Raw genomic sequence first — 131,609 nt, forward strand, 5'->3', positions numbered from 1 at the left:
TTAATAGAATTGATAAAACATCACACAGTGGGTGCAACGAGTAGTAGATAAGTGGCTGGACAGGGAGGGGTAGGCTAGAGCTAGCTGAGCAGAAGTGGGGCAGGTGGCAGGGGGTAGGGGGGAAGAGAAGGAGATGTGAGGGACAGGTGCACAGGAAGGAAAGACCAGGTCTGCTCTGGGAGCTGAGAGGGAACCAGTGTGGCCTGAGGGTGGAGGCAGGGGTGGTCAGCTGACACAGCTAAGTCAGGGCGTGAGCTGATTCGTGAGGAGTTCGGTGAATGGGTCAGTTGCCATTTAAAGACCAGCTGGACTTGTTTGTCAAGCAATGACATTTCAGGCCATAGAGCTAACATGCATAGCAGGCAACACCTCCAACCTGAACTTCCCATGGCCTCTTGTTTAGGGACCTTCATATAATTGAAATCTGAGCAGATCATAATTTCCAGAATGATCACACTCCCCTGTTTCAGTTATTTCTCTTCCTTCTCTGCTCTGGTCCTGGGGTTTGAATTCCTATTACTCTCACATTCTTCACGGAGGCCAGTCAAGCTGCCTGGGTTCTGTGGCTCTACTGTTCGTGCCACAGTGTCCAGGATAACCGGGGAGAAGATGTGCTTTGAGAGAAAGTGCTTGTGTTTGTTTTCAAGGTGTTTGATATGGGGCTAAGGAGTATGTCCTTCCTGCCCTGGCCAGTGCTGCTCAGTGGTCAGAGCGTTGGCCCTTGCACTGAAGGGTCATGGGCTCCCTTATCGGTCAAGGGCATGAACCTCGATTGCTGGTTTGATCCCTGGGCCTGGTCGGGGCATACATGCAGGAGGCAACCAATCGGGTGTCTCTTTCACATTGATGTTTCTCTCTCTCTCTCTCTCTCTCTCTCTCTCTCTCTCTCTCCCTCTCTCTTTCTCCCTCCACCCCTCCCATCTGAGGACAGTGGGAGGTAGGCTGTGGCAAGCCAGGAAAAGGGCTGTCGCTGGAACCCCGCCATGCCGGCAGCCTGGTCTCCCAGTTCCAGCCTCCAGAACTGTGAGAAGATACAGTCTGCTGTGCAGCCGCCTAGTCTGTGGCATTTTGTTATGGCCGCCGAGCTGCCTAAAATGTCCATCCCGGAAACGCCTCCCTAAAGCTCTCCCTTACTGATCCTGAGACCCGTGATGATTGGGCCCCATCTCCTCGGTCGCTTGGTTTGATTGGAGATGCCGTGTTCAAGGAAATCAGGGGGCCCCTCTGTTGAATCATGGGTAGGGGAGAGAGGCCCCATGGGACCCCGACTCATGTCTGCAAAGCCCAGAGAAGGCTGTGGACCCCCTGACATCTTCAGAAAAGGTCAGACTCCTCCTGTGTCTTCGAGGCCATGCTACGCCTACCTTGCCTGGTCTCCATCCCCACCTCCAAGCTCTCCCTCTGCACAGTCCCCTGTTTCTGGAACCCACTAGCCCACCTGGACCTCCCTAGAACAGCTCTTTTTAAAAATATATTTTTATTGACTTCAGAGAGGAAGGAGAGGGAGAGAGAGAAACATCAATGATGAGAGATAATCATTGACTAGCTGCCTCTTGCATGTCCCACACTGGGGATCAAGCCTGCAACCTGGGCATGTGCCCTGACCGGGAATCGAACTTTGACCTCCTGGTTCGTTGGTCAATGCTCAACCACCGACCCTTGCTGGCCGGGCTAGAGCAGCTCTCCTGAGCATCCCAGATGGGACCGCCGTTCTCGCCGCTGTCTGTCAAAGAAAGCCCAGCTGGACAGGGGAGAAAGGGCAAGACAGATTTTGCTCAGAAACGATTGCAATAGGGGAAGCAAGACCTCAGTATAGAGCTGGCTCAACGCAGAACACAGCAGGAGGGCAGGCTCCATGGTCGGGGCAGGCGGGTGAGGGGGGCAGTGACTCGTAGGGCAGGGTTCTGAGCTGACTCGGCAGGATTCTTGCAGAGGGCCGCCGGCCAGGCTGCCAGACACCAGGCCGGGGAGGGAATTTGATCAGATACTGCAGATGGGGAGTCTGGCTAGACCCACTCCGCAGGATTCTTGCTAACATTGGGCCACGAATAACGGACACGCAAGTCAAAGGCGAGGAGGGGTTCAGAGGGGCCTGACCGGAGTTTGCTCGGGGAGAGGCTGCCAGGCTCACACTCCTCCTTGCTGTGTCAGCGTGGTCACTGCTCCGCTTGTCCTGTGGGCCGTGACCCCTCAAAGACTCGTCTTCCTCACCGGTGAACCCCAAGCCCCGGCCCCTCGGCACCGAGATGGGGTTCTCTGGGGCTGGGATGAGGGCGCTCTGCCTGTTCTCTGACTACAGCTACCCTGGGAGCTCTTCCAACAGCAGGTGTCCTTGTCCCAGCGGGTCAGCCTCACGGGACTCGGGGATGCCCCGGGGCCATGCTGGGGGCACTGCCTGATACCATTCCTTAAGCCACAGCCAGTTCTGTTCTTGGCTCTTGGCTGAGCTGATGAGGTGACGTGAAAGGCAGAGGAGGAAGCCATCCTCCCCGGGCTGAGACACTTAATTCCCTTCTCACCCGAGAGGAGTCTCCAGGCGCCCTCTCCACCCGCGGCGTCCAGGGCAGCCCGGGTGCCTGGCCAGCGCCAAAGGCCGCTCCTGCTGGGCCCTGGGAGCCGCCCAGGGAGCCCCGGAGAGGGTAGGACACTTCTCAGATGGGAGAGGGGCTAGGAGAGAGTGGGAAGTTTATTTTAAGTAGGAAACTTTTAAAAAGCTGTCAGCACTACCACCATTTCCCCCCATCAAATTAAAAACATATATTGTACCCAAAAGTGGTAAAATCATGCAGCTCACATGTCCCACTCTACTCGACCCCAACCCCCACTCCCAGGCCCTCGCTCAGCCTTGGGCCGTCAGAAGGGCAGCGCAGATAAAAGTCACCACCGCCACCCACCTCAGGGTGACTGAAATGTGGGGGTGACCTCGGCCACGGCCTCGATGTCCACCGCTGTCTTCCCACCCCTCGAATCGCTGCCGGTTTTGGAGTGTGAGCATCCGATGAGGGGCCTGGAGAAGATGCCAAATGCCAGGGCAGAGGAGTAACCCGGGTCTGACACCTTGGATGGGAAACAATTAGTCTTACTTGGGAGCCTGTAACTGAAGTTTCCCACCTCTCTGCCATCACGACTGTGGGCACCGTTTCCCGGGCTGCACGGCGCCACCCACTGGGGGGCTTAGGCACCACGTTTTCATTGCCTCACAGTCTGGAGGGTGGAGGTCCGAGACCAAGGTGTGGGCAGGGCTGGTTCCTCCAGAGGCTGTGAGGGAGCCTCTGTCCCATCCTCTCCCCCAGCTTCCAGTGGTTGCTGGCCATCTTGGGGTTCCTTGGCTTGTGGGAGCATCGTGCCTATCTCAGCCTTCATCGTCACATGATGCTCTCCCCATCCGTGTCCAAATGTCCCTTTTTAATTAGGACACCAGTCATACCTAGATTAGGGCCACCCTCCTGACCTCCGTGTGACTTGGTCAATTTCTGATCTCCATATAAAGGTCTCATGCGGAGGTCCTGGGGTTCAGGGCTCCAACATATGAGCTCACGGGGGACACAGTCAGCCCATAACAGGCACGGGCCCACACAGTAGTGGAAGAAGTCACCGGCATTTCACAGCCCAATCGTTGGGGGTGTTTCTAAATGCGGACACAGCTCTTCTGCCTTCAAAACGCCGTAGAGACTAGACGTGGAGCTGGCGGTCATGGTTGGATACATGGGTGCAGAAGCGCACTCCGTCACAGAACATTCCCCCGGCGGACTTTGAAAACAACTTGATAGCTTTATGTCAACATAGTTGATTTTCTTTGTAATCCTATGTGTTTTGTTTTCTGAACTGTGTTAAAAAGATCCATGATATAGCCCGGCCGGCATGGCTCAGTGGTTGAGCATTGACTCATGTTCCAGGAGGTCACGGTTCGATTCCTGGTCAGGGCACATGCCCGGGTTACAGGCTTGATCTCCAGTAGGTGGATGTGGGAAGCAGCTGATGCTCTCTCATCATTGATGTTCCTATCTCTCGCTCTCTCTTCCTTCCTCCTTGAAATCAATAAAAATATATTTAAAAATAATATCTATGATATAAAAATGTCTGTGTAGGGTTGGTGGTTCCTTAACTGCCTTTGAGGAGAAGTTACTTCCCCAGAAAACTGTAGGGGGCCCCGTCCTGTTCCTCTCGCTGCCTCTCCAAGAGGTCACGCCTGTTCTTCTCTGGTGGCCCCGGGCTGTGTTCCCTCTCCAGGTACCCTCAGGCTCTCTGCAGGTGTGGCCTGGGTGTGAGCCACCAGCCAGGAAGAGGCTCTTGGGGCAACTTACCATGCTTCCTGCTCTCCTTGGGGTTCGGGTCACCCTGTGGACAGTGTACCCCGCTTGTCTGTGACTGGAACCACGTGGGCAGAATGCTCTAGCAAGGTGGGACTTGAAGGGGAGAACCGAGTTGACATCACTGAGTGCCGCCCATCCTACTAACAGGGCACAGTCTGGTAAGAAGTCAGACAGTAATTTTGTTGTTGTTAATCCTCACCCGAGGATACTTTCCCCTTGGTTTTTAGAGAGATTTGAAGGGAGAGGGAGAGGCCGAGAGAAATATTGATGTGAGAGAGACACATTGATTGGTTGCCTCCTGCACGCACTCCGACCAGGGCTAGGGAACCTGCAACCAAGGTACGTGTCCTTGACCACAATTGAACCTGGGAACCTTCAGTGCGTGGGTCGATGCTCTGTTCACAGAGCCAAACCGGCTAGGGCCAGACCGAGTCGTTACTGCCCGGCATCCGGTGCCGTCCAGCCCGCTGTGAGGGAGGTGTGAATACCCAGTAGGAGATGAGGACACAGGTCCGGAACGTTTGTGTACCTGGTGCCAAATCACACCACGACTGCCACCGAGCTGCCTGCGTCTTTCAATGTCACTGACGCCACTCAGCCCCTTTATAAAGTAAGACCTGGACACAGAACAGGTCTGGTCTGTGCTGTGATACATGGGCTCATGAAATGCATTGTGGGAAAAAAATCATCAAATGTGTACTCACATAAGTTGGGGCAATTCTACAGAAATATCACTTTTTTAGAGGTTTATTTATTTTTTTACATTTATTTTTATTGATTTCAGAGAGGAAGGGAGAGGGAGAGAGAGATAGAAACATCAATGATGAGAGAGAATCAGTGATCGGCTGCCTCCTGCACATCCCCTACTGGGGATCAAGCCCGCAACCCAGGCATGTGCCCTTGGCTGGAATCGAACCTGGGACCCTTCAGTCTGCAGGTGGACGCTCTATCCACTGAGCCAAACCAGCTAGGGCTAGAGGTTTACTTTTAATTAAAATATTTTAAAAAAAATATCAGTGTGGTATAACTTACAGCAGAATGTACAGATCTTAGCTATATGGCTCAATAAATGCTAACATGTGTTTACACCCACATGTAACATGTGACCACCACCCAGATCAAGAATCGAATATATCCAGCTCTCCACAAGGGTCCTTGCGCTCTTTCCTGGTTAATCCCCCACCAAAGGTCCCGGCTCTTCTGACGCCCGTCATCATGGAAACTCTTTGCCTGGTTTTCAACTTCACTTAAGTGGCATTTTTCAGTACGGACTCCTTCGCGTCTGGCTCTCTTCACTCAACACATGTCTGTCAGAGGGATATGTGGTGGTAGGCCAACAGTTTTTGTTTTGTTGTTTTTATGGCTGTGGAACATTTCATTGGTCCATTCTGCTGTCGATGGAAATTTCTGGTTTATATTTGTGCAATTTCTCAATCGATTGCCTTTTAGCTCCGAATTCACTTTCTGACTACTCCGTGAAAATGGCTCTAGGCCCATAGGGACTTCTCCTCTGTCGGTGGGCCGTGCTGTGCCCTTGACAAGGAGGTCTGGACCTCGGCCCTGGCGAGGGTGCTTTCTCTGGGGCTTGAGCATTCATCCTCAGGGCGAGGGGCCGTGGCTTCCCCTCAGATCCGCCATTCCTGTATTTCGGGTTCTCTTTACTTCTGACTGCTAATCTCTTGTCCCTCGAATCTCTTATTAAAGTGAATGATTCTTTATATTAAATGTTCCCTATTCAAATGACTGTGTGGTTTCTCTCTCCTGGTTGGACCAAAGCTGATACCATAGGTTGTCATTATTGTGAGCAATGTGCCCTGAGCATTCTCGGCCGTGAGCCTTGGTGGATGTAAGTGATCTCTTCTGTTGGGTTTGTGCCCAGGGGTGGTGTGCTGGCCACGTCTTTGGCTTTTTAGCCCTTGGGCAGGAGGGCTCTAAACCCTTTCCTAGTCTCCAGGGCCTTTAACCTTAGGTCGGAGGTCCCGTCCATCGGGCCTCGCGAGGGACCCGCCACGTGACCGGGAGGAGGTTGGGACACTGACTTTCAGGTTCCTTTGGTCGGCGGTTGACCAGGTTATCTCTGGCCAGAGACAGCGCTCTGCGCCCCAGTTCTCACCTTGCTTTAGGAATGAATTCAAACAAGAGACAACAAATAACAGCAAAAGCAGGCGAGGATTTACTTGTAGGAAAGCAACACTCAGGGAGGCCCTGAGTGGGCAGCTCAGCTGGCTGAGAATGAACTGAGTGCCCCGATATTTGGGAGTTTAGAGGATTTACACCCCTAGGTGGAAAGGAGCCCCAGCAAGGAGCTAGTCGCCCCTCCCTCGTGTCTCAAAAAATGTATCTTTAGGCTCCAGGGCTCCTTCATCCAGATGCGAGGCCACCATCTAGCCCAATGGTTGGCAAACTCATTCGTCAACAGAGCCAAATATCAACAGTACAACGACTGAAATTTCTTTTGAGAGCCAAATTTTTTAAACTTAAACTATATAGGGAGGTACATTGTTATTACCTTAATTAGGGTACTCCTAAGGCTTAGGAAGAGCCACACTCAAGGGGCCAAAGAGCCGCATGTATTTCGTGAGCCGCAGTTTGCCGGCCACGGATCTAGACCAAACCCTGGAGGGCCCTGAACCTTCCAGCTCACAAAGGGGCCTGCCTCCTCCCTTGTTTACTTGTAGTTCGTCATGTCTCACCGTTATTTCCTCCAAGCCCAGCTGCCTCTCCCAGCCTCTCCCAGCCTCTCCCAGCCTCTCCCAGCCTCTCCCAGCACATATCTTCCACCTGCCTCCTCCAACTCCAACACCGTGAGGGCCCTTGCTTTGTGCAATTATTTGTTTCACCGCAATTCAGACGTGCCCCATGTCGAACCAGTGCACAGCCTCTGGGGCGCCAGGAGGGGCACACCCATGGCCCTGGGGCACTCCAGTCCAGAAGGGCCCCGTGAACCCAGCCTGGAGCCAAAGACGCAGCTGTGATGCCTGCAGAGGAGCTCACGGAGGGTGGGAGGCAGAGGAGAAGGGAGGAAGCACCTGCCACCTTCTGACTTGCCATCATCTATAATTCATGCGCAGTGGGTATCTACTCCAGTTCCGAGGCGCTGTGCCTGCGTCTGTAATGCTCACAGGTTAGAAGAGCAAAGCCTGGCATGCAGCGTTTGCTCAGTAAACTGCTGCTCCTTACTGCCCGGCCGGCTGGGCCACACAGCCTGTCCTCACAGCCAGTCCTCACAGCCTGTCCTCACAGCCTGTCCTCACAGCCAGTCCTCACAGCCTGTCCTCACAGCCTGGGCCTCACAGCCTGTCCACACAGCCTGTCCTCACAGCCTGTCCTCACAGCCTGTCCTCACAGCCTGGGCCACACAGTCTGTCCTCACAGCCTGTCCTCACAGCCTGTCCTCACAGCCTGTCCTCACAGCCTGTCCTCACAGCCTGGGCCACACAGCCTGGGCCTCACAGCCTGTCCTCACAGCCTGTCCTCACAGCCTGTCCTCACAGCCTGTCCTCACAGCCTGGGCCTCACAGCCTGTCCTCACAGCCTGTCCTCACAGCCTGTCCTCACAGCCTGTCCTCACAGCCTGGGCCTCACAGCCTGTCCTCACAGCCTGGGCCTCACAGCCTGGGCCTCACAACCTGTCCTCACAGCCTGTCCTCACAGCCTGTCCACACAGCCTGGGCCTCACAGCCTGTCCTCACAGCCTGGGCCTCACAGCCTGGGCCTCACAGCCTGGGCCTCACAGCCTGTCCTCACAGCCTGTCTACACAGCCTGGGCCTCACAGCCTGTCCTCACAGCCTGTCCACACAGCCTGGGCCTCACAGCCTGTCCTCACAGCCTGGGCCTCACAGCCTGGGCCTCACAGCCTGTCCTCACAGCCTGGGCCTCACAGCCTGGGCCTCACAGCCTGGGCCTCACAGCCTGTCCTCACAGCCTGTCCACACAGCCTGGGCCTCACAGCCTGTCCTCACAGCCTGTCCTCACAGCCTGTCCTCACAGCCTGTCCTCACAGCCTGGGCCTCACAGCCTGTCCTCACAGCCTGTCCTCACAGCCTGGGCCTCACAGCCTGTCCTCACAGCCTGTCCTCACAGCCTGGGCCTCACAGCCTGTCCTCACAGCCTGTCCTCACAGCCTGTCCACATAGCCTGTCCTCACAGCCTGTCCTCACAGCCTGTCCTCACAGCCTGTCCTCACAGCCTGGGCCACACAGCCTGTCCTCACAGCCTGGGCCTCACAGCCTGTCCTCACAGCCTGTCCTCACAGCCTGTCCTCACAGCCTGTCCACATAGCCTGTCCTCACAGCCTGTCCTCACAGCCTGTCCTCACAGCCTGGGCCTCACAGCCTGTCCTCACAGCCTGTCCACACAGCCTGGGCCACACAGCCTGGGCCTCACAGCCTGGGCCTCACAGCCTGTCCTCACAGCCTGTCCACATAGCCTGTCCTCACAGCCTGTCCACACAGCCTGGGCCTCACAGCCTGTCCTCACAGCCTGTCCTCACAGCCTGTCCTCACAGCCTGTCCACATAGCCTGTCCTCACAGCCTGTCCTCACAGCCTGTCCTCACAGCCTGGGCCTCACAGCCTGTCCTCACAGCCTGTCCTCACAGCCTGTCCTCACAGCCAGTCCTCACAGCCTGTCCTCACAGCCTGGGCCTCACAGCCTGTCCTCACAGCCTGTCCTCACAGCCTGGGCCACACAGCCTGTCCACACAGCCTGTCCTCACAGCCTGTCCTCACAGCCTGTCCTCACAGCCTGGGCCTCACAGCCTGTCCTCACAGCCTGTCCTCACAGCCAGTCCTCACAGCCTGTCCTCACAGCCTGTCCTCACAGCCTGTCCTCACAGCCTGTCCACACAGCCTGGGCCTCACAGCCTGTCCTCACAGCCTGGGCCTCACAGCCTGTCCTCACAGCCTGTCCTCACAGCCTGTCCTCACAGCCTGGGCCTCACAGCCTGGGCCTCACAGCCTGTCCTCACAGCCTGGGCCACACAGCCTGGGCCTCACAGCCTGTCCTCACAGCCTGTCCTCACAGCCAGTCCTCACAGCCTGTCCTCACAGCCTGTCCACATAGCCTGTCCTCACAGCCTGTCCTCACAGCCTGTCCTCACAGCCTGTCCACATAGCCTGTCCTCACAGCCTGTCCACACAGCCTGGGCCACACAGCCTGGGCCTCACAGCCTGTCCTCACAGCCTGTCCTCACAGCCTGGGCCTCACAGCCTGGGCCTCACAGCCTGTCCTCACAGCCTGTCCTCACAGCCAGTCCTCACAGCCTGTCCTCACAGCCTGTCCAAATAGCCTGTCCTCACAGCCTGTCCTCACAGCCTGTCCTCACAGCCTGTCCACATAGCCTGTCCTCACAGCCTGTCCACACAGCCTGGGCCACACAGCCTGGGCCTCACAGCCAGTCCTCACAGCCTGTCCTCACAGCCAGTCCTCACAGCCTGTCCTCACAGCCTGGGCCTCACAGCCTGTCCTCACAACCTGGGCCACACAGCCTGTCCTCACAGCCTGTCCTCACAGCCTGGGCCTCACAGCCTGTCCTCACAACCTGGGCCACACAACCTGTCCTCACAGCCTGTCCTCACAGCCTGGGCCTCACAGCCTGTCCTCACAGCCTGTCCTCACAGCCTGTCCTCACAGCCTCGGCCTCACAGCCTGTCCTCACAGCCTGTCCTCACAGCCTGTCCTCCCAGCCAGTCCTCACAGCCTGTCCTCACAGCCTGGGCCTCACAGCCTGTCCTCACAGCCTGTCCTCACAGCCTGGGCCACACAGCCTGTCCACACAGCCTGTCCTCACAGCCTGTCCTCACAGCCTGTCCTCACAGCCAGTCCTAACAGCCTGTCCTCACAGCCTGTCCTCACAGCCTGTCCTCACAGCCTGGGCCTCACAGCCTGTCCTCACAGCCTGTCCTCACAGCCTGTCCTCACAGCCTGGGCCTCACAGCCTGGGCCTCACAGCCTGTCCTCACAGCCTGGGCCACACAGCCTGGGCCTCACAGCCTGTCCTCACAGCCTGTCCACATAGCCTGTCCTCACAGCCTGTCCTCACAGCCTGGGCCTCACAGCCTGTCCTCACAGCCTGTCCTCACAGCCTGGGCCTCACAGCCTGGGCCACACAACCTGTCCTTACAGCCTGTCCTCACAGCCTGTCCACACAGCCTGGGCCTCACAGCCTGTCCTCACAGCCTGGGCCTCACAGCCTGTCCTCACAGCCTGTCCTCACAGCCTGTCCTCACAGCCTTGGCCTCACAGCCTGGGCCACACAGCCTGTCCTCACAGCCTGTCCTCACAGCCTGTCCTCACAGCCTGTCCACATAGCCTGTCCTCACAGCCTGGGCCTCACAGCCTGTCCTCACAGCCTGTCCTCACAGCCTGGGCCTCACAGCCTGGGCCACACAACCTGTCCTCACAGCCTGTCCTCACAGCCTGTCCTCACAGCCTGTCCTCACAGCCTGTCCACACAGCCTGTCCTCACAGCCTGGGCCTCACAGCCTGTCCTCACAGCCTGTCCTCACAGCCTGTCCTCACAGCCTGTCCACACAGCCTGTCCTCACAGCCTGGGCCTCACAGCCTGTCCTCACAGCCTGTCCTCACAGCCTGTCCACACAGCCTGTCCTCACAGCCTGGGCCACACAACCTGTCCTCACAGCCTGGGCCTCACAGCCTGTCCTCACAACCTGTCCTCACAGCCTGTCCACACAGCCTGTCCTCACAGCCTGTCCACACAGCCTGTCCTCACAGCCTGTCCTCACAGCCTGTCCACACAGCCTGTCCACACAGCCTGTCCACACAGCCTGTCCTCACAGCCTGTCCTCACAGCCTGTCCACACAGCCTGTCCTCACAGCCTGTCCACACAGCCTGTCCACACAGCCTGTCCTCACAGCCTGTCCTCACAGCCTGTCCTCACAGCCTGTCCACACAGCCTGTCCTCACAGCCTGTCCACACAGCCTGTCCACACAGCCTGTCCTCACAGCCTGTCCACACAGCCTGTCCACACAGCCTGTCCTCACAGCCTGTCCTCACAACCTGTCCTCACAGCCTGTCCTCACAGCCTGTCCTCACAGCCTGTCCTCACAACCTGTCCTCACAGCCTGTCCTCACAGCCTGTCCTCACAACCTGTCCTCACAGCCTGTCCTCACAGCCTGTCCTCACAGCCTGTCCACACAGCCTGTCCTCACAGCCTGGGCCACACAACCTGTCCTCACAGCCTGGGCCTCACAGCCTGTCCTCACAACCTGTCCTCACAGCCTGTCCACACAGCCTGTCCTCACAGCCTGTCCACACAGCCTGTCCACACAGCCTGTCCTCACAGCCTGTCTGTGGGAAACTGTTTATTGCCTTCACTATCTGATAAGCATAGACAGAGAACCCCCCGAAGGCTGGGTGCCTTTGAAGCCCTCCCAAAGCTCGGAGCTAGGCGCCAACTCTGTTTGTCCAGACAGTGGTAGCTGAAACTGCTCCCCCATTTATTATTATGTAAATCCTTGCTGATGGGCTAGTCTGCCTGTTGCAGGGGGTCACCTGCCTAGGGCTATGCTATGGGTGCATCCCAGATGAATAAAAGCTTGGTGAGGCCTGAGCACAGGGAGAAGAAGTCCTTCGGGACTTGCCGCCTGGTCCCCCAATATTGCAAAATTATCTTGTGTCTTTTTCTCTCATTTGCTGTGCGGCTCCTCTTTCAGATACCGAACCCTACTCCACGCGAGTCGTGGAAGGAAACACTCAATACCTGTCCTCACAGCCTGTCCTCACAGCCTGTCCACACAGCCTGTCCTCACAGCCTGTCCTCACAGCCTGTCCTCACAGCCTGTCCTCACAACCTGTCCTCACAGCCTGTCCTCACAGCCTGTCCTCACAACCTGTCCTCACAGCCTGTCCTCACAGCCTGTCCTCACAGCCTGTCCACACAGCCTGTCCTCACAGCCTGTCCTCACAGCCTGTCCTCACAGCCTGTCCTCACAACCTGTCCTCACAGCCTGTCCTCACAGCCTGTCCTCACAACCTGTCCTCACAGCCTGTCCTCACAGCCTGTCCACACAGCCTGTCCTCACAGCCTGGGCCACACAACCTGTCCTCACAGCCTGGGCCTCACAGCCTGTCCTCACAACCTGTCCTCACAGCCTGTCCACACAGCCTGTCCTCACAGCCTGTCCACACAGCCTGTCCACACAGCCTGTCCTCACAGCCTGTCCTCACAGCCTGTCCACACAGCCTGTCCACACAGCCTGTCCACACAGCCTGTCCTCACAGCCTGTCCACACAGCCTGTCCTCACAGCCTGTCCACACAGCCTGTCCACACAGCCTGTCCTCACAGCCTGTCCTCACAGCCTGTCCTCACAGCCTGTCCTCACAGCCTGTCCACACAGCCTGTCCTCACAGCCTGTCCACACAGCCTGTCCACACAGCCTGTCCTCACAGCCTGTCCACACAGCCTGTCCTCACAGCCTGTCCTCACAGCCTGTCCTCACAGCCTGTCCTCACAACCTGTCCTCACAGCCTGTCCTCACAGCCTGTCCTCACAGCCTGGGCCACACAGCCTGGGCCTCACAGCCTGTCCTCACAGCCTGTCTTCACAGTCTGTCCTCACAGCCTGGGCCTCACAGCCTGGGCCTCACAGCCAGGTCCAGGTGTGCTTGGAAGATGGGGCTTCCATAGCAGAGACAGTACCTGTTCATGGCTCCGCCCCCGGGAAGGCGGAGCTGCTTTATGCTGCGGGCTCCTGCCTTCAGCAGGCCTGTGGGGGCCAGAACCCAGGGATACACACTTATCTCCCTAGAAACGTTCTGGTCAGGCTCTGTCCCCTTGTGGCTCTGTCCCCTGAGGGCTCTGTCCCCTGGTGGCTCTGTCCACTGGTGGCTCTGCCCCTATAAATATTTCTCTCTTTTCCGTGTCCTGCATGGCTAGAGAGTGGTCCGGTTCGTGAGTAGGGGCAGCTGGAGATTGAGAAAATGAAAGGAAGAGACAGACAGAGATAGAAGGAAAAAGCTGGGGCCGGGTGGGACTGCTGTCCTCTGATGGAGAGACAGTGACCCAGAGCCGATACAGGGCGTTTGTTTTATACAGTCTGATGAAAACAAGGGTGGATTAACATGTATACAAAGGTTCTTGTTTTGGCAACACTGGCTGCACCTCCCACAGCCCATTAGCTACTTAGGAAGGAGTTAGGGAGGGCTACAAGGGCAGGTTTAATTATGCTAGGAGAGCTCTGACCTCCAGGCTGGGACTTGTTTGTGGTCCTGCCACAGGTCAGTCCAAGGCTTAATCCTATAGCCCAGTGGTTCTCAAACTTCTGGCCCTTCAAATATAGTTTCTTATGTTGTGACCCAACCATAAAATTACTTTTTTAAAAAAAATATATTTTATTGATTTTTTACAGAGGAAGGGAGAGGGATAGAGAGTTAGAAACATCGATGAGAGAGAAACATCCATCAGCTGCCTCCTGCACATCCCCCACTGGGGATGTGACTGCAACCGAGGAACATGCCCTTGACTGGAATTGAACCCGGGACCCTTGAGTCCGCAAGCCAACGCTCTATCCACTGAGCCAAACTGGTCAAGGCCATAAAATTACTTTTGTTGCTACTTCATAACTGTCATGTTGCTGCTGTTATGAATCGTAATGTAAATATCTGATATGCAGAATGGTCTTAGGCAACCCCTGTGAAAGGGTCATTCGACCGCCAAAGGGGTTGCGACCCACAGGTTGAGAACCGCTGCTATAGATTCTCTCCTACATCTCCCCCTTCTTTTGTTTTTAAGCTAACATCAAGAACAAAGCTCTGACTATTAAAACAATAGCAAAACAATACCAATGCAAAAACCAAACCACAGATATGTTAACATTTTAAAACTTGGACATCAAGAGCAAAACTCTAGCTATTAAAATAATAACAAAACAATGCCAGTGCAACACAGCAATAAGAGAGAAATCAAACTACAGATATGTTAACATTTTTAGCTACTAAATGAAAGTTTCTTTTGCTGCTGGTATACACCAGCCTTTAGTGCAGGGGTGGGCAAACTTTTTACTCGAGGGCCACAATGGGTTCTTAAACTGGACCGGAGGGCCGGAACAAAAGCATGGATGCAGTGTTTGTGTGAACTAATATAAATTCAAAGTAAACGTCATTACATAAAAGGGTACGGTCTTTTTTTTTTTTTTTAGTTTTATTCATTTCAAACGGGCCGGATCCGGCCCGCGGGCCGTAGTTTGCCCACGGCTGCTTTAGTGGGCCTGTGGAGTCCTCAGATTTGGCTGCGCAAGACTTTGCAGAAGCCTGGCGGCTGACCAACGCTAGCACAGCCAGAAACATGGCTGAGGGAGTAGCTTCCACTCCCTGCTTTTCTGCCATCTGCTGGGCTTCAGTTGTTAACTTCTTCAGCTGACCCCATGTTGGCACCTCGGTCCCTTGCGTAGCATTCATTTTTCTTCTTCCGCATCGCTGTCATCGGGGCAACTCTCAGTCTTTTGAACGAAGGGACAAGGAGCTTCTCTGGGCCCTTTGTGGTGACGCACGTAACGCTCTGGCACCCAAATTGGCTGTGTTGCTCCTTCTGGAAAGATACAAACACAACCTCTTCCCCACATCGTTACTGAATCTGGTAAAACTCTTGTCTGGTTTGTGCATCCTTCCACCGGGCTAACCCGGCGGCGGCGGCTATTGTACAGGAGGCCCGATGCCTTTCGGCTGCTGTAAGACCCTCTGCATCGCAATTCAAAAAATTTAAAGTATAAAGAGCATGACTGAGTTTGTTTTGAGGTGACACATAACATCCGCCTCCCCCTTTTTGTTTTAGCAATTGCATTTTAAGAGTACGATTGGCTCTTTCCACGATTGCTTGACCTTGAGGGTTGTAAGAGATACCAGTTTTATGACAAATTTGATATTGCTGACAAAAGTGCTGAAAAGAAGAACTAGTGTGAGACCCCCCAAGAGGGACCCTCACTCTGTCCCATAGATTGACGGCGACCCCAATCATCCGCAGGAGACGTCACTTGATGCAAACTGCAAGAGGCTTTATTCCAGCGCGCTGGGGCTCAACTCGTACTCATGCAGGAGCAGAGGAGTTGGGCGCCCAGCAAGGGATCTTTCAGCTATTTATATGCAAAAATCATACGTTAGGGAGGGGTTGCATGCAGGAGGGTAAGAACAAAGAAATTTCAAAGGGTCTGGTTTGTGTCTTGATAGGGATAGGGCATTCCTGCCTGGTGTTTTTACAACCTGTTTATCTCAAGGTTGACTGAAGCCTTGTTTACTCAGCCTGCCCTTTGTTGGGGCTATCTCCTGGAGGAGCAGCCTTGAGAGGGTGTCACTCCCTTCTGTTCCTATCTCTAGTGGGGGAAGCCTAGGGAGTTGAGATGAAACAGGCAGCTAGGCCTGGCAGCTGGGCCTGTGCAGTTTGTAATATTCTTTCATTCCCCCATTTGCTTTTTGGTAAGTTCTAATCATGGAACTTTTGTCTCTAGACATTCCTTTTCGAAACTATCTCTCTGGCGGAGAGACTGGTATTGCTGCCTGAGCACTAGTACTTGCACAGCACTTATTCCTTCTCTGATAAAGGTGACCAGTCGGTTTAAGATATAGGGCCCAAAAGTAAGAATTAAAAGCAATATAATAAGAGGACCCATAAGGGGGTGGATATGAGGGTCCACTGAGTCCTAGACTTCTCTATTTTGCCTGGGCTGTCTTAAGCCGGGTGTGATGAAGCCACGTCGGGATCCCGTCGACCTGACTGCCGTGGGGGTGGTCCTTTCAGTCCTTGGGTGGCAAATTTCTTTACCCAAACAGTGTCACCAGGTTGGAAGGGATGAACCGGATACAGGCAGATCATCTTGGACGTGCTTCTGGTCTGCTTGCTGGGTAGACTGTAAAACCTGAAAGAACTTGAGTAAACTGGTGAGATGAGTAGCACAAGGTCTGGAAGAGTCACTAGAATCTGTAAAGGCCCCACTGGTTTTAGGGCAGCCTCCTGGGCTGCTTTGTCTGCAGCCTAGTTCCCTCCTGCTTCTGGGGAGTCAGTGCCAGTTGGCCCATCGTCCTTGCTCTGCTCATGTCTGTCTAACTGCTTATTATATTACCTCAAGGATCCTGGATCTGAATTCTTTCAGGGAAAATGGGCGTTGAATTCTCTTCTGTAGCTGCTTCGTGCTGAGGAGGGACGAAGGTTTCTCTCAGAGCCAAGAGATCCTTGCTATCTGTCAGAGGGACGATGAGGCCTGGGCACAGAAGGAGGTGGGCTTGTGACCTGGCAGAGACAAATTGTAACAAATGGTCTGGTGGGAGGGAAAGAAAACATTTCAGTTTTAATAACCTCTGTTGAAATAGGATTTTTCTTTTTAAAACTCCTCTATGGCTATCAAAAAGCCAAATCAAGACCAATTTGTCTACTGTATTCAATTTGGCCTGATGTTTGCATAAACACAACAAGAATGGTAACCGACTACCTGTGCTGGAATTTCATGGTTGAACCTTAATGTGCCCCGTAGGGCCAGGAAGCCAAGCCGTCCAGCTGCCATCAGGCCTGCCTGCAGTATCTGCTGAGTTAGGTGAATCCCTTACCTGTAGCAACTCCACCTGAGCCCACGCTCTAGGCTTTAAGGCCCATCTCAGTAGCCCTCCTACTCGTTGCGGCCCAGAGTGTATGGGGTTCCGCAGGGATGCAGAGGCATCCTTATTGCTCCCCTTCTACTCTGACCAACCGCCAGTGATGGTAGGGCATGGGCCTGACGCTCCAGCGCCAGCCATCTTCAGGGCTCCCGAGCAGGATACCAGGCTTTTCCTGTGGCACTTTTATTGGCTTCAAGTCTTCAGAGCTCAGATAGGGCTCCTTAAAATATGATACTCCAGTCAAAGTTTCCGGTCAATAAAACCACTATTGGAAACCAGTCTTACTGAATTTATGCAAAGAAGTGCATTGCCATGATTTATTAAGCATTGCCAAATTTTAGAGGAATTACATAAGGAGAAAAAGCCACTGACCTGCCGTAAGGTCTTCTGATTTTCCTTGTAACTGTTATATTTTTTTTATCATTTTTCCTAAGTACTTTGGCATAACTATTTACCCTCTGTTTAGGGAGGCAGAATGTAAATTATTTACTCTTTCTGACCTACTGGCCTGTATCATTTGATTAATTTTTTTTAACATTTTTTTTTTCTTTTTATCACATATATAACCTTTCTAAATTTCATATTTTCAAACTAGCCTTTAAACCTTTTTTCTATGTTCTTTAGAAATGCATAACCATGCCTTAGACCTTCTATTCCAAACAGGCTTTTTCCAGTTTTTTACAGTTGAGGTTTTGTGCCACCTCTGACATGGGCATGGTCACACAGGCCTATAAGATAGTATACAGGCTGCCAACTGTCAACTGTCTCTCAATAGAGACTAAAACCTGATGGGTGTTCTCCTTTGCCCAGTTGGGCACCTGCCCTCTTGGCAGCTAGACACCCTTTACTTTTGGAGTTCATCCCACATAGTCCCTTTCTAGGACAGCTAACACATAGCTATAGCAATGTTCCTCAGTGTGGGAGACTGGACATTTGCCAGTTACAGCTACATTTAAACCTGTAAGAGAATTGAAGGTTAATACAACACATTAATACAATGAAACATAATATTGGCATCATGGCCTCTTCAGGCAGTCAAATCCTCCGCTACTAAACATGAGATATGGTAGGGCTATACAAACATTTTAGGGAGGTGACTAAAGTCCACTCTTTCACCTTTCTATATAAGGTAAAATTGTCCTTGTCTTTCTGAAGCCATGTTTATGAAGATGCAGGCATCATCTGAGTCTATTATACAATTTTCTTAAAATGTATTCTGGCACAGGAGAAAGTTGTTTTGCTGTACAAGGTAGCTTAACCCCTATACAACTGGGCTTGGACCTCTGCCCAGCAAACTGCAGTCTATAAGTTCAATATGCAGCCTCCGGTTTTTTTAACCCAACAAGGTTTTCGGCCAGTCTGAGTCAGACTCCTCCTCCTCTCTTGGAGAATTTCAAAGTCCTGATAGTTCCCAGGTCCAGGGAGAGTGCTTTTTTGTTAACCCTTAGGGCCCTGCTTTTTGCCTTTTTACCAGTTCCCTTTGTGGCAGAGCAGCAACCAGGCCTCTTTCAAGGGAGTGCACTGGAAGGAGATATTAACCCCTCCTCTTCCAGCAGCAACAGGTACTAAACCCTTTCAGTACATTTGCAAATAGGGAGCTTTCGCTAGCTCTATCCACAGCTTTCCCTACTTGTCTCGCTGCTGCTTCTTCCTTCAGGGCAGCGGGCAGCTCAGGCATCCAGCCCCCCCTTCTTTGACCTGGCTCTCAGGGGCTGAGTCTGCCTAGTAAACAGTTCTAAACTTCTAAATTACCAGGGTGGCTGCAGATTTCAGGTTTGTTTCTCCTCCGCTTTTCTCCTGGGAGTTTAGTTTTTAATGTATTAGAATTTGTTAATTCTTAGAAACCTTAATCTTTTAATGATTACCAAAAGTGAACAGTCAGCAATTTTAGATTAATATTTATGAACACATTTTAAAGTACTTTTATTCTTAAGATATATCTAGACCTTTTGTGACAAAACTAAGAACAGGTATCGGTTTAATTTAGCATTGGAAGGGTTAAAAGAATAAACCAGGGCAGAGAAAGACTGTGCTTACAGTTACTTTTTGTAACCTTGAAGTTCATTGATAAGACCTGTTAGGTTTGCAGCCAGCAGCATAACTGCCAACCCTCCCCCGCCCCACTTCTCTCAGTCCAGGCTGCTTTTTTTCACAGATTTTTTCTTTTACTCTTTTATAAGCAATCTTGGAATTACAGCGATTTACAACCCAGGTAAGAGCAACTGATAGACAGAAATTTATATTAACTAAGTGGGCTGATTCCTTCTGTAGTGGCGAGCAAAAGACTCTGAGAACTGCTAGAGATTCTTGCAGCCCACCGCGGGTCCAGTCCAAACGTTCAGCCAGATGAATTAACAGAAATGCAAAATAAATCAAAGTAACTTTCACTTTACACAGACTAGTAATGAGCAGCCAAAATAGATGAACACTCGTATTCACACTCTCAGTAGACTAGCCCAGACTGGAGCTGAGCAGATAAACAAAACAATGCCGAACTCCCCAGACGGGCGTGGGGGCACTCCTGGCACCCATGTCCCAGAACAGAATTCTTGACCAACGTTTTGGTGAGATCCTACCGGAGGAGTTAAGACTGCGTCCAGTCCCCCCTCTTGGTAGCAAATTGGCTAGTTCCACACAAACAAACAGCTGTTCACTCAGTTCACTCATGCTTCCTCAGTATTTTAGCATTCATTTTAATTTTACAATCTCTATTGTATTCCTTAAAACATTTTTAACATGTAATTAAGAACAGCAGGTTTACTTTGTCCCGACCTCATGATGATCGGTGACGAGAGACAGACAAGGGAGGGGTGACCTGTTTTCACAGATCTTCACTCAGGTACCCGCCTGACCAAAGTTGTGGAGCCACACAAAGGAGAGGAGAGGGCAGGCCCCCTCCCTCCACACTCGCACACTTTCACCAGACATTCATTCAGCAAAGGCATTTAGCTACCACAACACACAGTTTTTCTCAATCAGTAACATTTTTAAGAATAACCTTCAAAAATGCAAGACATAAGTTTTTATCATTTGAATTCAGTAAGCTTCAAGGTCCCAAGTTCTCAGTAGTTCTGGAAAACCACACCTGAGGCTGGCAAGCAGGTTTGACCCAGCCCTTGACTTTAAAATGACCATAATGCTTAAAGGAGTAGTTTGAGTCTGTCCCATAGCGTCTGTCCAGTGAGTCCATAAAATCAAACAAAAGAACACAAACACCAAACAAACAAAGACACCTAAGAACAGCCTTCCGACCCCGCGGAAGAAAAACTGAAAAAAAAGCCAGATGGGGGCTTTTACACCCCCGCAAATGGGGGCTTTTACACCCCCCCACATGGGGGCTTTTACACCCCCCCAAACGGGGGCTTTTACACCCCCCCAAATGGGAGCTCAAGGCGTCCCTTGACTCCCCCTCCTCCCTTGGGGCGTCCCCCAGGGCTGCAACCTGTGGTCCTCCAGGCACGTCTACCGACCACTGTTCGGCCACTCTCACGAGTTGCCGAACGGCTGCCAAACCGAAAGCGCGCACTCAAATCCAGACTGCTTGACAAACACAAGACAAAGACAAACAACTTGGGGTACCCTTCTTACCTCCAAGGTCGGCTCCACGGATGAGGGGGTGGTCGTCTAATCCCGGACGAGCCCCCAAATGTGAGACCCCCCAAGAGGGACCCTCACTCTGTCCCATAGATTGACGGCGACCCCAATCATCCGCAGGAGACGTCACTTGATGCAAACTGCAAGAGGCTTTATTCCAGCGCGCTGGGGCTCAACTCGTACTCATGCAGGAGCAGAGGAGTTGGGCGCCCAGCAAGGGATCTTTCAGCTATTTATATGCAAAAATCATACGTTAGGGAGGGGTTGCATGCAGGAGGGTAAGAACAAAGAAATTTCAAAGGGTCTGGTTTGTGTCTTGATAGGGATAGGGCATTCCTGCCTGGTGTTTTTACAACCTGTTTATCTCAAGGTTGACTGAAGCCTTGTTTACTCAGCCTGCCCTTTGTTGGGGCTATCTCCTGGAGGAGCAGCCTTGAGAGGGTGTCACTCCCTTCTGTTCCTATCTCTAGTGGGGGAAGCCTAGGGAGTTGAGATGAAACAGGCAGCTAGGCCTGGCAGCTGGGCCTGTGCAGTTTGTAACATTCTTTCACTAGCATATGCGGGTCCATTGTCTGTTTTTAGCTCTAGGGGAGGTCCTAGTATTGCAAAGGCGGCTAAGCAATGATTAATTATGTGCTTGGCACTTTCCCCTGTTTGGGGAGTTGTAACGATAAAGCGGGAGCAGGTATCTGCAGTAACATGTACCCATCTGCTCTTACCAAACCCCGGGATGTGGGTGACATCCATCTGCCAGATTTGATTAGGTCTAAGACCCCTCGGATTAACCCCCAACGATTGTACAGGGCAATGAATTACGCACTGCGGGCCCTGCTTAACAATTGGATGAGCTTGCTCCCGAGAAACACGGAACTGTTTGCGCAAGGCAGCAGCATTTTGATGATGCAAAGCATGGGAGGACTGGGCAGGAGAAAATGGGGTAGCCTTTGCATTATAGCAAGGAGGTGGTCAATAGCTTCATTTACCAGGGAGACCTGAATGAGATCGGATATGACCAGTAAAGCAGGGAAATTGTCGTTCTCTAGTGACCTTTCGAAGGCTGAAAAATAAATGAGAGTTCCTCCGGATTAGTGTGCCCTATAGTAGCTGTTTCAATAATTGTGGCCATACTTACAAATAAGCACTATCACTATAGAGCAGTGGTTCTCAACCTTCTGGCCCTTTAAATACAGTTCCTCATGCTGTGACCCAACCATAAAATTATTTTCGTTGCTACTTCATAACTGTAATGTTGCTACTCTTATGAATCGTCATGTAAATATCTGATATGCAGGATGGTCTTAGGCGACCCCTGTGAAAGGGTCGTTTGACCGCCAAAGGGGTTGCGACCCACAGGTTGAGAACCGCTTCTATATAGGTTGATGGGCTCCGTAGCAAAATCTGGCATAAATAAGAGCTTGTATTTCTACCTGTTGTGCTAAAATATAAGGGGTTTGAAGAACCTTTATTCCCCTCCTGCGTAGTATCCAGTCTTTCCAGAACTGGATCCATCTGTAAAAATGGTTAATGCCTGAAGGTAAAGGCAGTAACTGAGAGAAATTGTAAGACTTTATTTGCAGGATAATGGTTAGTATTAATTGTTTGTGCCGTTACTTTAATTTCTCCAGTATAGTCCTGATCTGTCACCCCAGGGAGGACTTGAAATCCTTTCAATGTCAAATTGCTCCTCCCTAAAATTAATCCCATCATGACCGGGAAGGGGACCATACCCTCCTGTAGCAATGGCCTTCGGTCCCATCGCTGGGGTTAGTACATATCGGGAGGTGGGACTGAGGTCTGAACCTGCACTTCCTGGGTGGCATGGTAAAAGGTTTCCAAAGTTGGTTTTGGGACCGAGCCAGCTGGAAAGGCTGCAGTGGGGTTAAGGATAAGACCCCTACTGTTTGGTGGGGCCGGGGCTGGCCCTGGTTTAAGTTTCCCTGCCTATGGGGCATTAAATTATCATCATCAGTCCTGGAGTGGCATTCATTTACCCAATGCTTTCCTCGCCTGCATCTCGGACCTTTCCCTGAATGCAGGCTGGTCCAATATTAGCACAAACACAGATAAAATGCTTCCATGATAAGTAATCTCCAGGTGAGAGACTAGCCTCTGTGACATGAAACCTCCGGTAACCTTCCATTGTCTGTCTTAGTTCCCCTGCCACATACACTTATGTCAATTTAAATCAGTCTGAGATAAGGTTTATTTTCTAACTTTATTTGTCCTAGGGTGTGGACAGTAAATGACACTAATGGATTTCTGCTATCAGTCTTTTTGAGTATATAGACATAAGCTTTGGTTAGGGAGGCAAAATGCGAATTATTTACTTTAAGTGTCCTTGGTTTAGGAAAGACAGGGTTTTCTAGATGGCCCCAAACCGCTTGGCATTTATATTTTTTAAATGGTTGCAAACTGCTGTTACATGCAAGTCACAAAATTAGAAAATTGACTCTGTAGGTCTTTGCATACACGTAATAAAAACTTCCTTAGGATTCTAAGTATTGAATAAATTTGTCATTTCTCCTGTAGAGAGTTTTAGATAAGGTCTTAACTAATTAATGTCCTCTAACAACCTTTACAAGTCATTGAAGGTCTTGAGGCAATCCTTGCATATTCCTACCTTCTGAGGCCTAATACATGGTTTTAAAGTACAGTTCCTCGGTATCTGAAGGGCATTTCCCACTGTAGTTTTTCCCAGAGCAAATCTCTAAGCCACATTTAGGGAGTTTCTTTTAAAAACTTTTACTTGCTTTTATTTTTTATTTTTTAAAATATATTTTATTGATTTTTTACAGAGAGGAAGTGAGAGAGATAGAGAGCTAGAAACATCGATGAGAGAGAAACATCGACCAGCCGCCTCCTGCACATCTCCTACTGGGGATGTGCCTGCAACCCAGGTACATGCCCTTGACCGGAATCGAACCTGGGACCCTTCAGTCCGCAGGCCGATGCTCTATCCACTGAGCCAAACCGGTTTCGGCAGCTTGCTTTTAAACAGAACAATCAACGTGGTTGCTTTTCAGAAAAACTAGTAAGAGAGAAACATGCTGGCCAATACTGCAATGCATACATCTCAAGTAAAAGTAACTTTCTTTTTCCTTATGGTGTCTCATTAATGGTGAAATTTAATGCCCGAATAATAACTTTTGGTTTACTTTGTAAATAGTAGTGGAAGAGATTTTAAAATTTCTCCTTTTTAAATTTACTTTTAAACAGTATTGTTTTTGCGAATTTTACTGTGAACTTTGTTAGAACCAATTGCTTATATGTATTTAAACAGAACACAGTTATTAATTTAAAAAAAATATATTTTATTGATTTCTTTACAGAGAGGAAGGGAGAGGGATAGAGTTAGAAACATCAATGAGAGAGAAACATCGATCAGCTGCCTCCTGCACACCCCCAACTGGGGATGTTGCCCATAACCAAGGTACGTGTCCTTGACTGGAATCGAACCTGGGACCTTTCAGTCTGCAGGCCGATGCTCTATCCACTGAGCCAAACTGGTTAGGGCACAGTTATTAATTTTTATTTGATAAAGCTTCCCACGTGATTTCAAGTATATTAGGTCAGCCTAATTTAGTTTAAAAATATTTCTTTTAAGAGGAGAGAATAAATCCTTGAATCATTCCAGGGCCCTTGAAATGTCCCAAAGCTATCTCTCAGGTAAAGTCTTGAAATTTAACTTAGAAACCTCTTTCCTGAGACCCTGAATTATCCATGTTTTATACCCAGCTAACGCAACAATCAGCTCCTTACCTTCTTTAATTTGTTGCACGGCGCACTTCTCAGAGTGACCCCCTCCTCTGACTTTTGAGAGTTCCCCTGTACTCAGGTCCCTGGATCCAGGAGCCAAATATAAATATTTCTCTCTTTTCCACATCTAGCGCTGCTAGAGCACAGTCCAGTTCCTGAGTAGGGGCTGCTGGGGATTGAGAAAATGAAAGAAAGAGACAGACACAGAGATAGAAGGAAAAAGCTGGGGCCGGGTGGGACTGCTGTCCTCTGATGGAGAGACAGTGACCCAGAGCCCATACAGGGCATTTGTTTTATACAGTCTGATGAAAACAAGGGTGGATTAACATGTATACAAAGGTTCTTGTTTTGGCAACACTGGCTGCACCTCCCACAGCCCATTAGCTACTTAGGAAGGAGTTAGGGAGGGCTACAAGGGCAGGTTTAATTATGCTAGGAGAGCTCTGCCCTCCAGGCTGGGACTTGTTTGTGGTCCTGCCACAGGTCAGTCCAAGGCTTAATCCTGTAGCCACTCCCTACATGCCCCCTGTGGTTCTGGGTGAGCTCCTGAACCTACCTCCACTGGAAGGTGGGATCAGGTCCTCATAGACTCATTCAAAGATGCTGATGCTTTGTAAATGGTTTGTGAGCTGTGATGTCTGCAGAGCGGTTTCTCAGCCACTGCACTGTCGGTAGGAAGAATGCTCCAATTCACATAAAAAACAACAACACAGGGAGCTTTGGCCCACTGGGGCCCTGCCACCGGCTCTGCCTCCTGGGTGCCATTTGGCATCCAGCAAGAGACCAGTGCAGCAGTGAGCAGCGTGTCCACCCGGGGGACTGAGGCCCTGGGGAAGGGCCCTGAGAAAGGGGGCACTGGGGCACAAGAACTTAGGTTTACTACTGAGGCGGCCTCCTGGACGAGCAATGTATCTGAGACAGGAAGCAGAATAGAGGAATATCACCTTTCTCTTGCATTTAAAAATATTTGATTTCAATATTTCAAGTAAGGAAGGGGGAAAGAGAGAGATAGAGACATCAATGATGAGAGAGAATCATTGATTGGCTGCCTCCTACCCCCCCCCCCCCCCCGCCACACACACACACACACACACACACACACACACACACACACACTGGGGATAGAGCCCTCAACTTGGGCATGTGCCCTGATCGAGAATTGAACCATGACCTGGTTCATAGGGTGATGCTCAACCACTGAGCCAGGCCAGCTCAGCCGCATTGGGTTTTTATGTTTCTCTCTAAAACACATCCTAGGCCTGCAAATAGATAAGCTCACAAAGGAAGAAAGAGGGAATAGAATTCTTAGCATCCTGCGAAGGCCGGCTCAGACACCTCCTCCTCTTGGGCAGCGATTCCTCTGACAGCGTGGAGGCTCTGGCTGGAGGGGAGTCCTGAGGGGCAGGTGGGGGGAGGTGAGAAGAACAGGAACTGGACCACCTCGGCCTCCTGAGAGTTAGCTGCTTCTGGAAAGCTCCCTCATGGTTCCACTTCTTTTCTGAACATACTTGGATATATTTGGAACAAAACTTTAACTGAATAAAAGTTTGAGGTCCTCATTTGCTATCAGTACAACCAACCCTTTCTTCATTTCACTCGGTCATTTTCTTTTCTTCCCGGCCCCTCTCACCTAGGAGGATGTTTTGAAGACACGGACCCTGAGTGGAGAATTGATGGATTTCTTCCCTCTGTGAAGTGTGTTAAGCATCAGCCACACTCTGTAGAGCAGTTCGATATCAGCATGAGAAGTTGGACTGTGACTGACTTAGGTCTCCTTACAGAGCTCCGGGTGCTGTCCTAAAGGATGCTCGGGTACTTGCATGATGTTATTGTTGTTGACAGGTAAACCATGTGGTGGAATTTGACTCCATTGGACCCATTTTACAGATGAGAAAAGTGAGCCTGGGGTCGGGCTCTAACACTCTCCCAAGGTTACATAGGCAGGTGGGAGGGTGACACTAGAGCAAACCCTGAGCACAGCAGCTGGTGAAGAGCTGCCCATGAGGCACGGGTGATTTGAATGACGCTGTTTTTTTTTTTTTTTTCCTTATAGTGATTCCTGGGAAAGAGGACCATTTTGGGTAAAGAAACGAGCCAGAACCTGAGAGTGGAGAACGGCCTATGCTGAGCACAGTTTGTAACGAATTTCCTCTTGGAATCTACCCTGTGGCTTAGCTTTCAAACCACAGGTTCATCTTATCCAGGAAAACGTGAGTTATTTGCTTTCTTAATGTTGACATTAGCATAGATCATCCTGGATTTGTTGAGAACACATAGAGATGGATGGGCAAAAGATGACAGAATCAGACAGGTGCTTTTATAAAGTACCTAGAACAGCCCGGCCGGTGTGGCTCAGGAGTTGAACATCGACCTATGAACCAGGAGGTCACAGTTCGATTCCCCGTCAGGGCACAGGCCCGGGTTGCAGGCTCGACCCCCAGTGGGGGGCGTGCAGGTCGAAGCCGATCAGTGATGCTCTCTCACCATTGATGTTTCTATCTCCCTTTTCTTTCCTCTCTGAAATCAATAAAAATACATTTTTAAAAAAGTAACCTGGAACAATAAAATAACAACCACCTCTGGTAGGGTGTGGCGTTTCAAGGTAGTTGTGCAAATCGGAAGACCGGTCTTTTTATTTCTGGGAGGATAACATGGTGCTTGAGTCCAGCAGAGAAGAAGGGTGGGCCAGGTGTTTAGATCGGGAGCACGTGGCCTCCGTCCTGCAGGCTCTGCAGCTGCACTTCCCGTGGCTCAGAGAGGGGCGGAGCTGGAGGGAGCTGGTGAGCTATGTGGCCGCATGTCCTTCTAGATAAGAACTCCGAGACCCCCACGTGAAGGGCTGGCCGGCCTGGGGGCCAGGACCAGTGTCCGCTCCCTGGTCCTCATCACTTACTGTGAGCGAATGACCCCGCAGCTGTCTGTGTGTCGCTATTGAGGCCCGGCCTCCGTCCTGTGTGCGGCGAGATTCCAGAGCTTCTAAAACACCAACCTGTCCCCCGTCCCAGCCTCCTGGGTAAAGCGAACGTGCTCTCCTGCTCCCGAGGTCTGACCATTTAATTAAAAAAAATTTATTTTGATTGATTTCAGAGAGGAGGGGAGAGGGAGAGAGAGATAGAAACATCAATGATGAGAGAGAATCATCGTCCAGCTGCCTCCTGCAAGCCCCCTACTGGGGACGGAGCCCACAACCTGGGCATGTACCCTTGACCGGAAATCAAACGGTGACCTCCAGGTTCATAGGTCGATGCTCTACCCCTGAGCCACACCGGCCGGGCCTGACGGTGTGACTTTGTGCCTTGCAGATGGCCTCGGCGAAGCTGAGGTGGCTGTACATGGCGCTGGTGGTGCTGGGCGCCCTCTGCCTGTACTTCCGCATGCACGACCTGGCCCTGTTTAGAGGAGAGCCATTCATTTTCAAGAAGGAGAGCGGGAGGTTCCTCCAGCTCCCCGCCGTGGACTGCCGGCGGGACCCCCCCTTCCTGGTCCTGCTGGTGACGTCCTCCCACGAGCAGCTGTCTGCGCGCACGGCCATCCGGAAGACGTGGGGCAGGGAGAGGGTCGTGCGTGGGAAACGGACCGAGACGGTCTTCCTCCTGGGCACCACGCCCAGCGAGGCCGCGGCCCTGGCGGTGGCCCAGGAGGGCCGGCGGCACCGCGACATCATCCAGAAGGACTTCCTGGACGTGTACCTGAACCTGACCCTGAAGACCATGATGGGCATCGAGTGGGTCCACCGCTTCTGCCCGCAGGCGGCCTTCGTGATGAAGACGGACTCCGACATGTTCGTGAACGTCTCCTACCTGGTGGAGCTGCTGCTGCGGAAGAACCGCACGGCCCGGTTCGTCACCGGCTTCCTGAAGCTGCACGACCTGCCCATCCGCGAGAGGCGCAGCAAGTGGTTCGTCAGCCGGCACGAGTACCCCTGGGACAGGTACCCGCCCTTCTGCTCGGGCACCGCCTACGTGCTCTCGGGCGACGTGGCGAGCCAGGTGTACGACGTCTCGGACAGCGTCCCCTTCCTCAAGCTGGAGGACGTGTTCGTGGGGCTCTGCCTGGCCAAGCTGCGCATCGGCCTGGAGGAGCTGCACTCGGAGCAGACCTTCTTCCCGGGCGGCCTGAGCTTCTCCATCTGCCGCTTCCGGAGGGTGGTGGCCTGCCACCACGTGCAGCCCCAGAAGATGCTGATCTACTGGAAGGCCCTGGAGGCCTCCGCCGGAGAGGCGTGTCCAGCCGAGTGAGCGGCGCGTCTGGACCCGCAGCAGACAACCCGCGGGGATGTTTGTGAACCATCCCTGGACGGGCCTCGCGGAGGACGGCCAGGGGCTCGGGAGGGGGCGAGGCACGGAGGGCCAGGAAGGAGAGGGGAGGGGAGCAGGGAGGGGAACCGTGACCCCAGTCGTTTTCCAAGTCTGAACTAGAACGCAAGCTCGAATGAACCGGCCGATTCATTTTGAGTTAGTGCCCGAGCCATAGCAGATTCCACCTCCTGCGTCCCTACACCCTTGCACCTGGTGTTCCATGCACACCTATGTGTTCTCAGGTTGGGGGCCAGCATCCAGGTGAGGTGGGGCTGCTGCCATTCCCGTTGACACCGGAGAAACGGTGGCTTAGGGAGGTACGGGAACTTGCCCTCGGGCTCACGGCCAACACACTCCGGAGCAGGGAGGGAACTTGAAGGCCATCAGAATCCAGTCCCTCCTGCCCCCCTCCTGTGCGACCCAGCCCTCCCTTGGGAGAGGATGCGGTGAGGAGGCTCGGAGCGCAGCCTCGCTGATGGCACCCTCTGTCCATGTCGGAGTAGCTCCTCCTCATCTCCTGACCCGTGTGCTCTGTAGTGCTAATGCTGGGGTGAACACCCTCTGCCCCCCAGCTGTCTTCTGGGGGAGTCCCTGTTAGCAGCCTGGCACCCAGCTCATCCCAGATGCTGGCCTGCAGTGGCTGCAGCTCAGGCCCCGAGAAATGGCCGCTCCGGACACATCAGTGTGCACACATTTTACACAGACATCACCGCAGGGCCTGGCCCGTGTGCAGACCTGGCCACACGGCTGACCTCCCCAGGCGCCTGGCACGTGCCCTGAGCCACGGGTGGCGTCCTGTCTGCACCGGATGCACTTCATCTGCACGTTAGGTCTCTAGGTTCAAACGGGAGGCCAGTGGGCGCGAGGCTCGGCCAGGGAAGGGTGCTGGAGCTTTTCTGGGAATCCAGGTGCATTTGGGTTAAGTTGCTTTCCAGGACCTCCCGGGACACTGGTCGCTGGATGAGCCCTGGTCCAGGGGGGCGGTTTCCCCGTGCCTGTTCCCCAAGCCTGACCCAAGCTCATCTTCGAATTTCTCGTGTGGCAAGAAGCAGCTGTTTTGTGGTGTGGAGTTCAACCTGCAGCGTCCTTCTCCCCGGAGGACTGTGCGGCCTGCTCTTCAGGGTGGCGTGAAAGCGAGGCACTTCTCTGCAGCGGTCTCTGCCCATTCAGCCACCGTCACGTGACGTGCAAGGCCGTCTTGCTGCTGGTCGCAGGATGAACGGTTCCTCCTGTTGACTTTCTTGGACTTGACTTTGCCAGCACTCAAAGCAAAGGCCTCACGTGGCTGCGTAACAGGCACGTTGGACGAAGCTCTGGCCCGAACTCAGAGCAGGTGTTTGCTGCAAGACGGTCACGGCCGTGTTAAATTGCAAAGCGAGGTCTGCGCCCTATTTTGCACAGCATTTGGGTGTGTGGGGACCGGCTGCTTCTTGCAGACATGTTCCCTTATCCCGGCTGCTCTGACGTGCCGGGTCATGTTCAGAAAAGCCTCCTCAGCTGGGAATCCAGGGGTTGAGCACGGTTCCCGAAGCCCAGCTGTTGCCAGGGCCACACGCCGCCGTCCAGCAGCCTGGGCTGCCTCTGATCCCCAAGACGATGGTGGCGTCCGAGGGGAAAGGGGTTGGTTGGGCCGTAGGGCTGGGTCTGTGCTTAGATGCCCACCTCGTCTGGTGTGTGTGTCCGTGTGGCCATGGGGCTCGGTGGGTGAGGCGTGGCTGAGGCCAGTCCGGCCAGCTGCCTCTGCACGCCGATGGTCAGGCGTTACTTATCTTCTTTTTATTTCAGTTTTCTCATCTGAGTAATGGGACAGTAGTGGTTCCCACCTCACAGGGCTATTGTGCCGGTTGAGGCAGTGTGTGGAGATCGCTCCGTATCGTGGGGCAGTAAGAAGAGCAAGGCGATGTTTGCTTCTGCAGGTGCCCCCAGCGTTTTCAGCTGCTGGGCGGCAGCGTGGAGCTTGAGTGCTCACTTGTACTCGCCTTTGCACAATCAGCTGCACACGTATTACACAAGCGTGCGCCACGTGCTGCGTGGGGTGTGGTGGAAACACCTTTGCGTGGGTCTGCAGGCCGCGAGGGGGAGGCCAGGTGGTGCCCGCGGGCTCCCCACTAGCACCCGGAGCTCTGTGATGGACTGAGCGCTTCACACGTGTGGTTTCCTTTCGTGGCTGCCGTGGCTCCTGGGAACAATGAGAAGGTATTTCCCTCCCACTTGGCAGTACTTCTTTTCTCATGATTTTTTTTAAAGAATTCACTTTCAGCGTTTGCCCCATCAGCGCTGGCAATTTAGCTCTTTACCTGGGGGTGGTAACGATCAGTCAGGCCTCCTCTCTCTGTCCAGGTCCCTGGTGTGATGCCCGGAGGGAGGCGATAGGAGAAACGGATCCATTGGGTTAAAGGTGATCTCGCTAAGGGGTGTCCGGCGGAAGGCTGGGCTGGAGACGAGGATTAAGTGAATGTAACCCCCTCAGACACCAGCTCCGGAGCCTCTTAGAGATTGTCATTGCTGCTTATTTTTATTTCTGTTTTGGTTGCACACGATCCACAAGTCCGTATGTGAACATTAGGAAACTTTTTCATGGGCTGAGGTGGTTTTGAAGCAAACTCTCAGTTCTGTCCCTGGGAGAGAACGCTGCTTACGTCCTCCGTGTGACGGTAAATGGAAGGATCTGTGGCTGTGGGAACTTAGATTCGAGAGTTCCTCTCCGTTTTCCTGCTTTTTAGGGGTGACACCCGGAAAGGACCGCTGCTCTCCGAATGGCCCTGAAACTGAGCGGAGAGCCACTCCCCCCCCCCCCTCCCCCGCCCCGTGTGGGGCACAGAGCCACAAAAGGGCTGCTGGGCACACGCCAATCTGAATATGGACAAACAAAAAATTAGATTTAAATTAATTTTAGAAATGATTTTTACTTACCAGACCTAATCAACCTTAAATATAAGTGGAAAAATGAATTCACAGCCAAATGTTTTTGGTATCACATGGTGGTTGGTTTTCTTTTCTTTTCTTTTGTTTTTTGGAAAAATGGTAAAAATTTAAATTTTTCCACGAGTAAGTACAACAGTGAGAAAACACTCAGGCTTGCTGGCTGGCTGACCATGGTGGAGGGAGGAAGAAGAGAGCGGAGTTAAGGTTGGCTCTGAGAGCTCTGACCTGGCTGGAGACGAGGTTGGGGTTCCTGCAGCAGAAGAGAAGCGGAGATGAGATGCAGAGAGTGAGTCAGAGACCTGCGGAGAAATAGAACCAATAGGAGGTGGAGACGAGCGCCATTGATTTTAAGGAATTGTCTCCAATAAGGGCTGATGTTGCATTCTTTTAGAAAATACATACTTTTTATTGACTTCAGAGAGAGGAAGAGATAGAAACATCAATGATGAGAGAGAATCATTGATCGGCTGCCTCCTGCACACCCCCTATTGGGGATCAAGCCCACAACCCAGGCTTGTGCCCTGACTGGGAATTGAACTGTGACCTCCTGGTTCACATAGGTCGATGCTCAACCACTGAGCCACGCCAGCTGGGCTGATGTTGCGTTCTTGAGTGTGAAGGCAGGAACTTCAGGCTGAGTTTCTATGTTGTAGTTCTGAGAACAATTCCGTCTTCAGGAAAACTCACTCTGTGCTCTGAAGCCTTCAACGGATTAGATGAGGCCCATCCATGTTATAAAGGGTAATCTGCTCGACTCAACGTCTACTCACTTAAATGTCACCCTTTACTGAAGGCTACTGATTTTCTGTTTACCGCATGTTCAAAATACCTTCACAGCAACATGCAGGCTGATGTGGACCCAACACCTGGGTCCCACAGCCTCGCCTCGCTGAGCTTCACCTGAACCGTCACTGTGAGCTTGTCATACGTGCCAAGTGTGCAGGGCTGGCCAGACAGCCCGGTGGCTGTCCGCGAGGCCATGTCTCTCTAGGAAGGAGCCGGGCCATTGGCTTGTCGGCAGGAGCTTTGCAAAGGCCAGAGTGTCCATCTTGGTTTCCCTTCTCTTCCTATGACCTTGCCAGGTCCCTGAGGCCTCGGAGGAGCTTTTTTCTCCCTACCGTTATGGGTGCTGTTATGATCCTTAGCACGGGGGTGCCCTGGCTGGCTTCCAGGGAGAATTTCTATCTTCCTCACACACTCCTATTTCTTTTAATTGGATGCAGAGTCCCTGGTCTTCTCTCCCCAGATAGACACTGGCGTGTGGCCTGGGCTGGTTAAGTGGCTTAGAGATGAATTGGCCCTAGAATGGCTGATACTGGTTCTTTCTGGCTGCTCCATGGAGATGTTTGCCTCTAAGAAGATTCCGGAGGCACTTGTGCCTACCGCTTATTGGAAGTGGGGGTGCCCGAGAATCACAGGGGGTCCCAGTCTTGCCTCTGCCACTGATGTGCTCGGTGGCCGCAGACCAGTCTTTCCTGATCTCTGGCTTTGAGTTCCCCTGCAGACCTGGCTAGGCGTCAAGCTCTAATATTTCTACCTACTGAGCCCTCAGGGTGGGTCATTTCTGTCAGACGCTCTGTCAGACGCTCATGCACATGGGATCTGGCCTGGGTCAGTGTGTGTGACCATCTGCTCAAGGACTTACGGGCACAGGTGACAGGCTGTCAGGCACAATCAACCTTAAATCTGAGTGGAAAAATCAATTCCAGAGCCAAGTGTATCTGGTGTCACACTGTTTTGTATGATCGGTTTGTTCTACTACCTCCCTCCTCTGGTTTAAGAAGTTAGTGCCTGATGCGTGTAGAGTGTAGACGGCCAGTGTGGCATTTACACAGCCTGGCCCAGAGACCCTGCCACGCACATGCTCCGGGGAAGTCAGTGCAAGGCCAGGGTCTCAGGGGTCCCGTCCTTCAGTCCCCACACACAGAGAGAAACCAAAGAGGTGATGAGACCCTTAGTTAAGATGTGCTTTGGAAAATACCAGATTGGGGAGAATTGGCTTAGTTTATACCTGGTCAAATAAGAAAGCAAGGAAAACCCAGCACGATTAGAAATCACTTAATGTCAACCAAGGGGATGTTGTGGTCAGATTTTGTATTTCCTAAGAGACAGTAAATAAAAGTAAATTTTTATGTTATTGAATGATACTTGAAAATATTGTTCCCCTGTATTTCAGAAGGATCTACTAAACTCTTATGTCATATTTTGGGAGTAGGCATAAGTATTTATGATTTATTAATAATGGTACACATTTAATAAACATTAAATTACTAAAACAGCATAATGTTCTTACATTGGTTAGTTTTAAGTTATAGCTAGACGTGATAAACTTGTGCTCTTCCTGAAAATTTGGCAATGTATGGACTAAACTGGACAATATTATTATTTTTTACATGATGTTTTCTTTTTTATTTATTTTAAAAAATCTTTATTGTTGAAAGAATTACAGATATCCTTCTTTTTACCTCCCATTGCCCCCTCCACCCAGTTCCTGCCCTACCCCAGGCCTTCATCACCCTATTGTCTGTGTCCATAGGTAATGCATATGTGCATATAAGGTCTTTGGTTAATCTCTCCGCTGCCCCCCTCCCTTCTGAGATTCATCAGTCTGTTTCATGTTTCTGATTCTATATTATTTATCAGTTCATCTTGTTCATTAGATTTCTTGTTCATTTATTTTGATTGTTAGATTCAATTGTTGATAGATATATATTTATTGCCATTTTATTGTTCATATTTTTTATCTCTCCCCTCCTCCTCCTCCTCCTCCTCAAAGAATACCCTTCAAATTTCATGTAATACTGGTTTGGTGGTGATGAACTCCTTTAGCTTTTTTTTTGTCTGTAAAGCTCTTTAGCTGACCTTCAATTCTAAATGATAGCTTTGCTGGGTAGAGTAATCATGGTTGTAAGTCACTTTGGATATTTCTTGCCACTCCCTTCTGACCTGCAAAGTTTTTGCTAAGAAATCAGCTGACAGTCATATGGGCACTTCCTTGTAGGTAACTAACTGCTTTTCTATTGCTGCTTCTTTTAAGATTCTCTCTTTGTCTTTAACCATTGGCATTTTAATTATTATGTATCTTGGTGTGGGCCTCTTTGGATTCCTCTTATTTGGGACTTCTGTGCTTCCTGGACTTGTAAGTCTATTTCTTTAAAACTTCCCAGATAAGGGAAGTTTTCTGTCATTATTTCTTCAAATAGGTTTTCAATATCTTGCTCTCTCTCTTCTCCTTCTGGCACTCCCATAATGTGAATGTTGGTACATTTGAAGTTGTCCCAGAGGCTCCTTACACTGTCTTCATATTTTTGAATTCTTTTTTCTTTTTGCTCTTCTCATTGGGTGTTTTTTGCTTCTTCATATTCCAAATCCTTGATTTGATTCTCAGAATTCTCTACTCTACTGTTGAATCCCTGTAAATTATTCTTTATTTCAGTTAGTGTGTGCTTAATTTCTGACTGGTCTTTTTTATGTCTTTGACATTCTCACTAAGATCCTTGAAAGTCTCAGTAAGTCCCATGAAGCTCTCATTGTCCTTTGATGTTCTCATTAAGATCCTTGAGTAATCTTATAACCATTGTTTTGAACTTTGTGTCCAATAGCTTGCTTGCTTCCATTTCTTTCATTTGTAACATGTTTCTTTGTCTCCACATTTTGGCTGCTTCCCTATGTTTGTTTCTATGTATTAGATAGAGCTGTTATGTCTCCTGGAATCTGTAGAGTGGCCTTGTATGATAGGAGTACTGAAGGGCCCAGTGGCTCAGCCTCCCCAGTCACCTGAGCTGGACACTCTAGGTGTGACCCTGTGTGGGCTGGGTGCACAGTCTTGTTGTAGTTGAGCCTTGAATGGCATCACTGGGAAGAATTGGACTCCAGGCAAAGTGGCTGTGAGAACCAGCTGCAACTACAATGGAAGAGCTTCTGTGCAGGAGACACCCCTATGGAACAGGACTTGCTTCAGTGGGGCTTTGGTGCTCACTGAGTCTGTCCCTTGAGTGTGTCCCTTGTGGATGTGTAGAGTTGTAATCTGCTATGGTCTGAAGCTGTCCACCAGGTGACTGGCTCTGGGACCTTCCAGGAGGTGCAAAGTCAGCCACTACCTGGGGCCACCCATCAGGAGATACAGAGAGATGGCTGTTATTTATATTGGGTTAAGAAGTGCTCAGGTGAGGTCCAGCTGTGAGGCAAGGCAGGCTGGTGCTAGTGCTGAGGGTGTTGGGTCTTTTATTGATAGGTTTGGGGCACACTGACTCCAGCTGCTGCTTGTTTAAGAGATTTTAGCAAATTCTGAAGCCTTAGCCAGGACAGGCCATTCGTATGGAAAAGTAGCTGCAAACAGGTTGGGTGGGGCTGAAAATTAGATGGGATGGGGTCTCAGGGAATCACAAGGGTAGAGCAAACAGTGTGGAAAACACTGGTGGAAACTCAGATATGGCTGCCACTCAGCTCTGCGACAGGGGAGGTCCCAGCACAGAAACAATGATCTCTGAAAGCACCCCTGTCTGGGAGAAAGCCACCCCAAGTTCCTGCCCTAATGCCAGACAGCCCAGTTCCTCCCTGTATGTCCCCAAAACCACCGCCTGGTGCTGGAGCTCAGAGGAAGCTGAACTGTGTAAGTTCTCGTGCTGGCCCTTTAAGAGGAACACCTGGGACTCCAGCAGCTTCCATTTCACTCAGCCACAATCCCCACTGGTTTTTACTGCCTGAAGTTATGGGGACTTCCCTTCCCAGCTTTGGAACCCTGGACTGGGGGTCTGGTGTGGGTCTGGGATCTCTGCTTCTCATGGGAGGCCTTGGAGATATCCCTCCTGATTCAAGATATGCCACACGTGCGTGTTGGATCAGCCCGTTTTGTGCCTCTACCCCTCCTACCAGTCTCAATGCACTTTCTTCTTTACTTCTCTAGTTGTAGGACTTCCATTCCGCCAGGTTTCAGGTGGTTCTGAATGGTGGTTGTTCTGTATTTTAGTTATAATTTTGATGTGGTTGTGGGAGGTGGCCAGTACTTGTGTTTACCTTTGCCGCCTTCTTGGTTCTCCTAAATGATGTTTTCTATACTTATTTTGTGTTTGGGAAAATATTTTTAACATTCGACTTTGATATGTTTAGGAAAATATGTTGAGCAACCTTGACATACTTCCTTTGTAAGAGACAGAAATTTCTTGTTTCACTTGGACTTTCAAAGTAAAGTCCAACTCTTGGAGGGTCTTTAAGGGTCAGGGTCAGGGGGGAGTAGTGGGAGGGGAGAGGCATCCTGCGGAAATTATACACCCAGGGCATTATGCTGCAGGCATCCTTTGGCATTTTCTTTCTCTCAGGTATATTTATATTTTTGAGAAACTACTATTTCAGTTTAAGGAGTCAAGCCTTGTGGACAGATATGATTGTACCTTTAGAATCTTTATGCTGACTTATCTCTGAGGCATAGATTGGATCCTTGATCTTTCAAAGTGTCATGTAAATGAAAATAAAATGATTGACACAGGTGTGTTTTCTGTGACTTCAGCTTGTATTTGCCACAATGCTTGTGATGCTGTGAACCTGGAAATCACCATTCACCCACACTCGCTGCAGGTTGTATCCCCAGACTGTCTCAAACAAAACAAAAGTTGGGGGGCAGCGAGGGGATGCAGGGCTGTGTGTGTGTGTGTTGGGGGGGAGGGCATGGGATGCCTGGAGGTGAGTAGAGAAGGGAACGTCTTCTCAGGATGAGTGACCTGCTCCTCCCTACCCTGCAGCCAGGCCTTGTCCCCTCAGAGGCCCATCCTGCCCCACCTGTCCTTTCCACTTCCCCTCTCAGACTCCCCTCCCACCACTCTCTTCCTCCATCCCATCTGCAGCTCTAGTCTAGGACATTCTAGAGCATTCTCACAGCACCCCAGCATACTCTCACCTTCCAGTCAGAGACAACTTTCTAGACGCTCCTCCTTTGCCAGTACCGTCCTCTTCTTTTTCCCCTTAATACTAAAACTTCCCAAAAGACAACCTTCCCACCAGCACCCAGAGGGGCAGGAGGAGACCAGAGTCCTGTGTCATGGAGGCCACGGAGAGAGAGCAAAAAGAGGGAGAAGGTGGCTAGCAGAGTAAACGTGTCTGACGTTCATGGAAAAGAGGACCCGAGGCTGCTCAACCCCAGGGGTGTCACGAGGCACTTGGCAAGAGCCCTTTCGGCAGCAAAGGGAGAGGAATCCTGAAGGAAGTGAGTAATGGCATGCACCGAAGGCAAGGAAGTGGAGCCAGTGCCATTTCTTTTCTCTTATTCAGTTTGGGTAAAAGTGCGTGTGCAGAGGATGTCAATGATCGACTGGTTATGAATGAGAGACAAGGGATCTCGGTGAAGGTTGAGGGTGCTGACATTCAGTCTCACTCTAGGTGCTGGGAGGTGGGTGGAGAGAGACATTCACGTTTATTTGTCCTGGATCTGACAAGAATCACTGGTGAATGACAGAAGACTGGAAGCAATCCAGATGCCCATCAAGATCTTGGCTCCCTTGAACAAAATGGTCCATCCCCACAACGGACCACTGGAGAAGTGAAAAAGGACGGAGAAGGTTTCTCTCTATTGATATGGGTTGATGTCCAGGATATATTGTTAGGGGGAAAAAGACAGGGTACAGGCCAATGTTTGCTACTTCTAGTGTAAATATATAGATTTGCTTGAATTTTCAAAAAGACTAAAAGGACATACAAAAGTAATAGTAATGTTATCCAAAGGGAAAAGGGTGGAGAGGTTTCCACAAATATATTTTCGAACCATGCAAATGTCTTACATAGTTTAACAAATTTAATCAAAGTAAGATTAAAAAGCAATTCCTAAAAATGGAAAGCAATGGGCTCTACTCCTATCAAGTTGTAGCATAACCACACAGAAAAAAATTTTCCTTGGTGACTTTAAAGCTCAATATTTTGACTCTACATCCCTAGGAAAAGTTGTTCTAAGAATCAAAACAAGAGCAAATACTCCATTTGGTACTTTTACTGTTGTTGGTGATATTCATATGGTTATTATGGAACTATAATATGCTTATTAATGCAAAGCAAATACACAATTATTATACTGTATTAGAAAGCAAGATTTCTATTATAAAACAGATACACGCATAAAATCAAATAAGTTAAATAAAAGCCCTATAACATTAAATTTGAATGAGAAATATCAGAATGGTCTTATGGTGTTTTTATCTTTAAAAATATTTCTGAGCTCTGTCCATCACAAAGGCTAAGGAGCAATGACACCCAGATTGTGGCTTCTACTACAGTTTCCCCACAAAAGGTATCAGAGTTCCTCAAAAAGAAGGGCTGATTTATGGTCTGAAGCAAAAAATGAGCAAAATGAGACTCATCCTGTAATGCCAGAAAGCAGCAAACCTGTTGAAGGGGTAGCACAGTGGGGACCACGAGGTGCTGGAGGGCAGAGAAAGGTCATAGGCCAAGGAATCCAGGTGGCAAATAACTTACTAGAAAAATCTCAATTGGAACCTCATCCAATTGAGGTTGGTAGTGTGTTTTGGGGACCCTTTTGAAATGGTGCCCCTCCAGTTTGGAAGTGGCTGAGGTCTCAGTGAGCCACAGAGTACTACTGATACTAGTAACAGAGGGCACAGTTGAGTTAGCTGATTATGAAACAGTGTGTGTGTTTCCTCCACAGACTCTTGGACTATCACAGCAAGCAGGGGGTGTGTATGCCATTGAATATTTTTTCTCTACAGCCTGACACCAATATATTTTACTTTCTTATTGGAGAATTTTATTGCCATTAAAAAATGGCTTGGGCCCTAGCCAGTTTGGCTCAGTGGATAAAGTGTCGGCCTGTTGACTGAAGGGTCCCAGGTTAAGTTCTGGCCAAGGGCACATGCCTGGGTTGCAGGCTCGATCCCCAGTAGGGGGTGTGCAGGAGGCAGCCAATTAATGATTCTTTCTCATCATTGATGTTTCTATCTCTCTCTCCCTCTCCCTTCCTCTCTTTACAAATCAATAAAAATATATTTTAAAATGGCTTGGCAGCCCTGGCTTGTGTGGCTCAGTTGGTTGGGTCATCATCCCATATACTGAAAGGTGGGGGGATTGATTCCTGGTCAGGGCACATACCCAGGTTGTAGGTTTGATCACTGGTTGGGGCACCTATGGAAGGCAACCAATTAATGTTCTCTCTCACATAGATGTTTCTCTCTCTCTCCCTCTCCCTTCCCCTCTCTCTAAAAAATCAATAAGCATATCCTTGGGTGAGGATTAAAAAAGGCTTGGCAGATGAAAATGAATAGAAGCTAAGCAATATTTGTAGCTTCTGAGAATTATAACGATGGGACAAAATAATATAACTGGATTGGGAAGATAAGAATGTATGTTAGAGATTCATGTCACCAGCAGTGTAACTGACAGTTGTCCTCACAGGAAGCTGTGCTTGTCATGGGAGTGTCAATGTGCTGGCCCATCTCACTGACCCCCTCAGGGGCACAACCCTTTGTTTCACTCAAGGAAATCTTTTCAGTCAGCTATTTGACTTACAACCCTCAGTTAAGACCTTTAAAAACAAAATAAACAAAAAGGAGATTTTCTCCCAGCAATGTAATAATGTAATATACCAACAACAAATGTGTTTGTAGAATGTGGGCATGGCAAAGAGCACACAGTGACCTTGAGTTTGTGTAACTTAGCACCTTGAGTTTGTGTGCTGTGAATGTTTTCCAAAGCACAGGCTCCGTTGGTCAACGACTCTGCGAGGTGGGCAGAGGGGTTCTGCCCACCTCCCATTTTGGGGAGGACAGATAAAATTCAGGCACCTGTCCCCTCCTCACTTTTCCTAATGCTCCACTTCTTGTCCTGCTTGTTGTTTACAGATGGTGCTATCAGCAGAGCGTGTTAATACCTCAAGATCTTCCAACTCTTGTGGCTTTCCCAGCCTCCCTTGAGATTGGTTTGGGGCCAGAGTCATTCTTCATTTCCACTTGGTTCTTATTGATGGTTTCTACCTCCTTTTTTATGCTGCTATAGTTCTTATTAAGTTCCATAATGTTCTCATTAAGTTGCTTGAAGTTCTGACAAGTTGTTTGAGCACCCTTATAACCATTACTTGGAATTCTTTATCTGACAAATTGCTTGCCTCTACTTCATTTAGTTCCTTTTCTGGCGATTCCTCCTTTTCTTTCATTTGGGGGTGTTTCTTTGTCTCCCCATTTTTCTTTTTTCTTTTTTCTTTTTTTTTAAAAATATATTTTATTGATTTTTTACAGAGAGGAAGGGAGAGAGATAGAGAGTTAGAAACATCGATGAGAGAGAATCATCGATCAGCTGCCTCCTGCACATCTCCTACTGGGGATATGCCCTCAACCAAGGTACATGCCCTTGACCGGAATCGAACCTGGGACCTCTCAGTCCGCAGGCCGACGCTCTATCCACTGTGTCTCCCCATTTTTGTTGTCTCTTTTTATTTGTTTATGTATTAGATCAGACTGCTATGCCTCCCAGACTTGGTGGGTGGTCCTATGTAGCAGGTGTTTTGTGGGACCCAGGGATGCAGTCTCTCAGATCTCCTGAGCAGGGTGCTCTAGGAAAGCCCTTTGAGTTATTTGGGTTCTCCTGTTGTAATTGGGCCTTGAATGTTGTCCCATTTGTGGGTGGAGTCTTTTCTCAGGCTGGCTGACTATGTGGCTCACCCCCAACCACGTCATGTGAGCTGTTGTGAGGATGCTTCCAGAACAGAACAGAAGACAACACAACAAAGCAAGAAATAAAAGAAACAAAACAAAACATACACAAGACCCCCACAACAACCACAAAAGCAACCATCAGAGGGGAGAGAATTGGGAAAGAGAAAAGAGAGCAAGAATGACAGAAGAAAAGAAAGAAAGAAATAAGAGGAGACAAAAAAAAAAAAAGAGAAAAGGGGGAAGAGAAAGGAATATGAAGGGACAGAGATGAAATAAAGAAAATAAGAATAAAGAGTAGGGGAAGGAAAACAGTGTAAAAGAAGAAAAATATTTGGAAAAGAAAATAGAGGAGAAAGAAGATAGACCCAAAAATAAGAAAAGGAAAAATGATGAGAAAGCAGGAGAAAAAGAAAAAAAAAAAAGAGTAGGAAAAGGGAAGAGAAAAATTAGATATCTGAAGAAAACAATAGAGGCTAAAATAATCACAAATCAATAAAGTAGAGGAGGTAAACAAATAAACAAACAAAAAAAAGAAAAGAAAAGAAAAAAGAAGAAAAAAAGGAAAAAAGTGTCTCCGCAGAGCTCAGTGCCTCCTGGGAGCTCCCTTTGGATCCTGCTTGACTGCTCTGTCTGCCAATTCGGGGCTTCCCAGGAGGTGTGTAGGCGCTAACCACTGTCAGACACTGTCCTGCTTTGGCTCTCAGCAGCCTGCCTGAAGCGGCAACAGATCCACGGTTTGTGTCTGTCTCCCCAGGACTTGGCTGCACATGGGAGGGGCCAAGCTACCCCCTGAAAACAGGTTCGTTAGCAGCTCGGGGCCTAGGGCTGGGTCAGTGAGCTTCCCCAGGTTCCCTGGGCTCTGCCTCTGCTTGTCTTCACCTGGCAGCCCCCTGTCAATCTTAATCACTCAAAGGTCTGCTTCTGAAAGGACTTCAGGCGGCACTGGGAGTCTAGACCTCCGGCTCTCCCGTGAGGGGGAGGTGCTGTTTAGATTCCAGGGAATGTGGTAGGTGATTTTCCCTGCCCCTGAGTTACTCCCCTGCCAGTGGCCCAGTGGGATGAGCCAGCAACCTGGAGTTTCTATCAGCTCTCCCGTGGGTGCGGGGGAAGCACCAGCCAGGTTCCCAGGATGGGGTGGGGGGTGGCCCCAGCCCCAATCCAGTCACTGCCGCTTCCAGAGACTGTCCAACCCAGTGGGCTGGGCCTCTGCCTGTCTCCTCGGCAAAGGTCAAGATGCAGGGTGTGGCCGGCAGGGCTCCTGAGGGCAGGGCTCCTGAGGGCAGGGCGGGCTGGACCACCTTGGGCGGGCGGGGTTTTTCCTTTTCCTGAGCAGTGGCTTCCGGGAGCAGCCAGTGCCTCTCTGGGGGGAAAAATGGCCATTTCGGTTTGGGGGGGTGCGACCGAATGAACGCGGGACCCCGGCTGCTGCTTCTCGTCTCCCCCAGTGCTTCCCACCCGGCCTCCCTCCACTGAAGCCTCGGGTGAGTAGCTGCCACAAACACCTGTGCTCTGGGTTTAAAAACAACCTCCCTTACCCCCCACTCCCCCAAAACCCACACCAACAACCCCTGAGGCTTCCTGTCAGGCCAGCTCCAGGCTCCCTGGCGGCCAGCAGCCCTACCGAAGGGCCTTGATCTTCTCAGGGAAATACCCCTCCCGCAGCCAAGAGCCCCCCTTCTCTCTCGGCCTGCCACCTGTGGAAGCGGGACCTGCCCCTCTCTCGCCCTTCCGCCCTTCCTACCGGCCTCCAGGTGTTTCTGTCCTTTCCTGGTCCGCCTCCTCCTCAGCCGGACCTCAGCTGGTTATTCCGAGTGCCTGTTCCCCACTTCAGTTTTATTTCCAGCCTGGCCCTGGGGGGCGGTGCAAGAGGGGCCTGCCTATTTGTTTATGCGATGTATCACGTTTATTGATTTGCGGATATTGTACCAGCCTTGCATCCCTGAGTTAAATCCCCCTTGCTCACGGCGTATAATCTTTTCAATGTATTGCTGGATCCGATTTGCTGATATATTTTTGAGGATTTTCGCATGTATGTGCATCAGGGATGTTGGCCTGTAATGCTCTTTCTTTGTAGTGCCTTTATCTGTTTTGGAATTAGGTGAACGCTGGCCTCATAAAAAGAGCTCGGATGTGTTACTTTCTCTTGGGTTTTTTTGAGCAGTGTGGGAACTAACAGGTGTTAGTTCTTCAATGACTGTTTGGTAAAACTCCCCTGTGAAGCCGTCTGGACCAGGACTTTTGTTTGCTGGGAGTTTTTTTGATTTCTGCTTCAATTTTATCAGTAGTTATCGGCCTATGCACGTTTTCTGATTCTTCCTGCTTGAGTTTGGAAGATTGTATTTTTCTAGGAATATGTCCATTTCATCCAGGTTGTCCAGCTTGTTGGAATAGAGTTGTTCATAGTATTTTCTTACAGTCCTTTGTATTTCTGTGGGGTCAGTTGTTACTTCACTTCTTTCATTTCTAATTTTATTTATTTGGGTCCTCTCTCTTTGCTACTTGATGAGTCTGGCTAAAGGTTCATCAATCTTGTTTATCTTTTCAAAGATCCACCTCTTGGTTTCATTGATTTTTGCATTGTTTTTTTTTAGTCTCTATGTCATTTATTTCTGCTCTGATCTCAATTATTTCCTTCCTTCTACTTGCCCTAAGCTTTTTTTAAAAAATATTTTTTATATTTTATTTATTTTTTACAGAGAGGTAAAGGAGAGGGATAGAGAGTTAGAAACATCAATGAGAGAGAAACATTGATCAGCTGCCTCCTGCACACCCCCTACTGGGGTTGTGCCCGCAACCAAGGTACATGCCCTTGACTGGAATCGAACCGGGGACCCTTCAGTTCGCAGGCCGACGCTCTATCCACTGAGCCAAACTGGTTAGGGCACCTAAGCTTTTATTATTGTTCTCTTTTTAATTCTTTAAGTTGTAGGGTTAGATAGTTTATTAGAAGCTTTCCTTGTTTTGAGGTAGGCCTGTACTGCTATGAACTTCCCTCTCAGACTGCTTTCCCTGTGTCCCATAGATTTTGGGTTGTTGTATATTCATTTTCATGTTTTCAGGAAGTTTTTGATTTCTTCCTTGATCTCTTTGGTAACCCATTCATTGTTTAATAACATGCTATTTTGCCTCCATGTGTTTGAATGTTTTTGAGTGTTTTTACTGTAGTTGATTTTTAATTTCATGCCATTGTGATCTGAGATGTTATTTCAATCTTCTTGGACTTGTAGAGGCTTGTTTTGTGTCCTAACATGTGACCTGTCTTTAAGAATGACCCATGTAGCCCTAACCGATTTGGCTCAGTGGATAGAGCGTCGGTCTGCGGACTGAAGGGTCCCAGGTTCGATTCCAGTCAAGGGCATGTACCTTAGTTGCGGTCACATGCCCAGTAGGGGGTGTGCTGGAGGCAGCTGATCGATTTCTCTCTCATCAACGTTTCTAACTCTCTATCTCTCTCCCTTCCTCTCTGTAAAAAATCAATAAAATGTATGTAAAAAAAAAAAAAAAGAATGACCCATGTGACATGAGAAGAATGTATATTCTGCAGCTTTAGGGTGAAATGTTCTATAAATGTCTATTAAATCCATCTGATCCAGTGTATCTTTTAGAGTCACTGTTTCCTTGTTAATTTTTCGTCTAGAAGATCTGTCCGGTGAAGTCAGTGGGGTGTTAATGTCCTCTCCTAGGACTGTACTGCTGTCGATCTCTCCCTTAAAATCCATCAGAAGTTTTCTTTATGTATTTAGGTGCTCCTATATTGGGTACATATATGTTTACCAGGGTTATACCTTCTTGTTGGATCAATCCCTTCAGTATTATGCAGTGACCTTCTGGTGATGGCCTTTATTTTGAAGTCTATTTTGTCAGATATGAGTATGGCTATCCCAGCTTTTTTATGTTTTGTTTCCATTTGCATGGAAAATTTTTCCCCATCCCTTCACTCTCATCCTGTGTGAGTCTTTTGTTCTGAAGTGGGTCTCTTTGTAGACAGCATGTATTTGGGTCATGTTCTTTATTACTGCTATGTCATGCTTCATTTCCGACTGGTCGGTTTTCATAATTTCTATATCTTTTCTCTTGCTGTTGAGTATCCTGGAATAATGACACATTTCTTATCTCCATTTAGCTCTTCTTCTGGAGAATTCTCTTGTTCTTTCATTTGCGGCTTGTTTCTTTTGTCCCCCTGTTTTGGCTGCCTGTTTGGGTTTGTTTCTACGTATCAGGTAGATCTGCTATGACTCCCAGTCTTTTTGGAGGTTCTCTGGTGCAGGACAATGCGAGGTGCTGTTTGTGACTGGCCCTGAGCACCCCGTTGGGAGCCATCAGCCATCCACAGCTTGTGACTCCCTCTGCCGGGGCTGGGTGCCTTTGGAAAGGACTAAGATGTGTATCAAGATCTGCTTTTCCTAGTCCCAGGTCCGAAGCAGATAAGGCAAAGACTCAAAGCATCCAGAGAGCTGCCTCTGCCTGCAGCCTGGTTGCTATTCTGAGCCTCGGAATGAGCCTTAGGCTATAGGCCACGGCAAGGCATAGTCTCCACAGGGTGGGGCGAGAGGTTTTCCAAAAGCTGCCTGGATGGTCAAGTTCTACCTGAGAAAGAAGTCCTCTGCAGTTGGGGGTGGGGGTGGGGGGGTGCAAGGCGGGGTGGGGGGTGAGGAATGACTCAGCACAGGAAACCAAGCCCCACCTTCTGAGCTCCAAGCCCAGAGCCCTCAACCCTGGATTCTCAGACAGCTCCGTCCACTCTGCCCTCCCTCTGCCGGAGCCCAAGGTGAGTGGCTGCACATGAAATGTTGTGCATTTGCCCTTTAAGAGGGTGCCTGCATTTCCAGCCATCTCTCCCTGGCAGACAGCAACCCTGCTGCTTTTCACAGCCAGATGTCATGTGGGCAGCTTTCTCAGTTCTGGTGCTCTGGGCTGGGGAGCCCAGTTGGGGTGTAGACCCCAGAGTTCTCCGTGGGGACCCCCACAGCTGAAGTCATCCCTCCAGAACGTCAGCTGCTGTCTGTGGGCGCCTGGCCAGCCCTCTTGCGCCGTGGGACTTCCTACTAGTCTCTGTGCCACCTCCACTTTCCGTCCTTGGTTATCAGGGTTCTGTTCAGCGAGTCTCCAGCTGATTGTGTAGAATGGTTTTTCGATATTTCAGTTGTAACTCCAGTTTGGCCCTGGGAAAGTGGGAGTCAGTGTAGCTTCCACTTAATCGGCTGCCATTTTGGAACCCCACCGAGTCCTTTTTAAATAAATGCAAGTGATCATAAAAAGCCAAGCCTCTGTCAGTCTTTGTGGTCAATTATGGGATGCCCTTTCGATAAGACCAAGTAAAAGGCAACCATATCCTTTCTCACCACTTCAATCCCACAAACCGCTGAGGTGCGACGCTCCCGTCTGGACGGAGACCCACAAGGGGAAACCACCCAGGGAATATGCTCCGAGGCAGGAAAACTTGAACTGCGGTTGACAAGTTGATGGAGGCTCAGCCTGGACAACGCAATATTGTGTGTGGTTACAGCTTTTTCCCATTAAAGTTCCTCCTATTCCATCGGAATGGATATCTACCCGTGTTCCCTTTGCTTCGTTTATATATGTAGCGATCACTAATTCTTCCCTCCTCCTTCGACGGCTGGTCAGTTCTGTTTGTCACGTGGCCAAAGGTAGGGCGCCATTCTTCTGATGTAACTTCCAGTGGAGCCCTCTCTCCCGAGCTCCTCGTGCCCTGGCCACCCCCCAGGCTCGCTGCCCAGCTGGCATCCTGGGTCTCATGCCTGGAATCAGTGTCCTCCTGCTGTGTGGTTTAGCCTCTTGTGTGGGCGGAGCACACCCTTTTGCACTTACAGAGACAGGTGCACCGATGACAACATGTGTGAGCTCTTGCTCGTGTGCTGTTGTTGCTTGGATATCTTCTTAGTTGGCCCCCACTGGGGTGATAGCTTGACTGGATTTGGAAATGGCGTTGAGAATAGTTTCCTTCCCAGGCCCTCTCTGGAAGCATCTGCTGGGAACTGGGAAGTGGTTGGCCGTGCAGAGGAGCATGGGGGTGGTAGTGGGGCGGGGGGGGGGGGGCTCCCTTGTTCACTATGCAACTTTTTGTGCTGCTTGACATTTAAAAATTACTTGTAGACACTGTTTTATGGAGTGATGTGGTACATACATATGATGGACTACTACCCAGCTATAAGACGATTGTCATTTGTGACAACATGGATGGGTTCTGAGAGTATTAAGAGCATTATGCTAAGTGAAATAAGTCAGATGGAAAAGGACAAGGACTGTATGATTTCACTCACATGAGCGACAAATGAACCAATAAAACAACCAAACAAAAAACAAGCTCATTGATACGGACAACAGAATGATGGTTGCCAGAGGGCTAGGGGGAAGATGAAGAGGGTAAAAGGGGTCATATATAAAGCGACAGAGGGGACTAGACTTCGGGTGGTGAACACACAATAGCGAATACAGATGTCAGATTATAATGTTGTGCACCTGAAACTTATATAACGCCATTAACCAATGTTGCCCCAATACATTTAATACAGATTAAAAAAAAATTAAGGAAACACGGCAAATATAAAGGACTTAAATTATCCCTCAATTTATCATGCATTACATTATATTTACCATTATTTGAGCCATGTGAACAATATATTCAGTGCAATGCAATGATTTTAAGGGGTTTTTCTCTAGACAATGCCAATGTGTAAACCCAAATATAATGACGATAATTGCATGATATAATATTATCTCAGAGATTTAAAAAAACTAGTGAAGATTTGAAAATTTTTGGGAACATGTGTACAGCAAAAACAAACCTTGGCCACCATAGGTTGAATTGCATTGATTTCAGTCTTCCCATGGGGCTCAGGGCTGGCCCACTTCCTTTGTTGTCTTTCATGCACCCAAACTATGAGGAGGAACTCCCTTCTCCAAGGAGACTTTTAGAACTAGAACGTTAAAAAGGATGGCCACAATGTCCCCGTTAGTACACAGCAGAGCTCAGACGCACATGCAGGACCAACTCCAGAGCCGCCTCTCACCCGGTGCATCTGCCTCGGGGAAGCTCACAGCCCGAACCGTCAGAGACCAGAGGGAGCGCAGCCACCTCAGGGTGATGCTGGCCTAGAACCAGGGAGGCATCGGGTGTCTCAGCAGATGGCGGCTCTGGTGGATGACACTCGACCCCCAGAATCTCCTACTTATTCAAGATGCTAAGACCCATGGGAATGAAATGCCAGCCTGGGAGGCGGGAGGAGGGAATTCACCCCGGTTGACGTAGTTTTACTCAGATGTAACTGAGGTGACCCTAAATTAGCAATGACTGTTCTGCGAGGAGGGGTCGGGAGAGCTTGAGATAGAAATGAAATCCAGACATAACAAACCAAGAAGAATAAGGAACGCTTCCTCTGCGGCTCACCTAAGCTTTGTGGATTGAGACACTGGTGCTTTGAGGGCTCTAGCTAAATGCCAGGCTCTGTGTTGAATAATTTATGCGGATTAGACCATTTAATAATAGCAGCCGAATGGGTTGTCCACGATGATTGTTTCAGATGCGCTCAACTAGTAAGCAGGGGAACCAGGTGTGTGGGGATTTGTAAGGTTCATTTCCCTTTATTTTAAATGACGAAAAAGCAAAAAGTAGAGTCAGATAGGCATCAAAGTATTTTAGTTTATTCACTGGCTGCTGTGGTTGGGAGAATGTGTTTTGGGCCTGAGCCTGAACTTTCTTTTTGCTCCTTCATCCATTATTTCTTCAAAGTCCGGACTTCATCCACCTCTCAAGAGTCTAGGCCAGTGATGGCGAACCCTTTGAGCTCGGCGTGTCAGCATTTTGAAAAACCCTAACTTAACTCTGGTGCTTTGTCACATATAGAATTTTTTTGATATTTGCAACCATAGTAAAACAAAGACTTATATTTTTGATATTTATTTTATATATTTAAATGCCATTTAACAAAGAAAAATCAACCAAAAAAATGAGTTTGTGTGTCACCTCTGACACGCGTGTCATAGGTTCGCCATCACTGGTCTAGACCTTGCTACAGGTTAGGATCCCCAGGAGATCCCTGAAATGGAGATTTCTGTGCAGGGGGTGGTTGGGGGGTGATAGGAAGCTGACTCATCTATGAACTAAACCTCCTCCTTGGCAGGTAATGAAGGGCAGTTCTCACCCATGTGGCCACAGGAGTGGACTGAAGGGGAAATGCCGATATACTAGTAACAGGTCAATGACCTGAGGGTAGGCCACCTACTGGTGCAAATCACGTGTGCATTCTGGCCCTGTGGTGCCTCCTCTGCAGGTTCCACCTCTGCTGTAAGACTTATTTGCTGATTGCTTGCCTGACCTTATGAGTTTACAGGTCTGGACAAGACCCAGGCCATGATGGGCAGTTACAGCTGCATGGTCATGCGGTGTCCATGGTCAGGGACTCGGTCTCTGTCAGGACCCAGGGCCAGACAAACACTGTATTCCAAGCAGTGTCTATTTCTCCGCTGCCTTTGGCATGCTCTTGCTCTAGAATCCCAGGGGTCGGCACTGGGACTCTCCTGCTGGGGCTTGTCCCAGTGGCTCCTGGTGTCACTCCCACCGCAGATGTATGGAGGTCTACCAGCCAGTGCGGGCCAAGCCACAGGCCCACTGCCCCACAGCTTGGACCTACTGCAGCGCCTTTCCTTCTCTGGGCTTCGCTGAGAGGTAGCACCTGCCGTGTCACATAGCAGATGCGGTGAGCTATGGTCCCGGGTTTGGAGTGTGCTACCTCCAGAACCTGGAGTATGGTTCCCCAGGCCTGTGCCTCCTCCTCAGAGGCAAGAGGCATAAGATGCACTAATTCGTCAGACCGTTGGGCCCTTACAAATGTATTGATGCCCTGGATCCCCATAGCTTTTGCCTCCCACCTTCTGAGCACATGTGTCTTACAAAGACCTCCAACATGCTTGCCACTTTTGTCCATTCACTCTGCTTAACGTGCCCTCTATATAGTGAGTGGACCGATGCGATGTTCTGAGCAACGTCCAGGTCTTCTCAGATTATAAAGGGTGTCCCAAAATTCACGCAAGATTTGAATTTTGCGTGAGCATTAACAACAACAACAACTAAAAGCCTAATTTTACTTGGTTTATTGAATCAGATTCTAATATCTGTTGCCCTTTGATTTCAATCCCTTCAATTTGATAAGCATTACCAAGTACCAATTATGGCCCAGGAGCAGGGACAATGAAGACCAATGAAGACCACGGCTTTGCGTATGTGCCAGCAAAGCCGTGGAGGCCATTTACCTGATGTCCTATTCCATACATAACCCTAGAATATATACTTTATGAATCAATAAAAAATTTACAATTTTTAATTATAAACCTGTGTTTTCTATCAAAATTACTTCTTGCGTGAATTTTGGGACACCCTTTATTATAACAGAGGGTAGGAGAATTAATATAGCCCTGGGCAGAGCTATAAATAAATACCATTATCCACCCCATCTATAATAATAAAAAAGTAATATGCTAATTAGACCAGATGTACTTCTGGGTGTCCTTCCGGACGACCTTCTGGACAAGCCAGGGCTGCGAGGAAAGCCCTGGTCCCGGGTGCCTGCCAGTGGCCAGAGGGAAGCCAGTGCTGGCAGGGGGAAGGAAGGCCTACTCTTGCATGAACTTCGTGCATCGGGCCTCTAGTGTGGATATAAACTGCTTCTGATCCCCCTTCCTAATAAAGATGGACAATCATGCATCCATCAAAGTGACCGTGTGCCATCTCTGTGCTAATCGGCTCTGGAAAAGAGACCGCATCTGTCACAACAGCTGTATTCGGGGCTACTGCCGGGTTGAGTTTGTGGTAGTTCGCCTTTCCCTTTCAAAACCGCTATGAATTGGAAGGGGCTCCATTAGTGAATAAAATGGGGGAGGTGATGGAATCTACCGCCACCGCAATGGCCTGTAAAGGCCTGGCCTTTCTCCTAGGAAATGTTGTTTGTAATTTACTGTCTAGACCGGAATTCAATTTCATGTTTCGCTTGGCCTTCCCTACTGTGATGGTTCTAACCACAGGCCAAGGAACCCATGGGTGATGGACCAGTGTCCTGGGGCTGCCACACACAGAACCACAGCTGGGGCCTACACAACAGACGTCTATGGTCTTATAGTCCATGATCAAGGTGTCAGGAGGGCTGGTTCCTCCTGAGGCTGTGAGGGAGAATCTGTCCCATCCTCTCCCCCAGCTCCTGCTGGTTGCTGGCCGTCTCGGGGTTCCTTGGCTGTAGAAGCATCACCCCATCTCTGCCTTCATCGTCACATGGCATTCTCCATGTGTGTCCTGGTGTCCAATTTTCTCTGTCTCTCTGTCTCTGTCTCTCTCTCTCTCTCTCTCTCTCTCTCTCTCTCTCTCTCTCTCGACAACAGTCCTATTAAATTAGGGCCCATTTCAGCGACCCCATTCTAACTAATTCCATTTACAGCACCCCATTGCCAAATAGGGTCACATTCTGAGACACTGGGGATTGGGACTTCAACATAAGAATTTTGAAGGAAACACAATTCAACTGATATATGTGGGCGTTGTCACCGACCACGCCCGTTTGTTCCAGTTACACCTGGAGGACAGGGACGTGGCCACTGGGAGAGGTGGATCTGCGGGACGGGGGCCAAGCCTGCCTGTTATCTGCCCCCAGCCTGTCCTCCTCCAACATGAGCACCTGATGGCGCTTGGATGCCTGGTAATTACACCGGCAGGTGTCCTCTCCTCCCTGTGAGTCACCCACTGAGTGGCTGGGCGTCCCTGTGGGGAATGGCGAGAATAATTCCCAGGTACATTGCTGTCGTGTTGAGGTCCTTCCTCCTGAGAGCCCAGTGTCCCCTTCAGTCAATGGCTTCAGCCTGAGAACTGGCTCAGGTGCAGAAACTGGGCCTCCAGGGGGGACGGAGGCAGGACAGGCCCAGGGACTGAGCAACAGCCAAGTGCTGGGAGCAGAGGCCTCACCAACCCCGCTTGGCCTGTGTCCTGACAGCCCCAAAGCCCAGACCTACTTCCCAGGAAAGAGTTCAGGGTCCCAGGCCCGGCCCGAGCCTCAGTCCAGGTGCGAAGGCTTCCCCAGGAGGACAGAAATGGGCAGGGCGCGCAGATGCCCTGGGGCAAGGCCATCCCCAAGAGTGTGTGTGAGGGGGCAGGGCCCCGCTGGGTGCCTCTCCCCCAGGGCTCTCCCCAAGGGCTCGGCCTACATCTCTGACCGCCCTGGGGCAGGACTGTGATAGGCGCGGGGAGAGCGCCCCCCGGTGGAGCATTTCCCCAGGCCAGCAGTGTGCTCTCCCTGAGCAGGGAGGCCTTAGCCAGAGACAGTCCCCTCGGTTCTGCACAGCTGTTATCAGCACCCATCCCACTTCTTCTTTTTTTTTTTTTTAAATTCTTTATTGTTTAAATTCTTAAAAACAGGGAATCTCCTGGAAAGTACTTCTCCGTGTGTGTGTGTGTGTGTGTGTGTGTGTGTGTGTGTGTGTGTCTGGGGAGTCAAGCTGTCCGCCAGCTCTAGGCAGGGGCAGACATACGACAGGCAGACGCTCCCGGGGACTCTAACCTTGAGGGGAGTCACCCACGGAGGGGAAAAGGTGGTGGGGGCAAGTTCATGCCACGGGTGGGGCCCGAGTCAGAGGAGGAGAAGCCCTGCTATGTAGACACCAGGGTCTGGTCTTGCTTCTAACCCCAGCTCTCAGCTCCATCCATTCTTGGAGCTGCCCCGCATCCCCCCACATTTTGCTGGTGAGCCAGGGTGAGAAGCTGTTTGCAGCCAGAGGACCTGAATTGGTCTGAGGTGACGCAGCTGAGGCCTGGCCCCGAGGTGTGGGCTCCGGGGGCACAGAACCCGAGCGAGCCAGCAGGCCCCTGAGCAGCACGTGGGCTGAGCGAGGCCCGTTCCTGAGCTGCGTTGCTGTCCTGACCGCCCTGTGTTGCCTGTTCATTTAGGCGCCAGACCGCGTGGCTGAGAGGGGGGCGGGTGGGCGAGGCAAGTTTTCTTAAAAGGGACAGATTCCCATAGAGGAAGGCGTCCTTACGCTTAAATAATCCTTTCTCATGAAACTTCCTGTTTTGGTGATAAATCTAGATTTTTCCTTTTTCTTTTCTTTTTTTTTTTAAAGTCTTTATTGGATTTTCCTTTTTCTTATAAAGACTGTGCTTTGGGAGTCAACACCAGGGAGCACCGGTGTTGACCACGGAAACTTACGGTGGGTCTTCCGTCTCCTTTCCGTTTCCCAGCCGCCCCTGGGACGCGATTGCGGATAACCCTGTAGTGCTGGAGTTTTATTATGGCCACACTTCATTTTGTACCAAACAATGCACACATTTGGTTAGCATGGGAAATTTTCTTTTTTGTTAGATTTCTTTTCTTTTCTTTTTTGAAAAACATCAATTTGTTGTTCCACTTATTTATGCCTTCATGGGTTGACTCCTGTATGTGCCCTGGCTGGGGCTTGAACCTGTAGTCTTGCTGTATCAGGACAATGCTCTAACCACCTGAGCAACCCAGCCAAGGTTTGTTAAATTTCAAAAAGCAAATAGGACTCGGTGTTTGAAATGCTTCTTTTCTTCTTCTGTTTTGCTGACGGACATTTTTTGAAGTGCTTCTTTTTTTTTTGGTGTGTCTTATTCAGAGAACTGAAAAATAAATTATTTAGTGTTTTTCTTGGTGCATTGGCCTGGGAAAATATTTTTATCTTTGACCAGTTTGTTGCTTGGTGAATGCTATTTCCTGGACACTGGGTCTTAAAATCTCCCTTGAATGTCCTTTTTTCTTCACGAGAAGGGAAAAGAAAACTCTTTATTTTCATATTGAGGGTGGAATCAGCAAAAGCTGAGCTGGTAAAAATTCTAGCTTTTTATTCTAACTAACCCCTTGTCCTCAGAAGAGCATTTCATCCCCTCTTTTAAGACCTACAGTTGATGATCCCTGGTAAAGGCCTCTTCGTAAATGTAAATAATTATGTGCTTTCGTTTTGAACTGGGTTACGTTATTCCAACTTCCATAAAGTTCTGTCTAAGCTACTGGAGGTCCATATATTGACCTTCTTAATAAACTAGTCCATTCATGGGTTCATTCATTCTCCATGGAGCACTCACCTATGGGTGCTTTTGTTCTAGATTCTAAAGATACGTTGTGAACAAGTAAGAAAGGAGATCCCCGATCTTGTAGAGTATAAACAATGTTCTGGCTAATTTTAGCCTGAATTATGAAAGTAGAAAAATAATTTTATTTTATTCAAGAAGAAAATATGGCTGAAGAATAATCACTCATAGACTTTATAATTAGTATGATAGCCTTTTTTGTGTGTGTTCCAGTTTTAGGGTGAGCATTCATAGAATTACTGACTCATCCAATATCACAGAATAAGATGAAGTGTGTGTGTGTGTGTGTGTGTGTGTGTTCTGTGGGGAGGGAACCAATTTCAGCATGTTATTAAAATAAAATTTTATGTGCAATTCTTTCTTATTCAGTTCATTGCCCTGCAGTGCCATCTGGTGGTCAATAAGGAGGAAACCCTTTCAATTGTCACTCAGAGAATTGTAATAGGAACGTTTCACCCATGTACCCGGGATGAAAATGTCATGTATTATCCAAACTTCAATAGTTTGGATGTAAAAAGGAAACCTATGAAGGACTTCCCAGGAGCAACAGGCATGAAGTTAGGCTGTCAAAGAAAGGCAAAGCTACACTAGATACAAGAGTAATAATTATATTGAGCTTTTATATGATGCACCAGTGCTTTCCATATGTTATTGCATAAAGTCAATACAGTACACAAGTGAAAGGAACATATAATATTATCTTCATTTTTATTGGTGAAGACATGGGGCATTAAAGTTTTCCAGATAAAACATAAGGCGTTCGGTTAATTTCAGATAATCAACAAATATTTCTTCAGTATGTCCCAAATACTCACGTAAGCAATGAATAATGTTTTAGCAGAAGTAGATCCCATGCGATATTTGAGACATGTTTATACTAGCCCAGCCTTGGGCAAACTACGGCCCGCGGGCCGGATCCGGCCCCTTTGAAATGAATAAAACTAAAAAAAAAAAAGACCGTACCCTTTTATGTAATGATGTTTACTTTGAATTTATATTAATTCACACAAATACTCCATCCATGCTTTTGTTCCGGCCCTCCGGTCCAGTTTAAGAACCCATTGTGGCCCTCAAGTAAAGAAGTTTGCCCACCCCTGTACTAGATGGTCTATTTTTGTTTGTTTCCTTCCCCCTAAGCCTGGCAACCCTCGCTCGGAGAGGTGAGTGAGATCATGTAGACAGTGAGGACAGAACCGGCGTGGAAACCAGCTCTTTCTTAGAATGCAGCTCAGGTTCATCGCTGCAGGCTGAGCTCCGGGGACCACTGCCCATGCCTGACGAGGCCCACCTTTGGGTGGGGAGGCAGGAGCCGAGCTATAGAATTGTGCTTCTGTTTTCCATCGTATCTGTGGCGTGGACTGTGTGGCGTATGGAAGTGTGGACTGTCGTTATGAACAGCACATTTATTTCAAGTGAGTGAACCTCACAGAATTTCAGGGCAGAAAGTGCAGTTGGGCAAACAGGGAGACCAGAACCCAGGCCTGGAAGGTGCTGGAAGGTGCGAGAAGATTTTCCCACGGTAAAGCAGAAATGCCAGCCTGGAACCTGGGGCGCCGTGCAGTGGGTGTGATGCCTGGAGCGGCAACACGATGTGAGCATGGGGAGCACCTGGGGACTCCATGCTCACCTCCCAACCGGGAGGCGCAGACGAGGGCGCACCTGAGGCCCTCTGGCCAGGGACCAGTGTCTGTGGCAGCCTGGCCTCGGCAGACTGGCAGCTGGTCTGTGGCTGTGAGCTGGGCCTGAGTTGGGGCCACCACTTCTAAGACCAAGTTTGGTTGGTTGCCAGCGTCAGAAATGCAGGGAGCATGATTTTAACACAAATGAGCAGTGGATTAGAAGGATGCTAGGTGACGCCCAGACGTCACGGACGGAGCTGGGTCTCAGGCACAGCCAGAGCCCCCCCTGCCCCCCTTGCTGCCCCCCATGCCTCCCCACCCCCCTGTGTGCTGCCCTTCTATGCACATGGCACCAGGCCATCGGCATGTCACGCCTCCAGCCCTGGACGAAGACTGATGTGTCCTTTGGGTCTCATGTCGGGGAATTCTCACCGCCCCATCCCACCTCTGGGCCCGCCCGCTGTGGCGTTAACGCAAGGTGGTGAGAAGCAACGGCGGGTCCACAGCAGCCCACAGAGGGAGGGGGGTGAGGGCAGCTCCCGGGGGAGAGAGGTGTGGGCCCCGCCAATGCGCATGTCTCCTAGGGCCAGCTTGTGGCTCTCACTGTGGCTTGTCAGCCGGCGGATGGAAGCCTGTTGTGTGGCTTCTGACGGGCTTCTCTCCAGGGTCCTCTGACTCTGTAGGGGCCCGAGGGTGAGGCCCCTTCACCTGGCTGGTCCCTGAGGAGGCCACAGGCCACCTGCGTTCCCAGCACGGTTTCCCACGGGCCCCACCTGGCCACTAGGTGGCGACAGATCTTGGAAGATGGGCTGGATCATTTGGGTGTTCCATGGCCTAGGGGACATCCAGGGGGACTGGAATGTCAGGTGGGAATGCAGCAGACACTTCAAGGCTGCAGGGTGGGGCTCCTGCAGGAGCTGCCCAGAGGGGCTGGGGGGTGGATGAGCAGGAAGCCTGCAGGGCTGGTGGGAGGGTGCTCCGATATATGGGGAGGTGGCAGCGTGGTTCCCAGACCAACACCCAGCCGCTCACTGTGGGGGAGACGTCCTGGGAAAACAGTCTCCAAAGACACCCGTTTCTGGGTGAATTAATGATAAGGTAGCGTGTCTCCTGGTGGAACATGGGCGGGAGGACCGGGGCTGGGGCCCTGATTCTGTGCCAGGCACCGGGTGTCATCCGGGTGACAGTGCTGATGGTGTCACACAGACCAGAGGCCCAGGGGCTGCGGAGCTGCCGGGAGCACAGGGGCGTGTCAGGGGCTTCCAGAACCGGAACACGATGCTCACCTGGACCGTGGGTTCCGGATGGGGAGCTGGGACGCAGCAGAGAGGCAGGCCTGGGCTCCCTGGTGCCGGCGAGGCCACAGGGTCCCTGCTGATTTGTGGTTCTGTGTCCTTCTCTCTCCTCCCTTCTTCCCTCCTTCTCCTCCTCCTCACTCCTGTGATGACCCCCCAGTTCCCGGGCTGTCACCTCCTCCTCAGGTGGCACCAGAGACCAGCTAGAGTCCTGGGGTTAAATCCTAAGTTCCCAGGGAATGGGCTCTGGTCACCCATCTAGGTCCGGTCCCCGTTGCCAGCTGCCGTTCTGGGCAGAGGGACAGGCCACCAGGGTTAAAAATGGCAGCCAGGGATCAGGAAGGACGTGGATTGGGGATGCCCCTCTGTGGGGTGGAGAGTAGGTTTCATAAGGAGAGTGTGGTGCAGGAGATGCCTCAAAACGCACATTCCGGAAGCTGGTGGCTCACGCTCAGGCCCCATGTGAGCTCCTCCTTCTGGCCGCCTGACGCCTTTCCTTCAAAGGGAGGACATTGCACAGAAGCACGGATAGCAGGAGGCAGGGGGTCCTGGGAGCTCAGAGAGGGGCGGCCACTTGCCCAAGGACACACAGCAGGCTTTTGGTTTCTTGTCTCTGCTCCTTGGAATCACCTCCCAGGTAAACTCCTTGCTCACGAATCCTTTTTTCTAGGCTCCTCCTCTTTAGAAACCCAGGCTAAGCAGCCATGCGGTAGAGCTTAGCATCTCTGCTGTACAGAAGAGAAACCCAGTGGGCAGAGGTTAAGTTTGTGATCCCCGATCCACGTCCTTTCTCACTCCCTGGGACCCAGACTTTGCCCAGTAAATCTTGAATTTCCCTAATGGCATCTAGCTTTTATCTATGAATCCAAATGTGTTAGCTAGTGTTTGGTTTGGCTGCTATAGAGACCAAAATGACAGTGGCTTAAACAAAGGAGAAATTTATTTCTCTCTGCGAGAGCCTAGATGTGGGCTCGTCCTCTTTGGAGAAGCTTCTAGGGCTCGATTGCTCCTGTCTTCCTCCTTGATCCGCCACCTCTGTGTGCGCTTTACCCAGAGATGAGCCATTCCCACCTCCACTCTCCAGCCGGCAGGAAGGTGGGGGGTGGGGGGGGGGAGGGAGAGGAGAATACTGCTCTTTAAGGGCAGAATCTATTCATGCAGCACTCACCACAATTTGCCCCACGGCCATGCCTAGCTTCAGGGTAGAGGGGAGGGCTGGTAGATGCCGTCTGCAATGGTGCCCAGCTAAAGAGTAGGATTCTGTGGCCACAGAAGATGGGAAAATGGATACTGGGGGACACCAGCAGCTGTTCATGGGGCACTGTTTGCACGGGGCACTGTATCAAGCTTTGCTGGGAATAGAAAGACAGACATGTGGTCGCCTCATCAGAATTCAGATGAGGGAGACCCAAAGGTAAAGTTTCCTTCACAGGTAGAAGTCTCCAATGTGGTCCATGGAACCACTAGGGTACACTAATGGGGTGTGTGGATACCCCAGTATAGCCAGCCAGCAGGTTCTGGCCCGAAGAATCCACAAAAGAAATACTTAAACAGAAGGGGGGCGTGAAGGTAATATTAAGCCAGTGAAGGGCTTGAAATGCAGATCTCCGTGGCGCACGATAAAAAAACCCAGAGAACCCGCTGACTGACTTCAGTGTTGAAGGAGACACGCCAGGGGAATGCAGGCAGAGTGGGGACACAAGAGACACTGAACCACAAAAGCTAACTGGGCACTGCGTTCTCAGTGATGGGGCGGAGCCCTGGGGACAGCCAGGAGGCCGGCAAGCACTGGGGTCTGAGCGTCTGGGGCTGTGGAGCAAAGGACCACCCCGAGTGGCTTAGAAAGGGCACCGTCTCACAGTCCTGGGGCCAGAGGCAAGGCGCCAGGGCGTCCCAGGGCCCGCGCCCTCTGAAGCCTGCAGCAGAGGATGCGTCCTGCCTCGTCCGCTCCTGGTGGCCCCCCTACGCTCCCTGGTTTATGGCCTAATTCCAGTCTCTGCCTCCGTCTTCATGCGGCCTCCCCCGCGGTCTTCCCCCTTGTCTTCCTCTATGTCTGTGGCTAAAAATTCCTCCTTTTAAAACAAAATTTATTTTTATTGATTTCAGAGAGGAAGGGAGAGGGAGACAGAGATAGAAACATCAGTGATGAAAGAGAATCATTGACTGGCTGCCTTTTGCACGTCCCTCACTGGGAATCGAGCCCACAACCTGGGCATGATCCCTGACTGGGAATCGAACCATGACCTCCTGGTTCATAGGTCGATGCTCAACCAGTGAGCCACGCCAGCCAGGCCAAATTCCTCCTTTTTATAAGGCCACCAGTCCTATTGGGTTAGCGCCCACCCTAATGACATCATTTCAACTGGACTTCTCTGTGCAGACCTATCTCCAAACAAGGTCACACGAGGAGGTCCTGAGGGGGTGGACCGCAGCATATCTTTTTGGGGAGAAGGGTTTGCTGGATGGATGTTCGTCTCTGAAGTCAAAGCAAATTGCACTCGCATCCTAGAAGCAAGCAAGACGCCCCGCTGGGGCCGACACTGACATGGGAGCTGGAGCTGCGTCTGCAGGCAGCTGAGCCCCGATTGCCAAAAAAGGGCCGTGCAGGCGCTTCTCAGCGCGCACCTGCGCTCCGTCAAGCCGTGTGACAGGCCTACATGAGAATTCTGCAGTAAAAATAGACGAGAAGAAATTAGATGATGATGTTCCAACGGCACTTTATACTTGTCTGTGCTTTGGAATTCATTTTCAGGAGACTTCTTATTGTCTTTTAGAATCGAAGTTCCCTTATTTTGCTTTCTGTCCGGCCATTTTGTGACCTGAATTAGTGTGTGAGCAGGACAGTAATTAAGTGAGGGCCAGGGCACCGACAGAGAGCCTCCACATTTAATGACGGCTTTCAAAAGTGTGGGCACATTTAAACAATATTTTTATTGATTTCAGAGAGGGAGAGGGGAGGGAGAGAGGAAGACAGAAAAAAAAGAGGTAGAAACATCAGTGATGAGAGAGAACCATTGATCGGCTGCCTCCTGCACGCCCCCTACTGGGGATGGAGCCCGCAAACCAGGCATGTGCCCTGACTGGGAATCGAACTGTGACCTCCTGGCTCATGGGTCTACACTCAACCACTGAGCCAAGTTGGCTGGGCTTTGGCACATTTGGCAGCTCTGTCACCCATCAGCAAACACCACTCTTTGCCCGGTGACAAGGCCAGATTGTCCTCCCAGGCCTCTTGTCACCCAGAGGACAGCTGGCACCTGAGCCCCGAGGGCCCGGGCTGGGAGCCTGGGTGTCTAGGACGCCTCTGTGAGTGCGGGTCAGCTCCTCCCACGCCTCATCCTCTCCTCACAGCCCGAATGATTCGGGGATGTGGTGGCTTTAAAACACAACCCCAAGTTCTTTGGCATTTCTCCACCGAGGGGTCAGAGCCCCCACATCCTGAACCTGGACTCCGGGACTGCTTGGCCAATAGCACACAGTGCAGTGGCTGCAGGAAGGGTTCTCAAATGACCACCAGTGACCCCCACCACACCCCCACACGCTGAGTGTGGTGGAACCTGTGATGATGCTAGATTATGGGGGAAAAGGGGGACTTCCCAAAGGGGCCTCATCTAACCCCATGAGCCTTCCTACTCAAGTCACCCCTAACATGCCCAACCCCCACCTGAGCTCAAACCCAACTTCCTCAGGGGATCTCCCCCCACTGCACCCCTCCTTCAAAGATTTCTTCAGAGCAGTCACCACAACTCAAATTACAGTGTGAATATGCTTTATTTTAATTTGAACTTTGTGATTTTAAAATAGGCTAAAAATATTAGTTGAATATCTATGCTCAAACTTTGAAATAATGCAAATCTCCCAAATTAAAAAAAAAAAATTTCCTCAGGATGGCACAGTCTCAGAGCTGCATTTGCAATGATTTATAAATAGTATTGCCACTGGCCTGGGTGGGCATCTCAGCAAGTGGTGGCCAGCAATCTCCTGGGCCTGGCATTGGTGGGTGTGGGGGTGGCAGACCCCACCTTTGCTACGGAACTTCTTTTTTTTTTTTTTTTAAATATATTTTATTGATTTTTTACAGGGAGGAAGGGAGAGAGATAGAGAGTTAGAAACATCGATGGGAGAAAAACATCGATCAGCCGCCTCCTGCACACCCCCTATTGGGGATGTGCCCACAACCCAGGTACATGCCCTTGACCGGAATCGAACCTGGGACCTCTCAGTCCGCAGGCCGACGCTTTGTCCACTGAGCCAAACCGGTTTTGGCTGCTACGGAACTTCTGAGAGTGGTTATCCTCATTATATATGCACTAGAGGCCCAGTGCACGAATTCATGCACCAGTGGGGTTCCTCAGCTTGGCCTGTGGGATTGGGCTGAAATTGGCTCTCCGACATCCGCCGAGGGGTCCTGGATTGCGAGACTGAGGGACCCCACCAGTGCACGATCAGGGCCAGGGAGAGATGTAGGAGGTTGGCCAGCCGGGGAGGGACTGTGGGAGGGCTCCAGGGCATGTCCGGCCCGTCTTGCTCAGTCCCAATCAGCCGGACCTCAGCAGCAAGCTAACCTACCAGTCGGAGCACCTGCCCCCGGTGGTCAGTGCACGTCATAGTGACTGGTTGACCAGTCTACTGTCTGCCCCCTGGTGGTCACTGCTCATCATAGTGAGCGGTTGAGTGTCCTTAGCATATCATTAGCATATTACACTTTGATTGGTTGAATGGCCGGAACGGTAGACTGGACACTTAGCATATTAGGCTTTTATTATATAGGGTTGTTGGTAGGGCACCTGTAGGGGGTCAGAAGATGCCACCCCAAAACATGCCACTTTGGCATAAGGATTATTTCAAGCTGAAGATAAATGAGAAACAGCAGACACCAAAGGAACTCTGCCTTCCCCTGCTTTGTACCAGGAAGGGCAGAAGAAACGTAATTACTGGAGACTCTTCACAGAATCTACAGAACAAACCTTCCCCTCACAACCTTATCTCCCATTCATCTCTCCACTTACTCATTTCCCCACAGTTCGCCACCCCCCAAAGCCTACCCTTCTTTCCCTTTGTTTTGCCACTTCTCTACAGATTTATTATTTAAGATGCTAATTATATAAGCCCAAGTTCCAACCACCCCACTGAGTTACTCCGCACGGATTTTCTCCCAGCTGTGTGAGTGCCGCACCTGTTAATAAACTCTTGTTAACCTCTGGTTTTTGTCCTGTTAATCTGCCTTTGTCAACTCAATTTTCAGGGCCCCAGCCACAACATGGAGGAGAGGAGAGGAAAAGTTTATTTTTTCTTCCCAACACAATCACACACTCATTGTAGTTTTAACAAACGTTTGTGGAAGCTCTAACAATATTCTTTGGTTGTCGTTCCAGGACCGAGGCTAAGGCTGGGGCTGGACATCTCGGGAGAAAGTCAGATGCAATTGGGTGCCTGCAGGCCAGTCCTTGTGACTCCCAGTGCTGACTGATATTCTTAATATTAGGACTGAAGCTGAGAAAAATCTTACAAAAGCACATCAGGGCAAAAAGAATTATACTGGCCTTAGATTTTTTTTTTATTCCTGTGGCTCATTATTCTAAAATCATTTGAGTTTTGTATCATGCTAGGCCTTATGACCCTGATTCATAAGTGGCAAGGCTTGTGAATAAGATGCTATGACCCCGTGTAGATTTGTAAGATTATCAGACTAACCTATGGACTCCCTGAGTATCTGATTTGCTCACCATTTTTCTGACCAGCTCCTGACATGGGGCTTTGTAGAAAAGGAAAAGAAAAAAAACATATTTTCTCTATCCTCTTATGTCCAGTGGCTGGGGCTAGTGAATTAAAAAGTCAAATTAACTGGAGAAAAAGTTTATTTTGCATACATATAGGACCAATAAAGAAGTAATTGGCTCATTTAGTGGTTAAAGATTTATATCCCTAATTTAGTAGGAAAAAGGGAAGGGGGGGGGGCGGAAACAGGCTTCTTATGGCACGAAAACATAAGTTTCTTGAGGAAAGATAAATAGATTTTTAGGAGCACGGACAGGAGGTAATAACGTGGGAATGTTTGCCTAATAGGTCCTCGTGGTCTTTCCGTCTTCAGGACCGTAAACTCCCAGGAGAAGGGGGTGGAGTGGGTCTGTGCTCTCCCTCTGGGAGTAGATCCTGGGAGAAGAATAATTTATGGCAGCCCCAGTGCCCAACATTGCTGCACTAAGGAGTTATTTTCCCTTCATCTGTTGAATCTCAAATGTCTTCAGCTTAAAATAATCTTTCTGCCAAAGTGACTATTTTGGGGCCCCATATTCAGACCTCATTCAGGGTCTCATTCTAAATACGTGATTCTCATTTCTGTTGGTACCTGTATCTGTGTAGACGCCCTTGACCCTGAGTCCCTCACAAGATTAAAATGTAATGGGGGAGCCCAGCTGGTGTGGCTCAGTGGTTGAGCATCGATCTATGGACCAGGAGGTCATGGTTCGGTTCCCAGTCAGGGCACATGCCTGGGTTGTGGGCTCCATCCCCAGTGTGGGGCGTGCAGGAGGCAGCTGATCAATGATTCTCTCGCATTATTGATTTCTCTCTCTCTCTGCCTCTTCCTTCTTCTCTGAAATCAATAAAAAAAATACTACAAAAATGCAATGGGAAGACAAGCCAGATACTGGAAAAGAACCATGTAAGAGAGGACCGTTCAATATGGGGCTACTCACCAGGACTTAGGGCGATGCCTTTTTCCAGAAATTGTCACAACCCTCGGGACAGCCAAGTTCCTTTGTTTACACCTGAGGGGCCGGGCGTGGGGCCTGGGAGGCCCCAGCAAACTTCCTACATAACAGCTCCGAGCTGACATTCACAGGAAACTGATTCACTCCTCAAGGTGGCCACAGGCCAGGGCTCCGCACCCCAAGGACTCTCTTGTTTTTCTTTCACAAAGAACCCGTTCTTGTGTGTGTGGAGGTGCCGGCAGGGAACCGGCTTCTCCAGTCCCTGGCGGTGCCAGAGGCCACAGGGCGCAAGCTTGGCTGGGCTGCGTCCTCAGGGCGAAGGGCCTGGCAGCCTGCAGCCGTGGTGGAGGACGGTGGGGCCGAGGGTCTGGGCTCTGCAGGACTTAGAAAGGCCCGAGGAGGAGCAGGCCCTGCAGCCGAGCCGAGGTCCCTGCTGGCCCCAGGCCTTGGCATTCCGGGCCGGACTTCCTGGGCTGCTGCCGGGGGCTGGCTAATGATTACCAGGAAACATGCTGGCACGCCCGCACCTTCGGGGAGCGAGGGCCCGCGGCCGGCGGAGGCTGCCTCTGCGTTCAGAGCCTGGCCTGTGACGTGACAACCCTTTCGTGAGCAACTTCCTGCTCAGGGCCGAGCCCGGGTCAGGGTTCTCTGTGGCTGATTGAATTGTTCCTGTGTTTGTGCAGAGAGGGGACGGAGGCCAAGACGGCTGCCGGAGCCTGGAGAGATCTACCTGCGGAGGTAAGACGGCCCGGCCTGGGGTCCCGGACAGGTGCAGTGGGACCTGCCCAGGTGCTGGTCTCTCCAGGGAGCAGGACACCTGCTGTCCTCCCTGGGAAAGTGTTGGGCGATCAAACACTATCCTGGCTCCCCCCTCCCGCGGAGTTAAACATTGAAAGGGCGGCGGCTCTGAGGGTGAAGGAATTTGAGACGATGTCTAATCAGGAGGGCGTCCCTGTCCCAGCTCTCGGGGATGCGCTGAACGCCAAGCTGGGGTGGGACGGGGGAGGTCAGGCGTCCACGCTGGAAAATTACTGTGACTCCCTGTGCCCAGACACACTTTCCCGGGCGTTTGATTAAGTGCCCGAGGAGAGGCCTGTGGGCGGGAGATGGCAGTTCTGAGGCTGCCCCGAGTCTGATAGGTCTGCGTGGTCTTTCCATCTTCAGGATCATAAAAGGAATTGGGCTGTTCCAAGGGTTGTGACAACTTCTGGAAAAAAAACAGCAAAAACATCTGCCCAAACCCGGGTGCCGCGGCACCTCCCAGTGTGGGGCATGCAGAGAGGGGGCGGGGGGGCGGGGGGGACTGAGGGTCCAGGGGCGTTGGTACCCTCTCGGAGGCACAGTGGTTTGCAGCAAGCCAGTTAATGCTCACGCACCAGGCAAAGCGCTTCTTCCTTTTTGGGCTTGAGGTTTCTGCTGCCAGAGAGGGACGGTCTCCTTTGGATGTTCTGGTAACAAGCTCTGTCCGAGAGCCCGGGAATAAGCATTTGTGCGTGGGGTGGTTAAGGGAGTTGATCCAATTCAGCAGTTTTCTTCCCACGGTGACTAGCTGGGGCGTTCGGTAATTCGAGTGTTTTGGACTCCTCGAGGCTTTAAGGAATTGGTTGGGGGTTAAATCCTGTCTATTTGATACAATTTGATAAAATTTAAGACTTTCAAGAAGACTTTGAAATTTTTCCACTAGAAGTAGGTAATTCAAGTCTTCCCCAATGAAATGAACGAGAACTTAAAATCCAGGGACCCGTCAGACTACTCCATAGAGATAGTGACTTGCACATTACCCGGCACAGGTCTTCATGCACTTAAATGGCTCGTCTGGTTTCAGTTCACACTTGAAATCAGCTTTATGACAGTTCCTTCCTGCACACACCCTTCCCATCAAACCCGCGTAAACACACCCTCAAAAACCCCCCAAAACCCTTGTCCGTGCTCTCGCCGACCCTACACCATGTCCTGGGCTCTGCCCGGCTCCTCAGCAGTGGACCCCCGGCAGAGAACCAGCGAGAGGGCGTGTGGGCGGTGGCGGGTGAGGCATCAGTAAGTTGTCATTGTTCCTAGTGGGCAGCCTGACTGCTTATCAGTGACGGAGGCGTTCGCTGGTGACCTTTAGCTGCTGCCCAGGTCTCCTGGGCGCGGGGCGTGCACTGCTCACTGATTGCTCTCGGGAAGCCGTGTCACCGTGTGTGACTCAGGGCTCCGTTTCCCCCTCATCCTCTGCTGGGGTCTGGCATTCCAGATGATTGGTGGTGATGGATGGGTGGTGATGGATTGGTGGTGATGGATTGGTGGTGATGGATTGGTGGTGATGGATTGGTGGTGATGGGTTGGTGGTGATGGATGGGTGGTGATGGACGTGTGGAGCTGTGCTCGCTGAACCTTGGAAATAGGTGACTTGATTGGGGACGTTGAGCCGATCTCAAGGGCTGTGATTTCGGTTTGGTGCGCGCACAGCTGCTGCCAGGCGTACAGTGTCCGAGGGGTCTGCTGAGTCTAGTTCAGATCACGGCAAGGGGCGGGGCTCCACACGGGAAGGCCCCCAGCCCAGACACTGAACCTCATGCCTGGACACGAGAGGTTATGGTCACGCACCTGCTGACGTCTGCTTCCCAGAGGCATCAGAAACGGGGGGCGGAAACCCGTGTTCCTTCTCATGGGCTGTGACTATCCAGTACCACACATGCATGTAGCATGTGGTCCCATGTTCCTTCTCATGGGCCGTGGCTACACAGCCCTACATGCACATATAACACACGGACCCATGTTTCTTCTCATGGGCTATGACTACACATGCATGTGGCATGTGATCCCATGTTCCTTTTCATGGGTGGTGACTACCCAGTACCACACTCACATGTAACACACAGACCCATGTTCCTTCTCATGGGCTGTGACTACCCAGTACCACATGCACATGTAACACGTGGTTCCATGTTCCTTCTCATGGGCTGTGACTACTCAGTACCATATGCACATGTAACACGTGGTTCCATGTTCCTTCTCATAGGCTGTGACTACCCAGTGGTCACGTCCTGAGTGTTGCTGCGACCCCTCGCACTGCTGCTGTTTTACTCAGCGCCGTGTGGGAGGCGTGTTCCCCAGATGCCGGTGTGGCGGGCATTTCCCGGTGCCCATTTCAGGGCTTGTATTTCTGCTCATGAGTCTGTGCCCGCGGCCTGTAAGACAGGAAAGGGGCCGGAGCCCTGGACTGGGTGTCAGCACACTCAAAAATCCCGCACAGGGCTCTGATGGAACTGGCACCCCATATCCTCCAGGGACGTGTGGCTGTGAAATCGGGGTGACGCCCGAGACGTAGGGAAAGCCACCCCGGGTCACTGTGCCCCACATGGTGGTGGTGGAAGAACGTGTGCAGTAGAGACCTTTTCCTCAGGTTAAGGGGGAGCTGGCTATGTTTTATTATTTTTGTAGACGGTTCAGGATGCGCTCGGTGGGTGATGTAGCCCTGACTGCTTCAGTGAGCCCAGCAGTGCTGGTGACTGCCTGGGGTAGGCCCGTCTGTGGGAGAAGGGAAGAGTAAGGAGAAAAAAATGCAGAGATGGAGGATGAGCAAGAGGGTCACCAAAGAGCAGAGGGTTGAACGGGAGGGCCGAGAGGCGTACGTGGCGGGATCCCCAGCGGCTGAGAGGACCTCACTCTGTCTCGTCTTGACCTCCCCTACCTCTGACTTCTCCCCTCCTACCCCTCCCTCTGCCCCAGCCCAGAGCCCTCACTGCAGTTCCTCACGTGTGTCAGTCACCATCCGACCCCAGGGCCTTTGCACCTGCTGCTTCTCTGCTTGGGAAGCTCCTGTGAGGTATCCACATTGTGCCACCTCCCCTGGGGCCTCCCTGTGTGAAGTGACAGCCAGCCCACCACCCTCCTCACACACATTCCCCTCCTCTGTTTCTCTCCACGCCTCTTGCTGCCCTCTCACACGCTTGTGATCTGTTCTTCCTCTTGTCGCCTGCTTTTCCTTTTGATCATGTAAGCATGTCGTGCGCAGGAGTTTCCTTTCTCAGCGATCCAAGCGTCACGGTGGCAGCGAATTGCTGTAAGTCCAGGCTGTCACACTGTGGTCCTAGGGGAGGCCGGTCCACGGGCCACACCAAGAGTGCTGACTCCTTCGTCCTCGGACGCGGGGCTGGTCGGTCTCTGCGTAGCTCTGCCTGTTACCGCTCCTGCTGGTCAACTGCCTGCTTTCTTTTCTCAGGTGAGGAGATGCCAAGATGGAGGGCAGCTGCCAAGGTGTCCTGGCCGTGCTGGTCGTTGTGGCTGGCCTAGCAGGTAGGTCACGTGAGCCTGGTGGGATGTCCCACGGCTTCCACGTGGAGGGGGAGGAGGGAACCCAGGAGGCCCTGGCACTGGCGGGTGTGGTGCCAGGGGTTGTTCCTAGGCCCCTCCCACCACGTGCCCTTCCCTCTGGGGGCTCTTCGGGGGGGGGGGGCCCACTTCCTGCTGTACTGACTCAGCTCCGGGGGCCCTGCAGGTGCAGCGGACCCCCAGTTCTCTTCATCGGGGTTCGCGCCTCCTGGCATGTGCCCCCCCGGTACCTCTCCACAGCCATCGCTCCTGTTGAAATGACCTGTCCCTCTTGTGTTTCTGTCTGGGCCTCACCCAGGGTGTCGGTGGGCATGGCCTCGGGGTGTCCCCGGCCAGGGTCCCCCGTCAGATGCTGCCTCGCAGAGCTGAGGTGTGCGGACCTCGGGGTCTCAGAGCAGCTGGGGTTGTCCCCCCAGCTCTGTTGTGGCTCTGTTTGTGGACAGGCCGTCGCTCAGGTGTGCTGTTGTGTTTCCAGCTGGAGTTTGCTCTCCTCGGGGAGTCGTGCTCCGTATGGGGGTGGGGGTGGGGGGTTGAGGCCTCGCAGCGGAGAATCTACACGCGGGGACTTGCACAGTCACGAAGGCCTGGCTGGATGAGTCGCCACGAGCCGACACCTCGTGTATTAGCACTGAGGCCAGGAACCCTCCACCCAAGCTTCCACGCCCCCCCCCGCCCCCCCGCAAGGGACCCCTGTCCTGACGTCTAACTGCAGAGTATGTTCTGCTGGCTTTGGACTTTACATACAGATGAACTTTATTTCAGAGGCTAGATAATGTTGTTTTTTAAATAATATATTTTTATTGATCTCAGAGAGGAAGGGAGAGGGAGAGAGAGGTGTAAACATCAGTGATGAGAGAGAATCATGGATCGGCTGCCTCCTGCACGCCCCACACTGGGGATCGAGCCCACAACCTGGGCACGTGCCCTAACTGGGCACCAAACCATGACCTCCTGGTTCATAGGTTGATGCTCAACCACTGAGCCATGCCGACTGGACAGGATAATGGTTTATTTTATTTTATTTTATTTTATTTTATTTTATTTTATTTTATTTTATTACTAGAGGCCCGGTGCACAAAAATTTGTGCACTCGGGGGGAAGGGGGGGGGGTCCCTCAGCCCGGTCTGTGCCCTCTCACAGTCTGGGACCCCTCGGGAGATAACGACCTGCTGGCTTAGGCCTGCTCCCGGGTGGCAGAGGGCGGGCCCAATCCCTAGGTGCAGCCCCTGGTCGGGCTCAGAGCAGGGCCGATTGGGGAGTTGGGGCGCCGCCCCCTGTCATGCACAGAGCAGGGTGGATTGGGAGGTTGTGATGCCACCCTCAGTCATGCTCAGGGTAGGGCCGATTGGGGGGTTGGGGCACCGCCCCCTGTCACACTCAAGGCAGGGTCGATGGGCAGGTTGCGGCGCCACCCCCTGTCACACACAGAGCAGGGCCAATCAGGGGGTTGGGGCACTGCCCCCTGTCACTCACAGAGCAGGGCCCATCAAGGGGGTTGGGGCTCCGTACCCTGTCACGCACAGAGCAGGGTCAATCAGGGGGTTGGGGAGCTCCCCCCTGTCACGCACAGAGCAGGGCCCATCAGGAGTTTGGGGAGCTCCCCCCTGTCACGCACAGAGCAGGGCTGATCAGGGGGTTGGGGAGCTCCCCCCTGTCACTCACAGAGTAGGGCCGATAGGGGAGTTGGGGCACTGCCCCCTGTCACACAGAGAGCAGGGCTGATCAGGGGGTTGGGGCACCGCAGCCTGTCACACACAGAGCTGCAGGGCAATCAGAGGGTTGCTCCCCCCTATCAGGCACAGAGCAGGGCTGATCAGGGGGTTTGGGCGCTGCCCACTGTCACGCTGATCCCGGTGCTGGGAGGCATATTACCCTTTTACTATATAGGATAGAGGCCTGGTGCACGGGTGGGGGCTGGCTGGTTTGCCCTGAAGGGTGTCCTGGATCAGGGTGGGGGTCCCGCTTGGGTGCCTGGCCAGCCTGGATGAGGGGATGATGGCTGTTTGCAGCTGGTCACACACCCTTCAGGGTGGGGGTCCCCACTGGGGTGCCTGGCCAGCCTGGGTGAGGGGCTGAGGGCTGTTTTCAGGCTGGCGGGTGACTGAAGCTCCCAACCGCTCCTTTTTTTCTTTTTTTATTCTGGGCCAGCTTTAGCTCTGAGGCTTGGCTCCAGCTTTTAGGCCTCGGCTGCTGAAAGCAGGTATCTGGTTTGTTTGTGTTCTATAATCGAAACACTGTTTCAACTCCAGCTCTGAGATCCCGGCTAGCTGAAAGCAGATGTCTGGGGTTTTGTTTAGCTTCTATATTTGTAACAATGTTTCAAACTGCAAGCTCAGAGGCCAGCAGCGGCAGGCGGGGAACGTTGGAGTCCTCCGTCACTGAAGCAAGCAAGCCTCAGGTTTGCTTCAAGTTGCCTGACTGCCGGACGCCATCTTGGCTGGCAGTTAATTTGCATATCGCCCTGATTAGCCAATGGGAAGGGTAGCGGATGTACGGCTAATTACCATGTTTCTCTTTTATTAGATAGGATTTTATTTTTAACTCTGGCCATGAAGCATTGGAAAAACAAAAAGGAGTGAACTAGAAGAGGGGCATGGGTGTGTTACACACAGTGAGGACTGTGCTATTCACGTTGGTCTGGGTTATTTTCATGTGACGTCGATGGGCACCGGGCCGTGGTGTTGACATGTATTTGGGGGAAAGATGTTCGAAAGCTCGGCCTGATAGTGTGCAGTGCGGTGTCCAGTAGGTGCTGATAAGTGTGTTTGTGGCGCGGAGAGGGACCCCTCCCCACGCTGTGTGGAGCTTGGGGCTTGTGCAGCTGGCGAACCAGGCTCAGCACAGTTGGGGGATGTGGCTGCAACCAGGCCATTTCAGCCACGGCAGGTGGCAAGCATTCTCTCCCAGAGGAACGCGGTGCATAGCTTTCCCAGACACCTTTTCTGAAGTTCCTTTTTGAAGGCAGGGATGGCTGAGGCCTGGTGATGGCTTCCCAGGAGGGGAGAGGATGCTGGGCTAATTCTAGAGCCCCCTGGGCTCATGGGATCCAACCATGATGTTTGGATCATAGCAACAGACCGAGCCCCTCGGATACTTCTTTTGGCAGAGACACCTTCGTTTGCAGACGTGGCTTTGAGTAGCTGAGGGCTACTCCATGTGCACCCTCCAGCCTCTGCCAGCCTCTCCTCTACGTCATCCCCAGCGTCACGAGGACCTGGCCACTTACTTATTCGCTCAGTGAATATTAACTGAGGGCCCGTTGTGCCCCATTTAGTTGCAGGCACTGGGATGCAGTGATGAGCAAAAGCAGGCAGAGGGCCAACAAAGAGTTGAGAGCCACTGGGGAAACAGGCTCTAATTGATAGAAAAATCAATATAAAATCACCCCTGTGATACTTGCTTCACTCTGAAAGCCGTTATAGAACGATGTAACCTAAATCGGTGGTCTGGGAAGGCTCCCTGAGGAGGTGACAACTTGGCTGGGCGCTGAGGAGTGAGACGAGCATGCCAGGCTGGCCACTGCCTGTGCAAAGGCCCTGGGGCCAGAAAGAGTTGGTGAGGAAGAGGGCGTGGTTTGGGGCAAAATGAAGTTGATGTGAGACTAGGTAGGGTCTTAGGATGTGGTAATGCCCAGGATTATCTGGTCTTTACCCTGGATGATGGACATGTTTAAACGAAGTCTCGGGGGGTGTAAGGGGAAAGGAGTTCCTGAACATGCTGGTGTGTTGAGAAGATCCCTCTAATCACACGGAGAGCAGTTTTGGGGGGCGGGGGTGGCACAGCAATGGTGCTGGCACTTCCTGTCGCCCTCAGCAGTGGAGACCCATCTCGGCCCCGTCCCCCCTTCTCAGCTTCCTTCCTACGGTGGCCCCAGCTGCTGAGGGGTTCAGACGCCCACTCTCACCTTCGGGCGCTGCCTCCACCGGGCAGTTCTCTTCTGCGCTCACCCCACATTGTTCCCCTTTCCTTGCCTGACTTTGAATTGCCTGCCTTTCTGTTCATTTCCAGTGTTACCGAAGAGATGGGAGAAGGCGAGGGGTCCACAGGTGCGGCAGGAGGAGCAGAGGAGAGGAGGGTGGAGGAGTTGAGAGGTCCATGCCCCCAACCCCCACGCCAGGGAGGCAGGAGGCGGCGAGGAGAAGGGAAGCTTTTCTTTCTTTTCTTAAAAAATATATTTTTATTGATTTCAGAGAGAAAGGGAGAGGGAGAGAGAGAGGAATATCAATGATGAGAGAGAATCATAGATCGGCTGCCTCCTGCACGCCCCCTACTGGGGATCGAGCCCGCAACCCAGGCATGTGCCCTTGACCAGAATCACACCCGGACCCTTTAGTCCACAGGCCTACGCTCTATCCACTGAGCCAAACTGGCTAGGACAGAAGGGAAGCCTGTCCTCTTTGCTGAGGTGCCTGGTGCAGTAGGGTCATGGGGGGGGGGGGGGGAGGGAGAGCGAGGGGCAGGAGAGAGAGCGAGGGGCAGGCTGTAGACAGGCTTTGGGGAATCGGAGAGTGCCGGATGAATCAGTATCTTGCAGGCAGATAGGATAAGCCCCTCGAGGGGACCTGGTGTTGGGTGACCCCTGTCGCTGGCGCACAGGAGGCCCCTGGGAGGGGGACATTGGTCGTCCCCCTGGCTCTGGCCCTCACTTGCCCTTTCGCTCTACACAGGGAAAGGGAGCAAAGGGGAAGGGGAGCTGTGTGCTGAGGCAGGTGACTTTGATTAAAGCTCTTATTTATAGTTTGCTCATATTTGCTCTGGGTGGGACAGGCTCACGCACACCACCAGCTGATGGGGTGCAGGAGAGAGGAACGCGGCCCCAGGACCCCACTCTTCCGGAAGGGCAGCTTCTGAGTCAGGAGGAGGAGCTGGAGGGCATTACCTGTGGTGGGAGCCCAGACCAGGCTGCGTGGCCAGAGCAACTCAGTGCTTAGGGCTTGGCGCCTCCTGTTTAACTTAAAGGTCAGGTTCAAACTCAGAGAGTTCCCATTTGGTGCAGGCCCCTCCCCTCTCCCTTCCTCCCCCTCCCCTCCCTCTCCCCCTTTCACCTCCCTAGCTGCAAAGCAAGCTCAGCAGCCTTGGGTCTTCTTGGTCACACATGCAGCTGGCAGGGCATTTAGATGGGCGTGGAGGGCACAGTGTCTGGAGTGAAATGATCAGCCTGGCACCAGCCGGGAGAGGACCCATCTGAGCTGTTATTTAAGTCACACTTTCTTTTTTGCTCTCCTGCCCGGGACTCACAGCAAAGAATAGGGAACAGTGGTCTCGCTCACCCAACACAGGAGCAGCCCTACTTACAGCTGACCTTCCTGCACGTTGGCCTCCATACAGCCAGTGGCCGCCCCCTTGACCCTGGCTGCCGCTCCGCCCCGTCCTGCTGGCCTTGAACCCTGTCCGTGCAGTGGTTCACTCTTCGCCCTTAACCTGTTCCTGCGGTGCATCCCGCAGTGCATTCTGGGAACGCAGGCGAAGTGTTGCTTGTTGTTGTGTGTCCAGCGGTGTGATTTCTTCCCAGAAACCTTTGGGGCTGTCACGAGATTCTTTTAGAACCGCCTTACAGCTGGTGAGCGAAGGGCAGTGTTGGGAAAGGCGTGATGGAAGCAATGCTACTTTAATCTCCGATTTTCTTGGCTCATCTTGTCAGTCCACGTGATCCCTTCTTGAGGGTCATGTGACAGTGACTGTCCACTGAGTGCCTGTGGGTCACGTGAAGGGTTGACCCGGATTTGGTCCTGGACATAAGTCCCGGTGGCACTTGTTTTGCCCCCCGGAGCTTGGGGTGTGGAGAAGTGGAGATGACTTGTCGGGTGAGCCAGGACGCTCATTCTGGAGTCCGTGGTCCCACACTCCGGCGTGTGGAGTTTTAAACTCAGCTAGATGCGGCGAGACTTCCTGAGGGGCTGCCCAGTGCATGCCTGGGGCGTTCTCACGAGGGCATCTAGCTCCCTCCATCTTTCTGCCCTTTATCCCTCTCTGTCTCGTCTAGTCCTTAGGAGGAGGGCGAGGCCCCAGTGACAGTACCATCTTCTTGATGCTTCCAGATGACTTTCCATGGCGGTATATGCAGGACCCAACCTCCATCCCTCTCCAGCTGTTTTCCTTCCCTCGCAACCTTGTTCATCCTCCAGCCACAGACACTGTCCTAAGGGCCCATGTGGGGGCTCTCAGGGTGCAGGGGGAGGGCATGGGCCATGATCACAGCATGTTGGGGTCCCCAGCCTCTTTGTCCCCTCCCAGCCCTGGGAGAAGGTCCCCCTCATTTCACCAGGAGGAGAAATGCTCATTTCATCGTGAGGCTGAACAGCTTCCCTGCAGCGACAGAGCCGGGCTCGTGGTGGCTCTCTGGGCCACGCTGGGGTCAGATCCTTGAGGTCACATCCGCAGGAAGAGGAGGAGGGGCACTGCTCCGTCACTGCCAGCCCAGCTGGGGTGCTGAGGACTGTGGAGCGAGGAGAGGGCGGTGGGAAGGAGGGATGGAGTGGCTTCCTGTCCACGGGCAGCTGCTGATCGTCTGGGAGACCTGGTGTTGGGACCAGTAAGACCTGGGATCTGAGCCATAGGACAGTCACGCGGGGCTCACAGCTTGTATGCAGGAGGGTTAAACTCTACAGTTGATCAATATCGATTCATTCACTTACTTGGAACACGGGGTGTCTTTTAGCCTTTGGATCCAGCTACCAAATCATAGAAGGACCCAAGAACGCCACCGTGCTGGTGGGCCAGGAGGCCCGCTTCAACTGCACCGTCTCGCGGGGCTGGAGCCTCATCATGTGGGCCCTGAACGGCACGGTGGTCCTGAGCGTCACGCCCACGGGGGTCATCATCACCAGCAGCCACTTCACCTCCGAGAACTACACGGAGGGCGGCGACTTCACCTCCGAGATGATAATCCACGACGTGCAGCTCAGCGACGCGGGGCACATCAAGTGCAGCCTCCAGAACAGCGGCCGCGAGGGATCCGCTTTCCTTTCCGTCCAAGGTGCGCATGCGTGCGGGGGACTCGAAGAGGCGCGTTTGGAGTTCATTGGGGTCAGTGTCAGGGAAGTGGAAGGGACCTGCCGAAGTGCTGGCCATAGAGGGTGACCTATGGGCACCTTCGGCGGTGTGACACTCAGTACTCTGAACTGATGAATGAATGTGTTCTCGTATTTATCACCTCCCTCCCCTCTCCCTTTTTTTTATTTTTCTTGGTGTTAATCCTCACTGAGGATATTTTTCCATTGGTTTTTAGAGAGCGTGGAAGGGAGAGAGAGAGACAGAGAGAAACATCGATGTGAGAGCGACACATCGGTTGGTTGCCTCCTGCACGGTATGTGCCCTTGACCAGAACGGAACCTGGGACTCTTCAATCTGTGGGTTGACGCTCTATCCACTGAGCAACTAGCTCGGGCATTTTTTTTTTTTTTTTTTAATGTATGGGTTAGTCATCAGTTAGTGTTACCCTGAGAATTCTTCTGAACTGACAAGTGTTTGCTGTTGTGTTGTTTATTTCTCTCCTGCCTTCCTCATGGCCTCTGTTTCTACTTTCTTCCTTTCTGTTTCTCTCCCTCCCATCTCTTCTTCCTGTTTCTATGATTAAGACTCTTAAAGACAGGTTTTGTTACTTTCCCATCTCATCCATGTTGGTACCTACTAGCTTTTCTGGAATTATATCCTGGAGGTCTTCTGGGGCAGGTAGAGCGAGGTGGCGATCATTGCCTGTCTCCAGTCTTTCATATGCTTGCCTCTATTTCTTTGCCTACATCATTGTTTTTGACTTTACCCCTCTTTCTTCTGTGGGTCTGGACAGTGCAAATAAAGACATAGATAGAAGCTGAATGAAGGTTTCCCACTACGGCCACAGCCACTCTGGGTTTGGGGAAGCAGTACTCCTGCAATGTGATTGAAGGAAAAATGAAAGCAGACCTGGAACAGAGAGGCATGGCCACGCCTTCAGAATGTTTCTCTTTTCTTCTTTAGTTGTGGGGGAATTGCTCGTTCGCACTGACAGTCTTGTAGTCATTGAGGATGAACCTTGTAATGTGACTTGCCGTGCGGTGGGCTGGAACCCGCTCCCGGAACTTTCCTGGGAGATCGGTGTCCCCGTGAGCGATTCAAGCTTTCACTCGGTTCTGGAGCCGGACGACCCTCCAAGTGTCCTGAGCATCCTGGCTCTGACGCCGAGAGGCAGTGGGAATCTGACTTGCGTGGCTAAGATGAAGGGGCTGCAGGCCCGCGATTCTCGCACGATAAACCTTACTGTGGCTCCGCCTCACTCGGGTAAGTGAAGACTCCTTGCTTTATGTAAAGCAGGTTATTATTGCATACTTACGTTTTATATGCCCTGCTGCCTAACCTCGATGTTTAGGGATCTTGATTTCAGGTAGGAATGGAGACAAATTACTTAGAGAGTGTCAGCTTAATGACCCTGCGATGTTACTGGATTTTAAAATCCCATCTTTCAAGTATCCACTTACAGATGAAGCATCACTAAGAATCTCGACAATTTGTAGCATGAAACGGCATCAAGTTCAGAGATAAATACTTGAATTCAGCGTTTCCCCCCAGTTTTTACCCTTTGTTCATGTTTGATCCCATCCTTGGGCCCGTATGAAGCAAGCTCTTCTAACATTACAGGAGGGTGCCCAGTGCTCTCAGATTCCCCCCAATCTTAGTGGAATTATAAGGTTTCACTTTTTAAATCTTTATTATTGAAAGCATTACATATGTCTCCCTTTTTCCCTATTCATCCCTTCTAGCCCCCTACCCCAGGCTTTCGCCACCCCATTGTCTGTGTCCATGGGTTATGTATATATGCATACAAGTTCTTTGGTGGATCTCTTCCCACCCCTGACCCCCCACTCCCGTCTTCCCTCTGAGATTCTGTACTATGGCTCTGGAATATGTCATATTTTAAAAAGCTATAAACAAATGAAATGTTGCTCTGGCTATCTGCAACAGGTAGGGCTAGAGGCAGGTAAAACTGGAAGCAAGGAGGTCCCTGGTAGGTAATCTATGCGAGAGGAAATGCCCAAAGCCGTGGGGATAATTGCACGAGATATTAAGGAGCGAGATGGACAGAACGGGTGAGTAAGTAAGTACGGGGAAGACGAGGAGGAGAATAGGGCGATACAAAGCGTTTCAGGCTTGGTGACTTGCTAGACAGAAGACATAGAAGGGGCACTGACGTTTGGGAGAGGAGGTGTTGAATGTAGGTTTGGACACAGAGTTCGTGAGGGATTGGCCATCCAAGAAGAGATGCCTGGAAAGTAGTTGATTCTCTGGGCCTCAGAGCCCAGGAGAAACATCGGGGCTGGACACCTACATCCAGGCATCTTGGTCATAGAGAAGCAGTAAGAATGAGCGAAAATCGCCAACGCGGCTCTGTCTGCGGAGACACGCGAACACCCTCATCTTACACAAGAGGAGAGAAAGGGAGGCCTGGGGAAGTGCTGTGCTGCACCAGGCCATCCCGTGGCCGGCCTTTTCCTTGCATGAAAACTCCTTTCCTTCAGATCTTTCAAAGTGTAGAACAAGGCTATAGCCAAAGCAAGGTGATGATGATGATGATAGCAATGATAACAATAGCAAACAGCACCACAGCACTTACCCAGTAAGGACCCTGCTTTAAACCTCTCACCTATTAACCAGACTCGCCTGCACAGCCACCCTCTGTGGAGGCTGCTACTGCTGTTGTGAAGGGGAGGAGACAGGGGCGCAGTGTTGTTTGGAGTTTGCCCACGTCCCTAGAGCTGGTAACAGGCGGGAGGTGACCCTGCCAGTCTGCCTTCAGAATCTGCTCACCTGTCAACTCTGCACCCCGCCACACCCCCTCTCCCCCCTCCCCCCCTCCCCCCTCCCCCCTCCCCCCTCCCCCCCTCCCCCCCTCCCCCATGTGAGCAGCCACTTGGAGGCTGGAGGAGTATCCTGGGGCCGACGAAACCAAGTATGAGTGGGTGGCTGAAATAACAGAAGTGGATTGTCTCACAGTTGGAGTCTGGATGTCTAAAGTCAAGGTGTCAGCAGGGTTGGTTCCTTTAAAAAGTATTTTTATTGGTTTCAGAGAGGAAGGGAGAGAGAGATAGAAACATCAAAGATGAGAGAGAATCATTGATCGCTGCCTCCTGCACACCCCCTACTGGGGATCGAGCCTGAGATCTGGGCATGTGCCCTGACCTGGAATCAAACCTCGATCTCCTGGTTCGTAGGTCGACGCTCAACCACTGAGCCACACCGGCTGGGCCAGGTTGGTTCCTTTTTTTTTTTTATAAATATATTTTATTGATTTTTTACAGAGAGGAAGGGAGAGAGATAGAGAGAAACATCGATGAGAGAGAAACATCAATCAGCTGCCTCCTGCACACCTCCTACTGGGGATGTGCCCACAACCAAGGTACATGCCCTTGACCGGAATCGAACCTGAGACCTTTCAGTCCGCAGGCCGATGCTCTATCCACTGAGCCAAACCAGTTAGGGCTGGGTTGGTTCCTTTTGAGGGCCGTGAGGGAGCATCTGTTCCAGGTTTCTCACCCCTCCACCCCCACGTCCCCACCACCACTTCTCATGGTTGCTGGCCATCCTTGGCATTCCTTGGCTTGTAGACACATTGCCCTGATGTCTGCCTTCGTCTTCACGTGATAGTCTTTCTGTGTGCTCGTCTGTGTCCAAATTTCCTTTCTTAAAAATAAGGACACTAATCATATCAGAGTAGGGCCCATTCTATATCCAATCTGACCTCACCTGAACTAGACGGTAGCTTCTATACTCTCTTCTCAAATAAGGTCACATTCTGAAGTACTGGGAGTTAGTACTTTAACATGAATTTGGGGGTTGGAGGGGGAGACACAATTCAGCCTGTAAGAGGTGGTGTCCCTGTGAGCTGTGAAAGGCCATTCAGAGCCCAGCTGTGCTCAGCATGAGAGGCACTGTGTCCTGCAGGGCCTGACCCCCGTGCAATCCCACACAGGCTCGCCCCGACGTTAGGCCCTGGTCTGTCGCCAGCTCAGATGCCCCAGAGGCCAGGCGGCCCACGGAAATGAAAGCATGAGCGAATACAGGTCAGGGAGAAGGCAGAGCTGAGGAGCCAGACAGCCGCCCTCGTCCGTGGGGAGCAGCGGTATCTGCGCCAGCTGGTGTTGCCCCAGGCCTGGGGACCGGGGCTGCCAGACCTGTGACCTGCTTCTGGTGTGCCTCAGTGCATCTGAGAGTCAAGGACACAGAAACTGGTGTCCCTTTGATTTTTAAGTCAAGGTAAATTTATTTCAGCTTCTGAAGCGGAAAGGAACTTAGGTTAGTTTCCAGCAAGACTCTATGAGAAGAGGAAGCTGGAATTCAGCCAGCTTGCTCGCCTCCCTCCAGCTTATTATTGTGAAAATTAAAAAAACCCCCAGAAAAGTTGCAAGAACAGGATGGCGAATACCTAGATATAACAAATGTTTACATTTGTTACACTTCTTTCTCTCTCCGCTTTTCTTGTTTTTCTTTCTTTCTTTCTCTTTTTTTGCTGAATGATTTGAGTTAGTTGGAGACTTTATGACACTTCACCCTTAAATACCTCAGCATATGGTTCATGAGAACACGGCCAGTGTGTGTATCCCCAATGCAGGGGGCAGTCAGGAAATTGAACATTGATATAGTACTATTATACAATGTACGGCCCATATTTGAATTTACCCACTTTCCTTTATAGCTATTCCGCCCAAACCAACTTCCAGTCAAAGGCCACGCATTGACGGTCAGATATTCTTAAGTCTCCTTTCATCTTCAACTGTTCACCCACCTTTTTTGTCTTTCCTGATATAAACATTTTGAAAGGTGATTTTTGCAAGATGCCCTTCCATAGATTTGTCAGAGTTTTCTCCAACACACTTTAATTGAGGCTAAACATTTTTGTCAAGACGTGGGTGAAGTTAGTGGGCACGTGAGGCCCATTTTCTCTCTCCTTGATAGTGAGTTTGATCATTTGGTGAAGGCGGAGAACCTGGAGTTCTTCATTGCAAAGGTGCCTTTGCCTTTATAATGAACACACAATCTGGGAGACTGTGTGAATTTCTTGTTTCTCAGTATTTTTTACCCGATAGCGTCTGCGTTCACCCATAGGTCTCTGCCTGAAGCAATTATTGGTTGGTGGCTATGAAAGAGTGATTTTCCGGTTCCCTCATTTTTCTGTATCTATGAGTTGGCATTCCTCTGTAAAGAAAAGACTTTCCTGCCCCTTCCTTCCTTTTCCTAAACACAGCTTTAGTGCGGACTCATTTTTACTCATGACATTGTAATTTTGCTCCTAAATTATTTACTTTGACGCTCAGCTTGGCTCTGGCGTCCTGACACGTCCCTATTCGTTTTTGAGCACTTGGCTCTGTAGGATGTTCAACTCCCACCGTTCCCCTGTCCTAGCCCCAACCCTCCATGTCTCCGGCCAGCCACCCGCTTGCTTTAAGCTCTTTAAATCTGATATAGAGTGGCCTGGGCTTTGAATAGGCAGATTGAAAAAAAAGGTCCATTAGCACCAAAAGGAATGAAATTGTGTTTAAACTACGCATCTTAAAAAAGGAATAATGCAGCCAGCAGCTCTGGTCTGAAGGATGATGCCCATGGACATGGATTAGGGAGCTGAGTTGCCTGCAAAGGTTTTCTGTGGTAGCGGAGGGCGAGGGGCACTCAGCTCCCCCCGCCGGCTGAATCCTTCCTAGACCAGGACGAGGGAAGTGGGGAGCCTCACTTAGGGCAGCTGGAGTCCCTTCTGCCTCACAGAGGGGGCGCAGTGGGGGCCTCGCCATGAGTCTTACTTTATTGGGCTCATTTGGAAAAGGGTAATTTGTTTCTAAATTATTCATCAGGTTCCAGAGCAGCTGGTGGCTGGCTGCGTGGTGTGTGTTTTATGTAAGTTTTAGTGGCTGGGGGAGCTGGCGACGAGAAGGCTCCAGGAGCCCCCCAAGTTCCCGGCCAGTCCAGAAGGGACCCGCCCGGCTTCTTCAGGAGTCGGACCTGCATCAGCCCTGACACCCGTGCCCAAAAATATGCCAGGAATTTGTGTTCATTTCCAGAACGATGCCTGTGAAGGCTGCCAATGGCAGTTCAGGAAGCCGAATTCTTCCAGGCAAAAAGTTGTATGGAGTACACATTGATTTTTTTTTTTAAAGGAAAGGGCTAATGCCAGTGTTTTATAAAAATCGATTTTCTCGATTCCAGAAGCAATGTGACCTCCAAGCACCGCAGACACGTGCAACTGAAAGCCCTCTCATGCCCGCCTGGATAGAAGCCCCGACAGCCCCGTCTGCCCACCTGGGTGGCTTTCTCCTACTTTAATGCTTGGGCTGTGAGATGTAACAAAGCGATCTTTGCAGGACACACGAGCATCTTGTAGAATGGAGTGGCTCCTGGTGGTCACCTTAGCTTTGTGAAGAGTGGCAATTGCAAGAGCAGAGGAGAGTGGCTGGAGGGTCAGGCCCGAGTCATACGTGGCTCTGGCACTGGCTGTGTGACTGGACAAGTCACCGACCTGTGGGCGCAGTTGTCCCGCCTGTAAACCGAGCGGGAGAAGAACGGGGCAGACGCTATCCCTGCTGCTGCCTGTCAGTCTCCGGGGAGCTTCAACACTGAAGGACCCGCCCTGCAGGCTCTGATTTCATTGGTCTGCACGGGGCCTGGGAACTGGCATTCCATAAAAGCTCCCAAATGACTCCACTAGGCAGTTGGGGTTGGGGACCACTGAACTGGAAAATCGCAAAATTTAAAGCTGATTTTTAAAACGAATACACTGACAATGGACTAAAAGAAAGATAAATATCCTATATTGATAAATCAAACATCATGACCCAGGTTGGGACCCGAGTCAGCCTGGACTCAGAGCCAGCTGGCCCACTCCCCGGCTCTGTGACTCTGGGCAGGTCACCCGACTTCTCTGTGCTTCAGTTTTCTTGCCTGTGAAATGGAGACTGTGAGGCCTGCCTATGGGCTGCTGTTGGTGTGAGGAGCAGTGGGTCAGCGCCCAGAGGACAGTCCCTGCCTCAGAGCCACAGGACAGGAGGGAGGGGTTGTCATCATCACTTTTCTGGATGCAGGGTCCTTCCCGGGTCCCTCCCGGGTCCCTTCTGGCCCGCACGTGCTGCGGGTGACATTTGTGTCAATCCAGTTGGTTTAGAGAAGCTGTACGCGCCCTTTTGGAGCCTGAGCGCTTCTGTGAGAGCATCTGGGAGGTGCTATTTTCCTTTTCTCCACAGATGGGAAAAGGACAGCCTCCCCGCCGAGGCTGGTCGCACCGTAACTTCAGCAGCGCAGCCCTCAGGTGCAGAAGCTGGGGGAAGGGACGTAGGAGGAAGGCAAGCCGTGTGGACGTGGAGATCATCTCCCTCAGCTGCGTTGCTGGGTCACGCAGGTATAGCGTCCTCATCCGCTCAGCAGGGCCCAGGCCGCCTGACCTGAGCCATCACGCCCCCCTTCACTAGAGGCCCTTGTCGGGGCGGTGTCTGCCTGGACGCCCTGTTTTCTGTGAGACCTGGGCTGTATCCTCCCCAGGAGGGGTGGTCCGTATTGGACAGCTGTGGGGCAGAATGGACACACGCGAGTCCAGCCCCTGCCCTTGACCGCTGTACCCAGTCTCTTTGTCCCACGTGATTCATCTGTAAGACAAAGGGGCTGGATTAAGGATGAGCTCATTCCAAGATTCTGTGTTTGGGGCACTGTCACCATGTTTGATTTATCAATATAGGACTACTATTTATTTTTCTTTTAATCCACTGTCAGTGTATTCATTTAAAAATTAGCTTCCTACTAAAAATTTCATGCTGTTTGGGCATATGTGTATGCAGATCGGTATACATATATTTGTCACATCTGATAAATTAAAAATTATTATGCTATATAATAAAAGGCTAATATGCAAATCAACCAAACAGCAGAATGACTAGTCCCCATGACACCCACTGACCACCAGGGGGCAGGCGCTCAATGAAGGAGCTGCCCCCTGGTGGTCAGTGCACTCCCACAGGGGGAGTGATGCTCGGCCAGAAGCTGGTGGTGGGAGCCTCCCTGCCTCCGCGGCAGTTGGACATCCCTTGAGGGCTCCCGGACTGTGAGGAATTTTGTGTACAAATTTCGTGCACCAGGCCTCTAGTTAAAATATGAAGGGTTTTTCTGCGAAGCTCTCGTCCAAATTACACCTCTTCCCGGCACACATGCCATGTCCTTCTTTGGGCTCCATGGTGGCAGAGGGAGAGCGCCAGTCTCTGCCAGGTGTACAGCTCAGGGCTGGTTGACTCCCAATGGAGTGTGGTCACAAAACAGGGAGTAAAGGCATGAGCCGTGGGCACCAGCTGCCGCCCTAGTGACACTTTGGGGCTTTTAGGGGCGTGCAGGCATCACTTAGCTGAACCTGGTGGTTGAATGAAGGGACAAGGGTGTGCGTGAGGTCACCATACCGCCCATTCACTCCCGCGATATGGTCACCAACCCCTGCAAGGTGGCCCTTCCCTTTCTTTAAACAGGCCCTCCCTGAGGGTGAGCCATCTCTGTGCTAGGTGGTGTCAGGACAAAGGTGACCGTGCCCAGGCCGGTTGGCAGCAGCTGGGCACGCTGACAGTTTTCTCCAGCGGGGAGCACTCCGGTGAGGCAGCTGTGTGGTGACTGTTTCCAAGGTGAATTGGAAGCCTGTCTTTTGAATCTTCAGCCAGACCTTCGTGTGTAACCACAGCTGCCTCCCTTGCTGTGAAAGCTCCTCATATGGTCCCACTTCAGTGTGTAAGCAGCCTCCATCGGACGGAACTGAGGATGGCCACAGCCGTCTCGCACAAGCGCGTCATCCCTGAGTGCCCTCAGCATCTCACAAGCATCTCTTGAGTCTCTGAATAGCCTGGTGGGAGCAGGACCTCTTATAGACGATGAACCAGAGGCCACAGGGAGCTCAGTGGTCCCACTGACACAAGGCCCAGAGACCACCCTATGAAAGCTTCATTGATTTATTAAAAAAAAATATTTTATTGGTTTCAGAGAGGAAGGGAGAGGGGGAGAGAGAGAGAGAGAGAAACATGAATAACAAGAGAGAATCAGTACTCGGCTGCCTCCTGCACACTCCTACTGGGGATCGAGCCTGAAACCCGGGTACATGCCCTGACCACGAATTGAACCGTGACCTTCTGGTTCATAGGTCGATGCCCAACCACTGAACAACACTGGCAGGGCGAAGCTTCATTTATTTAAAAGTAAACCTGTCTTCCTTCATCGGAAGTCTGTTGCTTTAATATTTTCTAATGACTAGGAGCTAATGAAATGGCATGCCTTTACACTGAGATAGCCCTAGGCACTCAGGGTGGAGCGGCAGCCTGCACTGAACCACAGCTCACATTTAAACAGAGGAACCTCAGAGTGGTTTGCCTGCACTGGGTTCCCCTAGGGCAGTGGTCCAGGCTCTTTGGCGCATTGGTGAAGTTCCCACAGCGCGGCGCTAGGGGGCGCTGTCCAGCAGACCTTTCCCCGATGGAGGCCATTGTTCTGGGTCTGCGGCACCGGCCCCCTTGCAATGTGGCCAGTGGGACTGAGGCGCTGAGCATTGAATTGTGTATAATTTTAATTAATTTAAGTTTGAATGTAGATAGCCGTAGGATGTGTGTTGGAGAGCTCTAAGGCAGCGGTTCTCAACCTGTGGGTCGCAACCCCTTTGGGGGTTGAACGACCCTTTCACACGGGTCGCCTAAGATCATCGGAAAACACATATATAATTACATATTGTTTTTGTGATTCATCACTATGCTTTAATTATGTTCAATGTGTAACAATGAAATTGGGGGTCACCACAACATGAGGAACTGTATTAAAGGGTCGCGGCATTAGGAAGGTTGAGAACCACTGCTCTAAGGCATGGCTGTAACAAATCAAATTGGCTTTTCTTCTCTCCTTCCTTCTCTTTCCACCTCCTTTCATTTCCTGCCCACCCTGCCCCCGCCCCAGCCTTTCTCCCCCAACTCCACCAGGGCTGCCCCCCCGCCTTTCTCCCCCAACTCCACCAGGGCTGCCCCCCCGCCTTTCTCCCCCAACTCCACCAGGGCTGCCCCCCAGCCTTTCTCCCCCCCACTCCACCAGGGCTGCCCCCCCGCCTTTCTCCCCCAACTCCACCAGGGCTGCCCCCCCGCCTTTCTCCCCCAACTCCACCAGGGCTGCCCCCCCGCCTTTCTCCCCCAACTCCACCAGGGCTGCCCCCCAGCCTTTCTCCCCCCCACTCCACCAGGGCTGCCCCCCCGCCTTTCTCCCCCAACTCCACCAGGGCTGCCCCCCCGCCTTTCTCCCCCAACTCCACCAGGGCTGCCCCCCCGCCTTTCTCCCCCAACTCCACCAGGGCTGCCCCCCCGCCTTTCTCCCCCAACTCCACCAGGGCTGCCCCCCAGCCTTTCTCTCCCACTCCACCAGGGCTGCCCCCCAGACTTTCTCCCCCCCACTCCACCAGGGCTGCCCCCCAGCCTTTCTCCCCCCCACTCCACCAGGGCTGCCCCCCAGCCTTTCTCTCCCACTCCACCAGGGCTGCCCCCCAGACTTTCTCCCCCCCACTCCACCAGGGCTGCCCCCCAGACTTTCTCCCCCCCACTCCACCAGGGCTGCTCCCCAGCCTTTCTCCCCCACTCCACCAGGGCTGCCCCCCAGCCTTTCTCCCCCCACTCCACCAGGGCTGCCCCCCCGCCTTTCTCCCCCCACTCCACCAGGGCTGCCCCCCAGCCTTTCTCCCCCCACTCCACCAGGGCTGCCCCCCCGCCTTTCTCCCCCCACTCCACCAGGGCTGCCCCCCAGCCTTTCTCCCCCACTCCACCAGGGCTGCTCCCCAGCCTTTCTCCCCCACTCCACCAGGGCTGCCCCCCAGACTTTCTCCCCCCACTCCACCAGGGCTGCCCCCCAGCCTTTCTCCCCCCACTCCACCAGGGCTGCCCCCCAGCCTTTCTCCCCCAACTCCACCAGGGCTGCCCCCCAGCCTTTCTCCCCCACTCCACCAGGGCTGCCCCCCAGCCTTTCTCCCCCAACTCCACCAGGGCTGCCCCCCAGCCTTTCTCCCCCACTCCACCAGGGCTGCTCCCCAGCCTTTCTCCCCCAACTCCACCAGGGCTGCCCCCCAGCCTTTCTCCCCCCACTCCACCAGGGCTGCCCCCCCGCCTTTCTCCCCCCAACTCCACCAGGGCTGCCCCCCAGCCTTTCTCTCCCCACTCCACCAGGGCTGCCCCCCCGCCTTTCTCCCCCCACTCCACCAGGGCTGCCCCCCAGCCTTTCTCCCCCCACTCCACCAGGGCTGCCCCCCCGCCTTTCTCCCCCCACTCCACCAGGGCTGCCCCCCAGCCTTTCTCCCCCACTCCACCAGGGCTGCTCCCCAGCCTTTCTCCCCCACTCCACCAGGGCTGCCCCCCCCCGCCTTTCTCCCCCCCACTCCACCAGGGCTGCCCCCCAGCCTTTCTCCCCCAACTCCACCAGGGCTGCCCCCCAGCCTTTCTCTCCCCCACTCCACCAGGGCTGCCCCCCAGCCTTTCTCCCCCCCACTCCACCAGGGCTGCCCCCCCCGCCTTTCTCCCCCAACTCCACCAGGGCTGCCCCCCAGCCTTTCTCCCCCCCACTCCACCAGGGCTGCCCCCCAGCCTTTCTCCCCCAACTCCACCAGGGCTGCCCCCCCGCCTTTCTCCCCCAACTCCACCAGGGCTGCCCCCCAGCCTTTCTCTCCCACTCCACCAGGGCTGCCCCCCAGCCTTTCTCCCCCAACTCCACCAGGGCTGCCCCCCAGCCTTTCTCCCCCAACTCCACCAGGGCTGCCCCCCGCCTTTCTCCCCCAACTCCACCAGGGCTGCCCCCCCGCCTTTCTCCCCCAACTCCACCAGGGCTACCCCCCAGCCTTTCTCCCCCAACTCCACCAGGGCTACCCCCCAGCCTTTCTCCCCCCACTCCACCAGGGCTGCCCCCCAGCCTTTCTCTCCCACTCCACCAGGGCTGCCCCCCAGCCTTTCTCCCCCACTCCACCAGGGCTGCCCCCCAGCCTTTCTCCCCCCACTCCACCAGGGCTGCCCCCCAGCCTTTCTCTCCCACTCCACCAGGGCTGCTCCCCAGCCTTTCTCCCCCCACTCCACCAGGGCTCTGCCCCCCAGCCTTTCTCCCCCACTCCACCAGGGCTGCTCCCCCGCCTTTCTCCCCCAACTCCACCAGGGCTGCCCCCCAGCCTTTCTCCCCCCAACTCCACCAGGGCTGCCCCCCAGCCTTTCTCCCCCACTCCACCAGGGCTGCTCCCCCGCCTTTCTCCCCCAACTCCACCAGGGCTGCCCCCCAGCCTTTCTCCCCCCAACTCCACCAGGGCTGCCCCCCAGCCTTTCTCCCCCACTCCACCAGGGCTGCTCCCCCGCCTTTCTCCCCCAACTCCACCAGGGCTGCCCCCCAGCCTTTCTCCCCCCAACTCCACCAGGGCTGCCCCCCAGCCTTTCTCCCCCACTCCACCAGGGCTGCTCCCCCGCCTTTCTCCCCCCACTCCACCAGGGCTGCCCCCCAGCCTTTCTCCCCCCAACTCCACCAGGGCTGCCCCCCCGCCTTTCTCCCCCACTCCACCAGGGCTGCCCCCCAGCCTTTCCCCCCCACTCCAGGAGGACGGGACAAAATAGGAGCGCGGAGAGGACTAAGGAAGGGGGCCCTGAAAAGCCGAGGAAAGAGCAGTTGCTACATGGGAAGTGAATTCGTGGGTGGGACTGGGTGGCCCTGGAGTGAAGGCTTGGCACCGAGTTCCTTCCCGAGTGACCCTTCCTCTCTCCGTCCTCGTTTCCTGTGGACGCTGAGCTCTCGGCAGGTGGGGACACGGAAGCGAGAACCAAAGGTCCACCTCTGGTCTTGTCCAGCAGTAGCTGCTCACCAAGCATTTATTTTTAATATTTCTTAAAATTTTTATTGATTTCAGCCCTAACCGGTTTGGCTCAGTGGATAGAGCATCGGCCTGCGGACTCAAGGGTCCCAGGTTCGATTCCGGTCAAGGGCATGTACCTTGGTTGCGGGCACATCCCCAGTAGGGGGCGTGCAAGAGGCAGCTGATCGATGTTTCTCTCTCATTGATGTTTCTAACTCTATCCCTCTCCTCTCTGTAAAAAATCAATAAAATATATTTAAAAAAATTTTTTTTATTGATTTCAGAGAGGAAGGGAGAGGGATAAAGACAGAGAAACATCAATGATGAGAGAGAATCATTGACGGGCTGCCTCCTGCACGCCCCTCACTGGGGACTGAGGCCACAACCCGAGCATGTGCCCTGACCGGGAGTGGAACCGTGACCTCCTGGTTCATAGGTTGACACTCAACCACTGAGCCACACCAGCCAGGCACACTAAGTATTTCTTGACTAAATAAAGGTGGTCAGAGCAGGAGGATCATTCCTCCAATCGGGTGCTGTTGTCCGGCGCAGTCTCACCTATGTCTCAGGCGTGGGAGAGGTGCTCAGTGTTACTAAGCAGGTGTCCATTGGCAGCAGCAAGATTGTAGCGGAAGATGCTGTCAAGGGGTTGATAACTCGCACTCGCAAGGGAAGTGCCCATGGCACCTCGGGGCAGCGGGCAGGGTGGCTGTCACAGTACTGGAAACGTAACCTAGCGTCCAGTGTGGCAGAATCAGGGTGTCATGCTCAGACGGGCCAGCATCACTAAATGTGTGTTTTTCTCTCTTTTGACCTTACAGGCAGTATTGATAAACTAGGTGCCTCATTGCCTACCTGGGCCATAGCCCTACTTGCAGTGTCATTCTCGTTGCTTTTCATCCTGATCGTTGTTCTGATTGTAATCTTCTGCTGCTGTGTCTCCCGGAGAGAGAAAACAGGTAACTTCTTTGTTTCTATGGATTTGTACACATTTTTAACTCTTGGTACCTACAGTTGAAGTTCATGAGCTCCTCAGCTCTTCCCCAAAGTACATTGTCGGAGCCATGAAAGGAGCCGTGTGAAATCGGCAGCGGGGATGCATGTTCTTAAGGAAGGAAGCCATTCCTTGGGGGCCGGGTGCAGGGGGACAGGTCTCCCCACCTTGGCGAAGGTGATGAGGTGGCACCTTTCTCACCAAAGACCTCGACTGATTTGTGTGTTAATCTGCGAGGATATAAGGCTATTGTGCTGTGTCATTTAGGTGCCATGTTTTGTGTATTTTTTAAAATCTAGAATAATACCAACCTCTCCCAGCACTGATTCGTCCTGAATTGTTTTGTTTTGTAGAATTCCAAGCCTTCCTTTGTAGGTGAATGTTGACATAGTGGTAGAAAGAAAGGCCTCCTGTTAACCGAAATAGCACAAATAAAATTCATGAAAATCATTACACATTTCCTCTGAGTGGGGTCTTCGGAGCTACCCCGAGGTCCACGGAAGCAGTGGCCTTGTTTGGGGATCAGGCTCCACACTGGGGTGGGCTTGTGACGTCAGAAATCACAGAGCCTTTGGCATGCGGACGGCTCAGGACTTTCCAAGTGCTGAGGGGTCTCCATCCTTATCCTTGTCTCCAAAAACCCTCACCTACTTTTATTTGAGTATTTTCTACAATTAAGTCATTTTTCTTTCTTTTATTTTGTTTTTTTTTTTTAAATATATTTTATTGATTTTTTACAGAGAGGAAGGGAGAGAGATAGAGAGTTAGAAACATCGATGAGAGAGAAACATCGGTCAGCTGCCTCCTGCACATCTCCTACTGGGGATATGCCCGCAACCCAGGTACATGCCCTTGACCGGAATCGAACCTGGGACCTTTCAGTCCGCAGGCCGACACTCTATCCACTGAGCCAAACTGGTTTCGGCCTTTTATTTTGTAATATATTTATTTTTGTTGATAGTATTACAGGTATTTCCCATTTCCCCCTCCTCCACCCAGCAGCCCCTACCCACACCCCCAGGTCTTCAGTACCCTATTGCCCATGTCCACGGGCTATGCATGTACATCCCTTCTCGTTCCCCCAACACCACAGCGAGGAAGTCATTTTTCTTAAAATCAGAATTTTGATGTTAGGCTCCATGTTGGTTTAATTGCGTTTTTAATTTTACGAACACGGAACGCTGTTCTGTGAGTGCTCTTTGGGGGTGTGCCAGGCACGGTGATAGTCCGTAAAGAGCGTGGCCTAGCCTCAGCCTCACAGTCTAGCCTCCGCTCTCGCCTGGAGCTGGCTTGTGATTGGGGCATTGACTTTGTGATGCAACTTTATTCCTGAGGAGACAAAGTGAAAATTCCTGAACTCCCGTCGGCCCAGTTTTGATGGGAGCTTGTTTTTACCTGGGAGTCACAGAGGGACAAGTCAAATAAAATAGACTGGGATTTAAATGGAAGCTACTGGGTGACTTGCCCTTTAATTCAGAGCTAACCAGGGTTATTCAGAGCTGTGGGACAGCTCCTGCCCCCACCAGCTGTGGCAGAGTTACAGAACATCTGGTTGCTTTGATCCTGCTTCCTACAGGCTTTTGTCTGCTCCCCGCCAGCCTAGGAAGAAGGTTTGGGGTGCTGGTGGCGCCCGGAGCAGATGCAGAACTACTGTTCTCTGGCCCTTAGCTTCCTCATTTGCAAAATGGGAATAAGCCTTATCCTACAGGGTAGTTGTGAGAATCAAAGAAACGAACATATTACACGTTTCTGCGATTCATCCTAGAATTTACCTTTTATTTAACTCTGAGATGATAAACCCGTGTAAGAGTGAGATGTTCCTATTCCCCTGTGAGCTGAGGGCCTGTGACAACCTCCTCACAAGGGACACGACGCTCACCTGGATGTAAATGGAAGGGATCCAGCCAAGTCCTGGGCTTCCCCGTGACAGTTATTTCCGCGCTTGCAAATAGTAAACATCACGTTTTCTTAGAAGTATTTCTGACGTTCTGCTTGGCTGGTGCCTGGAGAACTCTCGTTCTGACCGGTTCCCTGGGGCTGCCTGAGGACGGCGGACCCCACTCAGCTGGCCTGGAGGCGTGTGGCCACAGCCTCTAGCCGAGGGGCTGAGTGCCCGGTGCCCGGGAGGCCAGCGGTGCTCCCTCAGGACCAGGCTACCTCTCTCCTCCAAACACGATTGCGTCTGAGGTTCAGTGTGGGCTGTGAATCAGCAGGCGTTAGAACTGAAAATAAGTGAGAACATCATCTAAACAATGAGGAAAATGAATGCTTTTTAGATCTCCTGAGCGTCCTGAATAGAAGGTGGAGGCAGGGAAGCAGAGATGTGGAGGACACGGGCCTCAGAGACCGACGGTGGGGGCTGGTGTGTGGCCCTGTCACTCCCCATTTTCAAGTTCTCATTTCCTCCCGCCCAAGAGCCCATTGAGTAAACACATTAGCAATTTAAACAGCCTTTGGGGGGTGTGGTGGGGGGGACGACGCCTACGAACACAATTGTATGAATTGATACCATTGATACATATTAATTGAAACCATATCTTAGAGCTATAGAAATATAGTGCTTAAGCAATATAACGCCTTCTCTGCTAAAAATATGGTAATGCTAATATAGTGGTGTCTAGTCTGTTAAAAATATGACTGCATTAACACCTACCTCTTGCGTTGTTGTGACGGTTAGATGAGACAATGCCTTGCACAGGCTGGCAGGGTGCGGGCACCCAGTGGGTCCTGCGTGAATGGCAGCAGGCGTGGAATGCAGGGCAGCCCTGCCTGCAGGGCCAACGCTGTCTTTATCATCTTGCTAGTCAACTGCAATAGTCACTAAGCACTTAGTAGGTCCCTGCCATGTTTCAGGCACTCAGGGGTTATTAATATTTATGATAGCGAGGAATGAGTTCTACTTGCCTTATGCGTAGAAGCCATTTGATCATTCTGGTAGGGGAACTTAAAACCTACTGGGTCACCTGTTCAGTAATGTGTTAAAATCAGGGGAGTCTATAAAAAGTGATGAGATTTTCTTTTCAGAATTACTGTCCTGATTTTGCTAATATAATTTCATGTTTCTTTTTTGTTTTGATTTGTTTTCAGAATCCAGTTCTCTAAGGTAAGTTTGAAATAACATCTACTTTCTTAAAACAAAACCAAATGAAAAACAACCGAACAGCAACACCTCCCCCGCCCCCCGCCCCCAACACACACACCCCACGTAACTGAAGGATTTTAGGACTCTGCTACTCAAAATTAAGTACTGAAAACGGACAACTCTGACAAGCCCTTATGCCACCACAGACGCCAATGGCGACATGAAGGGTGGGATGTACCAGGTGGGTTGCGGTCCGCTTTTCCTGGCTCTCAGGAAATTGGAGGTTTTCTGCCTGGTGTCTGGCATTTGCAACTTTTTCCACAAGAGGACACTGTGCACCATGACTCTTGTCCCTCCTGCTTTGAGTCGAGGCTCGGGACTCGAAGACCATTGCAAGGATGTTGGACAGCCAGGCTGAGGTCTCGCGGGGTGGGTCAGGGCACATGAACCTGGCCAGGCGGACATCACAGTAGGTTCACTGCTGTATGTGGGAGAGGGCGGCCCGGAGTAGCTGCGGGCACTGTTAAGGCAGCCGTCCTGTGGGACTCGGTGGCAGAGATGTACTGCTGTCTGCTTCACTAGGCCCCTATGGGTGGCCACCTGTGCTATTTGCAGTTCTTGCCACTGTAACTAGCTCACGAATGAGCATGCTTTCAAGTAAACCTTTGCATGTATCCGAGACTATTTCTCTATAATAAATTCTGACTGGTCAAGCATGACTATTTACAAATCTTTGGATTTCCATTGCCCAACTTCCTGTCCCCGGGAAGCTGCGCCGATTTCTGCTCTATTTTAGAGGCTGCTTTGTGCTTTATTTTAGAGGTTGCATGCCTTTTCTATAAAGAGTCAGAGAGTAAGTACTTCTGCTTACGTAGGCCGCATGCTCTCTATCACAGCTACTCAACTCTGCTGTTGTAATATGAAAGCAGCTGTAGACAGTAGGTAAGCAGACAGGTGTGGTGTGTTTTAATAAAACTTTATTTATAAACACAGGTGGTGGGCCAGATTTGGCCTGAGGATTGTAGCTGGCCAACCTGCTTTATTTGGTCACTGGTATCTGAGGGTTGAGAACTGACTTGGGAGTGGAGTCCATGGGCCCCGTGTGGGTGGCTGTGAGTGTCCACGCTGAGGCTCACCACCCCAGAGCCAGGGCCGAGCTGCGGCTTGTGCTACGTTCAGTGTGTGAGAATGCTCTGGGCGGAGCAGTGCGAACTAAACATCCATCGCTGACTAACGTTTGTTTTTTTAAATGGTCTAATTCTAGGAAATCTGCAGATGTGGAGACAAACCAAGAAACTTTTGAGCCAAAGTTAAAAGGTGGAAATGAGAACTATGGCTACAGTGCAGGTGAGCTGAGAACCATGCGAGAGGGCAGGGAGGATGTCCACAGATGCAACCCGATTCTGAAGTCTTTTTGAGCATCTCGATATCTTGCCTTGAGAGGATACACTCCCAGTGGGGCCACTTCCCGGAAAGCATGGCCACTAATAAGAGGCGGGCGTAGGATTTGAACCCAGATCCTTTTGTAAGGCAGACAAATTTCTCCTTAGCAGTTGGGGAGGGAGGCCTGGCCCTAAAAAGTTGTCTGGCAAAGTAAATTCCACAGAAAGATTTTAAGTTAATCAAGTCTTGCTGAGAGGCCTGAGAAAACATCCCCTCCCCTAACAGCCCCCCCCCCCCCCCCGACTAAAATTTGGACTTAATTCTCAGCAGCCACATTCTTTTCTTTCTGCCGAGGCTGCCTCCCATGGACATTCCGGATGGCCTGCTTTGGATGTTACAGACCTCCACAAGCATTGACTATGTCCTTTGATAATCTGACCTCAGCTTCTTGCAGCATTTCCTGTGGGCGAATATTCATTCATCAGTATTTTGCGCCATGAATCTAGAAGCTTGACCAGGATCGTGGCCCAGACCAACCCTCTCACTTCGTTTCCCCTCCTGCCCTGTGTTTGTTTATTTTCCTCAGTCAGCAGTTAAGGCTGTGGATTCACCTTGTCCCTGGATGACACGAGTATGTCGAGAGAGGAATTGATTTCGAGCCTGTTTGCCATATTTTTATTTCCTTAGAAAACTTAAGTTCTAAAAGGATGTGACCTCCAGGGAACTTTAAAAACAGTCTGTGGCTGTAGCTGGTTTGGCTCAGGGAATAGAGCATCAGCCTGCGGACTGAACGGTCCCGGGTTTGATTCCGGTCAAGGGCATGTACCTCAGTTGCAGGCTTGATCCCCAGCCCTGGTCAGGGTGTGTGCAGGAGGCAACCGATCGATGTGTCTCTCTGATAGCGATGTTTCTCTGTCTCTCCCCCCCTCCCACTCTCTCTAGAAAATCATGGGAAAATGTCCTCAGGTGAGGATTAACAAAAACAAACAAACAAACAAACAAACAAACAGAACAGCCTGTGTCTGGTTAAGGGTTATTTTGTGCTAGGGGTGCTGTATTACACACGACTGCATTTCTCCGTAAATCGGAATTGTTAGCCTGTGCAGCTTGGCTTTGTCGCATGTCACTCTAAAGCCATCTTCCGTTGCAGAGTCGGCTTCCCCCCCTGCCAAGTCCTCCGGCTCCAGCCTGCCCGCGCAGCAGAGCAGCAGGCAGCCGCAGCAGGTGCCGCAGCAGTTGATGCAGCAGGTGACGCAGCAGGTGATGCAGCAGGCGACGAAGCAGGTAATGCAGACCTTTCCACCTTTTCTTTCCATTTAAAAATTCTCATCTTGTGGTTTTATTTATTTTTTAAAATTTTTTTAAAAAAAATATATTTTATTGATTATTTTACAGTGAGGAAGGGAGAAAGATAGAGTGCTAGAAACATCGATCAGCTGCCTCCTGCACATCTCCCACCGGGGATGTGCCCGCAACCAAGATACATGCCCTGGACCGGAATCGAACCTGGGACCTTTCAGCTCGCAGGCCGATGCTCTGTCCACTGAGCCAAACCGGTTATGGCTCACCTTGTGGTTTTAGGTCAGGGTGGAGAGCCTGTCTCCTGCCAAGGGCCATGTGGATGTTTATAGCATCATTTGAGGGCTACACAGAATTATCAAATGAGCCCGCTATATTTGGTCAAACATTTAATTAATTCACCCCGAATGCCTTGGCAGGGCCAGACCAAATGATTTCTTGGGCTTTGTATGGCCCGCGGGCCGGACGTTCCCCACCCCTATTTTAGGTGGATGATTCGAGAACACGGCCTTTACTCACCTCCAGGGCCACTACCATCCCGGAGGGACCGGGGCCAGGACATGTGGCCTTGCGTGTCCCTTGTAGTGGGTTTGGGGGGGAAAGACCAGAAGTTGAAGCGGGGCTTGTAGATCTTGAGGTGTCTGTTGGACATCCCCCGAGAGATGTTGCGTGTGCAGCAGGGTGCACAGCCTGGACTTCTGGGAGAGGCATGTGTATCGATATTGCTGGTTTGAGGGCAATTCTGATGGGTGCCGTCCTTCTAAAGGACGTTAACGTCAAGAAAACAGTCGCTTTGGGATCGTGAGAACACAGTATGTTAATTTTCGGACACAGAGTCAGAGTTGGTTGGCACACATGAATGACACTTTATATGCAGAAAATACAGTTCTTTTTATCTAAAATCATACTAGGCAGAATAGAAGTCACAGAACCATTTCTGACCCGTAGAAATACAACCTTAAATGAGGAGCGCATTTTTACGACCCTGCGATGGTGTCCCCAGGAAGAACCGACGGACGTTCTCGCCTTTTGGCTGCTGGGAAAGCCGGCCTCACAGACGGGTTTCCACCAGCGCCACACCAGGGGCACTGGCCCTGTGCTCTGGAGTTGCTGCCTGTGCAGCCCCCATCGCTGGCTCCCAGTAGAGGCGCATTGAGTCCCCAGCAGCTCTGGCTGTAACAGTCCTCCCTGCAGTTGGGGTGCAGCTCAATCCGTACATCTTGCCAGGGCAGGGCGGTGTCTCACAGGCCTTCGGGCCAGGGGAGCTCTGACAGATGCTCACGCCTATCAGGAGGGCCCAGCCAATGCTTTAGGCAGTGACGGCAGCCAAGCGGGAAGATGGATGTGGGGTCTGCAGCGCAGAGGAGCAGGGGCTACGTGACAGATCGTGAGCTCAGGCCACTTCCTCAGGCTGGTGCCAGGAAGGTGGAGAGATGCCGGGCTTCTCATCAAGGCTGCTCCCTTGATGGTTTAATCTGGTGCTGGGAGGGATGACTTGGAGGTGCGGGGGTCCCCTTTCGAAGGGCCGGCCTTCTGACTGTGAAGAATGTTGCCTGTCAACTTCCACACCTGTACCTGAGTGGGGGTCATGGGGTGATGAAGGGGCTCCCCCACCCAGCACCAAGCACGGTCACCCCAGAAGACGTCCAAGCCCACCATTGCTTCCGTGGCTTTTCCGTAGTTACCTTTTGTCACGTGTCTTTCCACCAGACCAGCCAGTGTGCAGGGGTCTGCGTGGGGGCTGGGAGGTGGGGAGGAGATTCAGAAGAGGGTCCGATCCGAGGGTCCCTCTGAAATATAGATGAGGACAAGGGGGAACCCTAGATGCCTTTGGAAACAGGAATGGAGGGTGACGTTTCGGAACTCTGGATGCCTCTTAAGCTTCAGTGTTGTTTTGAAGATGCACAGGGAGAGAAATTCAAGAAGTTTCTGCTACTTGGACATGCAACCAGCTAAATAATCTATCGGTGGAAACAGAACAGTGGCCGCCGTGCTGGCCCGGAGGGCTGGGGACACCCCGTGTTTCCTGAAGTGTTTGCGAGGCTTGTTCGTGGGGAGCCGGGCGTGTCGGCCCAGAGCGCTGGGTCCTGAAGGAACAGACAGGATGCGAGGAAGGGGAGCTGGTTTGCCTGGCTGGAAACTTCTGAAGGGTGTTTAAATAGCTGGATTTTCCTGCTTAGAGTCGGGGACTCGGGACAGGCAGCTCTGAAGAGGCCCATGTTTGATTGCTAACCACAGGGTGCCTTTGCCCAATGGGCCTAGGTGCTGTGTGCAGGTGCCCTTTGGAGAACTTGGACTTGAGACGTACCATGGGCTGTGTTTCTCCTGAGGCACTTGCAGGAAAGGGCCAGGCCTGGGAGCATGCCAGCTCCTTTTGTGCCCTCGGCCCAAGGAGGACATGGGCCTGCATGTGGTCAACTGGCCACGGGAGAGCCTCCAGTGGCCAGGCCTCTGCTTGAAGAAGCAGGCATAGAGGGTCCTTTTAGACCTCCCTGAGGCCAGGCCTGCAGCCCTGGGCTTGGTGGTCTCGTCCTTACTCTTCAGGCCGATGAGGACCTCCTTCAGGAGTCACAAGGCCACCAAGCCAGCACAGTGCCATCTGCACGTTCTTTTCCCTTCACCGCTCTCCATTCTGCAGCGAGCCTCGCCCCTAAAGGGCCCAGGAGAGGCAGCCGAGCCCTTCACAGCCCCTCCCCACCTTGTCCTTTCATCCCGGCCTCCTCTCTGCAATGACTCCAGTTTGCCACGCTGCTACCTGCACTGCTGCTGGGTGTGTGTGTGTGTGTGTTTGTGAGTGTGTGTGGGGTTTCCATGCACCCAGTGGACTCCTGCCTGAGAAGCTGGTTCATTTGAGTCCTGGGCTGTTGACCACAGGTTACACCACTTTGTGGAACCTGTGCCATAGGATTGGGTCCTGAAAAGCGTGTAGATTAAACCGAGAGGCCTCAGGCTGACTCAGTGGGCAGCAAAGGCCCGCCCAGTCTTCGCCGTGGGGAGCTGGTGGCTGAGGTGCACGTCCTGCAGTGGAGACAGTAGCTCCCGCTCCCGCTTTGCTCCAGGGAACCAGGTCTGAGAGCAGGTGACCTTGGTTTTGTCATCAGTACGGCAACTGCCCTGTACGCGTGTCTGTCCCGTCTGCCCTCCGGCTCTCCCACCTGCCTGGCCTGCTGGTCTTACTAGCCCGCGGGATTTTCAGAAGGGCTCAGCCAGTGGTGGCCATGGACGCCCCACGGTCAGCACAGCCTTGCTGGGGTCTCCCCGAATCGAATCGCTCTTCCTCTAAGGGCAGTGTCACCAGCAAGGTGATGCCAGGAGTGTGTGCACGGGGCACGCTCGTCTGCTGAGACTCACCATCCAGTCACGACAAAGATGTTGGAGCAGCGCAGATGAATGTGTAGCGTGAAAATAACGTTAGGCTTTGGGTCTCTGAAGAAACGTGCGTCATTCCATGTCAAGTGCCATTTCACTCCTTAGGGGTCTCGGGGACTTTGGTTTTCTTCAAGGGTCACCGTTCAAACATGACCCGGGGGCGGGGGGAAGCCTGCAGGGCCCGGGCTGCCAAAGGGCGTCGTCTGTGTGGCCTTTGCAGGCCGATTCTTGGTCCCCACCTCTGGTCCACCTGGCTCGGGGAGTTGGGGGGTGGGGAGGGAACAGTCTGAGCGTCTGTGTTTCGGAACGGCCTGCGGAGGTTCTGATAGGTGGCTGGGTTCGGGGTTACGGGCTGCCTTGTAGTGAGATGGAAGTGAGGGGTGCTGGGACAGAGTGGGGCATTGCCAAAGACCAACTCGTCTGCTTTGCAATTTCACACCACCCGGTAAGTACCATTTCCTCAGAGTCCAAAGGCATTCATGGCGCCTGCACTGACTACACAGCAGGGTTGTACTAGACTCTTGCTGGAATCACGTGGACCCTCTCCAGGTAACGGCGGGTGCAGACACTGGGCCCTGGAGTGTGGCCCACAGCCAGCCCAGCGCTGAGGGGCAGGCAGCGTTTCTGGGTTACTCTCCCCCGCGCCTTCAGTGCCAGCCTTCCTGTCCCTGGGGACAGTGTCTGCAGCGCTGGAGGAGGGACTGCAGAAGGCAGCCACCGTGGTCTGAAGCTAAGGGGTCGGTGGCTGGCGTAGGTTGGAGCCATCGATGGCGCTGGGTCGGGTACCATGATGGGATGAGGCATCTGGTGACTCTCAGAGACCCCTTCCTCACTCACCCCACCTCTCAGCCCACTCCCCGCCGGGGTCTCCCGTGGGCCCGGCATTCTTTATCAGAGGCTGAGGGAGGAAGCAGTCCTTGCTCCTGCCACCAGGAGGCAGGAATGGGGATCCCCACGAATGCTTCCTGCGTGGGGAGGTGCACCTAACACCCGGGACGCGCTTGCTGGGTGGGTGTCCCACGGGTTAGGCAGTGGCTCTCAGCACAGGGAGGCTCGGTGGGTGCAAGTTCAGTGCACACTCCCGGCCTCTCCCAGGCTTTCTGGGCCGGACTCGGGGAAATCGGGCCAGAGAATGGGTATTTTTACCACGTGCCCCGCGGGTGATCCGCCTGGAGGGGAATGTGCTGTGGCCCAGCGTGCAGACAGGGCACTGTTTCCGGGCAAGAGGCAGCTTGGAGAGCTGGGGGTGGGGAATGGCGTGGCTCTCAGGAGCCCGCGGCCTGTGCTGGCCGCCCGTGCAGGGAGGAACTGGCGGTGCTGGTGGGGTGTGTGACGAGTGTCAACTGGAGAAGTCTCCACGCAGTCCACAGAGCTGGGGGACACCTTTCAAATGCCTGTGTTTCAGATGGGCCCTGAGGCACACAGCGTTCAGTGTGTGTGAAAGAAACAGGATCTCAGGCGGTACAGACCCCCGATCATGCGTTCAATAGAAGGAAGGTTTAGAAGGAAAAACAGACAGATTTTCAAAACTGACACATACCCACCACAACACTTTCCTACCCAATTATTCCCATTCGGACCGAACCTGCAGTGGTAACACTGTCGTTATCTCCCAGACGCCGGTTTCTGTCGGTGAACAACAGGCAGCCAACCCAGGTGCAACCTCCCGCCAGGCACATTAGGACGAAACGAAACGAATGAAAACAATTAGAAATTTGCACTAAAAATTACAGCTGACGGGAAAGGCAAGCGCCTTTTATTTTTATCCGAAGTCACGGGGTTTGGAAATGGGTTTCATCCTGATGAATATTTAATACAAACAATCCTTCCCCCACCCCCCAACCCCCCATCTTTCCAGGCATCAATTCACTGTCGGTTTATTTTTCTGGTTATTTTAGGCAGCCCTGTGTCTTTCTCTGCCGCGCCTGTCAGTTTGGGGGGATGAGAGTATGACAACCTGAAACCTGGAGCAGATCTTCCCTGTTAGTCCCTCTCCTACTGAGATCGACATAAATCAACCCCTGGTGCATGTAGAGACAGCCTGCGTCTGTGCAGCGGGCAGGGAAACCTAGGCCAGACCGTGAGAGCGCAGTCCCCGGCCCAGCCACACAGAGGCGCTAAGCGGTCCCCTCCGCTCTCGGCCTGTGTGATTGGGAGGCGGTAAATTAAGCCCCGGAGCTGGAGTGATTCTGTCCTGGAGACTGACTGCTATTCCATCGCCGCGTAAATCATGCATGGGGCGCGGTTCCATTATTTACGACGCTGGGTGCAGCCATAGCACCTGGAGTTGCAGCCGGCGTTCTTAGCGCCGGCAGGAAAGCAGGTAGCACGCATTTTAATGGGGCGAAACCCTCAGACAGGCCGTGGCCCCTCGAGGAATGAGTGGGTGGCTCGGGATTACACTTCAGAAGGAGAGTGGCGATGACCTCTGGATGGAGCCAGATGGGTGGTGTATGTGGAGCGGGTCCTTCAATTTTACCCCCGTCCTTCAGAGGGACTGTGCGTTTTTAAGGTTATAAATATTGTATATTTTTATACAAAAGCTAGAATTTCCACAGGAAAATCGAAAGACAAAATGATGCATCTTTGCAGGAATTTGCCTTCATATAAAAAAATATTGATTCTTTGAGCTGGGTGGCTCTTTAGATCCTGAACTTGGGAAACTTCTAGAGTGTGTTATTGAAAATACTTTAGTAGCCCTAGCCGGTTTGGCCCAGTGGGTAGAGCATTGGCCTGTGGACCAAAGGGTCCTGGGTTCGATTCTGGTCAAGGGCATGTACCTTGGTTGCAGGCTCCTCCCAGCCCTGGCCCTGGTCAGGGTGCATGCAGGAGGCAACCCATCGATGTGATCCTCTCACATCCACGTTTCTCCCTGTCTTGCCCTCTCTCTTCCACTCTCTCTAAAAGATCAATGGAAAAATATCTTCGGGTGAGGGTTAACCAAAAACAACAACAACAACAACAACAAAACCCGAAAAAGAAGAAAATACTTAAGGAAGGCGCTGTGTGAACATGTGGGTTCCTCGCTGCACCCTCATTTTCCCTGACCTGGCGAGTGGGGCTCCCTCCGCGGTGCACCTGCAGTGGCCTCAGCCTCTGTAACCGGCCGTTCCCTCTGTTGCAGGAACCCGAGCTCGGTCAGCCGGCCCCAACGAGCCGCCCGCACGTCTCCTTTTACACGGTCGGTCCCAGGATGACCAGGAACGTGACCTTAGTGTAGCGAGGCTGCTGCACGTGGCTGATGACCTGCACCACGGCCGGGTCAGCATTGCTCTCCCGAGGCCCAGCCCGCCGGCGTTACCTGGAAGCAGCGACGTTGGAATCATTGAGACGGATATTTCAGTGAGAGAAGGAACCGTTGTTCCCAGCTTCCCAAGTAGAAGTTCACTCTTCATGCGTTTCAAGATTCCAGTGACTTCTGTAAAGTTACTAAGTCACCGCACACTCCTGCTTGCTGGTCCCATGAGTCTATAGCCTGCCATGACTTTAAACATGTTTTTGTTACCTTACATCATATAAAATTTATATGTGTGTCTGTGTACTCCGTGGGCATTATTGCATAGGATCCGTGAAAAGAAGAGGCTGAAAGTTAGGATCTGTCAGACATCTAACATTGCCTGGGAAGCCAGAACCAGGTTACAAATAAGATCACGTTCTAAAGCAGGTGAGCACCTGGTGAAATACCTCACTGGGCATGTACATGGAGACATGCATTTTTATCTGCCCCCTTATCAGCTGCTCTCGCGGCCTCAAGATGACGCAGATGTGGATGATGCTTTGCAGGAGGTGTAGCTCGCATACCACAAACACTGGTGAAGCTGGAAATGGGTGATGTGTTCCTTGTGTTTTGTGTTGTTAATCCTCACCAGAGGATATTTTTTCCATTGATTTTTAGACCGAGTGGAAGGGAGGGGAAGAGAGAGAGAGAGAGATGTGTCACAGAGACACAAAGATTGGTTGCTTCCCTCATGCGCCCCCACCGGGTTTGGGAATCGAACCTGCAACCAAGGTACAAGACCTTGACCAGAATCAAACCTGAGACCCTTCGGTCCAAGGACTGACGCTCTATCCACTGAGCTATATTGGCCAGGGCAGGGGAATGTGTTCTTTATAAATAAAGGAGAAAACATCAAGAAGCTTGCATTGCCTCTCTTCACTATTCAGGTGGTAGTTTACAGAATCACAGTGTTCAGGAATCAAGCACTTTTTTAAAAATTAAAAGCAATTTTTTAACATCATCAAATAGTAATTCAGTACTGGACTTTTTGTCATTGTCTTGTTATTTTTTTTTTATAGTTAGTTTCTTTTTTTTTTTTTTTTTAAATATATTTTATTGATTTTTTACAGAAAGGAAGGGAGAGAGATAGAGAGTTAGAAACATCGATGAGAGAGAAACATCGATCAGCTGCTTCCTGCACATCCCCCACTGGGGAAGTGCCTGCAACCCAGGTATATGCCCTTGACCGGAATCGAACCTGGGACCTTTCAGTCCGCAGGCCGACGCTCTATCCGCTGAGCCAAACCGGCTTTGGCTAGTTTCTTTGTTTGTTTTTGTTTTTGGTTTAGGACCTAGTCTGGGTTCATACATTGTATTTGATTACCGTATCTCTTCAGTCTCTTTTATTTTATTTTATAATTACAGTTGCTATATAATATGATATTAGTTTCAGGTAGACATGATAGTGGTTAGACCAGCCGTGGTCAAACTACGGCCCGCGGGCCGGATCCGGCCCGTTTGAAATGAATAAAACTATTGGAAAAAAAAGACCATACCCTTTTATGTAATGATGTTTACTTTGAATTTATATTAGTTCACACAAACACTCCATCCATGCTTTTGTTCTGGCCCTCCGGTCCAGTTTAAGAACCCACTGTGGCCCTCGAGTCAAAAAGTTTGCCCTCCCCTGGGTTAGACACTTATACACCTTACGAAGTGATCACCCCAAAGTGAGCAGCATCTGGCACCACACTTATTACAGTATTATAATATGCTGTATTTTATATCCTTATGACTATTTCTATAACTGGGCAAGTTCACCTTTCTTAAACCCTTTCACCTTTTTCTTCCATCCCCAGGAATCAAGCATTTTCCAAGATGCAAAACACATGTTTGTAAAAACAAAATCACATCTTCTTGGTAGTCTTTGCCTATTGTGCATTAGCCCCATTTAAAGTGAATATACATGTTGTTACTAAGAATAAAAGACTGAAATTGCTGCCTTTTCCAAATACATGTTTACCATGTAGGTCTTCTCAGGGCCTTTCTATTTCACTGAGAGGTGGGACTGCTGTTTGGCTGAGCTCTGCGCTAGTTGGTGCAGGGTTCCATAATGGTTGGTAATTGACAGCTGCTCTGAGCACCCCTCATGCCCTGCCATGCTATTGCTAAATAGAATTTGGCTTTTAAAATGTGTGAAGATTTTAGTGAATTCCTTCAAGTTACTAAGTCATCTTATTAATGTTTCTTATTACTTAACACTCCTGCTTGCTGGTCCAGTAAGTGGTGGACAAGTCTATATTAAGCTGATTTGGAAAATACTTTTATGATCTTAAATCCCATTAGGGTCCTCCCATGCACTCCCTCCTATGAATCAGGAGCTAACACAAGGGGCATTTGGGGGCACATAGGGCTTTGGCAGGTACCCTGCCCATTCTGATTGGTTGGTGCCCATACAATGTCTCTTCTGATTGGTTGGTACCCACACACTATCTTTTCTGATTGCATGGTGCTCATACCTTACTGGTTGTCAAATAGTTTGAATATAAGCAGGGTTGGAAGGATTCTGAAAAAAATGCCATGCCTTCTAAGACTATATGCCTAAAGTGAGGGAACTGGCTGCCTATTTTATTTTAATTTTTTTAAAAAAATCTATTTTATTGATTTTTTACAGGGAGGAAGGGAGAGGAATAGAGAGTTAGAAACGTCGATGAGAGAGAAACATCGATCAGTTGCCTCCTGCACACCCCCCACTGGGGATGTGCCTGCAACCAAGGTACATGCCCTTGACCGGAATCGAACCTGGGACCCTTCAGTCTGCAGACCGGCACTCTATCCACCAAACCAAACCGGTCAGGGCCTGGCTGCCTATTTTTGTTGAAGCAGAACTGAAATGCAAAATTTCAAAAATACATTCCCATTTTGCTTTCCTATGGGGCCATTTTATGGGAAAAATTGCCAATGCACCTGCCTGTAAAATGAGACTCTTATTTGTCACACGAATGCTTTACTCCCTGGCAGTGTGATTCTGTCTCCCACCAATGTCCTGGAATGCGTACAAGTCAAGGAGAAAGATAAGAAGGTTCAGGAGACCCTGTGGGCTGAGCTGTTCAGTGCGTGATCTTCACTGAATAATTTTCTCTCCTTCAACCACCACAGAACTCAGATCCCAGGACCAGGCAAACATCATGTCCATCACGCCTTTTGTAACCTTTACAGAATCTGACATTCTGTAGGTATTCAGGAAGTATTGGTATTAAATAGGTCCATATTGAGAAAGACAGTATATTGAATTATCACAAATATTTGCCATCTGCAGGCTCTATGTATTGTATCTCTGTGGTTATTTGAGGAGTCAGGGAGGAGTTGCATGTGAATATAATTGACCTTCAAGTTCTGAATTGGGGAGCACAATGCCAACTGATTTTCACAGAAATGTCTCCAAGTTAGTGTGTGCTTATTGAATCACTCTCGCAATATTTTCATGTTGGTCAGACTGGGAGGTTTGCCTGGGCTGGCAATGAACAGGTTTTTCCAGGAGCAAGTTTCTCAAGCTTTCATTTCACAAGAGGTAGATAAGCTGTTTGAATAAAATTATCAAGAGCTGCAGTATCCAATAGCATGAGGCTTTTCATACGTAAAGTCTTTGAAGTTAAAGAAAAGGCAAGATTCACTTCCTCAGTTGTACTAGCCCCAAGTCAAGCGTTTAAGAGCCACACTGGCTATCGGCTCCTTATTGGACAGTGCAGGTTACAGCTTCCATGGCTGCGGGCAGTTCTATTGACCGTGCTGACCGAGAGCCGGCTTCTTTGACAATGACCTTCATGAGTCCAGGACCGGCTTTTACACAAACGCGCCATCCGTGCTTTCTCTTGGTGTTGCGTCTGTGCATTTGCCAGTTTCTATTTAGGACCCTGCAAATCCCAAGGCAGCTCCCAACTGAAAATGGGGTTTTGCTGATGTGGAAAATTCACCTCTCACTTCTGTAATGCAGAGAGCTGACGCGGGCTCAGGGGCACGGGGTGAGAGGAGTCAGTCCCTCCCAAGGTCATGGCTAAGGGTGTTTCTCAGAAAGATAGCTATGGCTCTCTGATGATGAATGGCAGATGAGGCTGTTATTTATTTATTATTTTTCAAAAATATATTTTTATTGATTTCAGAGAGAAAGAGAGAGGGAGAGAGAGATAGAAACATCAATGATAAGGGAGAATCATTGATGGGCTGCCTCCTGCATGCCCCCTACTGGGGATCGAGCCTGCAGCCAGGGAATCAAACCATGACCTCCTGGTTCATGGGTCAATGCTCAACCACTGAGCCATACAGGCTGGGCGAGGCTGTTGTTATTTAAACAAACATCCCTCAAAGCTTCTTGTCATGAAATCCTAGCTTGGTCGACCACACCTGCCCATCCTCCTTGGGGTCTTGGACCTGGTTACTCTGCAGATTCTGAGCCTGCCCTGCGCACTCAGGGATCTCCCATAGTTTACCTGGAGGAGGACTCCGTGGCAATGTCAACACAGCGAAGATAATTGAAGATCTTGAATGAAATCACTTCCTTGGTTCTGTGTGGCCCTGACCTTGGAAAACCACTGGGGCGTTGAAGTGGGGTTGCTGGTTTCTAGGAGTTGGATGAGCTAGAAGGTGAATGGGTGCTGCAGAGCAGGCAGCAGACGCTGGGTCAGTGTGTGCAATCTGCCACCGAAGTGCTTGTGATGTCCTTGGGGAAACACTCCATCCAGCATGAAGCGGGAGGCAGACACTCTGTGGAACAGCTGAGGACAAGAAGACTGCGGAGACCAGAGAAATGAGGCAAGACAGTAAGGAAGAAGGGTGCTGGGGGCAGGTGTAATAGGCAGGATAGGGTGGATGGGTGGTCCAGCAGGCCTAGGCAGGACCCATGGGCCTGAGGAGCTGCTACCATCCACCAACTGGTGGGCGGGAAGAGGGGCTAGACGTGTAGGGAGAGGGTCGCCGACAGCTCCGGGGCCATAGCTGGAGGGACACAGTCAAGCCCTGGAAACCTGGCAGGGAGGGAGTTGGAGTGACAGACTCTGGCCTCCCATCCCACCCCCATCTCCTCCTCCTGCCTCCCATTCACCATGCCCACCCAGAGCCGGAGGCCAGGTTGCCCACTGATGTCCATATGGATGGAGGAGGGGGGAACATGGATGTGGAGGGGCAGGCAGGAGATACCCTGCCAGGAGGAGCTGGCAAAGTTTAGGAAACAGAAATCGAGGGATGAAGACTGTGTCTGTACAGCCCCGAAGAGACGGTGTGCCTAACAGCGTTCCACTTTTTTCTCTCCTTAGGGATGAATCCATTCCCTGGGACACCAGTTGGAGAAAAGGCATTTGGCTGCATTGAATTTGAGTCGGTCACGTCTTCGATGACACATGAGTAGAACAAAGGAATTGGACTGTGAACCCCTGAAATCCCTCCTGGCACTTACCTTTGTTGAGATGTTCACACACACACACACACACACACACACACACACACACACACACACCCTGGCTGCTCATCTGAGATTCTGAGATGGCCCAGCTGTTTGGCTGAGGAAGCCCTGGAGGGAGCCGCGCTCCTCTGCAGGCGGTAAATATTTAATTCTCACCCAGCACAGACTGTCAATCATGCCAGGGCTACGGCCTCAGGGCTGGGGGTGGGGCTCACCAAACTCCTGAAGCTCCATCTCCCACCTCTCAGCCTGACCTGGACAAATGCCGAGATGGAGGGCGGGCTGGGTCCTGAGCTGCCAGCAACCCCGCAGTTGTCTCCCCCTGTTGTTGGGTGCCTGCTGGTATTTCTAAAAAGACAAGGAGTCTGAGCCCGCAGCGGGTGGAAGGCTGGTGAGAATGATCGCCCCGCCCTGGCTTCGGACTGGGCCACTGCTGCCCAGCCTCATGATCGTACCAGGGGAAGCACGCAGATCATCTAGAACAGCGGTTCTCAACCTGCCTGATGCCGCGACCCTTTAATACAGCTCCTCATGTTGTGGTGACCCCCAACCATAAGATTATTTTCGTTGCTACTTCATGACTGTAATTTTGCTACTGTTATGAATCGTCATGTAAATATCTGCTATGCAGGATGTATTTTCATTGTGACAAACTGAATATAATTGAAGCATAGTGATTAATCACAAAAACAATATGTATATATGTGTTTTCCGGTGGTCTTAGGAGACCCCTGTGAAAGGGTCGTTCGACCCCCAAAGGGGTTGCGACCCACAGGTTGAGAACTGCTGATCTAGAAGATTCCAGTAAAGGCTGGGGGGGGGGGGGAAGTGGAGCTCGGAATGAACTGATGGCGTTTCTTTTCAGAAAACCTGAAGAATGTATGATAGTTCATAGGGTAACACTTTGGGAACAACTGGTAATATGATGCTTTAATTTCATGGCTAATAAAGTCTGAGGCAGTTCAAATAATAGCAAATCATCGTCTAAATCAAAAACTAATTTAGAAAATTACAGCTGATTTAGCTTTTATTTTTTTCCTCAAAAAGTGCAAATTGGACTGGATTCGGTGAAATGTAGACAACCCAAAGGCTGGGATTGTGGCGGTAGCAGGCAGGGGTGGCGGGGCGTGGAGAATTCGCCTGGGGCCTCTGCGTCCTCACAGTTGTGGTGTGTGTGTGTGTGTGTGCACGCGCTTCTGTGCTTGTGTGCTGTACACTGTGTGTATGTGTGTGCATATGTGTGCATGCACATGCATTTGGTGTGCACGTGTGCACATTTGTGTGCATGGGTGTGCATTTTGTGTGTGTGTGCGTGTGTATAAAGAACAAGGGAAGGGAGGGACATTTGTTTTGCGTCTACCACCGGCGTCAGCAAGCAGTAGGCCCGGAGAGCCCAGTCCAGCCTGCTGCCGAGTGTTACGTGGCCCACACACTAAGAATGGTTCTCACGTTTTTAAGTGGCTGGAATAAAACAAAATAAGAATATTTTATGACGTGAAAATGTTATGAAATTCAAATTTCAGTGTCCACAAGTGCCGTTTTACTGGAACCCAGCCAAGAGTGACGTCTTGCCTGTGGCAACGTTCCTGCCACACAACAGAATTGAGCGGCGGAGACAGAGGCCGCATGACCCACGGCGCCTGAACTACTTACTCTCCGGCCCTTTCCTGAAGAAGTGTGGCGGCTCCTTCTCTCCTTACATCACCCATAGTGCATGGTGTGGAGTTTTTGTCTTGAGAGGTAAGTTATGCTGTCTATGAATTTCATTTCGGGATAGTAAGATGGGCAGAGAGAAATGGTTGTTATTCAAATCAGTGTTGCATCTGAAAGGGTCAGAGCATTTAGCCTACCTGCCTGTGAATGTCCTTTTGGCTTTAAAATACCCCTATGTTCCCCCAGTCCTCAGTCACATTTCATTTCTAAAGGGGTTTGGCAGAGGGAAGGGAGGGATCGGAAATTAGCATGCTTAGTGTCAGCTGCTTCTCTTTCCACCTGTTGGCCCTCTTAACCGGATGTTTACGTATTTCCTGAAAACCTTTGAGCACTGGAGGACGATCAGCGGTGGTCGTCACGGGGCTGTGCTGGCCACCGTCTTGTTTGCAAAAGGCGTTTTGCTGGTGCTGAGTTTGCATGCAGCAGACTTGCTGCTGAAAATTGGACATGGGTCCACTTGGGCCTGGGATGTAGGAAGCGAGAATGAACGTCACTCAGACTTTAATGAGAAAAGCCAGAGAAATCACCGAAATCAATAGCTTTTCCTGAACCCATCAGTCAGAGAGTTGAGCTCACGGGCTATAGGAGAGACCTTCCTCCCCCGCCCCCTGAAAAGGTGGGACATAAGCATTGTGGCTGGACAGGAGGTCACCTCTGCCATAAAAGTGTTGCAATGAAATCAGCTAGAATTTTTTTTTTAAATATATTTTATTGATTTCTTACAGAGAGGAAGGGAGAGAGATAGAGAGTTAGAAACATCGATCAGCTGCCTCCTGCACACCCCCTGGGGATGTGCCCACAACCCAGGTACATGCCCTTGACCGGAATCAAACCTGGGACCCTTCAGTCCGCAGGCTGATGCTCTATCCACTGAGCCAAACCGGTTTCAGCGAAATCAGCTAGAATTTTAACGAATTGCCACAGGACTGGGAATTGACACTCACTCACAAATTCTCTTCTGTGGACCTCTATGTGGGGTACACATTGGCATTGGTCAGACATCTTGTCAACCTCAGTGGACACCTGGCATTCTTCAGCTTGCCCACCCATTGGTGGCATTTGGTGCAACTGGTCACTTCCTCCTGCGATCGTTCCTTGGGATTCCATGAAGCTCCATCCTCCCCCTCCTACTCCACTACCTTCTCTTTCTGTTTTTTTCTTTTGTCTTTAAAAAAAAATCTCCTCTTCTTATGACGTCTAAATGTCAGTTCATTCTGGGCAGAGGTTTTGATTCTCTTCTCTGTCTACAGTCCCCTGGGCGGTTTCACATTTTCATGCATGGCTTTAAAAAACAGGCTTAAGCTGACAGTTTCACGCTCTTATATTCACCCTTGACCTCCCTCCTAAACTCCAGACTTGTTATCCAATTCCCTTAGCATCTCATTTGGATGTTGACTAGACGCCTCAAATCAACATATCAATCCTAGGTTTCTCCCCAAACCCACTGCTTGCCAGGTCAGGACATTGTCCTGTTGGCAATATCTTCAAATACATCCAGAGCCCACCTATTGTCACCACCTCTGTGGTTGGCAGAAGAATGCCTCCCTCCTCAAAGCTGTCCATGATCGAATCTCCAGAAACATGTCCCTTCACATGGCAACAGGGCCTGTGCAGATGCGATTAAGGTGACAGATTCTAGATCCTGTAGGGCACCCAATCTAATGAAGAGCTCTTTGTGGAAGAGGAAGGCAGGAAGACAGACCAGAGAGATAGGACGTGAGGAGAACTGCCACTATTGCTAGCTCTGAGGATGAAGAGAGGCCAGGAGCCAAGGAACGTGCACCTGCAGAAGCTGGAAACAGCCCTCATTTCACTGCCTGCAAGACAACTGGGGCATTGGTCCTGCAGCCACAGGGAAGTGAATCTCAATAGTTTAAATGCACAGGAAGTAGCTTCTTCCCAAGGGCCTCCAGAGAGCCCTGCAGCCCTGCCCACACTTAGTTTTGACATCACCGGGTTGTTCTGGGTTTCTGCTCTGCAGACTGGAAAGCAATACGTGACTGTTGTTTTAAGGCACTGAGTTTACCTTAACGTCTCCCAGCAGCAGTGGGAACGGAGATGACCTCCATGGCCAGCACCTGTCAAAGGCGCCATCCTCTCTCACCGGCAATGGGCTCCCAATTGCTTCTGCTCCAGAAAATAACCCAGTGACATTTTATAATAACAATCAGATCGTGCCATTCTCCTGCTCTGAAGCCTCTAAAAGCTTCTCTACCCATTAAAAAAAAACAATGCTTTTATGATGGCCCACAGTCTCTGCATGACATTCAGGTAACTATGATCTTGAATTCTCCCCTGCTCCTCTCTCATGTTGATCCAACCACAATGGTCTCCTCGCAGTTTCTAGAACGTGCCAGGCTCATCCCTGCCGTGGAGCTTGTATCCTTGCTGTACCCTTTCCCTGGAATCCTGGCTCTTTCCCCAGATAGTCACTGGGTTTCTCCCTCGTTTCATTCACATCAGTGCTAACATGGCACCTCCACGGCAGGACCTCCATGCTGGCTGTATTTGTAATCGTTCCATTTCCCCCTCTTGGCACCTCTGTTCCTTCACTGCTGTGTTATTCTTGATTACATTTGTTAGTATTTGAAATGAATACTATAGACACATTCCTTTGCCAGTTTATTATCTGTCCTCAAGCTTCATGAGGACCCTAAAGCTTGTCTTGTGTGTTGCTGTTTGGTGGTTGCTGGCTGGAACAGCCCCTGGTATAAGACAGGGGTTCAATATCATTTTGTTGAATGAATGAGGAAAGGGCAGAATGCGGTGAGAGTATCTAAGTCTATGATTCAAAGAACCTGTCTCTTCCACACCTCAGGTGCGTGGAGAGGGAATGTTCTCAATTTTCTACATGATTAATTTTTTATCAGACAGATAAACACATCAGTGGGTTCACGGGGTGAAGGGTCTCTGTGGGACCATAGAAGGCGGCGATGCTGGATTGGGCTGACACCTTGAACACGTCCCAGTGCAGCAGAACTAGAGTTCAAGGGACAAGTCGGACAGGGGGAGCATCTGATGGGGATGGTCAGCTGCTGCCTCAGGGCTCAGCGGGGCCAGAGGTCATGGCATCTTGCTTGCTCCCTTGGTTTTCTGCTGAAGCCACAGAGTTTGGATATCATGGTGGCTGAAGAAGGTGTTTCCTCCTCCCACTTACAGACTGGGCTGGTATCACGCTGTCACAGCCTGCAGGTTAGGTCTCCAAGCACGACCTTCCAATGAAGAGCTAGCATCTCTCATTTCTGATGACATCGCTGACCTGCTGGGACATCAGGGCATGTGATGTTAAAAAGCTACTTCGGGAAGGTGGGGGAGGGAGGGTGGGTCAACAAAGATCTTGTATGCATAGATGCATAACCCATGGATGCAGACAGTGGGGTGGTGGGGGCCTGGGGTGGGGGGTGGAAGTGGATTGAGGAGGTCAATAGGGGAAAAAAGGGGACATTTATAATACTTTCAATAATAAAGATTTTAAAATTAAAAAAAAATAAAGGAAGAGCTCCTTCCTTTGAAAAAAAGAAAAGCTACTACTTCCAGAACAACTCCTTCATCTGGGAAAGATATTCCATCCAGTGTGCCCTTCAGTCTACACACCCAGGAAACCCTCCCCCTGACCGTCCCCTGCCTCCCACTCGCTCCAGGACCCAGAGGGCACAGCAGGACCCAAGCCTCCATCGCCTCCTGTGTCTACACGATGAGTTTTCTTGTAGTTTTTACCAGGCATCTTTTAATAGGATTTAAAATAGAAATTTACATTTATTTACTTATTTAAAAATAGTTCATCTGTCCTGGCCATGTTCCCCTGCTGGTCCCCTCTTCCTGATGGGGTAGCATTTGGGAGTGCCTGCTGACTTCAGTATTTCGACCTGTAGCAATCTACAACACCGGTACCTGTAGCAATCTACAATGCCGGTGTCACGTGGAGCGGCACACGAGACCTGCCTTGTGATGGTAACGTTGCGTCATGGCATTTACTGGAGCTTCCTGTGCGCCAGGCCCCTGCTAAGAGCCGCCCTTCGCAGGCACAGTCCCTCCTCCCCGTTCTCTTGTCAGCTCAGTCCAGCTCTGTCCCCGACACAGCAGGGAATCGGCTGGTGCCAAGGGCAGTGATGACCCCGATGACCACCAGCCACCTCGCCAAGGCCCAGGAGAGCCACACGGGCTCTCTCATTGGCCCTCTAGGCAGCGCTGACCGAGGGAGCGGAGCACTCCTTCTTCTGAAACACTTCCTTCTTTGGCTCCCGTGTTGCTTCATCCTCTTGCTTTCCCTCCCCCCTCACACAGCCTCCCCCGTCACTTGTGTTTACCAGGTCACGCGCCGTAGAACCCACGCGCAGGGCCGTCTCTCCTTCTCTGTTTACATTTCCTCCTCGGGTGCTCTGTTCTGCTCCCATGTCTTTAAATAGCTTCGGGACGATGATGACTTGCAACTTTATCATCATGCCTGATTGTTTCCAGGGGCTCCAACTTCATGGATGCAACTGCCCCCTTGACATCTCTGCTTAAAGGCCCACTAGGCTTCTCAAAGCAAAGAGTCCCCGACAGATAAAGTGCCCCACTATAAAATGAAAAACAAAGATAAAAGTCATCTTTGATTAGTGTCTCTCCGTCATGACCACATCTGCAAGCATTCGGAAGTCCTGCCAGGTCTGCCTCCACACTCTACTTCCCCAGCCCAGCCACGTGGCTCCTCCCACAGCTCTCATCTTGGTACAAGCCATCACCTGTCAGCGAGATAAAGACCCTTTTCACTGGTCTTCTCGCTTCCATTCTAGCTCTAGCCCAAACAGCAAGGGGTCCCCACCGACATAAACCAGAGAATGTTTATTCCTTTTCTAAGGCCATCCAACGGCTTCTCGTTGTACTTACAGAGAAAAAAATCCTCCAGTCTCCCCTTCTGTGGCTCTCCACGCAGGGAGCAGGCCACATGGAGACAGAGGCAGAGACTGGAGTGATGCAGCCACAAGCCAGGGAGCCCGAGGGCTGCCAGGACCAGCAGGAGCCCCTGTGAGAACTCAGGGAGTGTGGCCCGCAGGCACCCTGCCTTTACACGACTCTGATTTTTACAAACTGGTTTGTGCTGGTAATTAGTTCTGGCAGCCCCAGGAAACACACACAGTGTATCAATAAGAGTGAAATGTTCAACAGAAGTAAAAACCCCCACAATCACTTTTTGTTTTTGTTGGAACAGCTTCTTTATATTTTAAAAAGTGGTTCCCAGCAATCGTTATGAACAGGCAGTGCATTCACATGGTTCTCAACTCAAAAACGAAACCGGGGATGCGTCCTCAGACCCCCCTGTCTCATCCCTTCCCGCACACCTCACCTCAGCTGCACAGGCAACACTGCCCATCAGTTCCCTGTGTTCTCCCAGGGGAAGTCTGTGCACACACATGCAACTCAAGGACACGCTCCTCCCTGGTTTGAAGCAAACCGGAGCGTAAGTGCCCTCTGCTTGGCACCTTGCTTTTTCACTCAGTTATTTATCTTGGGGAAACATCCACGTGAGGACACAGAGGCTAGCTTGATTCACTTTTATGGCTGCAAAATCTCCCATCCCGCGCTTGGCACGGTCATCCATCTCGCTGGTGCTCTCACGGAGGCCGCTGGGACGGCGTCCACTATTTCACCGATATAAACAGGGCTGCCGAGATAGCATTCGACACGGGTAATGTCATGCGAAATAGATCATCCGAAGGGCATGCGGTTTTTCTTCTTAACCATATCTTTATTTTATCGTGGCAATATACATGTAGCATAAAATTTAGCATCCTCATCATTTTTAAGTGCCTGAAGTACCTTCACAGCGTTAGGCAACCATCACCACTATCCGTCTCCAGAATATTTTCATCTTCCCAAACTAAAACTCTGTCCCCATTAAACTAACTCCCCTCTCTTCTCCTCCCCCCGCCCCACCCCACCCCCACCCTCTTAGCTCCTGGCAGCCACCAGCCTGCTTTCTGTCTCCATGAATCTGGCCACTCTATGTAGCTCATAGACGTGGAATCATACATAATATTGTCTTTTTGTGTCTGGTGAACTTCACTTAGCAGGATGTCTTCTAGGTTGTTATGTTGGAACACGGGTCAGAATTTCCTTCCTTTATTAAGGCTGAAAAGTATTGCATTGTATGTATACACCATGTTTTTATCCATTCACCCATGAATGGACATTTGGGTTGTTCCTACCCTTTGGTTCTTGTGAACATGGGTGTACAAATATGTGTCGAGTCCCTGCTTTCAGTTCCTGTGTATATTCTCAGAAGTGGAATTGCTGGGTCACGTGGTAATTCTATGTTTAATATTTTGAGGGGTCCCCATACTGTTTCCACCGAAGCTGCGCCATTTTACATTCCCACCAACAGTGCACAAGGGCTCCAACTCTTCTGCCTCCTCAGCAATACTTTATTTCTTGTTATTTTCTGTTTTTTTTTTTTTTAAATAATAGCCTTAATGGGTGTGCAGTGATTTTGACTTGCATATCTCTAATCATTGGCGATGTTTGCATGTGCTTATTGGCCATTTGGATATCTTCTTTGGAGAAATATCTAGCAAAGTTCTTTGCTCATTTTAAAATTTGGTTCTTTGTTGTTATTGTTGTTTTTGACTTCCCTCCCCATTATTACTCTTTATATATTTAAACATCATAGAATTTTGTATTATTTTTGAGATATATATATGTATAACAGGCAGTAGTTATAATATTATTACCTTTTTGCATAACATCAAACAGAATTTATTTTTTCTTTCCAACTCAGAGATGTCTTACTTCAGTTTTTCTACCACTCAGAAATACGAGGTGTTGGCCATTTTTCAAATATCCAGATATTGCTATAGTTGAGCCAACATTTTCATCTTTTTGGTGTAAGATTTTTCAGTTCATTTATTGAATTAACATTTAATAAGAATCTGTTATGTAGCAGGCACTATTCTGGGGTTGATGAAGCAAAAATGAGTCAGAAATTGTCCCTGTTTTTACAGAACTTGCAGAGGAATAAATGAATGATTGTAACAGAACATGGAAGGGCTGTATGTTATGGCGGTGGGGGTGGGGGCTGACACAGGGAATCTTTTTGGCCTGACTTAAATCAGGAATGCCTTGGGCTCTGTTGCATGTGTTGGAAAACTTAGAGGAATGTTACTCTATCAGATAATCATAAATTAGAACCAGAGCAAAGGCCACTTGCAGTATCTCCATCCCAGAGTCATTGCCTCCCATAGACTCTACAAAATGGTACAGCAAGTGCAGCAAGAACTCACCAAGTGGACACCTGGAATAGGAGCTAATCAATTAAATTGCCCAATATTGTGCGAAGGCAGGTCAGAACATGCTCCTCTGACCTTCTTCATGCCAGCCCTGGAGCGCTGTGTGTATCCTAGGTCTGGACTGAAAAAATATGGCATATGGCACCCATGGCCAACTCACTAAGTGATGGTGGACTTTCCTCACTTAGCCCAGCAGTGGCTTCTCAGCCCACAGCTACCAGTCATAGGTGCTGGCATTGGAAATTAAAGTCATTTGTTTTTTGATTGTTGAGGATCCCTGTGTATAAGAACTTCAGGGAGTCTCTATTCTGTTTTTCTTCTTAAGTTGGCCATTTCTCCCTTTTTCCATGTTGTATTTTAATAATGAAGCATCAATGTACTTGCCCCAAGAAGAAATGGTTGTCGCAGGCTTTGATTTGGTTGATGTGTTCATATTTTTTGGGGTCCCATTGGTCTTTATCCCCCCAGCTCCAGCCACAGTGCTTGGAGCCTGATGGGGCTCAGAGAACATTAGCTGGTGAATGACTGGATTTACAGGAAGCCAGAGTCTCAAGCCGACCCACTTGGTTACATAAAAGTCCAGCTGGACGGTAGGCCAATTACCAAGTCACCAATGCCGGGCAAGAGGACGTTCTCAGACAGGACTGCTGCTTGGGAGCCATTCATGTGCTCATTCGTTCAGCACATGCTTGTCTTGGGTACTTAGGGGCAGACGAGGAGCATGATCCCCAGCCCCATGGGACTGACAGTCTAGTTGAGGAGACATAGCTCAGACAAATAACACACAACTATCAACTGATAAACACTAGGAAAGAAAGAACGAGAAGGACTCAGTTGAGATTGGGTTTGGGACTGGCTGGTTGTGAGGTGGGTGGAGTTTTACACCCAGTCGGTCACCTTGCACATGTCCTGACACATGTCCCCGGTGGGAAGGACCAAGGAGCTCGGGGATCAGCTGCTCTCTGGATGTTAGAGGCTCTGGGTTCTTGGAGCGAACGGCTCTCCCACGTGAGGATGCGGTCTGTTACCTAACACGCTCCATGGGCAGAAACAGTGGTGACTGGAGTGCCTTCTAACATCATTAACATTTCAGCTGCTGAGGCTTTGGTTCCAAAGAGGCAATAAACTAAATATTGAAGAGAACCCAGAATCAAAATGGACAGGTGGACCCAGAGACGTTTCCTACTTTGTAATGATCAGAATTTGTATATTTTCTACTTCTTAAAAATCTACATTTCCAGGCTTTATTGGCTTTCACTTTTTGGTAGCTTAACTCAATCTGAGCCCTCAGAATTTGGATTTTCAAAAATTCCATAAAAAGAATGACTTCATTTTGTTCTATTTAAAGCATTGGTTTCTTTTCTCTGTCTTATAAAATGATAGGCCAGGTTCCAAATCCTGATAAGACTTTGGAATGCTTCTTCTATTCGATTGGGTTTTTAACAAAGTCTTGTCTCTCTTTCTCTCTGCAAAATATAGAACTTGAACCCTAAAATAAGAACCCTAAAATTAAAGCTTAAAAGCGTTCGAACCTGATTTCTCTTTACTAACACAATCCATGAAGGGTTCTGGTTATCTCCGGGTAAGACAAAGGGGCCATGCTACAGCCCTGTCTACCAAGAAGGGTGCTTATTATAAGAAACAAAATGTTTAAAGATGAATTGTTAGTATTCCTCCCTTCCTGTGGCCACACGCTGATTTCAAAGAGGTCAATATTCAGTCAATTTTGAGCTTGCTTTTGTACAATCCAGTCTGCCCAGTATTCATTTCTCCTCCCTGGTCCTGACCTTTGTGGCCACTTGTGCTTCCCTGGCTTTGGACAGTGTTTCTCGGATGTTCCACTCAGGGCTGTCTTAGCAGTAGGGAGGGGAGGTGTGTGTCCCTGGGTTTCTGGGGAAAGACCCGGATCGTCTTACCCAAAGCACAAAATGTTTGTATGAATCTCTTATTCCAGTTTCACATTTTGCTGATGATTTGCGTTCTTATCACAGTCCTACTTGTTTTCATATTAAAATGTCTATTTTCCCCAAACACTCAACATTGGTGCGTTGGGATGATGTACTAAGCACATGTGCCCTGCAGTTGTGTGTCTGAGAAACGCTGGGGTACTTGGCCCAGATAAGCCAAGGGGTTCAAGGCCAGAACCTGACCTTCTCTTCCCAGCAGTGGATAGAGTTCTAGCCCCACCTCCCTCCATGTGACTCCTCACATGTGTGTCTCAGCAGAAGACTGAGAAAGCAGTGTCACCCTCACCGAGCCCAGCCAGGGCACCCTGTCTGGATTTGCATATCTGTTTCCTAATATAAGGCACTCAATGGAGCCTTTCCAATTTCCTTCCACATCTCCAATGCTTTCTCCTCCCTGAGGTTTCCTTTATCACCTCAGCTAGAGCTCTCCCCCTCCTTCAAACCCACACAGTCAATGCAAAATGGAACAAAGGAGGAGACAGTGTGAGATGGAAAATGAGGGAGCTACGAAGTCGTTATTTGGCAGTTATCACTGTAACTGCGCCGGGTGCCGCCCTGAGGTGGAAAGTTGCTGGGGAGCAGGGTAGTCACAGGGCCGCAGCGTAGCCCTCCCTCGGTTATTATTAATCACGAGGGGAAACTTCCCTTCCAGCCCAGCCTCGGTCATCAGGGTCACGGGAGAAGCTGACTTCATGGGCTCCTGCTCTGACGCAAAGGAAGAGCATCAAATATTTAGCATTCGGGCCCAGCCTTAACCTGAATCTAACAATGAGGACACAACCAGGCACATTCCAACCGTAGGCCAGTCTACACAGCAACGGGCCCGGACTCTGAAAATGTTACAAATGAAAACAAACATAAAACCAAACACATAGGCAAGGGATTTGTTCTAGGCAAAAAGAGACTAAAGAGGCACAATGATCAATACATTGCACGACCCTTGGTAGGGTCTCCGTCTTGGGACATTTGATATGCATTGTATACTTGATAATAATAGTATTTATCAATGTTAATTTTTATAGGTGTGGTCATGATATTCAAGTTATGTAGAAAATATTCTTTTTCTCAGAAGAAACCTTTATGGATAAAACATTTGGGGATGAAATGTTATAATGATTTCAAATTACTTTCAAATAACAGAGACAGATGTGTGTGTGTGTGTGTGTGTGTGTGTGTGTGTGTGTGTGAGAGAGAGAGAGAGAGAGAGAGAGAGAGAGAGAGAGAGAGAGAGAGATGGTCCCCACTTTCTTCTGTTCTGGAAGAAAGTGGGGACTATCTCAGAGGTTTTTTTGAGGGGAAATGTTAGCAATTGGTGAATTGGAGTCACGGGTGCATAGGTGTTTGTTGTAAGCTTTGGCCGTTTTTGCTTTTAGCTTCAAAGTTGTTTAAAGTTTCACAGGAAAAGTCCACACAGTAGCATAACTGTCCACAGCTCTTGTTTGGCAGTTTTCATCTTGTCCTCCGGTTGTTTGTGGGGTTTCTACTGTCACTAATGAGATGCTGGCTTTTCTAGGGTGAGGTCCCATCACCTACATCCTTCATGGCTTTTCACGCTGTATGTATTCATTACGCATCACTCGCATGGATGCTGAGTATTGATATCTATACATTGAATGATGAATGAGCCTCTCCCCCATCCTTTCTGGGGCAATAAAATGGATCAGAATCTCCATTTTCGTGGGCCATGAAGTATTTGTGAGTCCTTCCAGAGTGCATACCTCACACTGAGGACGCTGGGCCTCCTGACCTTGAAAGCCTGACCTTCATTGCCACAAGATGTTTTTGTTTGTGTTTTGTTTGTGGTTTGTGTGAGGAAGTTGCCCAAGTTGAGAGTAATGTAAAAACAAGGCCTTTATAATAGAGCAGGGATGATGCACAAAGTTCCAGCTGGTAGTGTGTATGAAGATATTTAAAGTTATAGGGCAGGGGTCCTCAAACTACGGCCCGCGGGCCACATGCGGCCCGCCGAAAACATTTATCCGGCCCGCCGGGTGTTTTTGCCGCCGCTGCCTGTCCTGCTTAGCAGCCGATTTGTCCCAGGCCCGCAGTGCGCATGTGTGGAATGTCTGAGGGACAGTGAACTGGCCCCCTGTTTAAAAAGTTTGAGAACCTCTGATACAGGGCATGAGCAGTAAAAAGGAAATGCACATTTCACTTAGAGCAGCCACTTTTTCAGGATTGTATATTTACTCAAGCTTCAGGGCCGCGTGTACTTCACTCATTTCCATTTGGTTTGGGAAGCACAGAGCTCCTAAAGGGGCCTGGAGGCAGCGAGAAGGGCTCGGAACCTTTGCGTCAGCTCCCAGCGAAGTGTTGGGGCTCTTGTCATCTTCATCACGAGGACTTCATGGTTTGTTTCTCTGCACCCGCCTGGGATGGGGAGGGAGGCATGCAGTTTCATTGCTGAAGGATCAGGTGGATTTCAGGAGACTCCTCCCAGCCCCTTAGGAGGACGGGGTTTTCTCCACTGTGGTCCCTTCCGGAGTCTAGAATCCCGAGCACCTCCTGGCTGGGCTGGATGAGTCTAGAATCCGGAGCACCTCCTGGCTGGGCTGGATGAGTCTAGAATCCGGAGCACCTCCTGGCTGGGCTGGATGAGTCTAGAATTCGGAGCACCTCCTGGCTGGGCTGGATGAGTCTAGAATCCGGAGCATCTCCTGGCTGGGCTGGATGAGTCTAGAATCCGGAGCATCTCCTGGCTGGGCTGGATGAGTCTAGAATCCCGAGCACCTCCTCGCTGGGCTGGATGAGTCTAGAATCCAGAGCACCTCCTGGCTGGGCTGGATGAGTCTAGAATCCGGAGCATCTCCTGGCTGGGCTGGATGAGTCTAGAATCCCGAGCACCTCCTGGCTGGGCTGGATGAGTCTAGAATCCGGAGCATCTCCTGGCTGGGCTGGATGAGTCTAGAATCCCGAGCACCTCCTCGCTGGGCTGGATGAGTCTAGAATCCGGAGCACCTCCTGGCTGGGCTGGATGAGTCTAGAATCCGGAGAACCTCCTGGTTGGGCTGGATGAGTCTAGAATCCGGAGCATCTCCTGGCTGGGCTGGATGAGTCTAGAATCCGGAGCATCTCCTGGCTGGGCTGGATGAGTCTAGAATCCCGAGCACCTCCTCGCTGGGCTGGATGAGTCTAGAATCCAGAGCACCTCCTGGCTGGGCTGGATGAGTCTAGAATCCGGAGCATCTCCTGGCTGGGCTGGATGAGTCTAGAATCTGGAGCACCTCCTGGCTGGGCTGGATGAGTCTAGAATCCGGAGCACCTCCTGGCTGGGCTGGATGAGTCTAGAATTCGGAGCACCTCCTGGCTGGGCTGGATGAGTCTAGAATCCGGAGCATCTCCTGGCTGGGCTGGATGAGTCTAGAATCCGGAGCATCTCCTGGCTGGGCTGGATGAGTCTAGAATCCGGAGCATCTCCTGGCTGGGCTGGATGAGTCTAGAATCCCGAGCACCTCCTCGCTGGGCTGGATGAGTCTAGAATCCGGAGCACCTCCTGGCTGGGCTGGATGAGTCTAGAATCCGGAGCATCTCCTAGCTGGGCTGGATGAGTCTAGAATCCGGAGCACCTCCTGGCTGGGCTGGATGAGTCTAGAATCCAGAGCACCTCCTGGCTGGGCTGGATGAGTCTAGAATCCGGAGCACCTCCTGGCTGGGCTGGATGAGTCTAGAATCCCGAGCACCTCCTGGCTGGGCTGGATGAGTCTAGAATCCGGAGCACCTCCTGGTTGGGCTGGATGAGTCTAGAATCCGGAGCACCTCCTGGTTGGGCTGGATGAGTCTAGAATCGGAGCATCTCCTGGCTGGGCTAGATGAGTCTAGAATCCGGAGCACCTCCTGGCGGGGCTGGATGAGTCTAGAATCGGAGCATCTCCTGGTTGGGCTGGATGAGTCTAGAATCTGGAGCACCTCTTGGCTGGGCTGGATGCAGGCAGGGACTCCTGCTGCACTGCTGCCCAGGTGGGAGGCCCAGCGCTGTTCCTGGGGGTGCGCAACAGATGCCAGCCTTCCCAGCTCACCTGCAAAGCAGGGCCACCCGGCCAAGGTGAGCGCCATTGTTTCTGGGAGACGATGCAGCCGGTCTCGCCCCATGAAAGGGGTGTCGCTCCTGTTACATCACCTCGTCATTGCCTCTTGCGAAACGATGGACCCTGGCTTCACTGTGCCAGGCGCTCTGGCTTCTTCCCAGGACCAGCTTCCGTTGCAGGTGCCACCTCTCTGGCTGTGAATGGGGCTCCCTATGCCCGCAGTGAGCAGGACACTGCTCCAAGGCCTCCCCAGTGATGGGACCAGGGCCATGGCTACCACACGTTTGTAAGGTCCTAGGGCAGTGATGGCGAACCTATGACACGGGGTCAGAGGTGACACGCGAACTCATTTTTTTGGTTGATTTTTCTTTGTTAAGTGGCATTTAAATATATAAAATAAATATCAAAAATATAAGTCTTTGTTTTACTATGGTTGCAAATATCAAAAAATTTCTGTATGTGACACGGCACCAGAGTTCAGTTAGGGTTTTTCAAAATGCTGACACGCCGAGCTCAAAAGGTTCACCATCACTGTCCTGGGGGCTATGATGGAGTTAAGGCCACAGTGTCACCCTGTATCCTATGCACCACTCTTCGCTTTTCCATTTTGTTTCCATTGTGAATTTCTGATCCCCCACAGAGGCGAGGCCAGTTAGGAACGTGTTTCCCCTCATCTCGTGGTTAGAGGCCTTGTGGCCACAGTGGATCGGTGCCGTCTCCAGCCTCACCTCTGCAAAGCTTCCCCTCACCCCTTCCCTCAGTGCTGTGACCTCAAAACATGCTCGTGGTCCTGGGAAGGAGCTAAAACACAACCTGCACTGGGGTCTTGCCAGTGAAAAGAATATTTTCCTTTGCTAGTTGGACCCGCGTTTTAATTTATTCGTGGGGGTGATGGCCCCCCGAGGTCGGGCACGGCCCTCAGGGAGCAGGCTTTCATCTGAGATGCTGGGCACCTTTGCACTTTCCACGTTCCATTCTCAGTGGCTCACTGACTTGCTCTTATCACGTAAGAGATACCAGTTCAGGTTTCCTTCCCGGGAAAGAAAGGAGGGAAAGAAACACCCGTCTGGAAGAAAGGGGACCGTCTCAGAAGGAGGTCTTGGGGGGCACCACAAGGTATAAATCACGCAACAAGAGCCGTGAGAGACGAGAACCCTGTTTTCCGACCTGGGAGAATGCTCTTTTATAAAAAATATTTTTATTGATTTCAGAAAGGAGGGGAGAGGGAGAGATAGAAACACTAGTGATGAGAGAGACTCATTGATCGGTCACCTCCTGCACGCCCCACACTGGGGATTGAGGTCACAACCCAGGCATATGCCCTGACAGGGAATTGAACCGTGACCTCTTGGCTCATGGGTTGATGCTCAACCACTGAGCCACACTGGCCAGTCTGGGAAGAATTTTCTTTGAGTCTCTTGTGCCTAAAGAAATTCATCTTGTCTCCAGCGCACCCACACCTCCCTTTCCGTGGGCGTGAGTGCCCATCCTTTTCGGGTTACCTATAATGTGGCCCTTAAATCTTGAGCCTGGCAACCAGTGTGGGTGTGGCTCTCCAACCCACATTTCCCCAAGTCAGAAGGGAAGTGTGGGCAGAGGTACACTTTATCCTCACCCCTTTCCTGAACTGCAAGAAGTATGGAGGCCTGTGTTAATTTCCTTGTCAGAATAGATTGACATCTGTTAACTGGTAATTAACATCTTTTTTTAATCTTTTAATTAAAAGTTAACTGCCAGGAAAAGTGCTGAGGAGAATCCCAGCGCTCTATGTGCTCTATGCGCAGGCACAATACTCTCTGTGCTTCCTGACCTCCGGCCAGCCAGGGTCCGAGGGCACTATTTGTACACAAGTGACACAGTAGGGACTTGGGAGATAGAAATAAAAGTTATTTTTTTAATGCAAAATTATGCAAAAGATGAGGCTGAAGCAAAAATGAAAACCATCTCCAAGCCCTGAGCCCCTTCAGCCCCAGCCCCAGCCCACTGTTTGCCCGCTGTTATTGCAGGAATGGGCTTTTTCCAGAACCTTCCACACCTAAGGACAGATGGCCATCGTCTCTAAGACGCCGCTGGGACCATACCTTCTCTTTGCCCTTCCCGTTGCCATGAGCTGCCACAGACGGTGCGGAACTAAAATCTCCCCGAAGGCTGCTTGCTCCCCATGTGGTTTGTTCCGCAGCGTATGGCGTGTGCTACAGTCTGTCCGAGGTTGGGGGTGGGACACAATGTTCCCACCTGGAACTTTTAAAAATTGTATTTTGCCCGATCCGAGTTCGATTTGCATCCTTGTGGGATGCAGGTTGCATTTCATTCCGCGCCAGGCACCGTGTGGAGCCTCCAGTGTTGGTCTGGAGCCTGGGAAACTGCAGATATTCCACGTTTGCCCCACAGAAGCAGACATTTCCTACCACTCAACCCAACCCCGATCTTCCTAATCTTCACACAGGTCACGGGGGGAGGTATTTCACTTGTTTTCTGGGTGGCGGAGAGCCATGGCTCAGGTCGCTCAGGGTGTCTGCGGAGGGTCGCATGGCCTGCGGGCTGGCAGAGCGGGCAGCCTGTGCTCACAGCCTGTGCCTTTGGCTGGGGCCCCGCACCTGCGTGTTTGGAAAAGCGTGGACTGGGCTGCAGCGCTTTCATCAGGAAGCTGCTGCGCTCTGAGGAGGCGCTCAGACACAGTGGCCGGCTGGGCGGCGCGAGGCCTTGGGGCATTCGCTGGTGGACCAGGGCTCCCTAGGGGCCTGCGGCACATGGGCTGTCCTGACCAATGGGCCGCCCTTCTGCCCCGACTGCCAACTCCTTTCCTTCAGTAACACTGCCCGAATGAGCCCCAGGGTTTTGGATAATAGAATCTGAGCCCGCACAGGGGGGAGTTTCTTTCTGTCAAGAGCTGACAGGCTGGCTGACCAGTCCCCGCTTTGAGGACATGCTGGCCTGCCAGGCTCTGGGCTGGGTCCTGGAGCCATATCTGTTATGTGACTATGTCACATATCATGTGACTATGCCACACATCTGTCATGTGACTATGCCACACATCTGTCATGTGTCTATGTCACATATCAGTCATGTGACTATGCCACACATCTGTCATGTGACTATACCCCCCAGGCATAGTTAGCCCATCCATAGGCAGACACCTGGCCAAGCCGGGCTAATTCCTGGGAAACCTGACCACGTGTACTCCTCGACCCCATGTAGCAGGAAGCACATCTGTGAACTTGGGCTGGTGGGTGGCCATCTTCCAGCTTCCCCGCCCTGAGTAGCTGACCAGGCCAGTTTGCAAAGAAAGAAAGTGGAAAGCAATCACCAGTGGTTCGTGGTCCCGGGGACCTCCAGGTCCCGAGTCCAGCCGTCCTTGGTGACCGCCTGGCCTGTGTCCCTGGTGCCAGGAGGCGGCCCACTCCGTACAGTCAGTTCTTCTCTTCGGCTGAAGCCGGTGGTTACGGCTCTGTGAACCCACATGAACCCAAGCAGGGAGCGCTACCGCTCTGGCCTGGCCGCTGGCGGGTGTGGAAGATCAGCCGCAGCTGACGCCCTCCGCCCAGAGGAAAGCCAGCGTCACGCGTGAGTGACTGCGCGCGTCTGAATTTGACTCCACAGGAGGCCAGCATTTTTAGAGTAGACACACTGAGCTGTCAGTGTTCAATTTTCCACAATTAAAAAGGCAAATTACCTGTGGATCTGGAAACTGTTATTCATTAAAACAATTTCCAAAGAAAAATTTCCTGTTTTCCCAACTTAATAACATTCTTTTCCTTTGAAATCCTCCTTTGAAACTGGTTTTGTAAGTTTGTCTGGAGATGTACCCAATAATCATCTATTTTTTTGTGCAGCCAATTTTAATAAAATGGAAATGTATTATTATCAACTACATTTCTAAGGAGGAACGTGGGTGCTTTCCACATCAAATAACCATTACCTACGAATGCTTTTCATCTCACAGGTTTGTCATGGGCAGTAAGAGCATCTATTTTCCTTGTATTCGCATCATCACGGCTTAACCATTCCAGCTCAATTATCTTCAAAGTCTTAGCTTCATAAAAGTCATGGAACTACTTGGAAATGATACTTTTAATATGGACTAATAGAATCAGATGTGAACAATTCCATCCTCACACATTGAAAGGAATGGTGACAGCGGCAGACATCCACACTCGTCCCCTTTTATTGGGTAATTATAGGACTATTTATCCATCGCTATGAACAAATAATACGTTCCATTTACCTGAGAAAATGAACTGTGCCTGCTGCTCAGTGAGAAGCAGATTCTCAGCTCGTCTGACACTTGGGGAAATTCTTTGGTACATGCGTTTCCTGCAGCTTTTGTGCTGGAGCTGAGTTTCCAGGTGAACCTTTGACATTCCAGGTGACTTCTAGTGATTTGGGAGCTGAAATGAAGCCCCTGAGAAGAGCCTGGATTATTCATGTCCGAATCCACGCCATTCATTTTTCCTTACACCTTGGGGGTGGAGAGAGGAGCATGTTAAGTAGAGTTGGGATTTTTCATGGTTCCAAGCATCATGATGGCAGTGTGTGTGTGTGTGTGTGTGTGTGTGTGTGTGTGTGTGTAGGGGATTTACAATTAGGGGGCTCTTTCATTTCTGAGCTGTGGAATGTGGGCAGTGTGGTCAGCAGAATGTTGACTTCTGCAAATATATCCACATCCTAATTTCTGCGACGTGTGATTCTGTGTGAGCCTGTTCCCTTACGTGACCTAAAAGGGCTCTGCAAATCTGATCTAGTTAACAATTTTGATGTGGGGCGGTTTTTTTGGATTATCCATCTAATGGGCCCAATGTAATCACAAGGGTCCTTAAAGGATAGAAGAGGGAGGAGAGGGTCAGAGAAGATGTGACAGCAAAAGCAAAGGCTGTGGTGATGGAAGGCCATGAGCCAAGGGCTGTGGGGGCCTTTGGAAATGGGAAATATAAGGAAACAGATTCTCTTCTAGAACTTCCGGAAGGAACACAGCCCTACGGACCCAATGCCACTGGCTGCTCTTCCAATAGTTGAAGGACCTCAGGTAGTCGCAGGTATTTTTCAATTGTCCCAGAGATCCAAGGATGCACAGGACCCCCAGGACCCTACGCCCCCACGGATCTTATTAATTGCATCACTGTTACTGCTAAGAGGTGTGTGTATGGGAGAGTGGGCAGTGAGTTTGTCCACACTTTAATGTTTGGGCAGGGAAATTGTTAGAGATGACAGTCTGACCATTAGAATATCATCTGTTCAGACCAAAACAGGGCCACTAAATAGAATGTTGTCACCCAAATATTTTTTGACGTGTATGTCCCTGGTTGCAAAAGCTGTTTTTTTCTGGTTAATTTCTCTCCGTAATGAAAATGGCCTTGCCTTTTGGGATCCAAGCAGATGATGGCATCCCTGCATTTGTAAGCTTCGTCTCCACAGCTATGCCTCAGTCAGAACAGCTAAGTCATTTAGAAGGCTGGTGGCTCTGGCTGCTCTGGGGGAGCACTGCACCCCTCTGCTGCTTAATTAGGGAATTAATTTTCTTCTAAAGACATTTAGCTCACTGGATTTAATTGAATGACTTTCCCCCCTTAATTCTACAATATTGGTAATAAGTTTTTTTAGCATGATTTAGTGTTTGGAATTAGTTAAAGCAAGCATTCATATTGAATTGAGGAATGAACTGATCACTTTTTATGCTAATATTTTGCAGTCTTGAAATTGCCAAAATGACACGCAGGCTTTGCAGATCAATTTAGGCCGTCATTTCCGCATCCCTTTTGGAAGAGGTTAGTAGTTTCCGGCATTCTATTCCCTTTGCATCTGGCCCACTTAGAGGTGCCGTAGACATGTCTCCCATCACCATGGAAATGCTGAACAATGCAGTGAGGTAGAGGGTACCCCTGGGAATGTATTGGTTTATGTCCAGTCCACCCATTTCTGCAGGCCCCCTGCCCCCCACATGTCTTTGCCCTGTTTGCTTGCCCAGCAGAACCCCTCATACAGGGAAGAGACTCTATTGGGAACCACGACAGAACAGGAGCAGTGGTGTCCACCTTGCTAATCTGCCCAAGAAGAAAAACCATCACCAACCTTAGTGGTGGAATTTGGGTGCAATCAGGCAGAACAAGGGCCTCCGCTGATCCCACAGGAAGCTCGGGGTTGCCATGGATGACCTGCAGGGTTCTTTCAAAGTGGGACAAGGGGGCCGGGCCTTTATTGGACGTGGGCCTGAATGAATTGGGGGTGGGGGTGTCACCTGAAGAGTATGTGGACTCTGGGTGAGGCAGCCAGCTCCCTTTGGCTGCCAGCAGCCTTCCAGGGGGTGAGATCTGAGTCCATCCTCAGCATTCAGCAGGGGATACTTACGTCCCGATGGGGTGGGGTCTCAGGGGGGGGGGGTCACTGTAGTGCCTTATACAGAAAGAACCTCAGCTGTGTCCCGTCCAAACCTTCAAGTCTGCTTGAGCTGCCATAACAAAGTCCCGCAGGGTGGGTGGGGGCGGGGCTTACACAACAGAAATGTTCCTGCTGGCTCCTTCTCGACTGGAAGGCCGCCTTCTCCCTACGTTTCCACACGTTTTTATTCAGTGCACACCCCTCCCCACTATGACTCTCCCTCTCCTTAAAAGGGCACCAGTTTTATTGGGGTAGGGCCCCACCCTTCTGACCCCCCAATGACCTCATTAAAGGCCCCGTCTCCAAATACAGTCCCCTTGGGGGTTAGGGCTTCACCGTTTGAATCTGGGGGAGACACAGTCCAGCCTATAGCACGGACCAGTGGATTGGCTCTGCAGAATCACCAATTCGCAGTTTGGGGAACAGTTGTTGGAGAGTGAACTGGAGGAGGTCGCCAGGGGTGTGCGGATGGGAAAAATAATTAAGGCTCCGAGCACAATTCTGCGAGCGAGGCGGCTGCTGAGATGGGAGCCCGAGCAGCAGGCCCCAGCGTGGCCTTCAGCGCTGGGCCCGGGCTGAGGCGGCAGAGACGGGCTCTTTGAATACAAACACCCGCTGACCTTTTCATCTGACGCGGAGCTGCAAAGGGCTCGGTGAACACCCCGGGCCGTCCTTCCCCAGCACCGGCTGGACACTTAATTGGGCTAAAAGGGGCGGCAGGATACAAGATGACCTTTTCATCCACAAACAGGAAGTAATTTAAACCTTTAAATAGTAGCAGCTGCAGGTAGGGCTGCAGCACTTGGCACTGGAAGATGCGGCAGGACAGAGCTCCACGCACGGAGCTTGGCAGACGGCTGACCTGTCCATGTCTGTCTCTCCCTTCCTCTCTTATTGGTTGGAGCCTTTTCTCTTTCTTTCTTTCTTTTTTTTTTTTTTAAATATTTTTATTGATTTCAAAAAGAGGGAGAGAGAGAGAGAAACATCAATGATGAGAGAGAATCATTGATCGGCTGCCTCCTGCACGTGCCCTACTGGGAATCCAGCCTGCAACCCAGGCATGTGCCCTTGACCAGGATTTGAACCACTGAGCAACACCGGCCAGGCGGCTCTTAAAGATGAGAGATCTCACCGAGTGTCCAGGTGAGATGGGAGGTCACATGTGTAAACACAGGTTCGTTTTAGGAAGAGAGTGGGACACAGCAGAGGAAAGAGAGAGAGAGTTTACGGACAACAAATTTTCAGCATCTTTGTAAAGAATGAAATATACACTGTTCCCCTGAGCGGCCAGGTGAGGGCGGCCACTAGCGCGCAGAGGGTGTGGGGAGAGCAGGTGCTGCTGGGGACCAAGTGGCAGGTGTGCCCTGTTATTTGCTGAAACCTCGGAAGGAAAGCCACGGCCTAACATTCCTATCAATCTATTTTCTCTTTAAAAAGGCGACAGAGCACAGCCGTCCAGGTTTTAAACAGGTCCGTTTTGCCAGAACATTTTTTTTAATGTTTAAAAAAGTTGGCTTAAAATCTGACTGCATAGAGATTTTTAAATATCATCCCTTTTCTCATTTCCCAAAGATAAAATTCTTATATGTGGGCTTTGGAAAGTGAATCTAATTTTATAGAAAGAAGAGTTTACTTTCTACGGCAACATGCACACTCGGTGAAGTTTTAGAGCCGACTTGGTGCCAGGCACGGGGGTCGGGGGCGGGGACGGACAGAAAGCAGTGGCGCGGGGGGAGGGAAGGGGGACGGTCAGAAGGCCGGGGGGGGGGGGTGGTGGCCTTGCCCCCTTTCAGGAGGCTTAAGTCAAGGAGGTGAGAGGCAAGGTTTGTGTAAACAAGCACCCACGGAATGAATCACTGCAATACACAGAGGTGTGCAGGATGATGTTGCATTTTCACATCCATAGAGAGGACCAGGATGACCTCCTGGCTCTGGGTCATGTGACACCCAGAGGTTGGCAGAGGCTAGACTCTGGAGGAAGGATTCAAATTCAAAACTGCAGGAAATGGGGCGGATCAAGGGCAGGAGCTCCCTGGGCCCACCCAACAGGGTGGGGGGTGCTGAGACCCAGGTGGGGGTGCATGGACGCCCAGGGACTGTGCTTGGCCTGTGGTTGGGGAGGAGTGAAGGCAGCGGGAGGGAGGGTCCCCGCCACTGGCATGGGCCCCGACGCCCCCACCCCAGGAGGATGCGCACCTTCTCTCTCCGTCCGGAAGCTCAGAGATTGGGACATGGTGGCACGTGACGAGGCAGAAAACTCAGGTGGGGCCACGAGGCAGGAGGCGGGCGTTTGAAGCCCCCGTGCCCCCGAGATTGCACACACACGATGCATTTGTGAGGCCGTCCCTCCACAGTGTCCCTATAAATCACCCCAAAGAGAGACTTTGAAAGATGGCCCAGTCCGGCTCTGCGCCTCCAGGCAGGATCGCGCGTCCACGAAGATGACAGTAATCTACCGATATTATAGATTTTTTCATAAATTATGGGACCGCGTGTCTGTATTTTAATTCAGCAAGGTTGAAGCATTCCCCGAGATCTAATATAGGAAGCTGTAGATCTAATTCTCTTGAAGTTCTTTCAAAATTTATTTCCCAGCTCAATACATTCAGCGCGTATATTTCTGCTTAAGTTGGCAGACGTGAGGTTTTAATATTCCTGCATCGCCCGTGGAGGAAAGGCGGCGCTGAGGGATGGAGAGACCCTGGCAAGTTCATGCAGAAACGATCGCTTGGGTCAAGGATTAAGGTGCGGGGCTCTGCTCTGGGACTCCATCTACCGTGTCTTGTGGTGTTTTCCCGATGTGAGGACAGTCAGGCAGTGACGTGTCGCAGCTCCTTACAGAGATTGGTGCTTGTGACGGTCAACAATGGCCACGCAGGTCCTAAAGGGAGGTCGGGAGAGGAGGCTGGGGCAGGAGGGAGCCTGGAAAGTTTGGAAGGAGTGAGAGGTGTGTGTGTGCGTGTGTGTGTGTGTGTGGGCACGCTATCACTGCTTCGAGCAATGGTTCTCACACTTGACTGCCTGTCAGACCCACATGGGAAGGTTCAGAGGGCATCCACTTAGTATGCTGTCCCTCGGGCTTCGGAGACGAGGTCCAGGGAGTCTCTGCTGATGGGCCTCATCCTGGTCGGATGGCAGGTCAGGGTGGCACCACCTCCCCAAGAGAATGGGCGGGGCTGGGAGCGGGTCTGAGGGCCCGCCTGCTGGGACAGGATTGAAGGGGCATTCGGTGGCAGCGAGCATCCGTGGAACGGTGTGGGGTGCACACTCACTTGCTTCATGTGTGACTCGTGGGTGCGGGTTTCCCACGGAAGCTCAGCTCTCTCTCTGTGACCATCCTCAGCATGTCCTCTGGGTCCCCCAGAGCGGCACAGCTCCACGCTCATGAACATGAGGTAGAGACGTCCTGGAGAAACTGTCGGGTCCGTTGAATGCCACGTGGGAAACCTGATCAAATTCCC

General features: G+C 51.2%; 2 protein-coding genes across 2 annotated transcripts; both read left to right on the forward strand.

Moving 5' to 3' along the window:
• Positions 1–27,571: 27,571 nt before the first annotated feature.
• On the forward strand, positions 27,572–28,507 carry B3GALT5 (beta-1,3-galactosyltransferase 5; the record flags this gene model as incomplete). The annotated part of the gene is made up of 1 exon (XM_081085267.1): positions 27,572–28,507. One exon carries the CDS (start codon positions 27,572–27,574, stop codon positions 28,505–28,507), a length of 936 nt encoding a protein of 311 aa, XP_080941393.1.
• Positions 28,508–64,503: 35,996 nt separating this feature from the next.
• IGSF5 (immunoglobulin superfamily member 5) lies at positions 64,504–101,667 on the forward strand. Its single transcript, XM_081086864.1, has 9 exons — positions 64,504–64,606; positions 68,076–68,149; positions 74,844–75,161; positions 76,142–76,441; positions 88,829–88,966; positions 92,089–92,104; positions 93,348–93,430; positions 94,617–94,750; positions 101,259–101,667. Exons 2-9 carry the CDS (start codon positions 68,092–68,094, stop codon positions 101,352–101,354), a joined length of 1,143 nt encoding a protein of 380 aa, XP_080942990.1. The 5' UTR covers positions 64,504–64,606; positions 68,076–68,091; the 3' UTR covers positions 101,355–101,667.
• Positions 101,668–131,609: the final 29,942 nt, after the last annotated feature.

This window comes from Myotis nattereri (genome assembly GCF_964212035.1).
Source record: "Myotis nattereri genome assembly, chromosome: 3".
NCBI classification, from domain to species: Eukaryota; Metazoa; Chordata; class Mammalia; order Chiroptera; family Vespertilionidae; genus Myotis; species Myotis nattereri.

What these genes read in the sequence shown, in the direction of transcription:
- IGSF5 (XM_081086864.1), top strand. Translation starts at nt 68,092, where the DNA reads ATGGAGGGCAGCTGCCAAGGTGTCCTGGCCGTGCTGGTCGTTGTGGCT. An exon ending in CGCTTTCCTTTCCGTCCAAG is followed by an intron (nt 75,162 to 76,141) that starts GTGCGCATGCGT and finishes TTTCTTCTTTAG; the next exon opens with TTGTGGGGGAATTGCTCGTT. An exon ending in TGCAGCAGGCGACGAAGCAG is followed by an intron (nt 94,751 to 101,258) that starts GTAATGCAGACC and finishes CCTCTGTTGCAG; the next exon opens with GAACCCGAGCTCGGTCAGCC.